General features: G+C 35.7%; 1 protein-coding gene and 1 non-coding gene across 3 annotated transcripts; one reads left to right on the top strand and one right to left on the bottom strand.

Annotated features, from left to right (window-relative positions):
* Positions 1-86,411: 86,411 nt before the first annotated feature.
* On the bottom strand, positions 86,412-138,957 carry EMC2 (ER membrane protein complex subunit 2). 2 transcript variants are annotated; one of them, XM_030863097.2, is made up of 12 exons: positions 138,833-138,957; positions 128,530-128,643; positions 127,952-128,016; positions 125,587-125,672; positions 118,377-118,434; positions 108,631-108,716; positions 108,421-108,480; positions 102,914-102,995; positions 101,987-102,097; positions 99,427-99,531; positions 90,108-90,195; positions 86,412-86,583 (listed from the first exon to the last, which is right to left on the bottom strand). In XM_030863097.2, the coding sequence occupies exons 1-11, from the start codon at positions 138,870-138,872 to the stop codon at positions 90,109-90,111; spliced, it is 894 nt and encodes a 297-aa protein (XP_030718957.1). In that variant the 5' UTR covers positions 138,873-138,957; the 3' UTR covers positions 86,412-86,583; position 90,108. The 2 variants fall into 2 exon arrangements, with proteins under 2 accessions (XP_030718957.1, XP_030718958.1); XM_030863098.2 differs by lacking the exon at positions 99,427-99,531.
* TRNAR-UCU (transfer RNA arginine (anticodon UCU)) lies at positions 93,831-93,903 on the top strand. The gene has a single exon. It is a non-coding gene; the product is annotated as a tRNA-Arg (tRNA).
* Positions 138,958-144,179: the final 5,222 nt, after the last annotated feature.

Here is a 144,179-nt window from a genome sequence, read left to right as displayed (position 1 = left end):
TGTTGTTGTTCTTTTTTTTTTTTCTTTAATGTGAAAGGTGGTTGGGAGGGAAGGATATTAAGTAAACATTGGTAACACTGGGAAAAATCCACTGAATTAAGGGAAAAAGTATCAAAGTTAATTAGCAAACCTCTGGCCTAAGGAACCCAGAAGAGGGCAGAAATGGCCCAGACCTGGAGGCTATGTGGCCACTCACAGGCGAGTATTTGCCACTTTGCTGCATTCCCTAGACTGTCACCTGAAGGAGGCCCTGCGAGGAATGAGGGAGAAAGTCAGATAAGACCTGGTGAAAGAGAAGGCGTGTTCCCAGCTATGAGGACAAAATGACAGTCCCAGACAAGAGAGAGGAGGAGGTGGCTTCAGTGAGAAATTCTCAGAATGCCTTCCACAAGGGAGATTGAAAGTGAACCCAAAATGTCCCATAATACCAGTAGTCCTTTATGAACCTGAGAGCAAAATGACCTCAGGTTGGGTTTCTCCTGCTTACATGCAAGCATTAATGAGTCATGCAAAGTTTCAACCTTTAGTATCACTGGTTCCCCAGAAAATTGTTAATCTGAAGAAGTTAAATTCCTGGGGATCCCTTGAACAGTTCATAAAGAATGAATTGCTGGCTCTGGATCCAACCAGTATAAGTAAGACGTCCCAGAATCTGATCATCTGTTTGAATTTTGGCAAAAGCATTTCCCACATTTGATGATTTTCTTAGTTACTCTCCATCAAGTTACCCATACTAAAAGTGGCTGTGTTTCATCTATGTGGTAATTACTCACAATACAAAATGGTGATAAAGACATGGCAATAATTTGAACATTTGCCCTAACTTTTTCTATAATTGATTCACATTAAATTTTCTGTTTTTGTTTTATATAGGAATAAAAGGTCTGAAGATAGGCCAAAGATGACAAGAAGTAACTTGTATATGGTTTGTGATCTACCTAAATATATTTACAAATATAAAATTATACACTATATAAGATATTTATATACTTATAAATATAAAATATAAAAGTATAAGTAAAATGTGTTATGATCCAATGCACTGATTTTCTGTCTTTTAAAAATTTATTCCTGTGGACCCCAGTCACTGGTGTGAATATAGGAACCCATACAAGTTTTTCCTCTTAAATATTGTGGATGAAGTTTTTAAAGTCTCCGGCATTTCTTATTTTTACTCTCATTAAATTATCTGACAGGGGCTTCCCTGGTGGCACAGTGGTTGAGAGTTCGCCTGCCGATGCAGGGGACATGGGTTTGTGCCCCGGTCCGGGAAAATCCCACATGCCGTGGAGTGGCTGGGCCCGTGAGCCATGGCTGCTGAGCCTGCGTGTCCGGAGCCTGTGCTCCGCAACGGGAGAGGCCACAACAGTGAGAGGCCCGCGTAACGCAAAAAAAAAAAAAAAAAAATTATCTGACATATTTATTTGACTTTTAAAATTATAGACAAGTATCTGTATTTATCTAACTATTAAGAAAACAAATGCTTAACATTAAGTTTCCTAAACTACAAGTAAATAAAGACACTGGTGCCCATAAATAAAGAGATAAAAGAAATTTTGGCAAAAATCTCAAAAGAACATATGTTTTGGTCTTTTAAACTAGCCCTTAATTATTTTAAAAAATAATTCATTTTTACAAAAGACAGAGAAAATACAATTTCATGTTTGGGCAGAAAAAATCATAATAAACCTGGGACATTTTTTTACCAAAATACAAGATGCATTCAAAGATACCTGATAGTAATATACAAAATGATTAAAAAGTTCAACCTGCAGAGAAGACCACAAGTGAACAAGTAGTGACAACTTGAATATAAAAAAAAGATTACACATCACTATAACTAGATCATTTATTCATTCATGGATTCATTCATTCAACAAATGTTGAGTATATACTGTGTCCCAGGCACTGCTTTATGCTGAAGATAAAACATAAATAAAACAGATGAAAATTTGTGGTGGGTGAAGCTTACTTTTTTTTTAAATTTATTTAATTTATTTTATCTTTGGCTGTGTTGGGTCTTCATTGCTGCATGCGGGCTTATTCTAGTTGCTGTGAGCAGGGGCTACTCCTCCTTGTGAAGCTTATTTCTAGTCATAAGAGACAGAAAATAAATACATAAACACATGAATAGATAATAAATCATGTTCTGACATGAAGAGCACAGGACAAAAAAACGAATGACAGTGAGGGATCCTATTTTATATTGAACTGTCAGGGAGGGCTTCTCTGAAGAGGTGGCACTGTAGTCACTCAAAGGGTAAAGGATTGCACCATAAATATCTGGAAGGAGCTTGACCCATGCAGAGGAGCCTGAAAGGTAAATCTCCAAGGTGGGAGGATGTTGGACAAGTTGGAAGAACATAGCTACTGTGGCTGCAGAAGAGAGGGAGGGAGAGATATGAAATGAACTCAGAGAGGTAGAGAGGGTCAGGACATGTGATGCCTGATAGGCCAAGGAAGGGATTTTGGAATTTCCTCTGAAAGGGTTAGAGGGTTTAACCGAAGGACTGACAAGTTCTGGCTCATGTTTTAGAAGGATCACTCTAGCTGCTGTGTTGACAGCAGCAGGGAAACCAGTCACGAGACTATCAGTACAGTTTAAGGCTAAGGTGGAAGTGGTAAAACTGGTAAGGAGTGACTGGATTTAGGATATATTTTGCAAGTAGAGTTGACATAATTTGCTGAAAAATTGCTATAAGAAATGACTTCATTAGATGTTCATGTGGTAAAATATATATAACTATATATAGTTCTTTAGGTTGAATCATTGAATCATTTCAAATTACCATCTTTATATATCAAAAAGAGGTCAAGTTTCAGAAATTTTATATGGTTCAACCAAAAAAATATATTCAGGAGTAATTACCATACAGCTGCTATTTAAAATGATAGGACTTAATGACATTGTATAGGAAGTAGAGAAAATAGAGAATAATTACAAGAACTGAGCTCCGGGATACTACAACATTTATAAGTCAGGAAGATGAGGAGGAAGCAACAAATGAATGAGTATCTAAGAATGTAGGAGGAAAATAGGAAGAAAATTATCTCTTGGAAATCAATTGAAGACAGCATTCCAAGAAGGAGGGGTTGTTCAACTTTGTCAAATTCTTTAGGTAGGTTAAGTGACATGAAGACTCAGAAATGACAACACAAGTGAAACCAGTTATGTCTACAAAAGGCTATTTACCAATATTGTTGTAATATATTTCAAATTGAATGACAAGGAAAGAACTAAATGTCAAAATTTGAGACAAAGGTTAAACTGCACTTAGAAGAATATTTAGAGCTTTCAGTAAATCTATTTAAAATATGAAAGATATAAAAAAAACTGAAGTAATCATCCCACCATAAATTAGAAAGACGGCAACATAATAAACCAGAGGGAAATGAAGGAGAAAAACAAGGATAAGGCCAGAAATTAATTACATATAGCTTATTTATAATAAAGATGGTTAATAAAGCCGAAAAACAACTCCTTGAATAGATTAATAAAACAGAAAAGTCCCTGGAAATACTGCTTTTAAAAATGTAAAAAAAGATAGCCTCATTCGCCAAGGGCAGACAGCAGAAACAAGAAGAACTACAATCCTGCAGCCTGCAGAAAGAAAACCACATTCACAGATAGACAGACAAAATGAAAAGGCAGAGGGCTATGAACCAGATGAAGGAACAAGATAAAACCCTAGAAAAACAATTAAATGAGGTGGAGATAGGCAGCCTTCCAGAAAAAGAATTCAGAATAATGATAGTGAAGATAATCCAGGACCTCAGAAAAAGAATGGAGACAAAGATGGAGGAGATGCAAGAAATATTTAACAAACACCTAGAAGAATTAAAGAACAAACACCTAGAAGACTTAAAGAACAAACAGAACAATATGACCCAGGAATCCCACTACTGGGCATATACCCTGAGAAAACCATAATTCAAAAAGAGTCATGTACCAAAATGTTCATTGCAGCTCTATTTACAATAGCCCAGAGATGGAAACAACCTAAGTGCCCATCATCGGATGAATGGATAAATAAGATGTAGCACATATATACAATGGAATATTACTCAGCCATAAAAAGAAACGAAATTGAGCTATTTGTAATGAGGTGGATAGACCTAGAGTCTGTCATACAGCATGAAGTAAGTCAGAAAGAGAAAGACAAATACTGTATGCTAACACATATATATGGAATTTAAGAAAGAAAAAATGTCATGAAGAACCTAGGGGTAAGACAGGAATAAAGACACAGACCTACTGGAGAACGGACTTGAGGATATGGGGAGGGGGAAGGGTGAGCTGTGATAAAGCGAGAGAGAGGCACGGACATATATATACTACCAAACGTAAGGTAGATAGCTAGTGGGAAGCAGCCGCATAGCACAGGGAGATCAGCTCCATGCTTTGTGACCGCCTGGAGGGGTTGGATAGGGAGGGTGGGAGGGAGGGAGACGCAAGAGGGAAGAGATATGGGAACATATGTATATGTATAGCTGATTTACTTCGTTATAAAGCAGAAACTAACACACCATTGTAAAGCAATTATACTGCAATAAAGATGTTAAAAAAAAAAAGAACAAACAGAGATGAACCATACAATAACTAAAATGAAAAATGTACCAGAAGGAATCAATAGCAGAGTATCTGACGCAGAAGAACAGATAAGTGACCAGGAAGACAGAATGGTAGAATTCACTGCCACAGAACAGAATAAAGAGAAAACAATGAAAAGAAATGAAGAAAGCCTAAGGCACTTCTGGGACAACATTAAATACACGAACATTCTCATTATAGAGGTCCCAGAAGGAGAAGAGAGAGAAAGGACCCGAGAAAATATTTGAAGTGATTATAGTCGAAAAATTCCCTAACATGGGAAAGGAAATAGCCAACCAAGAGGCAGGATAAACCCGAGGAGAAACACGCCGAGACACATAGTAATCAAATTGACAAAAATCAAAGACAAAGAAAAATTATTAAAAGCAACAAGGAGGGCTTCCTTGGTGGCGCAGTGGTTGAGAGTCCGCCTGCTGATGCAGGGGACACGGGTTCGTGCGCCAGTCCAGGAAGATCCCACATGCCGCGGAGCGGCTGGGCCCGTGAGCCATGGCCGCTGAGCCTGCGCGTCCGGAGGCTGTGCTCCGCAACAGGAGAGGCCACACAACAGTGAGAGGCCCGTGTACCACACACACACAAAAAAAAGCAACAAGGGAAAAACAAATAACATACAGGGTAACTCCAATAAGGTTGACGGCTGATTTCTCAGCAGAAACTCTACAAGCCAGAAGGGAGTGGCAAGATATATTTAAAGTGATGAAAGGGAAGAACCTACAATCAAGATTACTCTACCTGCAAGGATGTCATTCAGATTCAACGGAGAAATCAAACGCTTTAGAGATAAGCAAAAGCTAAGAGAATTCAGCACCACCAAACCAGCTCTAAAACAAATGCTAAAGGAACTTCTCTAAGCAGGAAATACAGGAGAAGAAAGGGACCTACACAAACAAACCTAAAACAATTAAGAAAATGGTCATAGGAACATATATATCGATAATTACCTTAAATGTGAATGGATTAAATGCTCCAACCAAAAGACACAGGCTTGCTGAATGGATACAAAAACAAGACCCATATATATGCTGTCCACAAGAAACTCACTTCAGACCTAGGGACACATACACACTGAAAGTGAGGGGTTGGAAAAGCATATTCCATGCAAATGGAAATCAAATGAGCTGGAATAGCAATACTCATATCAGATAAAATCGACTTTAAAATAAAGACTATTATAAGAGACAAGGAAGGTCACTACATAATGATTAAGGGATCAACCCAAGAGGAAGATATAACAATTATAAATATATATGCACCCAACATAGGAGCACCTCAATACATAAGGCAAATTCTAACAGCTATAAAAGACGAAATCAACAGTAACACAATAATTGTGGGGGACTTTAAAACCTCACTTACCCCAATGGACAGATCATCCGGACAGAAAATTAATAAGGAAACACAAGCTTTAAATGACACAATAGACCAGATAGATTTAATTGATATTTATAGGACATTCCATCCAAAAACAGCAGATTACACATTCTTCTCAAGTGCACATGGAACATTCTCCAGCATAGATTACACCTTGGGTCATAAATCAAGCCTCGGTAAATTTAAGAAAATTGAAATCATTCTGAGCATCTTTTCTGACCACATGCTATGAGATTAGAAATAAATTACCGGGGAAAAAACGTAAAACACACAGACATATGGAGGCTAAACAATACGTTACTAGATAACCAAGAGATCACTGAAGAAATCAAAGAGGAAATCAAAAAATACCTAGAGACAAATGACATTGAAACACAACGATCCAAAACCTATGGGACACAGCAAAAGTAGTTCTAAGATGGAAGTTTATAGCAATACAATCCTACCTCAAGAAACAAGAAAAATCTCAAATAAACAATCTAACCTTACACCTAAAGGAACTAGAGAATGAAGAACTAACAAAACCCAAAGTTAGCAGAAGGAAAGAAATCATAAAGATCAGAGTAGAAATAAATGAAATAGAAACAAAGAAAACAATAGCAAAGATCAATAAAACTAAATGCTCGTGCTTTGAGAAGATAAACAAACTTGATAAACCTTTAGTCAGACGCATCAAGAAAAAGAGGGAGAGGACTCAAATCAATAAAATTAGAAATGAAAAAGAAGTTACAATGGACACTACAGAAATACAAAGCATCATAAGAGACTACTACAAGCAACTCTATGCCAATAAAATGGACAATTTGGAGGAAATGGACAAATTCTTAGAAAAGTATAACCTTCCAAGACTGAACCAGGAAGACATAGAAAATATGAACAGACCAATCGCAAGTAATGAAATTGAAACTGTGATTAAAAATTTCCAACAAACTAAAGTCTAGGACCAGATGGCTTCACAGTTGAATTCTATCAAACATTCAGAGAAGAGCTAACATGCATCCTTCTCAAACTCTTCCAAAAAATTTCACAGGAAAGAACACTCCCAAACTCATTCTACAAAGCCACCATCACCCTGATAGCAAAACCAGACGAGATACTACAGAAAAAGAAAATTACAGACCAATATCACTGATGAATATAGATGCAAAAGTCCTCAACAAAATACTAGCAAACAGAATCCAACAACCCATTAAAAGCATCATACACCATGATCAAGTAGGATTTATCTCAAGGATGCAAGGATTCTTCAATATATGCAAATCAATCGATGTGATACACTATATAAACAAACTGAAGAATAAAAACTATATGATGATCTCAGTAGATGCAGAAAATGCTTTTGACAAAATTCAACACCCAATTATGATAAAAATTTTCCAGAAAGTGGGCATAGAGGGAACCTGCCTCAACATAATAAAGGCCATATACAACAAACCCACAGCAAACATCATTCTCACTGGTGAAAAACTGAAAGCATTTCTTCTAAGATCAGGAACAAGACAAGGATGTCCACTCTCGCCACTATTATTCAACATAGTGTGGAAGTCCTAGCCACGGCAATCAGAGAAGAAAAAGAAATAAAAGGAATACAAATTGGAAAAGAAGAAGTAAAACTGTCACTGTTTGCAGATACATGATACTATACATAGATAACTGTAAAGATGCCACCAGAAAACCTCTTGAGCTAATCAATGAATTTGTAAAGTTGCAGGATACAAAATTAATGCACAGAAATCTCTTGTATTCCTATACACTAACAAAAAAGATCAGAAAGAGAAATTAAGGAAACAATCCCATTCACCATTGCAACAAAAAGAATAGAATATTTAGGAATAAATGTACCTAAGGAGACAAAAGACCTGTATGCAGAAAACTATAAGACACTGATGAAAGAAATCAAAGATGACACAAACAGATGGAGAGACATACCATGTTCTTGGATTGGAAGAATCAATATTGTGAAAATGACTATACTACCCAGAACAATCTACAGATTCAATGCAATCCCTATCAAACTACCAATGGCATTTTTTACAGAACTAGAACAAAGAATCTAAAAATTTGTATGGAGACACAAAAGACCCCGAATAGCCAAAGCCATCTTGAGAAAATAAAAAGGAGCTGGAGGCATCAGATTCCCTGACTTCAGACTGTACTACAAAGCTATGGTAATCAAGACAATATGGTACTGGCACAAAAGCAGAAATATAGGTCAGTGGAACAGGAGAGAAAGCCCAGAGATAAACCCACACACCTATGGTCAAATAATCTATCACAAAGGAGGCAAGGATATACAATAGAGAAAAGAAGTCCCTTCAATAAGTGGTGCTGGGACAACTGGACAGCTACATGTAAAAGAATGAAATTAGAACACTCCCAACACCATACACAAAAATATGCTCAAAATGGATTAAAGACCTAAATGTAAGACCTGACACTATAAAATTCTTACAGGAAAACATAGGAAGAACACTCTTTGACATAAATCACAGCAAGATCTTTTTTGATCCACCTCCTAGAGTAATGGAAATAAAAACAAAAATAAACAAATGGGACCTAATTAAACTTAAAAACTTTTGCAGAGCACAGGAAACTATAAACAACACAAAAAGACAACACTCAGAATGGGATAAAATATTTGCCAATGAATCAATGGACAAAGGATTAATCTCCAAAATATGTAAACAGCTCATGCAGCTCAATATTAAAAAAACAAACAACCCAATCCAAAAATGGGCAGAAGATCTAAATAGACATTTCTCCAAAGAAGACATACCAATTGCCAACAAACAGATGAAAGGATGCTCAACATCACTAATCATTAGAGAAATGCAAATCAAAACTACAATGAGGTAGCACTTTACACCACTTAGAATGGGTATCATCAGAAAATCTACAGACATCAAATGCTGGAGAGGGTGTGGAGAAAAGGGAACCCTCTTGCACTGTTGGTGGAAATGTAAATTGATACAGCCACTATGGAGAATAGCATGGAGGTTCCTAAAAAAACTGAAAATAGAATTACCATATGACCCAGTAATCCCACTACTGGGCATATACCCTGAGAAAACCATAATTCAAAAAGACATATGCACCCCAATGTTTACTGCAGCACTATTTACAATAGCCAGGTCATGGAAGCAACCTAAATGCCCATCGACAGATGAATGGATAAAGAAGATGTGGTACATATATACAATGGAATATTACTCAACCATAAAAAGGAACGAAATTGGGTCATTTGTAGAGGCGTGGATGGACCTAGAGATTGTCATACAAAGTGAAGTAAGTCAGAAAGAGAGAAACAAATATCGTATTAACACACATATGTGGAATCTAGGAAAATGGTACAGATGAACCACTTTGCAGGGCAGAAATTGAGACACAGATGTAGAGAACAAATGTATGGACAGCAAGGGGGGAAAGCAGGGGTGGTGGTGGTGGTGGTGGTGGTGGGATGAACTGGGAGATTGGGATTGACATATATACAGTAATATGTATAAAATAGATAACTAATAAGCACCTGCTGTATAAAAGTAAATAAATAAAAATAAAATTCAAAATAATCCCCCCCCAAAAAAACTAGTAATAAGCTATAGATGTAACAGAGACTTTTTAAATAATAGACTATTAACAACTATATGCCAAGACATTTGAAAACCTAGCTTAAATGGATACATTTCTGGAAAAATGTAAGATTCCAAGATAAACCCAAGAAGAAATATAATACTTGAACAGATGAATCACCATTGAAGACTGGATATCAGAATCAAGAACACCACCCTCCAAAAATGACCAAACTTTGGTCCTACATGGTTTTTGCAGTTGAGTGCTACCAAGCATTCAAGAACAGATCATCCCTTTCTCATACAAGTTGTTTCAGAAAAACAGAAGAAAGGAGAAAGCTGCCCAATTCATTTTATGAATCTAATGTAACCTTGAGTTTAAAAATGGATGAACAGGGAATTCCCTGGCAGTCCAGTGGTTAGGACTCCACACTTTCACTGCCAAGGGGTCTGGGTTTGATCCCTTGCTGGGGAACTAAAACCCCACAAGCTGTGTTAAAAAAAACACAAAAAAACAAAGATGAACAAAGCATGGAAAAACAGAGACAACAAAAACAAAATGATATTGTTTTCATACCCATGAGAGTAATTGATGGGGGCATCCACCTCTCCCATAGATTTTGGATCTGACCTCTAAGATCAGTTTCAAGTTATGTGACATTACACTCCCAGTGGTTGTGCAAGAGAAGACAGGAATAGAAAAGTACTGAAAGAAATAATGGCTGAAAACTTTTCAAGTTTAGCAGAAGACAAAAACTGACAGATTCAAGAGGCTACGTGAACACCAAACAAAGAAATCCACACCAAGATTCATCATAGTCAAACTATGAAAGTGAAACTTAAAAGCAGAGAGAGGGAGAGAGGAATAATGAATAGGGAAAAAATTCAAATAGCAGACTTCTCATCAGAAAATATGGAGGCCAGAGGAAGTGGAACAATATTTTTCAAGTGCTGAAAGAACTGTCAATCCAGAATCCTACACCCAGTGAAAATATCTTTCAGGAATGAAGGGAAATCAGACATTCTCAGATGAAAGAAATCTAAGACAATTGGTTACTGGAAGGCTTACCCTAAAAGAATAGCTAAAAATAGTACTCTAAACAGAAAGAAAAAGGGTTTGTTTTTTTTTAGTCAAGAAGGAAGAAAGAATATGGTAAGCAAAAATATGGGTAAATACAATAGGTCTTCCTTCTCCTCTTGAGTTTTCTGAATTGTCTTTGAGAGTTGAAGCAAAAATAACACTGTCTGACGTAGTTCTAAATGTATGTAGAGGAAACATTTAAGATAATGGAGGAGAGTAAAGGGACACAAAGGGAAGGAACGTTTTTATACTTCATTCTCACAGGTCAAACGATGACATCAGTAGACTGTTAAGTTAGGTAAATGTAATACCTACAAACCCACTAAGAAATGTTATACAAAGACATATTCAAAAACACAAGAGATGCATCAAATGGAATCCTAAAAAACACTCAATCCTCAAGTACCCACAGAAGGTAGGAAAAGAGAAACACAGAGATAAAAACAGAGACAACAAAAACAAAATGATATTGTTTTCATACCCATGAGAGTAATTGATGGTGGCATCCACCTCTCCCATAGATTTTGGATCTGACCTCTAAGATCAGTTTCAAGTTATGTGACATTACACTCCCAGTGGTTGTGCACTATAACATCAGACTGCTACATAAAGGCAGGGATTTGGGCCAGCTTCTGGGCATTAAACACAACTCACTAAGGCCAGCTTCGTTCATCCTGGACTCCCTCCTGCACATTTAGCACGGGAAGACGAAACTGCGCTGAACCAAGGTTCCTCTGCCCTCAAACAATTCATTATCCCTTGGACACATCCTGGAAGGTACTTTGTCCTGGATTTATTTCACAGTCTGGGGAGGGTCTGAAAAGTATCTCTTTTTCTCAAACTGTATAGCCGTGACGGAATAGACATACACTGATTACAGATAAGATACTAAGTCCATGCTGTGAAATACCTACAATAATAAGAAATCAGATCAACCATGTAGGAAAACCCAGAGTTTTAAGTATGGTGTTTCTAGAATCCGAATTCTCAAAATGGTTCAATATTTTCATTAAAAAAAATTAAATAAAAATGCTTTTAGAATTTTGATACTGCAAAATTGATCTTGTTGACAGAAAACATGAGTGAAATAACCCCTAGTGACATTCGTGCTGTTCCCTAGGATTTGCAGTGATGACAGGCACAAATGCTTGGTTTTGTTGAGGAAGTTGGTAGATGGGATTTGGCAGGTTTACAGAGCACTTAACTATATAGATAATAGCCCAGGGCCCCTCTAAATTATAAAAACATGTTCAGAATCATAATCTCAGTTTGGGTGGTCTAGTAAGATTATCACATCATTATTTCTTAAGATCCCTTAAAACTAGTGGCTACTTACTCCCTTGGTCACCTATGATTTTGAGTATCTTGATAACTGGTTATTTATATCACTTATAGGTTATTAACATCACTATGATGGAACTTGAATTCTGTTCTTCAAAGATGTCATACTGACTTTAAGCAGATATTTGCAATGTCAGACTGAAATTCACATACTTTGCCTCTACAGTCCAAAGATATTGACAGGAGATTTGAAGTTAGGTTAAGAACACTTTAAACTGACTTTTTATAATCAGGCACACCAATTGTAAAATTTGATCCCAATTTTTTAAAATCTAAAGTTTTCTGTTTTTTTCTACAGTCCTATTGAAACTAATTACAACTAAGCAGTATGGAAATATTAAAAATAAAAACATGAGGTGAGTGGAGCTTGGGAACAGACATTTCCTTCCATCTAGTTGAGTTCCCAGACTCTTAATTCTCAGTATGATTTTTCAGGTAGGACATAGAGGTCAGAAGCTAGACCTAAGATCTCAAAATGGGCTGTGATGCAGGACTAAATATTTCTAGTGTTTTACAGAAAGAAAACTTTTAAAAAATGAAAGAACCCTGTTTCCCAAATGGCAAGTCAAAAATATTTGGGTTTCTTCTAAGGAATTTTAGGTGTTTCCATGCCCTACTTTTACTCCCTCTTCTTTGCCTCCCTTTTCTTTCACTTTTATCTAGGAAGGGGGTGGCAGAAGTGTTAATTCTTTGGTAGACTGAGGAGAGTAGAATTCATGGACATGCATACGCCCACATAACCAACATATACAGATCCAGAGCTCCCACCCCTTGCATACCTGCTTTGTCTACTTATTTCCTTCTCTCCCTACTCCTCCAATACCATCCAAGGAAAAAGTGATGTGACTGGATTGTTGAGAAAAGCATTCATTATGGAAGAAATGTTCCACTCCTCACGGCTACTGGTCATGACAGAGAAGACATAATCTGTTAGGACATAATCTGCATGACTTCACATTGTCCAGGACAGAATGGCATGGATAACAGCTGTTTGTTACAGATGAAGACAAGGCTCCCAGGATTTGAGGGATAACAGATACTAGAGAGGATACAATGTTTTAATATAACTGTGGTAGTTTATCCTCTTAGACTCCCATAAATTTTTGTGAGAGATGCAAGGAAAGATTGAATTTCCTGTCTATACTCTGTTTATTGAAACTCCAACCTTGCCCTTGGGGTGGAGGGAAAGGTTATATATAAGATACTGAGTGAAAGCCAATGGAGGTAACTGTGAAAGAGATGAGGAAATGCCAAAGCTTCAGAGAGTTTTGTTATGTCAGAGAGACATTTAAAATATATAATTTAATATAATGTAAACAAAATTAAACTTTTTAGATGTTTTTATTCACTGAAACTTTATCCATCTCTATGCTGGAATCTTGAATCCTCATGAGTACCTAGTTTATTCCAATTGATTGAGAGCTAGAGAAGAATTTATGGATTTCTAGGTACTTTTCTTATTCTTAGACTCTGTGTCATTAGAGAGTACCTTATTGCTTCTTTCCAGAATTCATATTCAGGAAGCAATCTGACATTTAGCTAATATGCCTCAAGAGTTTCCATGGAGGTATGGCTCAATACTCTGTGTCAAAATTCCCTTTTTCAGCACTCTTTCTCATCTGCTTCCAATAGTATACGGTGTTTTCAGATGGCAAGCTCTACTCTGATGTGGCATCAGGCAGTCCATCACTTCTTTCTTTACATTCTTCCTGTAATGTAATAGTTAACAATTCTTGGTAAAGCAAATTTGTTTCTCCTATCAGGTACTGAATACAGGAAATGGGAAAACTCAAATTAAAAATGAACATCCTGAATCAGTAAGAGAGTTCAAGAAATTTAGTTTTAGATTCATATTAGGAAGAGAGTCAGCACCCACCTGATACCAGTGACTAGAAATATTAGATTGTACTATAGGTTTCTTTAAAAAAAAAAAAGGAAACAATTCATCCAGAGGTTATTTTTTAATGTATGGTTTAAAGTAAGAACTTAATTTTATTTTTCTGCTTCAGAGTCAATGTAGCTGAGACAGCTGTGTAGTATAGTGGCTAAGATCATAGACACTGAATCCAAACTGCCTGGGTTGGAATCTCTGTTTGGGAATTGTCAATTTATCTAATCTCTCTGTGCTTGTGCCTCAATTTTCTTATCTGTAAAGCAAAACTATTGCCTACTTCATATGGTTATGAGATTGAGTGTGTATGCCAACATTTGAAGCAGGGCTGGAACATAGTATGTGTCTAATAAATATTGATTGTTGTTGTTCTTATTATTATATGTCAATGTTACTTTTTAAATAATCCATTATTTCATAATTGATTTAAGTAGCTAATCTATCCTTATCAGTTTCCCTGTGTACATAGGAATGGTTTTGGAATCTCTATTCTATTATAACAGTTTATTTGTCTGTTCCTGGGCCAGTGCTAGAGTAATTTAATTATTACATATTTGTAATAAACCTTTATAACTTATGGGTAAGTCTCTCATCTTCGCTTTACTTTTCCAAAAACATAATGCTGAATGAAAAGAGTAACAATGTATCAAATAAGACCATTTCTGTAAATTAAAAGCACATACGTAATACTTAATATTGCCTATGGACACATATTTGCAAATATATATATATGATGGCTTGGAAGGACTCACATTAAATACATTAAGAATAGGGACTTCCCTGATGGTCCAGTGGTTAAGACTCTATGCTCCCAATGCAGGGGGACTGGGTTTGATCCCTTGTCAAGGAACTAGATACCTCATGCGGCAACTAAGAGCCCACATGCCACAACTAAAGATCCCGCATGTCACAACTAAAGATGCTGCACGTGGCAATGAAGATCCCATGTACTGCAACTAAGACCTGGCACAGCCAAATAAATAAATAAAATAAAATATATATTTTTCTAAAATAAATTTTAAAATACATAAGAATCGGTGTCTACAGGAGGGAAAATGGATTTGGAAATGGGCAATACAGCGAATAATAAAATTAGATGAAGAAATTAAATATAAAAGGGAAGTTGAGCATGGATCAATGATGACACTTGACTATATACTGAGAATCATGACAAAACAATTCTATGAATGTAAGATCAAAAAACTTGAAAGGGAACAAGCGAGAAAGGAAGGAAAGAATAAGTGAAAAAAGAAATGAATAGCTATATTGAAGGCTCTGAATAATGCCAAGAAGCCAAAAAAAAAAAGAAAGAAAGAAAGAAAAGAAAACATGAGCTTCAGCTCTCAACCAGAGAGTGGGTTCTGTTAAGTAAACTTAAAGGATCTAATAGAACTGTCCACAGAAGATCTAAAGAACTGTTGGAAACTTAGGCACATACATCTCCTACCCCCTACTATAGCTAGCTTGCCAACTCTGAAAATATGGAGGTCTTCTGCCTAAGGAAACCTTTTGAGACTCTTTCAACTGTTTTTTTTAATGGATAAATAATACATGTAGTACTGTACTTCAGACAATGATTCAAGTTTGCTGAATCACAGTGATTTTCTAATTTCAGTCATCAGTAGCATTGTTTAGTGGAATATGCACTAATGTGACTGATGTTTTCCCAGGAGGATGTTGTCCAACCCTATGGAAGCTCCCCTGAATCCTTCCTACTCTTGAAAAGAAAATCTGGTTGACTAAATTATCTTATTTCCCTACAGTCAGCTTTAGGCTCATAACAGGAAAAATATTTATGCAACTGTGGTTAAGCTTTTGGAAAACACACATATGTGCAGAGAAAAAAAAAAAGGGCTGGGTGAAAGTACCCTTGGCTAGAGGGATAGGAAGAAGTTATGCTGGCTTTGTTAGGAGTCATGAAGAGACAAAATGCAGAGACTGGTAATGGCTTAATTTGATGCAGTCCTGAGAAATTAAAAGTTTTCAAGCCAGTAAGAGTGGCAGTCTCCCAAATGAGGAGCATTCATGTGATCTTGTTTGGCCTTTGTGAGACCTACAATGATTATCTCTAAATGAGCAAGACTGAATAAAAGCCACAAAATGTTCTTGCCTGTCCTGACCCATGTCATGTCCATACAGTAGGAACTCACAAGGATGAAGAACCTGTATCGTCTCTTTTGATACGACACAATGCATAGTAAACCTTTCATTCACCAACATTTACTTCAAGGTCCAGTTCCAAAGCCAGGGCCTTGACTTATAGACTCTGTATCCTCCTCCCCTTCACTCCGCATGCACACAAACACTCAAATGGAAAAAATTAAGGTTATATGAGGCAGTGTGTGCCCTAGATCTCAAGTGTCAGGTGTCCTATGGTTTTTAAAGAACTGATAAGGACTGGGAAAGAAAGGACCTAAAATTTTTTGAGAGAGCCTCTCAACTTTGCCATTTCCCAAGCTCCACATTATCTCAGTGGATCCTTACAACCACAACAACTCTGTATACTATGTGTCATCATTATCACCCCATCGTAGCATATGAGGAACCAAAGCTCAGAGAGGAAATGCTCACAATCAGAAAGCAAGTAGCCAGGCCCAGCACTTCAACCCTCTTTCTGGTTTCACATGCTGTGCTATTTCTGCTGTAAAATGCAAAAAAAGTTTCAATGGAGCAGCAGACACAAAAGTAAAATCCCTTCTCCAGAAGAAGTAAATTGAAATTATAGATTGCAAGTTAACAATCTCTGGCTATTCCTTTTTTGATGGGTCACCAAATGACACAAGTGTTCCTTGGGCAGTAGTGATCCTGAATTGGTATTTTGTTCACCAATAAAATGAGAAGTTTTTGCCTAAAACTTTGTTTAAAGTTTTTCTAGATCTAACCCAATTTGTTGTGTTTCCTTCCCAAAGGACACCCTCTTTCCCATTCTCAATTAAGACTCATGCATTGTGGCTGCTGAATAATGGCCTTTACAGGGTGGCTTATTAAACAACAGACTTTGCCTTGTTTCAGGACCAAATAAAACAGCTGTCCACTGCCTTTATTCCCCAGGAAATCTTCCCCAAATTGCCTGGTTTAATTTAATTCATAGTTTCTGAAATGTCTCCAACTATTGATTCTTTGGGGGTAATCAGACTCTTCTTAAAATGCCAACATTCTAGAAGTAATAAGAAGTTATCAATTATTCATACTTAAATGTGAATTAGTTCAGCCAGCAGGCTGTTCTCTTAAAATTCACTTGAAATTTCTCTGAGAGGAAAGTAGGGGAGGCATGACTGGAGGGGAAGAGATACTATTTGGGAATAGTAGAAGGCAGAAATCATCATAACTAGGGTTTTAAGTATCTGGAGAGCAATAAGAGGTATTACCCCTCTAGAACTATAGTGGAAAGTATGCCAGTAGGTAGCAAAATAGAATGATAAACAGGTAGATGAAGAGATGAAAAAGACAGAGGGTAGTTTTTGCCTCCATGCCAACTCTGCCTATTGAAGTGAACAACCCAGATCTTGAGATTTTCCATGAAGGCCATGAAATCCATTCCCTACTTCTCAGGAGCTACTCCTTTGCAGAGGCACAGACTACAAACCAGGACACCATTCCTAGCCTGTTCCTGTCCAGCTGACCAGGGAGGGAATCTTCTGTACTCAAGTTGCAAAGTAATTGTTCCAAAGGACTGTGGCTCCTATTCTTCCTATCTAATGATAAAACAAAAGACACTGGAATCAAACTGCAGCACATCTGAAATTGGTTAATGTAGGAATGAATTATTGATGACTAGACGTTCACCTTTATAGCTCCATATCTCTAGTTTGAGTGGAGAGGTTTCTGCTTTGTGTCTTACAGGAAGCTTATTATGGGAGGGGATGTTTTCCATGATTGTGGATTTAGGGTTGAGCTTTTATCACTGTTAATTGCAATAGAGAGAAGAGGAGGGGAGGGGAGGGGAAGGGAGATCAAAATGTTTTTGATATGTCCTCACACAATATTTCTGTTCTGATAAATGAAAATGGGAAAAAGAGGTGAGTGTTCCCCCACCCTATTGAAGTCTTTGCAAATCCTTTCAGAGTCTTAGCAAGTGGGTAACAGCTTAATTCTTTCCTTTTACCCTCCCTTTGGTTACCAAGAATAACAGGCAATGGAAACGTATTAGAGTGTTTGTGGAAACACTGTGCAGGGTGTGTTCATTAGCATTCTCCTATAAGCTTCTAATAAATGTGTGTGGTTACAGAGAGATGATATAATCAGTTTGTGGGGAGTGCTGCTCTGAATGCATCACAGCTGGATCACGCCCAGCAGTGCGTTATGCTACCTCTAAGAAGTATGAGACTCCAAATAGCCTGAGGATTATTAACGATAGTGAGTTTGTTGGCACAAAGGAAAAATGCAGAATTTTGTCTCAGAATAAGATGGTTTTTTGTAATGCTCATTCCCTAGACAGAGATCAAACAAGTGCCTTGAACATAGATGATACTGGTAAAAATTATACTCTACAGGGTCTTATCAGAATTAAATAAATGAGATCATTTTAGAGGGGTAGGAAGTATAGTTGCAATTTTGGGGAAGAAAATCCTACAAAATTCAGACCTTGACTCTTGTCACAGCAAACCCAGCTATAATTTTTCTTTCATATTCAAAGCAGGCTGAACAGTCTGCCTCTTACTTGCATAGACCAAACAACAGTGGGGATCTTTAGAGAAGATAAGGTCCAAAACAGCTGTTCACATGTATGTGACAGGAGTTTTGGAAATATTCCTATGCCAGGTCCTCTTTAGAATCCAACGCTTCATGGGTTTGTGGAAATGTAAAAGCTTTGTCATTGGTCCTACTTTGCTTTCTTCTTCTGCCTACTTTTTCAGTCATCTACACAGGGCAGTGTTTGTTTGCAGGATCTGGAAATGAGAGAACTAGTAGGGAGCAGATAGTCTGTGGGATGGGTGACAGGAACAACCCATGGGATGATATCCAAACAGAATCTTCCAGCCTTTGCTTCCTTCAATGATCCATTTGTGTAGGGGCATTATAGTTTGTGCAGGGCCAAACCCTTAGGAGGGACTCTTCCAGGAAATCTGGGTTTCACGCATAAGAATAAAACCTCAGGACACTCTATCTTCATTGCTAAAGATCTCCTTTTGGGTAAATTTTTCTTTTTTCACCAGCGTGGTCTTCTTGGCCTCATTCATGCCTGTTTCTTATCCCATCTTGAGGAAGCAGTTCTCGTCATCCAATTATTACATTCACTGAATTGTAGATTGTTATGAGATGAAAACTCTTCCAACTTGTACTGAGTTCCAATGAGTTAAACAATAGTTTGTGATTCTTACAAGAGAATACAGAAGAAGGAGGCAGATAATTAAGTAATTATGGAAACAGAGCCCAGAGAACCTCTCAAGGTCCTCCAACTGACACTGAATATCTTTTTAGTAAACACAAACTAAGCCCTCTATGTTTCAGAGTTAATGAAGTAAAGTAGCATTTTTGCTACTCACTCCAAGATGAAAATAATACCATACTAACAGCTGAAGATACACAAACCCCAGATTTCAAATACCAGCTCTGAGTCACAAAAATAATTAACAACTAAGAAAGCATCTGAAGAATCATAGGTTTCACATATTTCAATCACCCAAATATAATGAATAAACAAATAAATACTGAGATCCTATAACATATTCAGCACTGTGGGGACAGGGGAAAGAGAATTAGTTAATACTATGTATGCCTTTGGAGTGACAAGAACTTCTATGAAACCACTACAAAGGATACCTCCAACACTTTGTGTAGAAGAGGTCATGGATACTCTAAAGAAAATAATCAACACTGTGGCAAAATTTTCAAGAAAGGAGACAGGAACTTAGCTGAACCTTGAAGAATAGACAGAAGAAGCGTCTTTTGTTTTTGATGAGAGGAAAAAAGGCAAGTTCAGGCAAAACCAAATTGAATTCAATTATTCAGGAAGTATGCATTGAGCACATTATTACCAAGAATTGTGGAAGTCTAAAACATCAACCTATCTTTCCTTTGTCCTAGGGGTTTGTCAGAAGAAGCCAATGCTCAATCCTTTCTTTTCTTTTTTTTTTTAATAGCTATGCTTGTTGCTTATCTATTTTTTTAATTAATTTATTTATTTATTTTTGGCTGTGTTGGGTCTTCGCTGCTGCATGTGGGCTTTCTCTAGTTGTGGCGAGTGGGGGCTACTCTTTGTAGCGGTGTGCAGGCTTCTTCTCATTGCGATGGCTTCTCTTGCTGCGGAGCATGGGCTCTAGGCATGTGGGCTTCAGTAGTTGTGGCACATGGGCTCAGTAGTTGTGGTTCGTGGGCTCTAGAGTGCAGGCTCAGTAGCTGTGGTGCACAGGCTTAGTTGCTCCACGGCATGTGAGATCTTCCCAGAGCATGGCTCAAACCTGTGTCTCCTGCATTGGCAGGCAGATTCTTAACCACGGCACCACCAGGGAAATCCCTCAATCCTTTCTTGATGACTTTCACACTTAAACATGGAACTCTTGCTTAAACTTCTCCTTCTGCCCCACTACCTTGGTGTACATAACAAAAATATAGCTGAAATGCTGATTGCCAGATTCAACAACACAAATAGAAGTCAATTCAAAAGATTCAAACTAAATTCAAAGATATTTTTATTTTAAGTCTTCCATCTGAAGGTATAATAGTCTCAGTGAAGTGAGATAAATATTCTGATTCTGGAGTAGGCAGTTAAATGGACTGGTACTAAATTTTCTATATGAATCTTTATTAAAGGGACAAAGGGTCAACATAATTCAGTGTTTTCAACCTGAGTTAAGAAACCAGAGAGTCCATGGTCATATTTCCCAGTTTCTGTAAATGTATGAATAGAAATTAATTTTATAAATATAATTTAAATAACTTTTAAAATTATAGTAAAAATCCATTTATTATACACCAGGTTATGAAACATGAAAGACCAGCAATCCCAAACTTGCTGGACTAAATTGTATATTGAAGAATTCTTTCATAGGACATTTTTCATGGAAAGAGCTTTCACTGAGTTACTTGTTCTATAGAATTGCAATGTCATTGTAATAGCTAACATTTATGGAGCGTTTACTAAATACTTATGCTAATATTATGCTAAGCATTTTATATGAGATGCAAATCATTTTAATGTTCACATCAACCCTATGAAATAGACACTATTAATCCCATTTTGTGATGGGATAAACGAAGCTTAGGAAATAGCAAACAATGGGCCTAAAGTCACAAACTAGAAAACAGTGAAGCCAGGATTGGCCCCTAGAGAGTCTGACAGCAGAGCCCAAACTCTTGGTAGGTATCACAATACTGCCCCTAAAGATAACTCTATGGCAAAATTTAGCAAATTTGGCACAAACTAAATAACTATCATAAGTTATTACAGTCAGTGGCAATAGAACAATGTCTCCCACCAGCCCCCACCACACCAACTATGTATCTGTAACTAGATCGGCTACAAGTAGTTTTGTTATTTTTCACATAACAAATTACTTTTTCATCCTCAGAGATGTTCAGAGCACTTTGCCTCTCACATACACTGCTTATCATGCACACTGATTATGAAGAAAGTAGAGGAATTAAGATGCACCTTGCTTATAATTCTCCATTTTTTACCTAAACGTTATTAATTTTCATGTTATTTATGATCAAGTCATTTTTTTCCCACACTGCTGAAAAGATGAGCCATTTTGCGTGTGTACCAAACTTCAAGTTCCCCAATAAGGAAAATTCTTGATATAATAGCAAGGTGGAAGTTATATTTTAAAAGATAAAATAACAGAACGCTGTGTCAATAGCTTCTAGGTTGCCTAGACTAATAAAAATGCCTTGATTTTAGTCCAGCCAGGATGTATCACTGGCAGCTTCAGAATTCGTTTAACTTTTTCCTCAGAAGCTTTGACCTATCTTATCATCTTCCAAAATCTACTGTCTGGAGAGTCAAGAATGCATACTGCATCTCATATCCCTTACACCTCAAGTTTACCTCCTCTGTTTAGATGATGTGATATTCTGCCAAAATTGTAAGACTTGCTAAATGCATTTGGCAGCCCAGGTTCAAGTAGCTAATTTTCTCTAAGAGGTTTTTTTGTTTTTTCTTACATCAGACATCAGTAGGACATCATTGCATAAATATAAACTGTTAAAGAGAGTTTTCAGATTTCAATGACATCATTTTTATGCACCACTTGGAAGGTTTTGTTTATTTTTGAAAATCATTTTATTTTTAGTCTGATAACCAGTCACATGGTTTTAAGTTTCCAGTTCAGAGTAAAAAATTGGACAATATTTATTAAACATTTCACTCTTATAAAATTAGATGTTTAAAGGATTTATATGTCCTTGAATAGGATTCCTTTGTATCCTTACCTTGGAAAGGTGGTAAGAGTATAGCTGAAAGTCCTGGCTTTCATTTATTTTGAGTTCCACAGACCTCCCAGGAACATCAAAATGTAATTTTTGAATTATTAACCTACTATGGGCAGAAATGTGGTTTTGAATAGACATAAGCCTATAAAAGGGAAGCCATTACAGAACTTGCAATTTATAACCTCAAAAGACCTAAGAGAACTCAAAGATACATGAATCTACCTTTTTTTCAGGGATGGTGGTATAGGTTCAACTTCAACATTAGACCAGCATGGCAGAGCCAGTACCTATTAGATGCACTATTCATTTCTTTCTTGTATTCTTCTCTTTGTACTTCCTGTTGTCTTACCCTCATCTTATAGTTAATTTCAGATTTCTTATCCTACAAGGCATTCCCCTAGTACATGGTACTTACCTAAGACTATTGTACCCACAATTTGCTTCCTATGCTTTGTACCAGATAGAGTACAGGCTGTGATTCAAATGAGAAAAGTGTAAGGTTTTAGCAAAATGACTTCTTTAAAATTCATTCATTTAAAAAAAAACATAAAAGTTTGTCATGCTAGAGGGAAAATGTATTTTAGAGTTAAGAAGTAAGGAAAGTCAGACTTGGAGAGGGTGGGACAAAACCCCAATGCTCTTTTCTCTATAGCTCCTATAACCAGTGGGCCCCAGATGCAAGTACAGTCAATGGGAAGTGAGCAAGGCAGCAAAGCAAGTTAAATAAAGTCCCAGATTTCTAGCCAGAAAATCAACAATGGGAACATCAGGAAACTGGAAAATTCTGAGGACAGGAAGGAGCTTGGGAAAGTAACACCATAAAATTTTTTTTTAATACCTGAGCTCACACCCTAAGTTGCACGTGAATGGATCATATCTTAAACAGCATAACAAAGACTGTGGGAACTTAACTGAGAGACAAGTCTCAGACTGGACACTGAATGGTGTGTACATGGGACATATATGAGTAATATGGCAAAGACTTTGAAAATGGAACTGACATTGAAACCACAACCCACAGAAGACTGGACAGAACTTGTGACATACACTAATTGGGTCAGTTCCCTGCTAACACAAAAATATCGACACTCTCCATAGGATTTAAATAAGACAAAGAGTCTCATAACATTCAAAATATCCAGGACAAAATCTAAAATTATTCGGCATATAAAGAACTAGTAAAATCTCAACTTGCATGGAAAAAGACAAGCAATAGGCATGAACACTGAAATGACACAGATATTGGAATTATGTGGCAAGGACTTTGTATCAGCTATTATTAAAATGCTCCAACAAGAAAGGGAGGATATGCTAGAAATGAAGGGATTTAAAATAAAGAAAAGATATTCAAAATCTCAGCAAAAAAAAGAAGGTATAAAGAAGAGCTAAATGGAAATTTTAAAACTGCAAAAACCAATAACCAAAATTAAAAACTTACCGTGAAGGCTCAATAGCAGATTAGAGATGACAAAGAAAACACTAAGTGTACTTGAAGATAGATCCATTGATATTTTCCTAACTCAAAAGCAAGTTGGGGAAAAAAAAGTAACAAAGCCTCAAGGATTTATGGTAATGTATCAAAAGATCTAACATTTTTGTCAATTGGAGTCCCAGAAGAAGAGAAAGCCCAGTTACTCAAAAAGCTTTGAAGATGTAATGGCTGAAAACTTCCAAAATATGGTAAAAAATATATACCTACAGATTCAAGTAGCCCAGTGTACCCCAAACAGGAGAAACTCAAAGAAATCCATGCTTAGAAACATCATAATTAAACTGCTGAAAATTAAGACAAAGAAATTTTTTGAAAGTAACCAGAGTAAATAACAAATTATTTATAGGAAAACAACAATTCAAATTCATCAGAAAACCTGTAAGCCAGAAGCAAATTGAACATTTTTAAAGAGCTGAAAGAAAAAAATTGTCAATCCAGCACACTGCACACAGTGAAAATACCCTTCAGGAATAAAAAAGTGAAATAAATACTTTCTTAGAAGAAGGGAGACTAAGAGAATACATAATCAGGAGATATGCTCTGAAATAATAAGATAAGGAATTTTTTCACAGAAGGAAAATGATAGCAGAAGGAAATGCAGAACATCAAGAATATAGGAAGAACAATAGAAATGGTAAATATCTGTGCAAATATAATATTCTTCTCTGTAAATATGTTGCCCTTTCCTTTAAATTACTGTTTTAGGCAGCATTCCAACAACTCCAAATGTGATCCCTTCTCCCTGATATTCACAGCCTTGTGGAATTCCCTCCCCTTGAGTGTGAGCTAGACTTAGTAACTTGATTCTAAGAAACAGAATACAGCAAAGTGATGAAATGCCATTTCCATGATTAGATTATCAAAGAGTATGACCCTCCCCCCACCTTTTTTCATTCAGCTGTACTATTCTGCATTCCCATCAACGATGTATGAGAGTTCTACTTTCTCCACATCCTTGTCAGCACTTGAAATTGCCAGAATTTAAAATTTTAGTCATTCTAATACTAATATGTAACTAATTTTGGTTTTAAAACCAAGATACAAAATGGTATGGCTAGAAGGTGATTTTCCAGTGTCTCTTAAAGTTAAATACAATTTATAATATGGCCCAGTAATGCTACTCCTGGCTAACTACGTTAGGGAAAGGAAATTTATGTTCACACAAAAACCTGTACACAAACGTTTATAGCAGCATTAGTCATAATTGCCAACAATTATAATCAATTGTTGTCATTGAACAGGTAAATGGATAAGCATATTGTGGTATATTTATATAATGGAATATTACTCAGAAATAAAAGGCATGAATTATTGACATATGGAACAACTTGGATGAATTTCAAAGGCACTATTCTCAGGTAAAATACAGCAGCCTCAAAAAGTTACACACTCCATTTATACAGCAGCCTCAAAAAAATAAAACTATAGGGACAGAGAACAGATCAGTAGTTTCCAGGGGCTAGGCAGGAAAAGTGTGCAAGTAGCAAGGAGGAGATTCTTGAAGTGATGAAATGGTTCTGCATCCTGACAGCAGTGGTAGTTACTGAATCTACACACGTGTTAAAATTCATATAACTGCATAGCAAAAGAAAGTCAATATTACTATATGTTAATTTAAAAAATAATTTTTTAATTTAAAAAAATGTATAGTCCTTGTCTCAAAATGCTTATAAGCATACCTATCAATAATTACTTTGAATATCAATAGACTAAATGCTCCAATCAAAAAATATACAGTGGCTGATCGGATTAAAAAAACAAGAACCTGCAGTATGCTGCTTACAAGAGACTCACTTCAGGGTAAAAGACACATACAGACTAAAAGTGAGGGGATGGAAAATATATATTTCATACAAATGGAAATGACAAGAAAGCAGGGGTAGAAATACTGATACCAGAAAAAAACAGACTTTAAAACAAAGGCCATAAAGAAAGACAAAGAAGGGCATTATATTATAAATTTCGGATCAATACAAGAAAAGGATATTATACTCATTAACATATACACACCAATACAGGAGCACCTAAATATATAAATACTAATAGACATAAAGGGAGAAACTGACAATCATACAACAGTAGCAGACTTTAACAGCCCACTGACATCAATTGACAGATCTTCCAGATAGAAAATCAATAAGGCAAGAGAGGTTCTAAATGACACAATAGACTAGTTGCACTTAATTGATATCTACAGGACAGTACATCCAAAGAAAGCAGAATACACATTGTTTTCAACTGTACATAGAACGTTCTCTAGGACAGACCACCAACTAGGTCACAAAATAAGCCTCAACAAATGTAAGAGCCTAGAAATTCTATTAAGCATCTTTTCTGACGACAATGTTATGAAACTAGAAATCAACTACAGAAAGAAAATCAGGAAAAGAAGGAAAACGTGGAGAATGACCAACATGCTACTAAAAAACCAATGGGTCAATGATGAAATCAAAGAAGAAATCAGAAAATACCTCAATACAAACAGAAATGAAAACACAACTTTACAAAATCTATGAGATGCAGCAAAAACAGTTCTAAGAGGGAAGTTCATAGCCATATAGGCCTTCCTCAAGAAACAAGAAAGATCTCAAATAAATAACTTAACCTACCACCTAAAAGAATTAGAAAAAGAAGAACAAGCAAAGTGCAAAGTCAGGAGAAGGAAGGAAATAATAGAGATTAGAGAGGAAATAAATAAAAGAGATTAAAAAATAGAAAAAAATTAATAAATCAAAAAGCTGGTTTTCTGAAAAGATAAACAAAATTGACAAACCTCTAGCCAGACTCACCAAGAAGAAAAGAGAGAGGACTCAAACAAAATAAGAAAAGAAAGAGGAGAAATAACAACCAATACCACAGAAATACAAAAAAAATCATAAAAGAATACTATGAACAGTTATATGTGAACAAATTGGACAACCTTGAAGAAATGGACAAATTTCTAGAAACATACAGCCTGACAAGACTGAGGTAAAAAGAAACAGACAATTTGAACAGACTGATCACTAGACATGAAATAGAATTTTCAATTAAAAAAAAAATAACCAAAAAAACTCCCTACAAACAAAAGTCCAGGACTGGATGGCTTCTCTGTGGAATTCTACCAAACATATAAAGAATTTATACCTATCTTTCACAAATTATTCCAAAAACCTGAGGATAAGGGAACACTCCCAAATTCATTCTAGGAGGCCACCATTACTCTAATACCAAACCTGACAAAGATACTACAAAACAAGAAAATTACAGGCCAATATATTTGATGAATATAGATCCAATAATCCCCAACAAAATGTTAGCAAACTGAATCCAACAATACATAAAAAAGATCATACACCATGATCAGATTGGATTCATTCCAGGGTTGCAAAGATGGTTCAACATACACAAACCAATCAATGTGACACACCACATTAACAAAAGGAAAGATAAAAACCACATGATCATCTCAATAGACACAGAAAAGCATTTGACAATATTCAACATCCATTCATAATAAAAACGCTTATCAGGGCTTCCCTGGTGGCACAGTGGTTGAGAGTCCACCTGCTGATGCAGGGGACGCGGGTTCGTGCCCCGGTCCGGGAAGATCCCACATGCCGTGGAGCAGCTGGGCCCATGAGCCATGGCCGCTGAGCCTGTGAGTCCGGAGCCTGTGCTCCGCAACGGGAGAGGCCACAACAGTGAGAGGCCCGCGTACCGCAAAAAAACAAAACGCTTATCAAAGTGGGTATAGAGGGAACACATCTCCACATAATAAAGTCCATTTACAATAAACCCACCTTCAACATAATACTCAACAGTGAAAAGCTGAAAGCCTTGCCACTAAATTCAGGAACAAGACAAGGATGCCTACTCTCACTGCTTTTACTTAACATAGTATTGAAAGTCCCAGCCCCAGCAATCAGATAAGAAAAAAAAAAAAAATATATTCACATCAGAAGGGAACAGGTAAAACTTACTATTTTTTTTCACATCTTTATTGGAGTATAATTGCTTTACAATGGTGTGTTAGTTTCTGCTGTACAACAAAGTGAATTGGCTATATGTATACATATATCCCCATATCCCCTCCCTGTAAAACTCACTATTTTTAGATGACTTAATACTTTGTATAGAGAACTCTAACGTCTCCACACAAAACTATTAGAACTGATCAATGATTTCAGCAAGGTAGCAGGATACAAGATTAATATACAGAAGTCTGCTATATCTCTACACACTAATAGTGAAATATCAGAAAGAGAAAGTAAATCTCTTTTAAATCTCCATTTAAAATCGCATCAAAAAGAATAAAATACCTAGGAATAAACTTAACCAAGGAGGTAAAATACCTATACTATGAAAATTATAAAACATGGATGAAGGAAACTGAAGATTACACAAAGAAGTGGACAGATATCCCATGGTCTTGGATTGGAAGAATTAATATTGTTAAAATGGCCATACTACTCAAAGCAATCTTCAGATGTAATGCAACTATCAAAATACCCATGACATTTTTCACAGAACTAGAACAAATAATCCTAAAATGTACATGGAACCACAAATGACCCAGAATTGCCACGGCAATTCTGAGAAAAAAAGAACAAAGTTGGAGGTAAAACCCTTTCAAACTTCAGACTATACTACAAATCTACAGTAATCAAAACAGCATGGTATTGGTACAAAAATAGACACATAGATCAATGGAACAAAGCCAGAAACAAATCTATACACCTATGGTCAATTAATCTATGACAAAGGAGGTAAGAATATACAATGGAGAAAAGACAGTCTCTTCAACAAGTGGTGTTGGGAAAGGTGGACAGATACATACAAAACAATGACATCAGACCATTCCTTCACACCACATACAAAAAATAACTCAAAATACTTTAAAGACCTAAATGTAAGACTTGACACCATAAAACTCCTAGAAGAGAACATAAGTGAAACATCCTTTGACATAAATCATAGCAATATATTTAGATCAGTCTTCCAAGGCAAAAGAAATAAAAGCAATAATAAACAAACGGGGCCTATTCAAACTTAAAACCTTCTGCACAGCAAAGGAAACCAGCAACAAAATGAAAAGACAACCTACAGAAAGGGAGAAAATATTTGCAAACAATGTGAAAAAAAGGGGCTAATATTCAAAATATATAAATAGCTCACACAACTCACTATCAAAAAGACAAACAACTCAATCAAAACATGGGCAGAAGACCTAAATAGACATTTCTCCAAAGAGGACATACAGACGGCTAACAGGCACATGAGAAGATGCTCAACATTGCTAATTATTAGAGAAATGTAAATCAAAACTACAATGAGGTATCACCTCAAACCAGTCAAAATGGCTATCACCAAAACGTCTACAAATAATAAATGCTGAAGAGGACGTGGAAAAAGGGAACCTTCCTATACTGTTGGTGGGAATGTAAATTGGTGCAGCCACTGTGGAAAAGAGTATGGACGTTCCTCAGAAAACTAAAACTAGAACTACCATATGATCCAGCAATCCCACTCCTGGGTATCTACTTGGAAAAAACAAAAACTCTAATTTGAAAAGATATATGCACCCTAATGTTCATAGCAGCACCATTTACAATAGCCAAGACATGGAAGCAACCCAAGTGCCCATCAAGAGATGATTGGCTTAAGAACATGTGAGATAGAGAGATATATATACATATAATGAAATATTGTCATTTGTAGCAACATGGATGGACCTAGATAGTATAATGCTTAGTGAAATAAGTCAGACAAAGACAAATACCACATAATATCACTTACATGAAGAATCTAAAAAATAATACAAACGAATCTATATACAAAATAGAAACAGACTCACAGATACAGAAAACAAATTTGGGTTACCAAGGGTAAAGGGAAGGAGGGAGGGATAAATTAGAAATATGGAGTTAACAGATATAAGCTACTATACATAAAATAGGCAAGCAACAAGGATTTACTGTAGAGTACAGGGAATTATATCCAATATCTTTTAACAACCTATAATGGAATATAATCTGCAAAAAAATTGAATTACTATGCTCTATACCTGAAACTAATACAATAGTATAAATCAACTATACTTCAATAAAAAAATAAAATACTTAAGAAAAAAACCAAGCACTTATAGGCAGATAGATTTTGAAGAGTACCCTAAACACCGATAGAATGCTTTCTACCAAGTTGGTGCTGAAAAACTAATCAAGTGGAATTACACATGCCTTTAACTTAAAATCATTTACTCCTACTTTGATATGACAGAGAAGTTTTATGCTGTCAGGGATCTTCCTCCCCTTAACTTCACTTCCTCTACATTCTTAAAACTAGACATTGGTCTCTACTGCCCCCAAAGAAAAGTGAAATCTCATCAGAAATACAAAGAGAAACAAAATAATATTGACTTGGGAACATCAAGAACTCAAGCTCATCAATGAGGATATTTCTGGGATAATTTAGCTTAACTGGATTTCTGCTTTACCCAACTAGAGTACCCACCCCCATCATAGCTACACTCCTGCCCCTTCCCTATCCGTCCCCAAATAAGAAGATTCCTCTGTATTGGCCTGGAATAGTCTCTATGTTCCACATTCCAGCTCCCCATCTCTAGGTGGAAGAATTAGACTACCTCTAACATACTTATGAAGATTTCCCTTTGGCTTTAATTTGATTCTCTTTCTTTTCTTTTATCTTCTTTTGTTTTTTTTTTTTCTTTTTGGTTGGGGTATAAGAAAAAAATTACCATAAAAATGGCAACATTTTGCTTTTCTTAAATAGGCAGAAAAAAGAAAAGAGAAAGCCTAACTGATTTTCACAGCTTCTAAAAACCTAACCAAACTCAGGCTTTATTTTTCCTCTATACTATACCAATTTCACACCTCAGTTCACTCTTCAACCTCTGCAATTCGGTTCCTAAAAGAGATCTTAAGGTCACTAATTCATTCCATGTTACAAAATCTATGAATATGTTTCAGTCCTCATCTATGATCATATGTGTTAGTCTCTCCTTTTGAAATCCTTTCTTACAACAGTCACTTCTGTTTTACTCTTTGAGCTCTGGTCATTCCTGTATATCCTTTTGCAGGCTCATCTTCATCCACCCACCCAACAGATGGGGGACTTCCAAAAGCCTGGGTAGTAGACAACTTTTCAGTCTCACCCTCTGTGTTTTTCTGAGAAAAATCACATCCGCTGCTTTAATCATCATATATACTATGATCATCCCCTCCCCCATATTTATATCTCTCATCCAGGACTATTCTCTGAGATTTATTTCTTTATTTTCAACTTCTTATCCTACATTTCCATTTGGAAGTCTCAAACTCAGCATATTCAAGTCCAGCATATACAAAAAGCAAGGTTTTGATCTTTCCCCTAAAATACGATTCTACTTCTGTTTCCCTATTTTAGTGACCCTTACAGAACTAAGAGCTCTACTTGAACCTTTCTCACTTAACCACTCACATCCAGTCCATCACAAAGTCCCATTGATTTAAATTCTAACTCAAAGCCATTGACTATTCACCCTCTAGATTATTACTAATCTACTGTAAGAATCACCATCTTTCACCTGGATTACTGCAGTAGCCTCCTAACTGATCTCCCTACATTCATCTAGCTTTTCTCTAACCTGTTCTCCATACTGCAGCCAGTGTGATATTTTCAAAATGCAAATGTAGTTATTTCCCACCTACCATTCCCAACCACCCTCATAGCATCTGAGTCCAAGATTGTCAATAGACACAAACTAATCCAGGCAAGTGTGAATGCATGTATGTGTAGGTGGAAATAAAAAAGAAAGATCTACAGAAGCAAGTCTGAGAATATGTCTGATTGTGTATGCCTAATTATGTTTCAAAGCCTCCCCCAAAATTTCTAGGCTTGTCCACCATTTGAATTCATGTATGCCTTTTCACAGGAAATGTCAAGTTTTCTGTATGGTAAAAATTTTCATCACTTTCCATTTTTATTTTTCTCTCTTCATGGCACACAGAAGTCATATAACATGGCTGAATTTCAGGAGCTTTGCTTTTTTGAGAGGCAGCATGGTGAAGCAGTAAGAGCTTGGATTAGAAAGTCGAACAGATGTGGATTTAAATCACAGCTCTGCAACTTATTATAATTTGAGCTTAGTTCCTTATTTATTTTTATTTTTTAGTTCCTTATTTTGAAATGAGAATCTCTCATAGGTTTTTTTGTTGTTGTTGTTTTCTGGGGGTGGGTAAGAATTTGATGAGTTCATCTATGCAAATATTCTAACATATTATCTGACGTGCAATAGGTGGCCAGTGAATGTTTGTTCCTTCCTACCAGGATGGGTGGTGCCAAAATATTCTCATTCAAAGAAAATCCCCAGATCATTTGCAAATTTCTCCACAGCCTAAGTTTGCTTCAGAGACACTTGGAAGTGAGTGTTGAGTTGAAATTTTATTTTTGTTGATTCATTTTAGCTAACATATTAAGCATTACCTACATGCTAAGCTTCATGCTATGCAATTTACATTCATTATTTAATATCCACAAATTCTCTGTGATGTATCATACTATCCAACTTTATGGCTAAAAAGTGCCAGAGCTCAAATTTGAACTCAGGTCAACTGACTCCAGAGCTTCTGATTTTATCTATAGGATTCTGACATCTCTCACAGAGAGAACAAATCCAGAAAACTCAGAGGAGAAATAATGCCTTTATCTAAGTTTCAGCAAGGACCTATAGAACCCTTCATTTTGCTAAAATCCAGAGCCAGAAACTCAAACATATGAACTTCTTTACATGAAGCAATTTTACTTCATTACATTACATGGCAATTCTAAGATTACAGACCTAAAATGTACTTAATCTTTCCATGCTCGATATTACACAAATAATCTTTCTGGAGTTATCACATTTAATACCTCTTTCTGGCTGTATTAAATATAGATACCTTAAAGGATTATTCATGCAGCATTAAAGATAGGAATTTGGCAAGGAGAGAGAATTTTAACTGTGATCTTTATAGAATCAAGAATAGATTAGGAGCCTGATTTTGACAGCACTGTGTATGAAAGAATGTAAGCCTCTATCTTTAAAAAAACTGGTATGTTTTCAAACAAACTTTCTCTGAAAGGAAAGTTCAAACCCTAGAAAGTATTCCAAATATACAGGGCTGTGCACCCAAAATAGTTATGCAACATGATATGTAATAAGTTCATATATAAGGAAATATTTTTTCCCCAAGGCTGACTAAGGGTTGAAATCTATCCCATAAGGGAGTTCTATGGCAGTACCCAAAGAAAAACACATGTCTGTCCGATAGTCCACAAAGAAATCCATAGGAAAATATGAGAGATGTGTCTGGAATATTAGTTCACAAATCTGACTGCATTCGTAGTATTTGTGGAAGTTTGGATTCAAAAACCAACGTGAAAACCACAGAGTACCTATAGCTAATAGAGTCATTGCTTTACTTTGTTGGTTCCTGCTAACCCTGAACTGCTGTTCTGTAAAATCTAATAAATATGACGGAATCTACTAATGTTTTGTGTAAGTATATACTACATAGAGGAATCTAAGGGCAAAGACTTTGCTGGCTGACAAGTCTCAGCTTGCCTTTGTCCATGTCATTTTATCATTTGAAATAGTGAAGATGTACTAAGGTGTACTTAACAATCTTGTACAATGCTCTGAGTATATGATAGAGTTGCAATGGTATATTAATCAACTGAACAATATCTCTAAGAGCACTAATGATTTTTGTTTTGTTTACTCATTTCGCTGTCTCTTAGGAGTCACAAAGGGACTTTTTTTTAACATCTTTATTGGAGTATAATTGATTTAAAAGGTGTGTTAGTTTCTGCTGTATCACAAAGTGAATTAGCTATACATATACATATGTCTCCATATCTCCTCCCTCTTTCTTCTCCCTCCCACACTCCCTACTCCAACCCTCTAGGTCGTCACAAAGCACAGAGCTGATCTCCCTGTGCTATGTGGTGGCTTCCCACTAGCTATCTATTTTACATTTGGTAGTGTATATATGTCCATGCCACTCTCTCACTTCGTCCCAGCTTACCATTCCCCCTCCCATTTCCTCAAGCCCATTCTCTACGTCTGCTTCTTTACTCCTGTCCTGCTCCTAGATTCTTCAGAACCATTTTGTTGTTGTTGTTTTTTAGATTCCTTATATATGTGTTAGCATACGGTATTTGTTTATCTCTTTTTGACTTACTTCACTCTATGAAAGTCTCTAGGTCCATCCACCTCACTAAAAGTAACTCAATTTCGTTTCTTTTTATGGCTGAGTAATATTCCATTGTATATATGTGCCACAACTTCTTTATCCATTCATCTGTCAATGGACATTTAGTTGCTTCCATGTCCTGGCTATGTAAATAGTGCTGCAATGAACGTTGTGGTACATGACTCTTTTTGAATTATGATTTTCTCAGGGTATATGCCCAGTAGTGGGATTGCTGGGTCATATGGTAGTTCGGTATTTAGTTTTTTAAGGAAACTCCATACTGTTCTCCATAGTGGCTGTATCAATTTACATTCCCACCAACAGTGCAAGAGGGGTCCCTTTTTTCCACATCCTCTTCAGCATTTATTGTTTGTAGATTTTTTGATGATGGCCATTCTGACCGGTGTGAGGGGATACCTCATTGTAGTTTTGATCTGCATTTCTCTAATAATTAGTGATGGTGAGCATCCTTTCATGTGTTTGTTCGCAATCTGTATATATTCTTCGGAGAAATTTCTATTTAGGTCTTCTGCCATTTTTGGATTGAGTTGTTTGTTGTTCTGATATCGAGCTGCATGAACTGCTTGTATATTCTGGAGATTAATCCTTTGTCAGGTACTTCATTTGCAAATATTTTTTCCCATTCTGAGGGTTGTCTTTTCATCTTGTTTATGATTTCCTTTTCTGTGCAAAAGCTTTGAAGTTTCATTAGGTTCCATTTATTTATTTCTGTTTTTATATCCATTTCTCTAGGAGGTGGGCCAAAAAGGATCTTGCTGTGATTTATGTCATAGAGTGTTCTGCCTACATTTTCCTCTAAGTTTTATATTGTCTGACCTTACATTTATGTCTTTAATCCATTTTGAGCTTATTTTTGTGTAGGGAGTTAGGGAGTGTTCTAATTTCATTCTTTTACATGTAGCTGTCCAGTTTTGCCAGCAGCACTTACTGAAGTGGATATCTTTTCTCCATTGTATACTCTTGCCTCCTTTATCAAAGATAAGGTGACCATATGTGCATAGGTTTATCTCTGGGCTTGCTATCCTGTTCCATTGATCTATATTCTGTTTTTGTGCCAGTACCATACTGTCTTGATTACTGTAACTTTGTAGTATAGTCTGAAGTCAGGGAGCCTGGTTCCTCCAACTCTGTTTTTCTTTCTTAAGATTGCTTTGCTATTCAGAGTCTTTTGTTTTTCCATACAAATTGTAAAATTTTTTGTTCTGCTTCTGTGGAAAATGTCATTGGTAGTTCGATAGGGATTGCATTGAATCTGTAGATTGCTTTCAGTAGTACAGTCATTTTCACAATGTTGATTATTCCAATCCATGAATATGTTATATCTCTCCATCTGTTTGTATCTTCTTTGATTTCTTTCATCAGTGTCTTATAGTTTTCTGCATACAGGGGTATTTTGCCTCCTTAGGTAGGTTTATACCTAGGTTATTTTATTCTTTTTGTTGAAATGGTATATGGGAGTGTTTCCTTTATTTCCCTTTCAGATTTTTATTCATTAATGTATAGGAATGCAAGAGATTTCTGTGCATTAATTTTGTATCCTCCTACTTTACCAAATTCATTTATTAGCTCTAGTAGTTTTCTGGTGGCATCTTTAGGATTTTCTATATATAATAACAAGTCATCTGCAAACAGTGACAGTTTTACATCTTTTCCAATTTGGATTCCTTTTATTTCTATTTCTTCTCTGACTGCTGTGGCTAAAACTTCCAAAACTATGTTGAATAATAGTGGTGAGAGTGGGCAACCTTATCTTACTGGAAATGGTTTCAGTTTTTCACCACTGAGGACGATGCTGGCCTTGGGTTTGTCATATATGGCCTTTATTATATTGAGGTAAGTTCCCTTTATGCCTACTTTCTGGAGGGTGTTTATCATAAATGCGTGTTGAATTTTGTCAAAAGCTTTCTCTGCATCTATTGAGATGATCATATGTTTTTTCTCCTTCAATTTGTTAATATGGTTTATCACATTGATTGATTTGCATATATTGAAGAATCCTTGCATTCCTGGGATGAATCCCACTTGATCACGGTGTATGATCCTTGTAATGAGCTGTTGGATTTTGTTTGCTAGTATTTTTTTGAGGATATTTGCATCTATGTTCATCAGTGATACTGGCCTGTAGTTTTCTTTTTTTGTGACATCTTTTTCTGCTTTTGGTATCGGGGTGATGGTGGTCTCGTTCAGGAGAGTTCTTCCCTCTGCTATATTTTGGAAGAGTTTGAGAAGGATAGGTGTTAGCTCTTCTCTAAATGTTTGACAGAATTCGACTGTGAAGCCATCTGGCCCTGGGCTTTTGATTGTTGGAAGATTTTTCATCACAGCTTCAATTTCAGTGCTTGAGATTCGTCTGTTCATATTTTCTATTTCTTCCTGGTTCATTCTTGGAAGGTTGTACTTTTCTAAGAATTTGTCCATTTCTTTCAGGTTGTCCGTTTTATTGGCATATAGCTGCTTGTAGTACTCTCTCATGATCCTTTGAATTTCTGCAGTGTCAGTTGTTACATCTTTTTCTTTTCTAATTCTGTTGAGTTGAGTCTTCTCGCATTTTTTCCTGATGATTCTGGCTAATGGTTTATCAATATTGTTTATCTTCTCAAAGAACGAGCTTTTAGTTTTATTGATCTTTGCTATTCTTTCCTTCATTTCTTTTTCATTTACTTCTGAACTGATCTTTATGATATCTTTCCTTCTGCTAACTTTGGGGTCTTTTTGTTGTTCTTTCTCTAATTGCTTTAGGTGTAAGGTTAGGATGTTTATTTGAGATGTTTCTTGTTTCTTGAGGTAGGATTGTATTGCTATAAACTTTCCTTTTAGAACTGCTTTTGTGGCACCCCATAGGTTTTGGGTCATCATGTTTTCATTGTCATTTGTTTCTAGGTATTTTTTGATTTCCTCTTTGATTTCTTCAGTGATCTCTTGGTTATTTAGTAGTGTATTGTTTAGCTTCCATGTGTTTGTATTTTTTACAGACTTTTTCCTGTAATTGATACCTAGTCTCACAGCGTTATGGTCAGAAAAGATACTTGATATGATTTCAATTTTCTTAAATTTACCAAGGCTTGATTTGTGACCCAAGATATGATCTATCCTGGAGAATGTTCCATGAACACTTGAAAAGAAAGTGTATTCTGTTGTTTTTGCATGGAATGTCCTATAAATATCAATTAAGTCCATCTTGTTAAAGTATCATTAAAAACTTGTGTTTCCTTACTTATTTTCATTTTGGATGATCTGTCCATTGGTGAAAGTGGGGTGTTAAGGTTCCCCACTCTTATTGTGTTACTGTCAATTTCCCCTTTTATGGCTATTAGCATTTGCCTTATGTATTGAGGTGCTCCTATGTTGGGTGCATAAATATTTACAATTGTTAAATCTTCTTCTTGGATTGATCCCTTGATCATTATATAGTGTCATTCTTTGTCTCCTTTAATAGTCTTTATTTTAAAGTCTATTTTGTCTGACATGAGAATTGCTCCTTCACCTTTCTTTTGATTTCCATTTGCATGGAATATCTTTTTCCATCCCCTCACTTTCAGTCTGTATGTGTCCCTAGGTCTGAAATGGGTCTCTTGTAGACAGCATATATAGGGGTCTTGTTTTTGTATCCATTCAGCCAGTCTATGTCTTTTGGTTGGATCATTTAATTCATTTACATTTAAGGTAATTACCAATATGTATGTTCCTATTACCATTTTCTTAATTGTTTTGGGTTTGTTTCTGTAGGTCTTTTCCTTGTCTTGTGTTTCCTGCCTAGAGAAGTTCCTTTTGTTGTAAAGCTGGTTTAGTAGTGCTGAATTCTCTTAGCTTTTCCTTGTCTGTAAAGGTTTTAATTTCTCCATCAAATCTGAATGAGATCCTTTCTGGGTAATCTTGGTTGTAGGTTTTTCCCTTTCATCACTTTAAATATGTACTGCCACACCCTTCTGGCTTGCCGAGTTTTTGCTGAGAAATCAGCTGTTAACCTTATAGGGATTCCCTTGTATGTTATTTGTTGCTTTTCCCTTGCTGCTTTTAATATTTTTTCTTTGTATTTAATTTTTGATAGTTTGATTAGTATGTGTCTAGGCATGTTTCTCCTTGGATTTATATTGTATGGGACTCTCTGCACTTCCTGAAGTTGATTGACTACTTCCTTTCCCATATTAGGGAAGTTCAACTGTAATCTATTCAAATATTTTCTCAGTCCCTTTCTTTTTCTCTTCTTCTTCTGAGACCCCTATATTTCAAATGTTGGTGCATTAAATGTTGTCCCAGAGGTGTCTAAGACTGTCCTCAATTCTTTTCATTCTTCTTTCTTTATTCTGCTCTGTGGTAGTTATTTCCCCTATTTTATCTTCCAGGTCACTTATCCGTTCTTCTGCCTCAGTTATTCTGCTACTGACTCCTTCTAGAGAATTTTAAATTTCATTTACTGTTCATTATTGTTTGTGTGTGCTTTAGTTCTTCTAGATCCTTGTTAAACGTTTCTTGTATTTTCTCCATTCTATTCCCAAGATTCTGGAGCATCTTTACTATCATTATTGTGAATGATACTTTAAATCATTACTGTGAATTTCTTTTCAGGTAGACTGCTTATTTCCTCTTCATTTGTTTGGTCTGGTGGGTTTTTACCTTGCTCTTTTATCTACTGCATATTTCTCTGTCTTCTCTTTTTGCTTAACTTACTGCACTTGGGGTCTCCTTTTTGCAGGCTGCAGGTTCATAGTTCCCATTGTTTTTGGTGTCTGCCCCCAGTGACTAAGTTTGGTTTAGTGGGTTGTGTAGGCTTCTTGGTGGAGGGGACTGGTGCCTGTGTTCTGGTGGATGAGGCTCTATCTTGTCTTTCTGGTGTGCAGGACCGTGTCTGGTGGTGTGTTTTGGGGTGTCTGTCAAGTTATTATGATTTTAGGCAGCCTCTCTGCTAATGGGTGTGGTTGTGTTCCTGTCTTGCTAGTTGTTTGGTATGGGGTGTCCAGCACTGTAGCTTGCTCGTCATTGAGTGGAGCTGGGTCTTAGTGTTGAGATGGAGATTTCTGTGAGAGCTTTCACTGTTTGACATTATGTGGGGCTGGGAGGTCTCTGGTGGACCAATGTTGTGAACTCAGCTCTTGTACCTAACAGGCTCAGGCCTGACACCCAGCTGGAGTACCAAGACACTGTCAGCCACATGGCTCAGAAGAAAAGGGAGGGGAAAAAAGAAAGAAAGAAAATTAAATTACAATAAAGTTATTAAAATAAAATTTAAAATTATTAAAAAATAAAAAAAAGAAAGAGAGAAACCAAAGCAATAAACAAATCCACCAATGATAACATGCATTAAAACCTATACTAAAAACAAACAAACAAAAGACAGACAGAACCCTAGGATAGATGGCTAAAGCAAAGCTCTACAGACAAAAATCACACAAAGAAGTGTACACATACACACAAAAAGAGAAAAAGGAAAAAATATATATACATATTTAAAAAAAAAGAAAGAGAGCAACCAAATCAATGACAAGAAGCTCTAAATTCTAAACTAAGATAAACATAAAACCAGAAACAAATTAGATACAGAAAGCAAACCCCAAGTCTACAGTTTCTCCCAAAGTCCACTGCCTCAATTTTGGGATGATCTGTTTTCTCTTCAGGTATTCCAGAGATGCAGGGTACATCAAGTTGATTGTGGAGATTTAATCTGCTGCTCCTGAGGCTGCTGGGAGAAATTTCCCTTTCTCTTCTTTGTTCGCACAGCTCCTGGGGTTCAGCTTTGGATTTGGCCCCGCCTCTGCATGTAGGTCACCTGAGGACATCTGTTCCACACCCATACAGGATGGGGTTAAAGTAGCAGCTGATTAGGGGGCTCTGTCTCACTCACGCCGTGGGGAAGGAGCCTGCAGCAGGCGGAGGCTGGTGTGACATTGTAACAGCCTGAGGCATGCCGTGTGTTCTCCCAGGGATGCTGTCCTTGGATCATGGGGCCCTGGCAGTGGCAGGCTGCACAGGCTCCCTGGAGGGGAGGTGTGGATAGTGACCTGTGCTTGCACACAGGTTTCTTGGTGGCCGCAGCAGCAGCCTTAGCGTTTCATGCCTGTCTCTGGTGTCCGCGCTGATAGCCACGGCTTGACCCATCTCTGGAGCTTGTTTAGGCGATGCTCTGAATCCCCTCTCCTCATGCACCCCGAAACAATGGTCTCTTGCCTCTTAGGCAGGTCCAACCTTTTTCCCGGACTCCCTCCAGGCTAGCTGTGGTGCGCTAGCCCACTTCAGGCTGCGTTCACACAGCCAACCCCAGTCCTCTCCCTGGGATCTGAATTCCAAAGCCCGAGCCTCAGCTCCCAGCCCCACCCCACCCCAGTGGTTGAGCAGACAAGCCTCTCAGGCTGGTGAGTGCTGGTCGGAACAGATCGTCTGTGCAGGAATCTCTCCGCTTTGCCCTCTGCACCCCTGCTGCTGCACTCTCCTCCGTGGCTCTGAAGCTTCCCCCCTGTGCACCCCCTGTCTCCACCAGTGAAGGGGCTTCCGAGTGTGTGGAAACTTTTCCTCCTTCACAGCTCCCTCCCAGAGGTGCAGATCCCATCCCTATTCTTTTGTCACTGTTTTTCTTTTTTCTTTTGCCCTACCCAGGTACATGGGGAGTTTCTTGTCTTTTGGGAAGTGTGAGGTCTTCTGCCAGCATTCAGTAGGTGTTCTGTAGGAGTTGTTCCACATGTAGATGTATTTTTGAGGTATTTTGGGGGAGGAAGGTGATCTCCACGTCTTACTCCTCTGCCATCTTGAAGGTCCTCCCCATTAATGATGTTTTTAAGAGGGCAGTGTTTAGCTAATAAATGTCTCTGTTTCTCTTTTTTATACTTTCAAAGGATTGACTAACTTTCATCTTCAGAACAACTTGTAGCCAAAGTATCAACAAATCCATTTAAAAAAAACAATTAAGAGCATAGAAAATATTGAGTGGTAGACTTTAAAGAGCCATCATTAAAAAAATATTAGGCACAATGAATCTTTTTATTAAAATATCTTTTCAGATAATTTTAAAATAATTAGAAATGGTAAAGAAAGTTAGATAGGGCTGCTTAATTCAACTCCTACATAATAGAAGGGTCCATTCTCACAAAATAAGATAAACTTGCATTGATGTGGCAGGTACATCCTAAGGTGATCCCAGTGAGTTACCTTGTATAATCCTTTCCCCTTCAGTGTAGGAGGAATTTGTGACTCGCTTCCAACCAACAGAAACAGCAAAGATGATAGAATGTCAGTCACTTCCTTGATTTGGTTATGTTATATAGAAATGGTAATGTGATATTGTTATTCTTGTGATTATATAATGTTATTGTATTAGTTTTCTAGGGCTGCCATAATAAAGTCCCACAAATTTGGTGGCTCAGCAAATAGCAGAAATGTATTTTCTCACAGTTTTGGAGGCTAAAAGTCTGCAATCAAGGTGTCTGTAGGCTGAAGGCTCTAGGGGAGGACTCTTTTCTTGCCTCTTCTAGCTTCAGTGGTTACCAGAAATCCTTAGGGTTCCTTGGCTTATAGCAGCCAAACCCCAATCTTTGGCTCTGCTGCCATATGACTGTCTTCCCTCTGTTTGTCTGTATGCCTCTATTTTCTTGCAAGGACAAGTTATTAGCTTAGGACCTACTCTACTCCAGTATGACCTCATGTTAACTTGACTAATTATATCTGCAAAGACCCATTTCTAAATATGGTCACTTTGTAAGGTTTCAGGTAGACATGAATTTGAGGGGACACTATTCAACATAGTATGGTTATATAAGACTTAGTCTTAGCAGACAGGAGGGACAAACTCCTTCCCATTGGCTTGAAGAAGTAAGCTTCCATGTTTTGAAAGGGCTTATGAGGGAGCCACAGAGCAAGAAACTGCCAGCAACCTCTAGAAGCTGAGAGCTGCCCCTGGCTGACAGCCAAAAAGAAAATGGGGACCTCCATTCTACAACCATAAGAAAAGGAATTCTGCCAACAACCAGAGCTTAGAAAAAGACCAAGCCCCAGAAATGAATTAGCCTTGACTGCAGCCTTGTGAGACCCTGAGCAGAAGACCCAGCTAAACCATGCTGAGACTCCTAACCCATGGAAACTGTGAGATAACAAATACGTATTATTCTAAGCCACAAAATCTGTTGTACTTCATTATACAGCAATAGAAAACTAATACAATTGGCATAGTGCTTTAAAGGTTTCATTCACTGTACCTCACTTATACTTCCCAAAGACAAATCCAAAGGCATTTCTTTCAGACATCACATGGATCATTGTGAATGACCTACAATACTTGAGGATGTTTAGAATATCAGTACTCAGAAGAACCTCAGAGATCAGATATTTCATTCCTCTCATTATGCAAATGAAAAAAACAGAGCCAGGACATAGAAATTGACTCTTGACCACCAGAGTACCAAGTACAAAAACAAACACGAATTCACAGTTCTCTTGGGATCAAGTCCAACATTTTTTCACCAACTCACTGGGATCCCTTGAGATCCCTAATGTCAAACAACAGAAGAGTTAAAAATAAATCAGACTTTTAGAAGATGCAAATAAGTTATACAACTTAATAAATGTCAATATTCACAATTAGCACAATTAACTCCTAGAAAAGTGCCAGTCATATTACAGCACTCAATAAATATTTGATAAATTAAAAAATTAATATATGTTTTTATATTCTGAATCATAAAAGACACAAGCCCATCCCACATATCTTGATCTAGAGGCAGAACACCTTTGTGGGCAAAAGTCATGTTGCAATGTTGATGTCAGACCCACCTGAGTTTGAATGTGAGCTCTAAGTAATATTCATTTGTAAACTTAGGAGATTTCCTCAAAGTCTCAGCTTCCAGTTTCCTCATCTGCAAAATGAAGGTAATAACAATGACCTCCCACTGTTGTGCTCAGGTTCAAACAAAATAATAAATGAGAATGCTTGGCATTTACAGAGTACTCAATAAACGTCACTCTCTTTCCATGCACTGACGAATTTTGTTTTAAATGAAGAACAATTTTTCCACTTACCTTCAGATAATTCTCTGAACCATAATCTGTGTCAGAGGCATTTAATACAAATGTACTTTTAATTCTATATTAGGAGACATTTGCTTTGAAAACAATTTTCTGTTGTATGGATTTATTACTCTTTTTGGTTCTAACCACCTATCTTTTGTCTCCTCAACAAACTCAGTAGAAAATAAAGGTCTAAAAGTCTAGGGAAGAAAAAAATTTTATTTGACTAGGCCTGAATTTATTGACACTTAGGAACCACATAAAAAAAGAAAAAAGGCAGCAGCCTGAAGATTCTTAAATTAATCATTGATTAGTAGTTTACATAACTTAGAGGTAGTAATCCAAAACCTGTTTCAAATTAGATGACAGCAAAAAAGTGATGTGGAAGTAGTTACTGTTAAACTGGAATTCTTCTGATTGCACTATTTATCAGGTAGTATTTCAGATAATTAAATAGAACTATGAGTAACATGAAAGATTATAGTTATGGTTCATTTTTGCACAGGTCTGTTGAGACTTAGAAATTATGTGCAGGCAGAGTTGGAAAAATTCCAAAATGGACCATATTAAATTAGGCAACAGCTGGTGAAGAAGGTTTAGTTTAGGGACTGTCCTGACAGCTGGAAAAAAAGTGATATGTGGTCCATACTGAATGTCATATTAAAAATTAGCAGTAAATAATTACAAGTTAACTAGAAATGTACTGTCTTGATTTCAAAGCTTAAACAATCTTCCTTGGGCTATATTAAGACCATTTTAAAGTTCTTTAATCTCTGCTCAAGAGAATTTATTTTCTAGCAGGTGTGCCTTAAAACTAAAAATGTAGACATGACTTAAAATCATTTCCATGAGCTTCAAGCACTTCCACATGTTTAAAAAAATAGTCATTTCAATGTTGCTTGAAACTCAGGGAAGGTCATGGGGAGAGGAAGCTGTGAAAACCTTAATCCTGCAAATCCCATGACACACGGCATGATGCAATGGGGTATGGAGCCAGAAGGGTTGGGTTCAAGCCTCTGCTCTGCTAATTACTAAGTAGGAGGTTTGGGGTAAATTCATGCCCTTTTCAGATCTTAGTTTTCTCGTTCAACTTGGCAATAATAACATCTACCTTCCAAACTATTGTGAGGAGTAAGTGATCTATATATAGTACCTAGGACAATAGGCCCATGGTTCCCAAACTGTGCACTGAGGTACCCCTGGGGACTGCAGCACATTTATAGAGGCAGTATGGGATATTTTAAATTTTCAAGGAAATTACAGCAATATTTGAAATCTGTCAGCCACTGTGTGAACTACTAGCTCCAGGTAGTTCACAGTTTCAATATTAGATCATACTACATTCCTTTCAGTGACATCATATCTTTGTGAAGCTGAGTTTTGTTGGTTGCTGGACAAAAAGTAAATAAGCATGAAAATCAATGTAGAACAGGAAATGAAGGTAGTGGTATCTAATCTGATTTCAATGTCTGAGAGGTACGCAGTGCCCAAGAGGCCCACACATGTTGCTGGTAAGTGACTTGGTTAAAACTAAAAATTTTTTTCCTTCAACTATGTGTATTATTTTTTTCTCAAAAAACTACTAAGTTGTTAGTATATAAATACATTTTAAGTTGTTTGGACCTAACCACTCAAATCGACAGTACAGTTATTTACTTTGGTCTAGGAATTCTGAGGATGTCATAAATCAAAAAAATTGGGAGACTTCTGCAGTAGGTACCTAGTTAATATTCATTTCCTCTCAAACTTGATGTACTTTCACATGATTGAACCCTTTCTCTCAAAATTTAGATAAATTTACTTCTGTTCTCATTAGTAATGATTACCAGTATTCTCTGCCTTTGTAGTTTGATGGGGCCCTGTGATTACCTCTGGCCAGTGGGATTTGAAGAAGTTATGAACTCTCCATTCACTCGTCCCCTGTTGATACATTCTACTAAGATGAGGAGAAAAGAGAGCCTCAAGATCTAAGTAGGTTCAAATGTCAAGTTACTGTATGGAAGATAAGTTTTCCTGGAGAGTCACCTGGACCCACTGAGTCAAGCCAGTGATATTTGGTGGTTTGTGTGCTATGAAGCATAGGCTTGTACTATCATGACTAATACTCAAACTTGTTTCTTTCTATTGCCCTGTCCACCATTCTCCTACATATGGTTTTCTGACTCTTTTTATGGCAAATTCTAAAAGATAATTAGGTAAAAACCGGTACTGTAGAAAATGTTGCCTGAATAATAGAAGACTAGATGGGGGAAAACTCAGAGAATAGTTACTAACAGTTTCAACTAAACAGCCTGATGACAATGTGATGCCCCAGATCACGAATAAGAGTCAAGAAGACATTCAGTTAATGTCAAGCTGTGGTTTATAACATCTTAAGGGTTAAAAAGAAAAATGCAAACATTTTAACAAAAGAGTACCAATTAGGTACAAGGAAATATACAGTAAGATAAAGCCACTTTTATATAAAGTATTGGAACCAAGGATGTTCAATAAGAAGTTATTTTCTCTCTTCTTGGGAAATTGGCCTTATATCACAACTGGAGAAGCAATTCAAACAAGCACACATTTCTAGAGTGGGGAAATTTCTAATTGGGCTAGAGGGTATAGAAGTCATCTTTTCCAGTGGTTACATAATGCAAGTAGGAGGATGCTGCTTTGAAAGGAAAATTTAAATAAGTTCCCCAATACCTCAGATATTAGAAAGAAGATGAGAATGGCTAGGATGAAATCAGGAAAAGAAAGAAAATTATATCCATTGATTCATCAGTATTTACTGAATATATTAATATGCATTCCATAGATGCAGGTAACTGGGACTTAGTACCTGATTCTAAAGGGCTATTAATCTAGCAAGGAGACAGACTTGGAAAGCATAGTCACAACATGGTGTGTCAATTACTCTAAAGGGCAATGCTCTGGAAAATCACAGATCTGCAAAAATGTTTTCCTGGAAGAATCAGCACAGTTTTCATCAAAGAGGAAATATTTAAGCTGGATCTTGAAAGACAAATAGTGTCAAGAACTGTGAAGTGTTGAGATTTTATCCTATTAGCAAACTAACAAATTATCCTGCAACAGTTTCATAGAAGCTGGCAAAAAACATGAAATTCCTTAATCAAACAGAAAGATCTTTACTACTCACAGCTATCATAGCCAGACTATTAGCACTTTCTTATACCAATGCCTGGGTCCCAGTTCCCACGAGTGACCCAACAAGGGCCAGGTAACACTTGCACATACAGTGGGCTGCATTACAGGGGAGAAATCCCAAGCTTATGGAGCCCAACTTTTTTTTACAACGGGCAATAAACATGCCGGCCCTTTGCTCCAGAGGAAGACACTATCCAGTCTTCCAAGACTGCTTGCCATACAAACATCCTGGAAAAGATAATCCAGAACAAAGGCAGTGAGTGCCTCTGCTCAGAAGAAATGCAAAAATGTAAGTGATCCATGGAGAATTGTCCCTCAACAAGCAGAAGTCATCAGGATAATATAGCATGATATCTTAGCAGGATGTATAATATATCTGAATAGCTGGAGTACAGAATACCTTTTAAAGAATGAACCAGTGGGAGATATAGACATGGGGGGAGGGTGTGTTGGGAAGAAAAAAGTTAATCCATAGAATTACATTAGAATTAGATTATTAAGTAGAGGAAAAACATAGAGAATATTATACTTCATTAACCAATATTTATTCAGTGTCAGCCTCATGGTAGGTATTCACTATATTAATTGAATGAATGAATGAAAAACCTGCTTTGCCTCATAAGCATAGGAAGCCATCATAACTTTAAATGAAGAAGCAAATGATCACATCTGGCAGCACTGTGACAAAAGCATCATTGTTGAAAGAGAACAACTGAGGCACTTTGCCTATATTTAGTAGGTTTTTGCAATAAGATGGATTAGGGGAGGTGAAGGTTTAAACTAAAAGATAACGTGTGGAAACAGTGGGGAAATGGGAAGGTGGGATGAATTGGGAGATTAGGTTTGACAAAAGTACACTACCATGTGTAAAAGAGATAGCTAGTAGGAACCTGCTGTATAGCACACGGAGCTCAGTGCAGTGCTCTGTGTTGGCCTAGTTGGGTGGGATGGGGGGGAGGTCCAAGAGGGAGGGGATGTGTGTATGCATATGGCTGATTCACTTTGCTGTGTGGCAGAAATTAACACAACATTGTAAAGCAATTATACTCCAATAATAAATAAATAAATAAATAAATAAATGTGGCCCTTGGGCGGGGGGGGGGGGGAAGAAATGAGGATTGAGAGAAGTTGTTGAATTAATTTTAGGAGAACCAGCAACATCCAGTCAACTGGATGTGGAAGTGAGAGTTCAAGGATAAATGAGTTATCAGGCAGGTTTAGGAGTGGAAGGTTGTTGAATAAATGGTGATGTCACTAACTGAGATAGAAAATGCAAGAGAAGATTCAAGTAGGAGATAATGAGGGAGTGGTAGGCATTGAGATAATAGCTAAAGACAAAAGAGTGGAGGAAATAAAAAGGAGAAACTCCATAACTAATACAAAAGAGGCTTGCTTATATATGAGAAGTATCAACATTACTGTGTGAGAAGAAGAGAAAAAGCTCGAAAAAATGGAAAAAAAAAAGTATTGGGAGATGGGGAAAGGGAATCAAGAGAAGAACACGTTGAAACCAAGAAAAGGCAGTTTCATAAGGGAAAGATTAGCAAGGAGGTGTCAAATTGGATGGGTGCTAACAAGTACCCATTGGATTCAGCTTTTGGATCATCACAGATTTTAAGAAAATAATAGGCAGAGGCAGATTATACGAAGAAGCCTTAATTCAGAAAGGGGAGAGATCGGTTCAATTAAGTTGGCATCAACTTATCTGCTGTGATAAGCTGTGAAAAGAAAGTATTTTTCCAAATATACACCTTAAAAAGAACTTTCCAAATAGCACTTATAGGTCATCACCTAAAATCCCCTCCATTATACATTGCTACTTTGAGTTATAAAGATTTATTCCTTTTCAAACATCCCCCTAATAAAATGCAATTACTCCTGAAAATATTAATGCCTTAAACTCTTGCTTTGAAGTGTTAGTTGACAAGGCTTTAACAGAGAAAATGTTCTTCACTAATGACACATCAGAGTGGTCTTAGTATTCTAGAAGCAGAATGACAGAGGAAAGGGCCTATTAAAAGGGGAACTGTGAGATTGGTTAAAGATGGTGGAGAAGAAGGACATGCTCTCACTCGCTCCTGTGAGAACACAGGAATCACAGCTACCTGCTGAACAATCATCAACAGGAAGACACTGGAACTCACCAAGAAAGATACCACACATCCAAAGACAAACAAGAAGGCACAATTACATGGTAGGAGGGGCGCAGTCACAATAAAATCAATACCGATAACTGCTGGGTGGGTGACTCACAAACTGGAGAACACTTATAGCACAGAAGTCCACCCACTGGAGTGAAGGTTCTGAGCCCCATGTCAGGCTTCCCAACCTGGGGGGCCGGCAACAGGAGGAAGAATTCCAAGAGAATAAGACTTTGAAGGCTAGTGGGATTAGATTGCAGGACTTCGACAGGATTAGGGGAAACAGAATCTCCACACTTGGAGGGCACACACAAAGTAGTGTGTGCATCGGGACCTAGAGGAAGGAGCAGTGACCCCATAGGAGACTGAATCAGACCTACTTGCTAGTGTTGGAGGGTCTCCTGCAGAGGCGGGGGGTGGCTCTGTCTCACTGTGAGGACAAGGACACTGGCAGCAGAAGTTCTGGGAAGTACTCCTTGGCGTGAGCCCTCCCAGAGTCAGCCATTAGCCCCACCGAAGAGCCTAGGTAGGCTCCAGTGTTGGGTCGCCTCAGGCCAAACAACCAACAGGGAGGGTACCCAGACCCAACCATCACCAGTCACGTGGATTAAAGTTTTACTGAGCTCTGCCCACCAGAGCAACAGCCAGCTCTACCCACCACCAGTCCCTCCTATCATGAAATCTGCACAAGCCTCATAGATAGCCTCATCCACCAGATGGCAGACAGCAGAAGCAAGAAGAACTACAATCCTGCAGCCTGTGGAACAAAAACCATATTCACAGAAAGATAGACAAGATGAAAAGGCAGAGGGCTATGTACTACATGAAGGAACAAGATGAAACCCCAGAAAAACAACTAAATGAAGTGGAGATAGGCAATCTTCCAGAAAAAGAATTCAGAATAATGATAGTGAAGATGATCCAGGACCTCAGAAAAAGAATGGAGGCAAAGATCGAGACGATGCAAGAAATGTTTAACAAACACCTAGAAGAATTAAAGAACAAACAAAAAGAGATAACAATACAATAACTGAAATGAAAAATACACTAGAAGGAATCAATAGCAGAATAACTGAGGCAGAAGACCAGATAAGTGACCTGGAAGACAGAATGGTGGAATTCACTGCTGTGGAACAGAACAAAGAAAAAAGAATGAAAAGAAATGAAGATAGCCTAAGGGACCTCTGGGACAACATTAAATTCAACAACATTCGCATTATAGGGGTCCCACAAGGAGAAGAGAGAGAGAAAGGACCTGAGAAAATATTTGAAAAGATTGTAGTCGAAAACTTCCCTAACATGGGAAAGGAAATAGCCACTCAAGTCCAGGAAGCACAGAGAGTCCTTTACAGGATAAACCCAAGGAGAAATACGCCGAGACACATAGTAATCAAATTGGCAAAAATTAAAGACAAAGAAAAATTATTGAAAGCAGCAAGGGAAAAACGACAAATAACATACAAGGGAACTCCCATGAGGTTAACAGCTGATTTCTCAGCAGAAACTCCACAAGCCAGAAGGGAGTGGCATGATATACTTAAAGTGATGAAAGGGAAGAAACTACAACCAAGATTACTCTACCCTGCAAGGATCTCATTCAGATCTGATAGAGAAATCAAAAACTTTACAGACAAGCAAAATCTAAGAGAATTCAGCACCACCAAACCAGCTCTACAACAAATGCTAAAGGAACTTCTCTAAGTGGGAAACACAAGAGAAGAAAAGGACCTACAAAAACAAGCCCAAAACAGTTAAGAAAATAGTAATAGGAACATACATATCAATAATTACCTTAAATGTGAATGGGTTAAATGCTCCAACCAAAAGACACAGGCTTGCTGAATGGATACAAAAACAAGACCCATCTATATGCTGTCTACAAGAGACCCACTTCAGACCTAGGGACACATACAGACTGAAAGTGAAGGAATGGAAAAAGATATTCCATGCAAATGGAAATCAAAAGAAAGCTAGAGTAGCAATATTCATTTCAGATAAAATAGACTTTAAAATAAAGAAGGTTACAAGAGACAAGGAAGGACACTACATAATGATCAAGGGACCAATCCAAGAAGAAGATGCACCCAACATAGGAGCACTTCAATACATAAGGCAACTGCTAACAGCTATAAAAGAGGAAATTGATAGTAACACAGTAATAGTGGGGGACTTTAACACCTCATGCACACCAACTGACAGATGATCCAAACAGAAAATTAACATGGAAACACAAGTTTTAAATGACAATATAGACCAGATAGATTTAATTGATATTTATAAGACATTCCATCCTAAAACAGCAGATTACACTTTCTTCTCAAGTGCACACGGAATGTTCTCCAGGATAGATCACGTCTTGGGTCACAAATCAAGCCTCAGTAAATTTAAGAAAACTGAAGTCATATCAAGCATCTTTTTTGACAAGAACGCTATGAGATTAGAAATGAATTACAGGGAAAATAACGTAAAAAACACAAACACATGGAGGCTAAACAATACGTTACTAAATAACCAAGAGATCACTGAAGAAATCAAACAGGGAATCAAAAAATACATAGAGACAAATGACAATGCAAACATGATGAACCAAAACCTATGGGATGCAGTAAAAGCAGTTCTAAGAGGGAAGTTTACAGCTATACAAGCCTACCTCAAGAAACAAGAAAAATCTCAAATAAACAATCTAATCTTACACCTAAAGGAACTAGAGAAAGAAGAACAAACAAAACCCAAAGTTAGCAGAAGGAAAGAAATCATAAATATCAGAGTAGAAATAAATAAAATAGAAACAGAGAAAATGAAAGCAAAGATCAATAAAACTAAAAGCTGGTTCTTTGAGAAGATAAACAAAATTGATAAACCATTAGCCAGACTCATCAACAAAAAGAGAGAGAGGACTCAAATCAATAAAATTAGAAATGAAAAAGGAGAAATTACAACAGACACTGCAGAAATACAAAGGATCCTAAGAGACTACTATAAGCAACTCTATGCCAATAAAATGGACAACCTGGAAGAAATGGACAAATTCTTAGAAAGGTGAACCAGGAAGACACAGAAAATATGAACAGACCAATCACAAGTAATGAAATTGAAACCGTGATTAAAAATCTTCCCACGAACAAAAGACCAGGACCAGATGGCTTCACAGTTGAATTCTATCTAACATTTAGAGAAGAGCTAACACCCATCCTTCTCAAAACTCTTCCAAAAATTTGCAGAGGAAGAAACATTCCCAATCTCATTCTATGAGCCCACTATCACCCTGATAGCAAAACCAGACAAAGATACTACAAAAAAGGAAACTTACAGACCAATATAACTGATGAATATAGATGCAAAATTCCTCAACAAAATACTAGCAAACAGAATCCAACAACATATTAAAAGGATCATACACCATGTTCAAGTGGGATTTACCCCAGGGATGCAAGGATTCTTCAATATACGCAAATCAATGTGATATACCATATTAACAAACTGAAGAAGAAAAACCATATGATCATCTCAGTAGATGCAAAAAAGCTTTTGACAAAATTCAACACCCATTTATGATAAAAACTTTCCAGAGTGTGGGCATAGAGGGAACCTACCTCAACATAATAAAGGCCATATATGACAAACCCACAGCAAACATCATTCTCAATGGTGAAAAACTGAAAGCATTTCCTCTAAGATCAGGAACAAGACAAGGATGTCCACTCTCACCACTACTATTCAACATAGTTTTAGAAGTCCTAGCCACAGCAATCAGAGAAGGAAAAGAAATAAAAGGAATACAAATTGGAAAAGTAGAAGTAAAATTTTCAGTCTCTGCAGAGGACATGATAATATACATAGAAAATCCTTAAGTGCCACCAGAAAACTACTAGAGCTAATCAATGAATTTGGTAAAGTTGCAGGATACAAAATTAACGCACAGAAATCTTTGCATTCCTCCATACTAATGATGAAAAATCTGAAAGAGAGATTAAGGAAACAATCCCATTTACTATTGCAAGAAAAAGAAAAAAATGCCTAGGAATAAACCTACCTAGGGACACAAAAGACCTGTATGCAGAAAATTAAAAGACACTGATGAAAGAAATTAAAGATGATACCAACAGATGGAGAGATATACCATGCTCTTGGATTGGAGGAATCAATATTGTGAAAATGACTAACCTACCCAAAGCAATCTACAGATTCAACGCAGTCCCTATCAAATTACGAAAGGCACTTTTAACAGAACTAGAACAAAAAATCTTAAAATTTGTATGGAGACACAAAAGACCCCAAATAGCCAAAGCAGTCTTGAGGGAAAAAAGCAGATCTGGAGGAATCAGACTCCCTGACTTCAGACTATACTACAAAGCTACAATCAACAAGACAATATGGTACCGGCACAAAAAGAAAAATATAGATCAATGGAAGAAGATAGAAAGCCCAGAGATAAATCCACACAACTATGGTCAACCAGTCTATGACAAAGGAGGCAAGGATATACAATGGAGAAAAGACAGTCTCTTCAATAAGTGGTGCTGGGAAAACTGGACAGCTGCATGTAAAAGAATGAAATTAGAACACTCCCTAACACCATACACAAAAATAAACTCAAAATGGATTAGAGACCTAAATGTAAGACCAGACACTATAAAACTCTTAGAGGAAAACATAGAAAGAACACTCTTTGACATAAATCATAGCAAGATCTTTTTTGATCCACCTCCTAGAGTAATGGAAATAAAAACAAAAGTAAACAAGTGGGACCTAATGAAACTTCAAAGCTTTTGCACAGCAAAGGAAACCATAAACAACACGAAAAGACAACCCTCAGAACGGGAGAAAATATTTGCCAATGACTCAACGGACAAAGGATTACTCTCCAAAATATATAAACAGCACATGCAGCTCAATATTAAAGAAACAAACAACCCAATCCAAAAATGGGCAGAAGACCTAAATAGACGTTTCTCCAAAGAAGACATACAGATGGCCAAGAAGCTCATGAAAAGCTGCTCAGCATCACTGATTATTAGAGAAATGCAAATCAAAACTACAATGAGGTATCACCTCACACCAGTTAGAATGGGCATCATCAGAAAATCTACAAACAACAAATGTTGGAGAGGGTGTGGAGAAAAGGGAACCCTCTTGCACTGTTGGTGGGAATGTAAATTGATACAGCCACTATGGAGAACAGTATGGAGGTTCCTTAAAAAACTAAAAATAGAATTACCATATGACCGAGCAACCCCACTACTGGATGCGCATATACTCAGAGAAAACCCTAATCCAAAAAGACACATGCACCCCAATGTTCATTGCCGCACTATTTACAACAGCCAGGTCATGGAAGCAACCTAAATGCCCATCGACAGTCGAATGGATAGAGAAGATGTGGTATATATATACAATGGAATACTACTCAGCCATAAAAAGGAACGAAATTTGGACATTTTTAGAGACCTGGATGGATCTAGAGACTGTCATACAGAGTGAAGTTAGTCAGAAAGTGAAAAACAAATATCGTATATTAATGAATATATGTGGAACCCAGAAAAATGGTACAGATGACTGGTTTCCAGTGCAGAAGTTGAGACACAGATGTAGAGAACAAATGTATGGACACCAAGGGGGGAAAGTGGCAGGGAGTGGGGGTGGTGGTGTGATGAATTGGGTGATTGGGATTGACATGTATACACTGATGTGTATAAAGTGGATGACTAATAAGAACCTGCTGCATAAAAATTAAATTAAATTTTAAAATTTAAAAAATAAAGGGCGGGGGGGACCTTTGAGGTCCTAAACAAACACAGCTTCTATTTGATGATTTGGTTAGAATCTGGCTAGGCTATTCTTTTTGCTGGCATGCTCTGCCAAACATTTTTTTTTCTTTTTTTTTAAACTATTTGAGAACACAGAGCAGTTGAGAAAATGTAAGTACAAGTAGATTTCTGAAAGCACATAGTCAACTGGTGAAAAGTTACTGAGGTGTTAACAGTTGCTGTTGGGACCCAGAATATCAGTTAAGATTTTAAGCTATTGCACTCCCTTTGATTACATTAAATATGCTTTTCTGGTACCAACAAAGAGTATTTTGCTACTAATCTTCACAGCAAGTAAGATTCCATAATAAGAATCTTCAACTTATTAACAGCTACTTTCCAGATTAATGAATTAATCAAGCATTTACTAAGCATCTACTATGTACCTAGCATTTATCAAGATAGTGTTTGAAGTAAGTAAAAAAAGAAGTGGAGTTGGGAATTATTTTAATTGAAAGGTAAGTTTGTGGCATGTAAACCTGTAACAATGAATTGTATTAAAGAAAAATGAGAGTTCCAAGTTGGCCATAATGCTCATCTTATTAGAAATGTAAATGCCACTGTGGGAATAAGAATTCTCTGGTAGCCAGTATGTTCAAGATCTCTTCCACTAAGCAAATTCTCATGAATATTTAATTCTCATGAAAGAAGAGACGGGGAGAAGAGAATAGAGGAGAGGGGAGGGAAGGGGAGGAAAGCACGAAATAATAGAATAAATACATCACCTTTTCTACTTTGTCCGTCTAGTTTCGTTTAGCTTCACCATGATTTAAGTTTCAAAAGCTAATGAGAATATGCTTATGTTTTAGGCTACTATGAAATGATAGATCCTTGATGTAAGCAGTCCCAAATGTTAACCAATTATAATATTACCTTCTAATAGATTAAAAGGAAAAAAAATAATCATTCTCTTTCACTTCAAAAATATACATCTATTTATGTCCCGATTTTCCTTTTTCTTTTCTTGTTTCCTTTTTGTTGTAATTATAAAATGCTTAAAGTTTTCTGTAAACCTAAAACTACCCAAAAAATTGAAGTCTATTAAAATTTTTTTAAATGCTTGAGGGCCAGGTATTATGCTTTTCATGTCTAATATGGATAAAATTTTGTCTGTTCTTTCACTTTATGAATTGAAAAATCGATACATTTGGATCTACCAGTGATTTTAAAAATGGATTCTTAACACAAATTTCACAAGACCTTTCCAATTCCAAATTTTAACTCTAGTGTCTAGAATAAGAGAGGTAACTGGTACATTGATTATTTACAAGGTACTTTTACACCATAAGGAAGAATCACAACTAACAAATTTGGGAAGAGGAGCACACCCAGTGTGGAGATCTTGCATACAACTCACATGCAGCTTCCTGAGTATCACCTGTATTGCAAAAGGAACTTGAATTGTGGCCATGTACAATTTAGCAACACTCTACAAAATTTAAGGCTTTTGAATACTCTATGTACCAAAGAGTTTCTAGGAAGTTATCCAAATGAAATAGTCATGGATGTGAGCAAAGATGTATTTACAAAGATAGTCATAACAGTCATGGCTATTGAAAAACTGAAAACTCAAATATCCATCAATAGGGGATGATTCAATAAACTACTATATTATTCCCCCATGAAGGAATATTATGTGGCCATTAAAATTTAAATGAATGGTAAAAAATGTTCACAATAGATTGTGAAGTTAAAAAATCAGAGTTTAAACAGTATATATGGTATAATCAATTTTATAAATATACGTATTTACATACAGCTATAGTTATAGGTAGATACAGATATAAATAGAACAAAGACCTGAAGAACCATGCTAGTCAAAGTTATCATTCACCTGGTCTACTACAATAACCTCCTAACTGTTTTTCATCTACTCCTGTCTTCTAATAATCCTACTTCTTCTTCTAGACTGCAGCCATATTGTTTCAAAATGCAAATACTATCATATCATTCCCAGTTAGAAATACTTAAAAGTGTTCCTTCTACTTTTAGGATAAAGAACAATCTCCTTCTTGCAATTTGCAATGATTGTTCCCTGCCTGGTTCTCTGTCTCTGTCTCTGTCTCTCTCTTTCACCTCTTGCCACTCTCCTCCAGGTCCCTCTTAACTACACTGTCTACATGGACAACTGTACCCCAAAATTCAGTTCAAGCAGACACATGTGAGGTATTCTTATCCTCCTGGAACTAAGCATTGTTTTCATCCTCCCTAATTTGTACAGTACAAGAAACTTCAAATACCCATTCCTAAAGAGGAATTCATATTTCCTATCATACCGAAAAATAGGCAGAAGGGTTTTCAATCAGCCCTGAAGCAAGGTCTTGGCTAGAGAATAAACAAAAATGCACAAAGGCTGTTGGCCTCTCTCTGAAGGGTTTCTCTGGCAAGCCATTCAGTTTACCAGAACAAGAGCAGGGCTGCCATCATTTGGGTATAGAAAGTGGAGGATCTACCTTTTTGTCTTTGTCTCTGAATCATGGTCACAGAAGAATATTGATACATTAGCGACACACACATCCTTCCTCATCACATCTACCTCTCACACCAGCTGTGTGTCTTTAGGAAAATCCTTTAACTTCTCAGCACCTCAGTTTCCTACACCACAAAATGGGAGCTGAACTCAGTCATAAGTCTATTGCTACAATTTTGTCCTGATAGCTGTAACTGTAAGATTTGCTGGCTTTGGTGTTCACCTGTACACAAAATTAGACATGAAGAACATATATAGCTTTTCCTGGCCCTATAAAGCCCTGGGAATCGATTTGGCCAATAGATGCCACAAAGAAAAGATTGCTGGAGATAGCACGTGGCATTGGAAGACAAGCCAAAGCTTTTAGCCACCTACATTCAAATCCATAGATCAAACCTGGGCAGCCCAAATGCTTCATGAATTTCAGCAGCTGGATGAACCTCTGAACTTGTACTGTGTGTGTGTGTGTGTGTGTGTGTGTGAGAGAGAGAGAGAGAGAGAGAGAGAGAGAGAGACTTTCTTGCAAAGGAAACCCCCCAAAACTGCAAACAATCCTCCTTGTGTGCCTGAGGTCTAGATTGTTCATGGCTACACTGAGATAAATTCAACAACAGGTTGTGTAGTGGGGCACCTCAGGAGGCTGATAGGCTTATAGACCCTAATCGTCACAGTACTCCACATTAAAATTCCTTTGAAAACGGCATTCATGAAAGGGAAATAGCACGTCCTGCAAGAAGAAACCAAGGTAGACAGTGAACTCTTTCCCTCATAATTTTTCTTACTAGTCTTTCTGATTTTACAGCATGATATGTTCTGAACCTTTTAGTAAAATGGAGGTTTCTCATTTCAGCCTAACTGCTGTTAATCTGTTCCAAATGTTAAAGTTGCAAGTAAGGTCTGGTAACCATCGCTGCATTGAATTGATAATAGGAATAGAGCTGATCACCATCTGGTTTGGTTCAGAGTACAACTTGCTGCCTAATATTGCAGAATTTGAGCTGGAAGTCCCTTGTATTTCATGAATGCCACAAAAAAAGAATTTAAACAAATAGCACTCCCCAATAGTCATATGTCCTTATTTATTGCTCTATAGGTTTGCTAAATATGGAATATCACATTACTAATTTTGGCAAATTCCAGGGTACATAAACAGGCCAAAACCTCTTAACATAAATTATGCCAGAGCTGCCTAATGATAATTTGAAAAATTCATGGTGTTGGTTTTCCAGAGTTATGACAGAAAACAATTTCAGAAATAGGAAACAAAATTTGAAATTGGTTTCTTATTGCATGCCTCCCTTACCAATCCTGCTGTTGCAGATCTATGAAAATATACTTGATTCTACCACTTTATGAATAAATTGGAAAATCTGATTTATATAGAACTACCAGTGATTTCTAAAATGGATTGTTGACTCAAAAGGAAACATTTTACAAGTCCTTTCCAATTTTAAAATTCTCTGTTGTAAATATTGCAATAATTCTGGCAAAAATCTGGCTTTATAAAAAGGAAACTTTCTTCTAATTACATAAAGTTATTACTGGGTATGATATTCTCTGAAGAATTTGAGTGTCCAGACAATGAATATTTAATGACAAGGACTACATCAAGCTACTCCCATTGTATTCCCAATGTTTTGAATTACACCTGGCACAAAGGAGTCTACTTAATGAATGGAGCCCAAGAGACCAATATGGGAGGGAACAAGTCTTTGAATAACAACTTCCTATTCGCTTCAAATTTCTACACTTTAATGAGGAGATTTTGCAAAATATAATCAGAATGTAACGTCTCCATTGCGTGCAATAGCACGCAATGTCCCTTTCAGGTATAACATCTATACTGGCAGGAGACCCCGATTTCCTAAAGGCTCATTGCTCATTTATTTAGGAATGCATGCCCCAAAATACAAAAGCAAGGCAGAGACACAGGAAGGGACATAGCCCTCCTTGACAGACTTTTTTCTTTATATGGTTGTTATAAATACAGAATATCTCAAGGCACTCCCTCTACTGCAAGGAAACAAGATTTATTTAGACATGACTTTCTCAATTAACAAAGGCTTTAGGAATTCCTTCTGAAACTTCTGCCCAATTTTTAAACTGTATTAATAATTGTGTCATTTCATTTTGATAAGATAGACCTTCTAATATGTCCCAGTTAAATACTTACAAGTATCTAATGGCCAATGGTTAAATGACTTGAATGTAATCAAAGATTTGCAAGGCAGGAGTAGAGGTCATCTAGTCCAGCTGTGTACATCCATTTGTAGGCAGAATCATATGAAAAAGTATCAAAGAAGATATGAATGTGCCACTCCTGTTTTTAGAGACCTTCCAAGTAGATTTTAACATCCATTGAATGACCTTCCAAGAATCCTCCTAGAATCAGGCAGTTCTTTAAACTTCACTTTCCTTCGACACCTTCTGTCTTACCTGTGTGCTAAAAGAATAGCTCTCATCTACTTCCCAAAAGCTAATGTCTATGAACTATGGACTGTTTTGTTTTTTTAACAGTATGATTTCCATAATAAGAGCAAGGTTGAGGTAAAAGAGCAAATTTATCTTCCTGTTCTTTTTCTCCTTCCTTTCCAATCTCGAAACTCCTTTCTTTTCAGGTTCTGCACATCATACCTCTGAAGCCTACTGTGTATTTGCTTTGTCACCCATCAGACATAACTCTACAGAGAGAAAAAGTGCCTCTGTGGCACATTATAACTTGTGCCAATAAATCCCCACAATATCAAGAAAATTCCTTTGTACCGTGATAAAGATGTCTTCTAACAGCCAAGAAAGGAAACACCAGTCCACATGTGCACCTTAAAAGAAACTTCATGTACTTTGTTTATCCTGTCCATCTGACAGCCCTGCAATCTGGGAAGCTAAGCAGAATTGGGTCTGCTTAGTACTTGGAAAGGAGACAGTTTGAGAATACCCAGTACTAGAGGCTTTCTCTCTTCCCACCCCCATTACCCATACCCTATCTGCCCAGAGCAGTGTGGTGGTGCAGAAAGCAAACTGAATCCCAGATAAGCAATAAAGTGATTCAATAACTTTCTATGAATTACAAATCTTCACTGTGCCCAAATTCTCAGGACAAGTTTTTAAAATTTCTTTCAGCTCTAAAAGTCTAAAACCAATTTTCCTAGTAAAAGTCTATTTAGTTAGGAATGGGGTATGCTGATGGGGTACTAAACTTGAAGAAGAAATATAAAGTTAAATGTGTGCAACACTGAAAATATTCTGAACTTACACTCTGCTTTTCCCCCTGCATTAGTTTGCTCTGACTTTTCCTCCATGACTGAATTGCATTTTCCCTCCACTCTGCCTATGCAAGTTCCATTTCATCCTCAAGACCTAGTTCAAGTCTAACATTCTGCTTGAAGCCTAATTGCTAAAATCCTCGTTAAACTCTATCCTCTGAATATTATACCCACAGTCTTGACCATATGGTTCTGGGTTTAATTATTCTCTATTTTTAAAAATATTTCTATTTTTTCTTATCTGCCCATCCAGATTGCCAACTCCTTGAGGAAAGTTAAACTACTGTGAGCTTTGGTACTACTTCTCCTTTCAACACTTTCTAAGCAAAACCTCGAGCAGGATCTTGAAACTGTGCCTGAGTTTCCTCATCTCTAAGACAGAGCTAGCCATACTAAGCATACTTGGTTGTTGAGACATAGTAATAAATAAATACTTGCTGATAATCAATAAATACTTCATCATTAAGGAAATCAATGTTTCCTTAATGATTTGGAAAATTTTTTTTAATGTATTTCAGGATCATCATTATAAAAATCAGTTTTCATTGGACAGCATTTTAGACCTCATGATAGGATGGTCAGGTGACTCAGTACTGACATTGCTTTAGATGTTGATGTTTGAAAAAACATCCCTCTTAATAGTTATACTTGCTTTGTCTCTTCCTCTATCAAAAAATAAAAATAGTGGGCCAAAGAGAAATCTGAGCTTTGGTGAATGTTTCTATTCAAAATAAAGATCCTCTGCTTATTCACTGGATATGTCTGCTGAAACTCCATAAGAGGCAAGAAAAGCATGTTGAGAAAATCTGTTATAGGCAAGGGTTTAGATACCCCAAGCTTTTGATACACCACTCAAAGGAGAGGTGAGTGTAAACATCGCCAAATGAACATGATTAGGCCAGGCCAAAAAAATCACTCATCTCAGCTGTCCTTTCCCCTGGTATAGTACAGAATAGCCTCTTGGGGATAACGGATTTAGCTCACTAGAAAATATATTATATTATATATATAAGAAGGAAGTTGGGCTTCCCTGGTGGCGCAGTGGTTATTATATATATGAGAAGGAAGTTGGGCTTCCCTGGTGGCGCAGTGGTTGAACCGCAAAAAAATAATTAATTAATTAAAAAATAAATCATTTTGAAATAATGAAAATTCACTGTTAACGTTCTTTTCTTTTCTTTTCTTTTTGCGGTACGTGGGCCTTTCACTGTTGTGGCCTCTCCCGTTGCGGAGCTCAGGCTCCGGACGCGCAGGCCCAGCGGCCATGGCTCACGTGCCCAGCCGCTCCGCGGCACGTGGGATTTTCCCGGACCGGGGCACGAACCCGTGTCTCCTGCATCGGGAGGCGGACCCTCAACCACTGCGCCACCAGGGAAGCCCAATGTTATTTTCTTAATAAGCAAAACTAAAAAAATTTCCACGTTTAAAGAAATTATTTCAAATTTTAAAATACGCCCAATGTTTGATAACTTAAAAATAATCTCATATTTTCCCAGCTATACCTGAAGTTTAAACAAGCAAACAAAATAGCTCAACTAGCAAAGGGAGAGATTTAGTTTAGTTCTTTGTGCAATGATGGTCATTTTTTTACTTGAGATTTCCAAAAAGTCTAATGTAATAGAGACATCTTTAATTGGACTTCAAATGCCTTCTGTGTATGTCAAGGAAATGAAAATGCCAAATGATCCATCAGAAATCCCTATATGTCAGGCACAATTAGGAATAAGAATAGCCTTATTAGGAATAAGAACAGCCTTGTTAGGAATTGTTGACTGTGGACCCCTCTACTATTGAAGATTTTTCTTTGCTGACTGAAGGGCTCTTTTGTGGCAGCCCTGAGTCAACCTGCTTTAATACATTATTTCAAAAGCCAACATAAAGCAGAATTTCTAAAAAGTCTTCTTGGAGAAAAATCTTGAGGAGGAATGAAGGAATAATTGAAAAATAGTACAATCAGCTATGGAGCATTTAAGAATCAAGTCTATATGCTCCCAGAAATTTTGCACACCACTGGGAGACTTTCTTCCTTCTCTTTCTTACTTGCCTGAAACTTAGACCAATTAATATAATATCATTTAAGCATCTATAATTCATGAAGCCAAATATAAAAAATGCAGAGAAAAAGTACAAAATACAGAAAGCAGTTATTTCACATGGCATTTTAAAAGTCTATGAAATAAAGAGATGAGGATAATAAATATGAAATAGTTAAATAAAGCTAAGTATGTAATAAATTATTAAGTCTGGTAGTTATATGCTTTGATACAGAGTTTTACCAAAACTGAGACAGGACTTAAGCTGTCCCTGAGGCAAAGTATTTAGAGAATAGGAAAGGCATCCCAAACCCCTAAAATAGTAGGCCAAGAAAAACAGTCAAAGGAATTCTCATGAAAGATTTTGAAATAGTGAAAACTTTTCTCCAACTCTTTCTTTTGATGAGAAATCACTTGAAATCCCTAAGGAAATTTATAATAAGGACCCATGTTTCATCATTAGTAGTAGAATAGTAGTAGTAGTATAAAACCATTATTTTAACTCAGTACCTGCCACCCATTCTGTGCTTCATAAGTGCCAATTACTGTTTATAATTATTATATGATTAATCCTGACAACAACCTTAGAAGTAGAAATTCTTATTCCCACTTTGTAGATTAGGAAATTGAAGCTTCTCCAAATCATGCAAAATCTGAAATGACCCACATTTTAGTTCTTCTCAGAAGAAATAAACTAGAAATATATTTATGTTGCTCAGTTTGTAACACTTCAGTTAATTCACCAATAAATGTTTATTGATAACCTAACATATGAAAGTACAATGCTAGGAATTTACATTCTATGAAAGACTTCTTCAGGATGATGGAACTGATCGAATGCATGATGTATCGAAATGTCTTGAGATAAGAACTGGGCAACTGGGAAGAGTTTGGATTTGAATTAATAATAATGGCAAGAAAATAAAAGAGCAAGATAGAGAACACAAAATTTTTCCAGGAAAGTAAAATTAATTTAATTTAATATTTGGACCAGCTGTAACAGTATTTTCATAGTCAAAATTATGTAAAATACTAAATGTTAATATGATCAAAATTACAATGTTAACTGTAGTAGGAAGAGAGGGATGTGGGAAGGGTGTTCATATGTGGTAGGGATGGAGAAAGAGAGCTAAATCCTCATCTTCCATAAAGGAAAATCAATGATTAAAATGGAAAAATCAAGAAGAAACAACACAAACCTGTTAAGTAAAGACATCAATATACTGACAAAAGTTAAATGGACGTAAGTTAAAAGGATGAAGAAGTGACCTTATAGAACTACTTGACTCCTTAAGCTATGTGTATGTATAATTTGATAAAAATGAACATCCATGATTTATAGAGCATGGTGAATTTTTGAGTGGAAGAATAACAAAACTTGCTCTAAATGTATTAAGCAATACAATGTATTAAGAGAGAGAGGGAAATCAGTTGGAAATCTATTCCCCTAGGTTAAAGGGAATGTAATAAAGACTTGAACCAAGTTATTGTCAGTGAAGCCAGAAGGAAAGGGGACTATTTAGAAGACAGTTCAGACAGAATCACAAGGACTTGGGAGATATTGGATATAGATACACAGGGGGGATGTTTAGGATAATTCAGAGGCATGTTTAAGATAATTTGGAAGTTTATAACCTGAATTACTAGATGGAGCTGCTCTCTGTGTAGTTTTCTGATTAATTCACAATAACATGTATTATTCTCTACTATATAAACATATTATAATTTTTATTTTTATTATACATACTAGTATATACAATACATGTTATATATGTATTCTGGAGAGATACTAATCCCTTGTTGGTTATATGGATTGCAAGTATTGACTCCCAGTAACTTACCTTTCGATTTCTTTATGGTGATTTTTGATGAAGAGAAATTCTTAATTTAATCTTGGTATTTATTTGGTTTTCTTGATTTGAGTGAGGATTACTGTCTTTCAATAATTCTGAGGAATTCTTTTTGAATACTCTTTCCCATTGACTCTATAATCTCCTTCTAGAACTCTGATAAAAAGTATATTCTTCCTTAATTCTCCACAGCTATTAACTTCTCTATCATGTTTTTCACTTCTCTCTGGACTGTAGTTTAGATAAGTTCTTCAGAAATTACTTCACCAATTCTCTTTTCTGCTGCGTCTAATCTGATGGTTAATCTTTTCACTGTTTTTAATTATTATGTTAATAATTTCTAGAATTTCTATTTAGTTATTTTTCAAATCTACTTGTTACCTATTTATGTTTTCAAGCTTCTATCTCTTTAATCATATTAACCATGATTGTACATTCTGTCTCATAATTCCAGTGTTTATAGTTTTGGGAGGTCTATTGTTTTGATTGTTTTGGTAGATTCTCATTTATGATGTCTTGTCTCCTTGGGTGCTTTATGATTTTTTTACCATGAAAGTTCATTTTCCTTGGTGGTTGAGGCCTAAACTGAAGTTGGAATTCCTCCAAATAATTTTCATTTGTTTCCTGCAGTCATCTGGGGGCATTACCAGCTGGAAACATTCTAAGCTAAGCTCTCCACTAAACTCCTTGAGGCTTTTCAGACCCATTGAGGGGCCAGTTTGTACTTATATATTCTCAAGGAAATGTTTACTTATACTTCACTTACCTAGCATTACTGGAGAATTTCCTTGGTGTTTCCATCTTTATTTCACTCCTACACATCTCAGCTTTGTGTAGGGGTATCCTATTAGGTAGGTTTCCTTCCATAGGTGGATCTTCAGTTTTAACTAGTAACCCCCATGGCCCAAGAAGCTGTCAAATGGAAACCCAGTATTTCAGGATTCAGCAGAAATCCTCAGAACAAAACTAGGTTTGGCACTTATCTTTTATGGTTCCTGGTTTACTCTGTTTTTGGATTTGGCTGCTTTGCCAGGTCATCAATGCAAAAAAAAAGTATATACATAATACATGTAATATATATAAAAAATATACATAAGATTTTATTTTATCCAACTTTTAAAAATCTGTTCAAAGGGTGGTTTAGAGTAACTAATCTCCAGAAATATACATCCAGGTCTCCATCTTCCTTTAATGGTAAACTCAACTTTCTTGCTTTCCACGTTGTAGAATACATCCTGTTTTAACCCTGTTCCACTGCTTATAGATCTGTGATGTTGAGTCTGCAGTTCTATACTGTGTATGACTATGCTCCTTTGCTACAGTGAAAGGCTAAACTGATTTAGTCAGTACATGTTGCTAAACCAGGCCTACACTGCTTATCTGGCAGTACATTGGTACAGGTACACTGTCTCAAGCTTCTGAAAACCAACAAACGAACAAACAAAACCAGTAAATGGCCTCTAATAAACCAAGGGTTGCTATATCTAGCGTAGAACAAAAGGACTGTCAGGGAATCACTGAAGTATACAATGCTTTTATTTATCTCCTCTGTCAGTGTTTTTTTAGATGTTGTTAGAAGGCTGATTTTTTGAGAGGTAAAGCTGTATTGTACATAAGAAGCAATTTCAATAACTAGGGTTCTGCTTAGTTATCGTAACAAGTCTCATCTATTTGAAATCAAATGTATTGATTTAATAATAACTGATTTTATAAGTAAACACACATGTGAATGTCCAAAGGTGACTGTTTCTGATGACTGTTATTTCACTAAAGGAACAAAGTTCTGACAAAAAGCACATTGCTGATTCCTATAATTAAGGAAAGGTTAACAATTAGAAGAGATAAGCAGCTGGGAGAGAATTAAAATCAGAAAAAGGAAAAGTGAGGAGAGACCTGCCACTTGAGAGGAAAAATAGATTGTGGTTTTTCGTGCTACCAAAAGCAACAGTAATTCATCATGAGTGTGATAATAGATCTAGCATCATGGGCATGGAGAAGCTTTATTTTTTGTGCAGAGTAAAGCTGGATGATTTTCCCAGCTATAGGGTATTACAGTAAAGAATTACTTTAAACGTCACTAGGTAGAGGCCCCATATTGAAATAGAATCATTGGCAAATTGAGAAAATCAAAATCAAATCAATAATTTGCATGCCTAACGTAAAATTTTATGTCACAAAAATGTGCCACTGAGGTCTATCCTTAGCACAGACTTTGGGTTGAGCCATAGCTTTTTTTCCCCTGAATCAATCTTTCTCCCTTAATCATAAGAAAAAAAGAAACTATAAGAGCTAGCCAGATGCTTCAATCCTGAAGGAAATTGTTTTAGTGTAATCCAAAAAGAGGAAAAAAAGCCAGGAAATTTGGAAAGCTCAGGCCATTTTATACCACACCCAGTCTGTTGCACGTAGGCTGTGTGACTTGTTTGGCAACTTCCAAAACAGCTATATGTACCATAAAGGTTCAGTATTTAAGTCTTAAATACAGTATGTGTGGCCTGATTGGCTTCCACCAGCTGACTATCTTATTTCATGCAATACAAATCAACCACAATGCTAAATATCCTTTTAACTAAATCATACTGTGCATAAAACTGTCAGGCAAGCAAATGACAGGAGAACAGAACTCTTGATTTGAAGATGCAAGAACCAGTTACTGACTCATCAAAGAAGAAGCTGTATTTGTAGTTAAGTCCTCAACTGATTAAAGTGAAACTAAATAATCCTAAAAATTCAGCTAACACCATAGCAAATCAGAGATGTGTTTAGAGATTTAGCAAGAGAAAAATAATCAGTGACACTTAAAACACCTGATAAGCTAAGGAGGCCATCTTCACCATAGGTACAATCAGATTCTACCTCTTACCTCAGGTTCAAAGGATTTTAGTACTGTTGAGTTCCTTTCCTACTAATATCTTTGTTCATTGGGAATTTAAACTATTAAAAAGATAGAGCTTTGTGGTGCAGAATGTTTTCTATAAGCAATACAATTTGTTACAAAACAAAATTTTATTTTTACCATATTGGGAAGTAAGGTTGTCCCTGAATGAGTTTTTTACTTTGTTCACTTTGTAGCCTTAACCTACAAAACTTTCTGCTCTGCTATTTCGAAACAATAATATGCAGTTTTTGGTGTATGTGAAAGTGGAAGATTACTACATTTGAAATATAATATGATAACGTAGGTCCTAAATGACATTAGTCTGTTCCAGATTTACCTTTGATGTAATTTGTTAGTTTAGGCTGGCCTACCCGAACTTTAAACGCAAAATGAAACAATCCTAGATTATTGAGAGACTTTCCAAACTTAAAATGGAAAGGGAGCAGTAGCTCCTATTCCCACTCTATAAAAATCCAGATCCTATTTTTGTCATTTGTTCTTTAGAAATGAAGGTCTAATAAGTATAACACTTAAATGGCAATATATTTACTTCTTTTATTCATTTTCAAAACCAAGACTCTGATGGAACATTTGTGTTTCTAATTTTTTTCCCTCCCTGGCATATCGCCAGCTTGCTATTTTCCAAATGACATTTTGTTTCAGGGCTTTGTTACAATGCTAATAATTTTCTTTATTTCCTTGCTATCCAGATTCAATAACTTACTTTGAGCCATAGCAATGTTTTAAGTGTTGTACCAAAATCTAAAATTAAATGAAGCTGTTTGTTAATCTTGTAATATAATGTCATCATTTATATTTGTGCCACAAATTGGTGTTCTTTTTCTTCTTTTATTCAGTCTCCTCTATTTTATAATATTCTAAATCAAGTCAAATTTGAATGTGCACAAATAGAATTTCTATGAATTACCTTTCTATCAGATCTGGGTAAGTGGCAATGCCTAAGCAGAAGACACTGATCATAATTCAGTATATATTTTCATGTTTAATGAATTTTTCAAAATGTTTTACAGACTGAAAGCATTTCCATGTATCATAAAAACTGAATTTTAAAATTTTTTACATAGAAAATTCTATATTAATCTGCAATGAGCTTCTTTATCTTCTATGGTTAACATGAACTTCTACACAGAGGAAAGATACTATGTTACAATAAAGAACCTCTAACTCAAAAATTGCATTACCTGATACAAAAGGGAAATATTAAATGACACCTGACCCCTTCTAACCTTTTTATGTGAAATTAATAAAAGTATTTTTTTATTTTAAACATCAACCAGAACTAAATCTAATGGCCAGAATCTTAACAACTGTATTTTCAATCACACTTCAGGGAAATATCTTTCCATATCTATTTCTGATATGACTATAGTATTAATAAACATGCAGTCTTACAAGCAATTTTAAAATTTTTATCCAAGTTTTATCTTATTTGTGATTCTAGTTTGGAGAATGGATGGCATTACACATACAACTAATTGACTAACATAAAAATTCATAACTCCATATACCTCCAAATTAAAAAAATAAAACATTCTGGAAAAGGAAAAACAATGGAGACAAAAAATCAGTGGTTGCCAGGGGTCAGAGGAAGGGGGTGATAAATAGGCAGAGCACAGAGGATTTTCAGGGCAGAGAAAATATTCTATATGATATTACAATGATGGATATATGTCATAATATTTTTGTCTAAACCCATAGAATCTACAACACCAAGACTGAACCCTAAGGTAAACTATGGACTTTGGGTGATTATGATGTCAATGTAGGTTCATTCTTGGTAATGAGTGTACCATTCTGGTGAGAGATGAGGGATGGCTATGCATATGTAGGGGCAACGGGCATATGGGAAGTCTCTATACCTTCCTCTCAATTTTGTTGTAAACCTAAAAGTGCTCTAAAAAACTTTTTTAAAGTCCTTAATAAAAAATATTTAAAAGAAGCTTTTCAATTTCAAAAATTTATAATAAACACGTTATACCCTGTTTACTTCCTATCAAGCATTTTATCATCAAGCTAGTCACACAAGTTATTGAGAAAAATAGAATTTTTCCTAGACTCCCTGTTATCCCTTACCTTCTACCATATTCATTTCATCAGGTCTTACTATGTTTAAAACAAACAAACAAACTCAGAAAAAAGAGATCAAATTTGTGGTTACCAGAAGCGGTAGGAAGGGGGAATTGGATGAAGGTGGTCAAAAGGTACAAACGTCTAGTGGTAAGATAAATAAGTACTAGGGATATAATTTGCAACATGATAAATGTAATGAACACAGCTGTATCTTATATATGAAAGTTGCTAAGAGAGTAAATCCTAAGAGCTCTCATCACAAGGAAAAAACATTTTTTCTATTTCTTTAATTTTGTATCTATATAAGATGATGGATATTCACTAAACTTATTGTGGTAACCATTTCATGATGCTTGTTAAAGTCAAATCATTATGCAGTACACTTTAAACTTACACAGTGCTATATGTCAATTATAGCTCAATAAAACTGGAAGAAAAAAGTTTATTTAGAAAACAAGTTTTAATATTTCATAAATCTGTCCATTTTCTCTCATTCCTTTTATCCTTACCATAGTTTCATTTTTTTTCTCACTTGAGCTACTCTGCCTACCTCCTTTCTCCACTAGCTCAAGTCTGTTTCGAGTACATTAACTACAGTGCTAATAAAATAGTTACTTCAATGTGGACACACTTTAGTAGACTCAAACCATCTACAGGATAAATTCCATGCTCCAAAGTATGACATACAAAGCTCTTGGTAATCAAGCTACTTGTTTTTTCTCCTTCTTATGGTATAAATCTAATTCTACCATAGCCTACTTTTTATTCAATAAATATTTATTGAACTGTATTTTGCTAAGTACCTCCTTCTTTAAATGACGAGTTCATGTACTTTGCCCAATTTTCATTGATTTTTTAAATTCATAAATGTGTATGTTATTATACTAAATGTTTTTTCTTCACCTATTGTAAAAACGTTTATCATCGTTAGTACATTTTTATATAACAAGTTCTTTAAAATTTTAAGTTGTCATCAATTTAAAATAGACCAAAAATAAAAAAATAAAAAAAATAAAATAGACCAAAATTTCTGTGACACGCCCCCCCCAACTTCATCCAAACTTGTGGGTTTTGGTGGTATTACTGATTCACAGTGGCTAGGAAGAGACAGAGTAAGGGAGAGGCACAACCTTCTTGGTCCCCAGAAGCAGGTCCCAATGATTTGTATACCACCCATCTTTGTTTTTCACCATTTAACATCATATTATGTTCATTTACCACCATCTTCAAATCATCAGTCCTTCTGTGGATCGCCCTTCAGAGTGCCATCACCCTTTGGATCTTCAACATCCACCAGACTGTTTCAAGACCTTTTAGACCTATAACCTACATCAGTCATACATTTGCAAGATCTTAGCCTGGTGCCTACTGTAGGCAAAATGCTATGCTAAGCCTTAGGGATACCAGGAAAAATGAGCAAGATACCACACTAGTAGCATAAAGCACAAGTCTTGTGTTAACAGAGAAAGTCCCCTTAACTCCATAGAATATGGCTTTGCCTTTTCTGGATGTTAGACCTGGCCCTTCAAGGCCTCTGCCAGTTCCAGTGATCTTTTCTGAGATCTCTTTTTGCCTGACACCCCTGCCACATCTAATGCAGAATACTTTCTTGTTAAAATTCTTCCTTTAATTTTTATTGTATCATCCTTCTTCTGATTCTCTTCTGACATATCTGAATGAGAGAGATGGAATGCTGAGGAGGATAAAGCATGAACTTTATTACAGATCTTGCTTTGAATCATCATTGCTCTACCATTTATTGGGTGACTGGGGGAAAATTATTCATCTTTCTTAGTTGTAACTTTCTCATTTAAACTGAGTATGAAATGAGATAAAGTATGTAATGTCATTCATTCAATGGTTATTCCTCTGTAATTGTATTTCCTTAGTTCTCTATCCTCTACTATTTTTTCTTCTTCCACTCCCCAAATTTTAGTAAGCCTTAAACTTTAATACCTAACTTTCTACTCTCCTTTCTAAATTCTCTCTTTTCCTTAAGAATTACATGGAAGCCTATGCCTATATCAGTTTCTGTATGGCCATTTCCCAAATAGTAATCATCATGGGTTCACAAAGGTCTTATAAGGAATCATGATGTTAAATTAACAATGTTATCTGTTTCAGTATCTACTTAATACGTTAATAATTTTTTAAAAATATCCATCTAAAATGAAATCTGGAAAGCCTAGGAGTGCAAGTGCTGTAAGAATGTACAGTGATTATTGGAAATCAGAGGAAGGGCCTCCATACATAGACACTGTCAGTTTATAACTCAGCAAAGCATTACCAGTCATCACGAAGGTATTAATCATTGCTTAGTTTTAAATCATCTGTTTTTGGTCCCTTATTACCTAGTTTATACCCATAATCAGTCATTGGTTGAAGAAAGATAACACAAGAAAATAAAATACACATTAATGAGTAAAAACATGATAAATGTGCAAATTTGCCTCAAAATGATCTTCAGACCCATTAGTTCAATCTGTCTGATCAAAATTCTTTAAAAGTGCACCAGTATTTCTTGTACCTCAAAAAGCACTGCTAATAAAATAAATGACTGTGATGATTATATCCAATCTGGCCTTATTTTAACTGGTAATGAAAACCACTATCATCATGACTTCCCTGGTGGCGCAGTGGTTGAGAGTCCGCCTGCCGATGCAGGGGTCACAGGTTCGTGCCCCGGTCTGGGAAGATCCCACATGCCGTGGAGCGGCTGGGCCCGTGGGCCATGGCCGCTGGGACCGCGCGTCCGGAGCCTGTGCTCCACAGCGGGAGAGGCCACAACAGTGAGAGACCCACATACCGCAAAAAAAAAAAAAACCACTATCATCAATGCTATATTTGTGAAGACATACTAATAGGTAGCAACATTTTCTCTTATGTCATCATGAGAATAAAATAAAATAATTATGAAAACTTTTTGCTAAATTACTTTGTTACATGCCATAGGAAAATCAGAAAATAATTTTTTAAATTCCTGAGTTGGCAAAATCATATATTATTGTGAAAGAGATCATTCATCCAAAAAGGTTAGGAAATAATTATCTACATCAGTGATTCTCAAAGTATATTCCTCAGAACAGCACTTGTATGGAATTTTTAAATTTTAAGAATAAAGCCTTTAATGTTTTAGAAAAAAAAAATGATGCATATTTGGTTCAGAAAGTACACTGAAAAGTGCCAGGAAGAAACTAAAAAATCTACTACTATTCCATCATCCCAAAATAATCATTGCCAACTTTTATTGAACATTCTTACGCACATGTACAGCTTGCAAAGGAGTCCTTCAGAAGGGCAAATATAAATAACTTCAGGAAAAAATGGTGGAATCACGATTATTTTTAAATTTAAATTTTTTTAAATAAATAGAAGGCAATACTGAAATTCATAAAAATTTAATCTTCACAGAAGATATGGTTACTAAGTAAAAGATCTCTCTAAAGGTAAGAAAAAAAACTATAAAAATCTTTGATGTCACTTTTGAAACTATATGTTTTACCTTTAAACCATCTCCTTACAATGAAAGATTAAACAGATTAACAATTTTTTCCACTCTAACCTAATTTTTGTTATATTTTCTCTTTAGACTATCAAAGCTTACATTTATATTTTGTTCATTTTTATTTTGTAACAATAATTCCCAGTTGCCTTAGTTCTAGATTTATTTTAAAAATATAAGTAATAAAGATACTACATCACAGGTATTTAAGATTAAATGAGAATTACATAGAAATCCCTTATAAATTGTAAAGTGCTAGAGAAATATTTGTTCTAATAATTAATACTTCCCCCCATTCTTTCTCTATACTTACTTCTCTAAACTCTCATCCTAGCAAAAAAGGCCTAGCCACTGTGCCTCTAGAAGGTGGTTTTCTCCTCTCTAATACTGATGCATAAATTGTTACCCCAACCTAGAATGCCAACACTTGATCTAAAACTACCCATCTTTCAGTATCAAGGCCAAGTCTCTCCCCTTCCCTCAAGTTTTTACAGAACCTTCTGAACTGCAGTGACATCTTCATCTGAAGCTGTACGGCACTAACATATTAAGTCACTAGGCAATAAGAATTACTCACATATTATTCTACTGGACAGTTATTTCCTGTGTACACTAATAGAATTTTCATTCTTATTCACTGTCTTTCAAACTAAACTGTAAGCGTCTTGAGGGCAAGATCTAAATATTATATTTTTGTCGCCATATTCACTTCTGTTTTATGCATAATGGTACCACCAGTGTATCCATTTCATAAGCTTCCAGAGAACAGGGAATATAATTGTGCAACACAGTTGGGGTAAACACAAAGTTAAAAGTTAACTTAGTAGATATTTAACTAAACTATGACTCAGAGACTGCCAGTGTTTAAAAAATAAAATGAATTACATAAATTAAAATGAACACAATTCACAAACCTAGAAATTATAACGAATATAATTTCATATGTCAACATTAAGGAGTTAATTCTCGGTTGTGTATATTAAGAATCAATGCTAAGAAGATGTTTCTAGGTTCTTAATATTAAAAAGGTAGTTCTTGGGATATCTGAAGATAACCTTTACGAACATCAAATATTACAGGTTAATGTGGTAGATGTATATGGGTTTGGGATATTGGCTTGAGATAAATGTACACTAACTCTAAAATATACTAGTTGTTTTTAAAAAGAAATTCTACATATTAATAAGTTCACTTTTATTTTCTGTTCTGTTTCTCTCATAAAAGTTGAGGAAAATCTTTTTTAATTAGTTCATTTAGATTTTCACTTAGTTTAAGTAAATGAAAGCTTACAAAATGATATTGATGATAATGACAATTTTTCTTTGACCAGGAAAAAATAAGCATCATTCTAATAGCTAATTTCCCATATTAAAATTCTGCTTGAAAAGTGCATGTCAACTGACAAGACATAATATTTTAGTTTTTAACTTTTTGGTTTTAATATTATTATACAAGTTTATTACAATGCAAATATAGTCAATTATAGGTAGAGTAACTATGGCACACAACTGCAGTTACATTTGGTGTTCTTGGAATATATGGGTCCAAGTAATAAGAAGCTACTACTTCATTGCCAAGAAGTCAGGTTTAATTTACTTTCTTTTTCCTTCCCTCTTCAACTGGCTGAAATACAAGTTCCACTGCAAATGCAACAACCAGCAAACACAGATGCCATCATAAATACATAATGCTGCCAAGTAGGAAACCCTACATTGACGAATAACAGAACTCCCTATAGCAACTGGAAGATATTCTGGGCAGCATATTTAAAGTCTTGAAGCTATATTATAAATAAAATGCATGTGTCCCTTGTAACTAAAAAATAAGTTAGTTTTTTTTTTAAACACTGACATTTACTATTACTCAATGGGTAATTTTTCTGTCTGGTTTATATTTTTAGTGGGTTGAGAAATTTTATAAACCTTTCATTCTGAACTTCTGTAATACATAACTGCTATCAGGGAGGCTTTGCTATGCCTTAAATAAAATTTGCCATACTAAATTTAAAAAAAAAAAACCATGGAGAGTTTTCAAACTTTGCTAATTAAATTCATAGTCTGATAACCTAATTTGACTGTTAAAGTTTAGCAATTGAATGACTCTCCTCACTGACTTCAGTTAGCTTGGAGATAAAATATGATATCAACAAATATTTATAAGCATTCCCTGTGGCAAAAGTATGTGTTAGATAATGTAAGGAAATGAAACTGAAGACAAGACCTCTACTCTGCAGGAATTTTTCCTCTGGATAAGTGTAGAAATCACCGATACAAGGACACGAAATAAATCAAAGCGATATTTCATTAGAAAATCTGATCCCTTGTGAGATGTTACAAGAAGCATCGTTTGCCCACAACTGTTTCAAATTTTGAACTCCCAAAGCAAAAATTCCAAGCATTACCTATCAACAGACACAAAAACTAGAAGAGAAAATGATCTTTTAAAGCAGAGATAAGATAGAGTCTCAGAGATAAGATAGAACTCTCCAAATAGCCTTGGTTTCAAATCTAAAATATTTTGTACTCAATTTCATGATATCTTCCCCCATCACATTCACTATGAAATGTCAATTCTGAGGAGTGACATCACCACGATGGCAAAGTAGGAGACCTCAGACTCCATCTCCCCACAAGGATCAACAGTTAGACCGCTATCCATGAACAAAGCCAGCTCTGGGAGAACTCAGGAGTCCACTTAAGAAACTTTAGCAACACAGTAGAACAAAAACCCTGAGAATAAACACACAAAAAGGATAGGAAGAACAGCTTCATTTTGCCTCCCTCATCTCCCTAGGCCAGGAAGGAACTCCCCAGCTAGAAAGAGTTCCCCTCACTGGGAAAGAGAGAGCAGGGTGAGTCATCAGCTTCCCCAGCCTTTCAGTTCACTATAAGAAGAATCCACTTCAGTTTCAGCCCACCAAGAGACTGGCGAAGCTGAGACATAGATACAGCTAGGAATAAGGAAGAAGGGCAAGGGCTACCAGTATCAGCCACACAGTGGAAGTGACCATGATCCCCAGCAAACTCCTCTACAGAAGACCCGAGCAGATTTTGCTACTGAAGAAACCAGCACAACCACAACAGAACCCCTACAGATTTATCTGGCTTGTGCCCCACAGGTTTTCATGTTTACAGATGCCAAATGCCTGAGTATCTCTCCTCACTCCCCACTTCCCTCCCTATCAGAACCTGGGATCTGCACTGGCATCCCGGCTCTGTGGCTGCATGAGTGCAAAACACAGCCTTAGACCCCCATGGCTGACCCCAATGCCATGTGCATGCTTGGGGCTAGCTCCTCCAGCTGTGCACTTGTACACCTCCAGTTTGATTCCTGTCACCAACCTTTGCTGCATTGAATGCACCCATGGCAAGACCTTGCAGTCACAGGAGTGTATGCTGACAGCCAGGGCCCCCCAACTGCCAGTATGCCCAGTTGACCTTGGCATGCGCTGCTTGCCCTGGCCGCTATCACTATGTGTGTACCTGCAACCAGCCCCTATCGTTACACAGGAACCTGCAGCTGGCCCCCAGATCCACATACCCCTGACTCCAGCCACCACCACTGGCTTGGTCCCTAGCCACTGGACCTGGAAGCACAGCTGAAGAACCAATAACCCTCGCAGCCACTGAAGATCCCCCACAGTGCTCACCAAGGACCACATAATTTCTGATATTATGTACTCCAGTTGGCCAAGCAATTGAGATGGTACACCCCTCCACAGGACCCAGAGCCACCACATGCACGCACACTTGGTGCCCTGAACCACTAGACCCAGGGTCACATCATGTTCCAGCAGGCCCCACACAGGTGAAGGTCTTTTCTTACTGAAGTCAGTCCATAAAGTCTGGCAGAGGTGACTGCTTCTTCAAAAGTGCAGACACCTATGCAAGACTACTGGCATCATAAAGAATCAGGTAAATATGATACCACCACAGGAACACAGTAAATTTTCAGTAAATGATGCCAAAGAAATGGAGATCCAGGAATTGCCCAATAAAGAATTCAAAATAATTGTTATAAAGATTCTCAGAGAGTTGTAAGAGAACACAAATAATTATTGAAGTCAGGAAAATAATATAAGAAAAAAATAAGAAGTTCAACAAACAGAAAACATGAAAAAGAGCCAAAGAAAAATTTTGGAACTGGAGAACACAATGACTGCACTGAAAAAGTCAATAAGAACTTTAAGAGCAGATGGCACAAACAAAGCAGAAGAAAGAAATAGTGAGTCCAAACACAGATCATTTGAAATTATCCAGTGAGAAGCAAAAAAAAAAAAAAAAGAGAATGAAAAGGCATGAAGAAAACCTACAGGACTAATGGTAAAAGATTAAGAGAAACAACCTAGGCATAATTGAAGTCCCAGAGGGAGAAAGGGGTAGAAAGCTTATTTAAAGAAATAATGTCTGAGAATTTCTTAAACCTGGGGACAGATTTGGACATCCAAATTCATTAAGTTAACAGGTCACCCCAAAATTTCAATCCAAAACAATCTTCTCCAAGACACACTATAATAAAACTGTCTAAAATCAAAGAGGGAATTGTAAAAGCAGCCAGAAGGAAAAAATATTTTTCTCTCATAAAAGGGGACCCCCATAAGGTTATCAGTGGACTTCTCAAACCTTGCAGGGTGGGAGAGAGTGAGATGATACATTCAAAGTGCTGAAAGAAAAAAACTGCCAACCACAAATACTTTACCTGGCAAAGTTGTCCATCAGAAATGAAGGTGAGATAAACACTTTCCTAACAAACAACAGCTGAGGGAGTTAATCACCGCTAGACGTGCCTTATAAGAAATGCTGAAAGGAGTTCTTCAACCTGAAATGAAAGGATGCTAATTAGTAACATGAAAACATATTAAAATATACAACATACTGGTAACGTTTAGTATATAGTCAGATTCAAAGTACTCTAATACTATGGTATGGTTGTGTGCTAACCACTTAACTCTACGATAAAGGTTAAAGGAAAAAGTAGTAAATATAGTTATAGTTACTATAATTTGTTAATAGATACACAATATAAAGATATAAATTGTGACATCAAAAACATAAAATGTGGGGAGAGGAGTAAAAGGGTAGAGTTTTGTATACAATCAAAGTTAAGTTGTTATCAGCTTAAAACAGACTGCTATATCCATTAAGATGCTCTATGTAAGCCTCAGGATAAATGCAAAACAAAAAACTATACTAGATACACACAACATAAAAAGAAAGGAATCAAAGTATACTGCTATGGAAAATAATCAACTTACAAAGGAAGACAGAAAGGAAGAAATGAACAAAAAAACTACAAAAGAGCCAGAAAACAATTAAAAAGATGACAGTAGTAAGTCCCTACTATCAATAATTTCTTTAAATGTAAATGGATTAAATCTCCAATCAAAAGGTATAGAGTGACTAAATGAATTTTTAAAAACCCAGACCCAACTATATGATACCTAAATGAGACACATTTCAACTTCAAGGACACACATAGTCTCAAAGAGAAGGAATGAAAAAATATATATCATGTAAATGAAACCCAAGCGAGAGCAGGGTAGCTATATTTATATCAGACAAAATAGACTTTAAGTCAAAAACTGTAACAGGAAACTAAGGTTATTATATAATGATAAAGGGGTCAATTCATCAAGAGGCTATAACAATTATAAATATATATGAACCCAACACAGAGTACCTAAATATATTAAGCAGATGCTAACATATGTGAAAGAAATAATAGCCAGCAATACAATAATAGGAGGAGACTTCAATACCTCACTTTCAACAATGGATATATCATGGAGACAGAATATCTATAAGGAAATGTGGAACTTAAACTGTACTCTAAACCAAAAGGACCTAAAAACATATATGGAACATTCCATTCAACAGCAGCAAAATATACATTCTCAAGTGCATGTGGAACATTTTCCAGAATAGATCATATGTTAGGTCACAAAAGTTTCAGCAAATTTAAAACAATGAAACCACACTCAGTATCTTTTTTGGTCACAATGATACGAAACTAGAAATCAATAACATGAGGAAAGCTGGAAATTTTACAAACACGTGGAAATTAAACAATACACTCCTGAAAAACTAATGAGTCAAAGATGAAATCAAAGATAAGTTAGAAAATGTATCAAAACATATGATATTGGAAACACCACATTCCAAAATGTATGTGATGCAGTAAATGCTATGCAAAAGAAAAGTTCATAACAATAAATGCTTACATTACAAAAAGAAAGATTTTAAATAAATATCCTAACTTTACACCTCAAGGAACTAGAAAAAGAAAAATAATTAAGCCCAAAGTTAGCAGAAGTAAGCAGATAATAAAGATCTGTGCAGAAAACAATGAAATAGAGAATAAGGAAACAATAGAAAAATAAATCAGTGAAACTAAGAGTTGGCTTTGTAAAAAGATAAAATTCAGAAACTTTTAGCTAGGTTTTCCAAGAAAAAAGAAGAGTGGACTTAAATAAATAAAATTATAAATGAAAGAGGAGACATTACTACTGATACCAAAGAAATACAAAGGGTCCTAAGAAACTACTATGAACAATCATACACCAACAATTGGACAACCTAAAAGAAATGGACAAATTCCTAGAAACACACAACCTACCAAAATTAAATTGGGAAGAAACAGAAAATCTGAACAGACCAAATACTAGTCAGGAGATTAAATCAGTAATCAAAAATCTCCTAATGAAGAAAAGCTCAGGAACTAATGACTTTACTGGTGAATTCTACCAAACATTTAAAGAATAATTAATGCCAACTTTTCTCAAACTCTTCCCAAAAACGGAAGAGGAGAAAACACTCCCAAACTTATTTTAGAAGGCCAGCATTATCCTGATACCAAGTCAGATGAGAACAAATAAATTCAGTAAAATCTGCATATAAAAATCAGTTGTTTCTATACACTATCAATGAACTATCTTAATAAGAAATAAAGATAACAATCCCATTTACAATGGCATCAAAAATAATAAAATACTTAGGAATAAATTTAACCAAGAAAGTGAAAGATTTGTACACTGAAAATTATAAGACATTGATGAAAAAAATTAAAGATACAAATAAATGGGAGATATTCCATGTTTATGGATCAGAAGACTTAATATTGTTAAAATGTCTATACTACCCAAAGCCATCTATAGATTCAGTGTAATCCCTATGAAAATTCCAATGAAAACTTTTACAGAAACAAAAAACAATCCTAAAATTCCTATCGAACCACAAAAGACCCTGATTAATCAAATCAATCTTGAGAAAGAACAAAGTTGGAAGCATAACACGTCCTGATTCCAAACTATATCACAAAGCTGTAGTAATGAAAACAGTATGGCACTGGCATAAAAACAGACACATAGACCAATAAATCAGAATAGAGAGCTCTCAGAAATAAATCCACGCACAAAAGCTCAACAAATATTTAACAAGGAACCAAGAATACTCAATGGGGAAAGAATAGTTTCTTCAATAAATGATGCTGGGGAAACTGGATATCCACATGCAAAGAATGAAACTGGATGCCTATCTTACACTTCTCACAAAAATTACCTTGAAATGGACTAAGGCCTTAAACACAGAAAATACCTAGAAGAAAACACTGAGAAAGCTCCTTGGCATCAGTCTTGGCAATAATTTTTTGGATATGACACCAAAAACACAAGCAACTAAAGCAAAAATCAACAAGTAAGACTATATCAAACTAAAAAACTTCTGCACAGCAAAAGAAACAATCAACAAAATGAAAAGGCAACCTAAGAAATATAAGGAACTCACACACCTCAATAGCAAAAAAAGAAAGAAAACCCAATTTAAAAATGGGCAAAAACTCTTTTTCCAAAGAAGACATACATACAGTGGCCACCAAGTTTAAGAGTGCTCAATATCAATAGTCAACAGGGAAATGCAAATCAGAACCACAATAAGATACCACCTCACACCTGTTAGAATGTCTATCATTAGAAAGACCAGAGATAACACATGCTGGAGAGGATGTGGAGAAATAGGAATCCTGGTACACTGTTGGTAGGAAATGTAAATTGAAACAGTCAATGGAAAACAGTGTGGAGATTCCTTTAAAAAATTAAAAACAGAACTACCATATGACCCAGCAATCCCACTTCTGAATATATATCTAGAGGAAATGAAATTACTACCTTGAAAAGATATCTGCACTCCCATGTTCAGTGCAGCATTATTCATAATAGCCAGGACATGGAAACAATCCAAGTGTCCATCAATGGATGAATAAAGAAAATGTATATATATATATATGCAATGGAATATATATATATATATGTAATGGAATATAATTCAGCCATAAAAAAGAAGGAAATCCTGCCATTTGTGACAAGATGGATGGCTTTTGAGGGCATTAAGCTAAGTGAAATAAGTCAGAGAAAGACAAATACCATATGATCTCACTATATGTGGAATCTAAAAACGTCAAACTCATAGAAACAGAGAATAGATTGATGGCTACCAGAGGCTGGAGATCAGAAGAAACGGTGAGATGCTGGACAAAGGGCACAAACTTTTAATTCTAAAATGAATAATTTCTGGGGATCTAATGTATAGTGTGAATTATAGTTAACAATACCGTGTTGCATACTTGAAGGTTGTTGTGAGAGTAAACCTTAAGTGTTCTCACTGTAACAACAACAAAATAGTAATTATATGAGGTTAAGGATGTGTTACTTAACCTTATTGTGGTAAATAATTTGCAATACATATGTGTATCTGATCATTACTTTGTACATCTTAAACTTACACAATGTTATATGTCATTTATATTTCAGTAAAGTTGGGGGAAAAAAGAAAATAAAGTCAATGATTTTTAACATTGCCTAGTGTACTGTGTGTGTACTTATGTATATATCCAAAACTCATTATTTATATTCTCTCTCAAATATTTCCATAGTTATTTTAGTTGGTAATAGCATGTTAAGATTACCTAATGTCACTGAATCAGGTTTCAAAAATGATAACTCCTGAACTTGATTTGTTAACCATCTCGAGAGGGCACATTGTGTAAATTGCTTAGTCTGGAACTACTGAAAAACAGTCTATTTTATATACAGTAATATTAAGAAAGTCACATCAAAACAGAAAATATATGAAAAATTCCACATTATAATATTTAGCTTGATTTTGATTAAAATGTGCCTACTTTTTGTAGTTTAGAATAAAACCAGCCCAGCAGTTTTTATACTTTAAAAATTACAAAATTTACTCTAGGTGGCGTACTTCTATAAGATTGTAGAAGGAAAAGAATACAATTGAAAATCATTTTTTGTTACTTCTAATCAATGACTGTTAATTCAAAAACTAGTCTAATGATATTTGAGATTTGTTAATAGAAAATTAAGTTTAAAGCTGCTAAGCTAAATTGGGATATAATTAACAGAAAATACTGTATTATGATTCTCTTTAGACTAGTAAATAGTGTCTTGTGGGAAAAACTTTAGAGAAATCACATGCAGAAAAATGAAATATTTAGCAGCAACTCCCACCCCATGGAAAAAAAATATTGTATTTAACTATTTTTACATCTTTAAAACTTGTTTTTTAGAACTCCCTCTCATTCTAATATTAAGATTGCATTTGTGCAAACATCAGAGTTCTGACTCTTGGGTGCCATTTGTGATGCAACAATTTGTGATGCAAACTTTTGCACCATGTCTATTTCCCAAAAGTCATTAGTTTTTTTAAAATCAGCATATATATCATGTTACTTGAAGCTCTTTTTAGCAAGACAGTTTTCTTCAATTGTTTTTATCTGGAACCACACAACTTTGATTCCCCTCACAAGAACTGTAGTCATATTTATTCCCGTATTTTTTAAAGTCAGACTAGGGGGGACATTGGGGAATTATCAACCAGTGGAGCTGTGTTGTGTCCAGTTCTCTCTGTCATACCGAGTATGACACGTAGACCAGTATAGTGAAACTGGATCCAAAATCAGCTGTCATTTGAGGCCAAGTCTTGAAACCACTCTACAGTTACCACTCTGGAGAGCTTCAAATTGATTTTAAATTGATGTGATATTTTGGTACACATTGTTACCTAGAGTTTTTAAAGAACATGCTTTTTGATAAACTTCAACTTTTTGGGTCATTCATCTGATACAATCACATTTTCACATAATTCGTATCCATGTTTTCATGTAATATTTAAGTTGCCTAAAAAGGAACTGAATTTGCAATTAGGGATTCTTTAGTAGTGTATCTCTCAAGTTTGTTAGGCATAAACTCAGGTTTCCTCGAAGTTACTGTCCATTCACTGTTTGGAGATGTTCATGATTACTTGGACATCTGCAAGTACATATTTCCTTATTAGTGACTTATTTGTCAAATTAATGTCTCTAAGTTTGTTTTGCTGGCAGCAGTTTGTTGAGATAGAGGAATTTTTCCAGGACTTAGACTTGAAAATTAGCTGTGCATTCTTATAATGTTTGTGTTTTTATGTTAAATAGTAGAGATGCAATTGACCTTATTGGAATTCGGTCATTTGTGGATTAAATGGTCTGTTGCAATGTTTCTAATTTAACTTTAGGCATCAAGATCTTTCTAATTATTAATTATATTTTTATGCTAAGAAACAATAAGTATAGAAGACTTGATTTATTCTTGCTTTCTACTATGTCTACTGTAATGCAACGTTCATACCTTCTACACCTCATTATGATTATTACAATTGGGTGCAAAAATAAATACAAATATATAAATGGAGAGAGATGAGTATATGAACGTGTGTGTGTGTGTGTGTGTGTGTGTGTGTGTAGCTTCCATGCTAAAAACTGGAATAACAATAGTGGGCAAAAACAGATATGGTCTCTGACCTCACGTAATTAAAGAATCTACAGCAGGGGGGTGGGGTGGGGGTGGGGTGGGAATCACCTGAAAATGATTAAAATGATAAGTGCTTCAAATGAAAGGTATGTGATAATATAAAAGTATATGAAAAACCAGAGAAGCTAAACATTTGACATTTCCAAATTGTTTTGCATAATCATCAGCACAGAGTTGTTTTATTTTAGCCATTCTAATAGGTTTTCAGTGGTATCTCATTATAGCTGCAACTTGCACTTCCCTAATAATAGCTAATTATGTTGAACATCTTTTCATGTGCCACCACTACAGCCTCTTTGTTGAAATGTCTGTTCAAGTCTTCTGCCTATTTTCTAATTGGATTGTCTTCTATTAAATCTTAAAAGTTCTTTATATATTCTGGACACAAGTCCTTTATTGAATATGTTTGCAAGTATTTTCTGTCCATGGCTTGTCTTTCCACTTCTTTAACAGGGTCTTTCTCAGAACAAAAAATTTTTTTTACAGAGTTCAATTTATTCATATTTTTAAATAAAGATTACACCTTGTTACCTGAAGAATTTTGGTCTAACCCTAGGTCAAAGGGGCTTCTTCATGTTTTTTTCCTAAAAATTTTAGTTTTACACAATGCATTAAGATCCATGACCCATTCTGAATATTTTTTTAAGGTGTGAGGTCTAGGTTTAGGGGTTTTTTTGCTATAGATTCCCAACTGTTCCAACACCATTTGTTGAATATTGAATCGTCCCAGCACAATTCCTCCACTGAATAAATTAGTTTGCCAAACTGGTGTGAGTCTATTCTGGACTCTATATTCTGTTCCATGTTCTATGTGTCTATCACTCTGGCAAAACCACACAATCAGTAACAATACCATACTTTCCTGACTGCTGTAGTAGCTACATAGTAAGTCTTGGTATCTTGCAGTCTAATTCCTTCAACTTTATCTTCATTCTCAAAATTGTGTACGCTATTCTTGTTCCTCTACCTTTTCATATAAATTTTAGAAAGTCTATCTGCAAAGAATCCTTCAGGATAGAAATTGTATTAAACCCACAGATCATTTGGAGTACAATTGGTGTCTTTACTATGTTGCCTCCCAATCCATGAATATGGTATGTCTCTCCATGTATTGAGCTCTTCTTTCATTAGCATTTGTAGTTTTCAGCAAACATATCCCACAGATTTTCTTAAATTTATACTTAATACTGTATTTTTTAGCAACTTGTAAGTGAAAATGTCTTCATTGCTAGCATAAAAATTTTTGTTGACCTTGTATTATTCTGTGATCTTGCTAAACTCACTTATTAGTTCCAAGATGTTCTTGGAGACTTCCTGGGATTTTACATGTTGACCATCAGGTTATCTGTAAACAGAGAGTTTTACTTCTTCCTTTCCAATCTGTATGCTTTTTATTCCTTTATCTTACTGCACCAGCGAAGTCATCAAGTACTATAACGAACAGATGTGGTAAGTGCATATCCTTGTCTTCTTCCCATCTTAATGTATTTAGTCTTTCATTGAGTAGCATGCTAGGTGTAAGTTTTGTAGATGCTTTTTATCAAATTGAGGTAGTTTCCTTCTATTGCTGAGTTGTTTTTTTCATCATAAATGGGTATTGAATTTTTTCAAATGCTTTTTTCAGATCAGTTGACATGATCATGTACTTTTTCTTATTTTCTTCTTAATATGATAAATTACATTGACCAATTTTCAAATATTAAAGCAAGAGTCTTGCATATCTGGAATAAAGCCCACTTCATTGTGTAAACAACTCAAATGTCTTTCCATGGTGAATGCATTACCAGACTGTGATAACTCTATACAATGGAATATTATTTAGCAATACAAAGGAACAAATTATTGACACATACAACAACACTCATAGAGCTAAAGGGCAACATGTTGAGTTAAAGAAGTCAGTCTCAAAAGGTTACAAATTGTATGACTCCACTGATATAACATTTTTACAGTGAGAAAATTATAGCAACAGAGAAACAAATCAGTGGACAGCAGGCATTAGAGTTAGATGAGGATGTAACATGTAACCTAATAAGGAGCAGCAAGAAGAAGTTCCTTTGTGATATACATTCTATATCCTGATTGTGGTGATGGTAAAATGAATCTACATATGTAACACTTCATAAACAGAAAAGAAAAAAAAGGGCATGTAAAAATTGTGAAATCTGAATACAGTCTGTACCTGAGTTAATAATACTGCTGCAATGTCAATTTCCTGGTTTAACAATGTACTAAGGTTACATAAGATAATAGGGAGAAGTTTACCAGTACATGGGAATTCTCTGTATTGCTTTTGCAACTTCTTGTGAGTCTTAAAGTATTTTAAAATAAGACATTGTCTTTAAAATACAGTAGGAAAAAAAAAAGAGGGGTGTGACCTCTGAAAGATGAGTTAAGGAAGGCTTTGTTTTATAGAGAGGGAACAACAAGTACCAAGTTTGTAGAAGGAAGCATAACAAGGCCATTGAATTTAAGCGTAGCTAAATTCAGAAACAAAGGGGAAGAGTAGAGGACGACAGTTTACAGTTAAGAAAATCTGAATCTTCCTTCCTGGTTCTGACAGCATATAGAACCTCAAAGGTCATATTTAAGGCAACAAATGGGAAACAACTGAAGAGTTTTAAAGAGGGGGAGGGTAAAAAGGCATTATTAGTGATGTTTTGTCACATTCTAATTGTAGTGAAGAATGGAGCAGGGGAAGTGAAGATGCTCTCTAGCCACTGTTGTAGTCTAGGAGTCGGTAATGGTAGCTTGGTGTAGGGTAGTGGTGGCAATAGAAATGGAGAAGCGTGGATAGATTTGAGGTATGGAACATGGCATGACTTAAAAGACTGAACATGTCCATTAGATTGGTGACATGGAACTAAACTATTTCAAAGGAACAATGCAGGGGGTGAAGGGAATGCCAGACTGGAGCAATTTAAAGAATGGGAAAACAGACATGAGTTTAGACAAGTGAGGAAATTTGGCTGTAAAAAGAGAAAAATGGGTAGTGGCTGGAGTGGGACTGTGGAAATGAAGGAAGATGTTTTAAAAAGTGGTAGCAAACTGAGCATATTTTAGTGTTAACAGGAAGAATCTAGTTGAAATAAAAAAGACAAGAGGTAATGAAGAAAAAAATAGTTTAAGGACAAATGTGAAGAAAAGACAAAGTTTTGGGAAGTCAGGAAGGGAGTGTGGCAAATTCATGAAGCTAAAGTATGGCTAAAGCATAAAAAATGAGGAAGACAGTGGTGGGAAATAGCTCAGAAAAGGGTAGGGCCAATTTCTTTTACTCTAAGAGGAAATGAGGTGAATTTGGGCACAAGAATGTCATACTGGGTATGTTTTTATCTCATAACTTCTCTTTTTCTCTGTGAAACAGTAAGAGAGCCTTGTTAGTTAACTAGGGCTGCCTTAATAAAGTACACAGAGGACTGGGTGTCTTAAAACAACAGAAATTTATTTCATCACAGTTCTAAAGGCCAGAAGTCCAAGATCAAGGTGTCAGCAGGGTTGGTTTCTTCTGAGGAAACTCTCCTTATCTTGTAGATGGACATCTTCTCTTCGTCTTCTCATGGTCCTTCCGCTGTATGTCTGTGTCCTAATCTCTCCTTATAAAGATATCAATCATATTGAATTAGGGCTCACCAATATGACCTAATTTTACTTAATGACCACTTTAAAGACTCAATCTCCAAATAAAGTCACATTCAGAGGCACCAGGGCTTAGAACTTCAAATATGAAATTTTGGGGAAGACACAATTCAGCCTATAAAAGAGGTTACTTGCCAAGAATGAGAAGAGAGATAGGATAAATTACAGGTTCAAAGTGAAAGAGGTTTGAAATAGTTCTAAATAGTTTGAAATACTTCTATTAACTATAAATGAAGTAACATCTTTAATGGGTAATTTTGTTTAAATTCAATTTAATTAAAACTGAAATTCTGACTTCATTATTCCATTAAAAAATTCTTTTACAAGCCAGAAAATCTGAATTCTAGTCCTTGCTCTGCTAACAAGCAATGTCCCTTAGATATATCTGGTTCTCATTTTTGTCAAGGAACAACCTATCAGAGACTAGACATATGCCTTAGAATATGCTAGAAGGAGCACTGACTTGGGAATGCCTGACATCCTGGTCCAATTACCTGCTCTGTCACAGAAGAGCTTAATCTCTCAGAACCTCACTTCCTCATCCTAAAATGCAGAACAACTAAATCTCTCTAAAGTCCCTCCTACACTCCTACTATAGTTCTTTGAATTTAAATGTTACTTTGAGAATAAAGGGATTATAGAATTAAAGAAAAAAAATTCTTCTAAATATTTGATAATAAAAATTGTATGCTTCCAACATACTGAAACATTGATTTTCCATTTCAACTTTTTCTACGTCCTCCTCTGTTCCCAAGTCAATATTATCCTCATGATTAAAGACACTCTAAATATGCTTTTTTCTCACCTCTGTTGGCTTAAATACTAGGTGCTGAGTTGGAACAAGATACTACTTCTTTTGTTACATGTAATTATCTACTTAATTTTAAATCATTAAATTCTAAAATAGCATCCCTAGCGTGTCTAAGATAAGAGTTTTGCATCTTAAAAAAAAAAAGCTGAATGATGGATATATTAGTCAGAAACATATATGGCTAAAGTAACAAAAAATAAAAACAATGGCTTAACAATCAAGAGTTTATTTTTCTCATTTAGTTAGTGCAGAAGCTAGCAATTGCTCTTGTTGGTTCAAGTGTTCAGCCAATCAGGGACCCAGGCTCTCAGTAATCTTTCTACGGAACCATCTCTGAAATACAGCTTTAATTCTCATATTTGCTATTTCATGCTTGTAAGATGGCTATTACACCTCCAGGCTTGTTGTTGGCATTCATGGCCAGAAGAAGCAAAAAGCCTCAGCTCACAAAACTTTGACTTTTTAATTTGAAAGAAAGGTCCTTCCCCACAGCTTCTGTTCATTTCATTAGCCCTAATTAGGCCACATGCCCAGATTTTGGATATCTGCACTTTCAAATATGGTGGCCATGAGTCACATGCAGCTATTAAAATTAAAATTAAATAAAAAATTCCATTTCTCGGTTGTCCTGGCTACATTTCAAGTCCTTAATAGCCACATACAGCTAGTGGCTACCACATTAGGTAGCACAAATATGGAATATTTCCTTCAATGCAAAAAGTTCTGCCTTGGCATATCACGGACCATATGGAATGAAACCACTTCTCTTTCAGATCAATCATGATACTTCCCTTGGGGCTGAGGGTAAGGTCCAAACCTCGTGGAATAACAGGGATCTGTGCTCCTATCTGAACAATATAGGATACAGTTAACAAGGAAGAAGGTAAAAGCAGTTGGTGGGCAATTGTCTGCCACAATGAGATTATCATTATATATAACTGAATTTTATAAATTATTACACATTAACAATGTACTTAATAAATAAAAGATTCCTGGCAAGGAGGTATTAAAATTAGAAAAAATAAAGTGAAACTAAAGGCTGACAGTTATAAGGGACACTAAATTACTTATTACAAAAATACTGCTAAAGTAAACACTACGCTAGTGACTCATGGGAGGAGATTAAAGGGAAGAAAGGTAGTGGAATAATATGTGGGCACTATTTTCTTTATAGCAAACAAATCTGAAATGTCTGATTGTGTTGAAAATGGTCACTAAATTCATGGGCAAAAACAGTGTATCTTGTGATAACAATTATTAATTTATAAGAATTATCTTCATATGGGAAGAGTTATTTCACATCTGCCCATTACTCAGGGCAAAATAAAATGAAAAAAACTGCAAAATGAAAGAATTAGACTAGATGTGGAGAATAATTTACTAACAGAATAACTCAAAAGGTTAAAAAGCTGATACTGACAATAGTTTTCTTCCTTAAGACTTCCAGGTTGTCAATTCTTCCATGATCTCCAATTTGTGCAAATAAAGCAATAACAAGCATGCTGGAGTCTCTGTATTATGTTGGCAATTAATTAATTAAAATTTATATATGTAGTTCTATATGTAATATATAAGTTATGTATATAAATTACAAACTAATATTAACAATATTTGCTCTGAATGAACAACTGCCTATTTTAAAAACTGATTTGTGTCTGAATAAAGTGGTTAACTCTCAAAGTTCTTTCTATTCTATTGCGAAACATGCAAAATACTGCTAAAGGTAGTGTAATGGTTGTTCACTATGAAAAGAGAAGAAAAGGAAAAAGAAATTCTAATTATTATTACTGAGGAGTAATGAGATATGAGAATTGTAAAAAATTTGCTTCTAAAGATAGTTTAGATATTCTTATTTTTCCCTAAAGTAAAAATAACTAAGCCACTGAAACCCCTTCATTCCTATTATCTATGCTCTCTAAAAATTATGCCTTTTACATAGAGTTGAAAGTTGGATAAATATTACTTTCATAAGGGTTAAATTTGAATATCATAACATACAGGAACCTTAAACCATTTTACAGGTAAAAAAAAAATCTCAGTTATGTCCCATAGCAAAACAAAATTTTATAAAAAGATAGTGCTGAACTTTGGAGAATGATATATATTTTAATCAAGATTATCAGAATAACATTACAGCATATAAAATAATAGCCCACTGGAATACAGAGCGAAACCCAACCTGACGCTATAAAAAGAATGAAAATAATTTGCCAGCATGTTGCTTCTGTCACCTATATATGCTATGTATTTCCTATCACAAATAAAAAGGAGTTAACTAGAAATCGAGTTCTAAAACAATATAGTCACTCACTATTTGACTATAACAAAAAGAATCCAGAATTTTCATATGCAAGTTTAATAAATCATCAGTTTATTTAACAAGGTTATTTCTATATCAGATTGTGGTTTAAAAGCAGTTATATATGTATGATATGGAAAGAATGATGTACAATCAGTAAGAATCTTGTCAAATCTCTCTTCCATCGGCTTTCCCCATCTTCCTGCTTAGCAGTAAATGGCATTTTTAGGTTTATATAAACACATTCTTTACAACTGCCTTCTTAGCAGAAAATCAGTATATAAATAGCACTGGGCATCTAGTAAATAGGTCACAAACCAGTGAGCTCAATTTTACAGTTGTGAAATGTAATGTGAAAGAGTTTTTGAAACCTTAAGACTGGGTGATCTGCAGTGTTTCCAGCATGTCTTCAACTGCCTTGAGAGAGTATTTGGTTTCCTTCTTACTTCGACCTGCAAACTAATTTTTAGAAAATGCAATTAGGCTCAATTTCAGTGGCAGGTTCAAAATCACAGTCTTACTTTCAAATTGTTAGAGAGTTAACATTATCTATTTTATCACTAGCATGAAATCTGATATGTTCTTTTTCTTCAATAAAAAACAAAATTTGGGTTTTAAGGACATTTTCATTAAGGTTTCATCTTCAACTGACGTATATAAAAATTTCCGTGTGAAATTGGCCAGTTTAAATGTTTAAGTAGTATGATAACCTATAAAAACATTAACATGATTTTTAAACTGTACTCCCTCTTCAGACCAGAAAAGCTTTATGAAATTAAAAGCATAATTTAGAAATGAAATTTAGCTTATATTTATGTAGGAATGTGGACTACTTGTGTGGCCTCTAATCAACTTTTTACAATTTCAAACAAAGGTAAAATACAAATGTAAAGAAGTGTTATCAAACGTTTTAGAGTTGCAAGAATTCTCCAAAACTACTTAGAGTGGGCTGCAATTTTTAAAAATTTCCCAGATTTATTAGTTGACTAGATAATATCATGTTTCTGCAGCAAAAACCTATCAAATAAAACTCTATGCTACATATTAAATGTTTTAAAATATGCATTTTTAGTTTATTAAGTCATAATTTATTTTATAATACCAAATTGGGATTGGATTTTACAATAAAAACAAAATATAGTACATTAAATACTATCTTTGTACATTTAAAAGCAAATTCATGTGTATTAAATTCAATATAGTGCATGATAAGTGGGGAAAACACTGTTGAATACCCCATGCTGATTTCAAAATGAGTTTTCTAACTAGACTGCCAATTCCCATCATTTATCAGTTTGACTTAACACTACAGATTTACTAGATAACCATATATTCCTTGTTAAGGAAGGGGAAGGTTTATTATAACTATATTACCTGTTTTTCCCCTGGTTAAAGTATTAACATTTTCTATTAGCAACATACAGTATTTTCAAGTTAACATCTAAGCACTCAGTATACTTTCAAGTGACTGATCTTTCCTTCAAATATCAATGCTGTCTTAGGTACTTAGTACTTGATTTATGATGTGTTCCTTCTCTTTTGTAATTAACTTAATTTGGCAAACTTCTTGTGACCTGTTGAGAAAGATTAAGTGATCAAGCACAGGTAACATCGTAGAAGCAATAGGCTTCAGGAATTGGTAACCTGCCTCTGACCTCTCTGGCTACAGCTTAACATTATGATTCTCCTATTTCCTAAACCATTAGCTTCTGTGGTTGAATCTTGATTTGATAGAGTAACTAAACGGGATTTCTAGAGGAAATGCCAGGGAAAGAGAAAAAGCTTCTTGTAAGAATCAAGATCACTTTGCCTTTCATAAGACATTATTAACTTAAGGAATTCAAATGCTGAATATACAGGCCATAATTTAAAAATATGGCAATAGCAACACCACATTTAAAACTCTGCCCTTTCATAATTTCCCTTGGTGAGTAAAGGATGTGGAGTGTGCTTATTACTCCTATTACCCAGTTGATAGAGTCACTTTCACAAGGACTTACCAAGAACAGAAAGCCTTTTCTTTTACTACTGCCTACCCAAAGTAAACAGGAATTGTCCTAATCAGATATTTAAAGGTCTAATTCTAAGAAAAAGCTTTTGATGGGTTGGGGGAAGGGGTACAAAATAGGACACCTAATTTTTTAAATGGAAAATAAAAATGAAAAATTTGTGTAGCGCTGAAATCATAGTATTTTAAAATATAGCATTTTTCTTGATTTGTATTTAAATGTAATAAAATAATAAATACAAATTTGTGATTTTTAAAATTAGCTAATTTTAGAAAACCACCTAAGATTGTATATCAACACTACTGACAACCAGTGCAATTTAGAATAAACCAAACGAACTTGTGTCAGAACAAATAAAAAGAAAGTTGGAAATATAAATCTATCACTTCAAATTTTACCTGACATGCAATTATTTTGTCTATTCTAGAATTATATGGCAATTTAACTGATTAAGCCGGAATCCTATTTTTCCCTCAAATCATGATTTAATTTTCTATTTCCCAAAAGGATAGTAACAGAATCACCTCTGCAATCACAAATAACATATGGATCACTAGCACAGACGAATTTAACAGAGTACCAAAGAAGCATTTATCTGGAAAATTACTGTGAGTAGGTTCACATTAAAGTTTTTCATGAGCATTAATCAAACTTGCCTGCCTCTACTGAACATGCTAAACCAATTACCTAACTGAAAAGCAAGTAATAGCCATATTTTGTTTCATTAAGTAGAAACAAAGACAGAAAGCAGTTCTTAAAATCTCATTTTCTCTAATTTTTAAATGCCTAGAAAACATTACAATAAGGAATACTTACTATACACTTTATACTTGTTTATATGCCTAGATATATAAAGTTCTCAATTAGATCCCAGAGATTTATTACTAAAATGTCAGTCTCTGAAAATTATACTTTTCCACATTAATCACAAATTCTGCATTTTTATTTTTCACACAGATTTTGCTTAAGTAAACTTTTTTCATAATTTCCTGATGGATCTTAAAGAAAACTAACCAGAAAACCACTCAAATAATAAAAAATTGCTTATCAAATTCAAAGGTCAATGATTTACCCATTGTGATAACTGGAGTAAGTTGGGTTAAAATTCACAAATTTACAGTTTGTGGAAAATAATATGGGTGGACAAAGTAATAAGATAAATAAAATGGAGAAGTGGATTGATGAATCTCAGAAACATGCTGAGTGAAAGAAGCAATGCACAAAAGGGTACATAATCTATGATCTCATTTATATATAAAGTTCTAGTACAGGCAAAACTAATTTATAGTGATGAAAATCAAATCAGTGCTAGTCTGCAGTGTGGAATGGGGCTGACTACAAAGTGGCAGAGGGGACCTTTCTGGGCTGATGGAAACTGTATGTCTTGAATGGGATAGTGGTGAGAGAGGAGTATACATTTGTCAAAACTCAACTATACACTTAAAATGTGTGCATGTTATTGTATGTAAACTATACCTCAATAAAGTGGATAAAAAGAAAAATAAACAGAAACAGAAGGATGGAACTATGGAGTTATACAAAAGTGTAATAAACTGCCAAATGACCACATATTTCTCTTCCGATTGAGAGGTGAAATATTATATCCCCTGTATCTGGGTTCACCATGTGACTTGTTTTGCTCAATGGAATATTAGCCATATGTGACACAACCAGAGGCTCTGGAGTTTGCCTGTTTGCTGCTCCTGGAACCCTGAAACCATCATGTGAATAAGTCCAAATTAGCTTGCCAAATGGGAAATACAAGGCCCAGCACCCCCAGCTGACAGAGAGCCAACCATCAGACATTTAAGCGAGGCCATCAACCACTAGCATAGAGGAGAAAAGAAAAGAAGTCCACTATAGACCTGTAGAATTACTCAACTGAGCACAAGCCTACATGATACCTACAGATTCATAAGCAAATAAGTCGTTATTTTAAACCACTATGTTAGCAAAAGGCAATAGATACAAATATTTATGAAATCTGATTCACATGAAGAAAATCACCAACTTCTGTAGAAAAAGAATAGAGATGAAAATTTCAAAAGCAACAAAAGATTTTATTTAAAACCCGTTACGGGGACTTCCCTGGTGGTCCAGTGGTTAAGACTCTGCGCTTCTACTGCAGGCGGCACAGGTTCGATCCCTGGTTAGGGAACTAAGATCCTGCATGCCACGCAGCGCAGCCAAACAAAAACAAAAATAAACAAAAAAAATGTTACTAGTGTCTAGAAGCAAAAATAAATTTTGCATGATGGGTGATTCCTAATTGAGAGGTATTTTAGGCTGCTATACAGAAACCTGACATTATCAACTGAGAGATGTTATCTTTTTGGAGTGGTATCCAAGATGACAGAAACTTACAAAAATTCCTTATACTATCCTTTCCCTTAGAGTCAAGAAAAGGCAAATCATACCTTCAGGAAAGATGTGTAAAACATCACTGGGTACTATGGAGTTTATGGTGCCAAAGTCAAAGACTGAAGAGCACAGATGATATTCTCAGAGCTCTTTCCAAAAACACTGAGACTTTACAAAATAAGTCTATGAAAAGAGAATGGATCTAATAAGACAATTTAAAAAAATTTGTTTAAAGAGAATGGCAGGGAGGGAAAATATTACTAACGAATAGGGTTTGGATATATGAGCAATGACTTAAAATATCGAAATGATGGATTCATGTCTAATGGTAAAGTGCATCTCATATGGCAGGGAAGGGCATGCTTGCCTGGTCTTGCATTACTGAAGAGACAGTGAAAACGAGGAAAAACAAACAAACAAACAAAATGAAACTCTAAATTTAGTTACTACGGAGAGCTTTGGGTCTGAAATGAAAAAGGAAACAAGTGAGGGTAGGATATCACTTGTTCACATGAGAAAATAACTAAGAAGGGAGTTGGAAACTATAATTACAGTTTTAGAAACATTTATACCTGACATCTCTTTATAAAGGCAGTATATTGTGGCCATTAAGAGCATCAAACTTGGAGTCAGGCTGCCTAGGTTTGAAAATCGCTCCTGTTCATATCCAGTTATATCACCTTGGAGAAAGTGATTTAATCTTTCATGCCTTAATTTCCTCATTTGTAAAACAAGAAAAGTACCTATCTTATAATAAATTTTGTTTGCTATTATAACTGTTATTGTTGTTACTGCTATTGTAATTGCAATAAAAATAGCAGACATAATAAAGTGAACTTACAGCATGCAATTAGTAAACACAATATAAGGTGTATTACTGTGATATGGTAAAAAGTATGTATCAACTCCTTTAATACTCAGAAAACTTTTATTATGTCCATCTTGCAAATGAAAAGCCAGGCCCAGAGATGGTATGTAATTTGTCCATGGCCACATGTCAGAGCCAAACTTGGAAGCCAGACGATACAGGCTCGCGCATCTGTGTTCTCTCTCAACTATTATAAGGTAGCAGCTTTCATAGAATGGGACTCATGACAGAATACAGAGATAGAAACACTGGAAAGCTATGCAGGGGGGAACAGACCTCTATTTTCACATAATACATAAAAATCAGTTCCAAATGGATTGTGGATCTAAATGTGAAAAGTAGAAGAAAAAAAACTCCAAAGACACACAAGATTATCTTTATGACCATCAGTAGCAAATGATTTCTTAAGCAGAACATAAAAAACAAACCATAAAGGAAATGAACGATTAGGGTGAAGATAATCTTCAAAACTTTCTTCATCAAAATCATTTGAGAGTGATTGCAACTAAGGAGTTAAAAAGATCTGCTACACATATAATGAACAAAGGGCCCATAATCAAAAAACTAAAAAACAAAATAAAAAGTCATAAACCAATGAAAAACATAGACTTCATGAAAGAAGATATCCAAACAGCCAATAAACATATGAAAAAGTGTTCAACCTCACTGGTCATCAGGGAGATACAAAACAAAACCATGAAGACACCACTACACATACACCAGAATGACTATAATTACAAAAACTGACAGAAGGATGTGTTGGTGAAAATGTGGAACTATGAGAACGCTCAAACACTGCTGGTGGGACTATAAACAAGTAATCTGGAAAACCAGCTTTATCTACTTCAGTTAGATATATATAAATCCTATGACACAGTATTTCCACTCAAAGGTATACACCCCTAAGAAGTACATGTACATATACACCAAGAGACTTGTACAGCAATATCAGTGTAGTATTATTCATAATAGCCCCAAACAGGAAATAATCCAAACGCCTATCAACAACTGAATAAAGGGGCTTCCCTGGTGGCACAGTGGCTGAGAATCCGCCTGCCAATGCAGGGGACACAGGTTCGAGCCCCAGTCCAGGAAGATCCCACATGCTGTGGAGCAACTAAGCCCATGCGCCACAACTACTGAGCCTGTGCTCTAAAGCCCGCGAGCCACAACTACTGAGCCTGCGTGCTGCAACTACTGAAGCCCGTGTGCCTGGAGCCTGTGCTCCGCAACAAGAAAAGCCACCACAATGAGAAGCCCGCACACTGCAAAGAAGAGTAGCCCCCGCTTGCCACAATTAGAGAAAGCCCGTGAGCAGCGACGAAGATGCAACACAGCCAAATATAAATAAGTAAATAAAATAAATTTTAAAAAACTGAATAAATAAATTATAGTATGTTCATATAATAGACTACAGTACAATGAAAATGAATGAACTACAAACTTAAAGATAAAACTCATAAATCATGCAATAGGCCAGACAAAAATAAATACATACTGTATGATTCTATAAATTTCAAAAAAAAAGCCAAAACTATGGGATTATAAATTTGTACTTTTGAGGAGAATACAAGGAGTAGAATTTGAAAGAAGGTACCAGGAAGGTTTTGGGGTGCTGTAATGTTTCTATTTATTGACCTGGATACATTTACTTGTATAATTCATTGGAATGTATCTTTGTGACTTGGGTTCATTTTTCCATGTATGTTATAATTTAATAAAAATTGATTTTAGAAATATAGTCATGCCAGGTCAAAAAAAGCACTCTCTGAGCAGCTAGTTGTTTCTCAAAAATATCTTAAAAACAATGATGTAGTTTGCACACTACTATTTTCATATTATCCAAGTCTTATTTATTTATTTATTTATTTTGCGGTACGTGGGCTTCTCACTGTTGTGGCCTCTCCCGTTGCGGAGCACAGGCTCCGGACGCGCAGGCTCAGCGGCCATGGCTCACGGGCCCAGCTGCTCCGCAGCATGTGGGATCTTCCCGGACCGGGGCACGAACCCATGTCCCCTGCATCGGCAGGCGGACTCTCAACCACTGCGTAACCAGGGAAGCCCCCAAGTCTTATTTTTAAATCACAAACTATCCCTCCCTCCCTCGCAACCCCCAACCCCCAAGCCTACTCTGTGAGGAACCCCTCGAGCCATCTCAAACTCCATTTGAAGAAGCATAGCTTAGCTAATATTTATAGATATTCTGACTTGCAATATGCCAACAGAACCAACATTCTCTATTATATATAATAAAACTACACAAAAGTGACTAAATGGTGTGATCACAGGGCACTGAATTGTTTTAATCTCCCCAACCAGGAGTACAAAAACAAAGAAATAAACAGCACCAAAACCAAGACCAAAATAAGAGGAAACAAACCCAACAAAGACATCTTTCAAAAAAAACTATATTGCAGGCAATCCTTCAAAACCCTAGAAGGTTGTTATACCACCAACAGTAGCAGGACCTACAAAAGCTCAACAGCTATGTGGTAGGCACTACAGGATGGAAAAGAGGACAACCTACTACTCTATAAGCCACCGAAGTAAAAAAAAAGTATGAACTGATGCAATGGCTTGCAAAACTAGGACAGTCTCATAGGCTCCAAATCAAAGTATAAGAAACTGCATGCAGGGCTTCCCTGGTGGCGCAGTGGTTGAGAATCTGCCTGCTAATGCAGGGGACACGGGTTCGAGCCCTGGTCTGGGAGGATCCCACATGCCGCGGAGCAACTAAGCCCGTGAGCCACAACTACTGAGCCGGCGCATCTGGAGCCTGTGCTCCGCACCAGGAGAGGCTGCGATAGTGAGAGGCCCCGTGCACCGCAATGAAGAGTGACCCTCGCTTGCCACAACTAGAGAAAGCCCACGCACAGAAACAAAGACACAACACAGCAAAAATAAATAAATAAAATAAATTAATAAACTCCTACCCCCAACATCTTCAAAAAAAAAAAAAAACACTGCATGCAAACGTGACCTTAAACAAATCTAATAGTCTAAAACCTCAAAATCTCTGAATTATCCAACAAATACCCTCTTCCAAAAGGAAAAAAACCTCAAACTGAAAGAAAACTACAGAAACTGAAACCAAATTTCACAGGGCAGAAACACTGGGGTTAAGAGGGAGAGATGGTTCAGATAAGGGGAGAAGGGGAGGGTGGGAGGTAGTGATGCCCAGAGGCAGAAAATCCCAGAAGAAAAAACAACAACAACAAAATGTAACATTTAAAACTGAGAACACCACCTCAAAATTCAAGATCTGTAGACCGGTAGGGGTAGAACACAGGGAGGCCTGCAGCCAGAAAAATCATTCTGAACCTGACCTAGTTCTAAGAAAGACTAGATATATAGAGAGGTCATATTTGAGTTCTCTGTAACAAAGAAGAGGAAACATATAAATTACCAGAAAAAAAAGAAGAGAATAAAATACAGAAAATGACAGACAGATTTGAAAAAAAAATGAATGATAAAAGGAAGTGTGAAAGGAGATCCAATAAACTTATAGTTAGAGACCTGAAAAAGAAAACTTAAGGAATCAAGCAAAAAAAATTCAAAATCATAATTCTAAAAGCAACTTTCCTCAAATTAAAAGAGGACTGAATCCAAATATTAAAAAGGTCTATAGTGTATTTGGGAAGACCGACCCAAGAATATCAACAAAACATTATCATAGTGAAACTACTGGATTTTAAAGATAAAGAAAAAAATTCCTTTGGGCAACCTGACAAAAAGTGCAAGTCACTTATTAGAGAAAGAAAATCAGGATGGCATGAAACTTGTTGACAGCAATATTTTATCCTAAAAAAAAAGGAACAATATGCTTAATACTTAGGTAAATGTATTTAATAGCAAAGGATGTATAAAAAGTCAAATTGTCCTTCAGATATAAAGACTATAGACGGATAAGTTACAAACATGAAAGATGTAAGAAGATGAGTTTTTCCATGAGTCTTTCCTGAAGAATCTCCTTAGGGATGAGCTTCAGTAAACTAAAATATGAGGGGAGATGTTTCAGATAAGATCTGACTGTAAACAGAGTACATAAACTTTGTTATATAGTCTTGTTAGTTTACGTTTAGGATTTTCTTCCTCTTTTTTTATTACTTGAGATATCTCTGATTAATAATACACTCACAGACCCAATCTGCCTGTGAAATACATCATGAAATTTATCCTTTCTGGATTTTTACAATTACTTTTTTTTATTTGCCAAATGTAGAACTACTGAGATGATAATGCTCATTATGGGATCATAATAGTAACAGACTCCTGTTACTATTTTACTAAAGTAAAACTACTATTTTACTAAAGTAAAAAACATTTGATAAAGACCCAAAAGCACAAAAGTTCAATGATAGACATCTAGCTTTGTAGTTTGTAGAAACATAAACAACAACTAAGAAATACATTAACTGATCTTTGTCATAATATAAAATTATCGATACTAACCTGATAAGCTCTGTTTATTTGACTAGCTGCCCAACTAGCATATTTCATGTTGTCCTTTTTTGTTTTTGCACTTGCTTTTGGATTAGAAGCAATATGACTTGCAGACTAAGAACAAAAAAGAAACATCAAAAACAATACTCCTTTGATGTAGCCAAGACAATCAAAAACATGTAAAGGTCATAATTGCAATGGGCTGATAATAAAGTTTTTCAAAACTGTATCAACACAATTTTTAAAATAAAATAGAGCTGAATGAAATTAGTGAAATGAAATGAAAATATATTTTAAAATGGAGAATAATCCAAGATAGTAGGAAGAGAATGGATACCTTAAATAATATCTAAAATTATTTTATTACCTGTCTACCACAGCCCTTGAAGGTAAAATTCCATCATCACTTAAATACTGTAGGATATTACTGGTGCTATTTCTTATTACTGAATTACTTCAACTTTTCTATGTCAGAATTATAGAATTACTGAATATTAATATAAGGAACCTCAAAAATAATTTAGTCTAACTTCCTACATTAACAGGTGAAAAAAAAATTAAGTCCAATAGGAGTGAACTGACTTAACCAAAGTAAGTTAACGAAAGTCTTACAAGTAGAAAGAGATCATCACTTCCAACCTATTTCTCTTTTCACTACACTGAGAGTTTCCAAACTATGTTCCAAAGAACGAATTAGAGCCATCATCTCCTTTTTAAAGATGTATTTAAACAAGGGATTGTTAAACTGGGATCCATGCAAGAATCTGTAGACCCTCAAAATCATATTCTTATTTTTAATTGTATGTATTTCTGGGGAGAGAAAGATACAAATTTTATCTTATGCTTAAATATATCTTAAGAAGCTCTGTCCATGTGGTTTCTTTAATGCCTAGCCTGTGTTATATGCTTTTTCCTTCTGTCTCCTTCTCTGCCACTAAGGAATTTATATGCCAAAATCTGATTGCAGTAGTTAAGAGAATGATTCTGGAGTCAACTGCCTGAGCATCATTTAGCAGCTCTGTGTCCATCCTGGGGCAAATTAATCAGGACTCTCTGTGCCTTGGTTTCATTTTCTGTGAAATGGTAGTAGTAATAGTACCTTCTAAAATAGTTGATATAAAGATGTAATGATTTAAAATAAAAAAGAGAGCGCATAACAACACCTGACACATAAAGTGCTATGTATTTTTACTATTATTAATAATTTATTTATTTTAAAAAATAGTATTTATTTGGTAAAAGAGACACTGTTACCATACTGTACCTACAAGCTGTTACAACTGGCACTAGTAGAATCCAGAAAAAATTTTTTGAAATCCCTTTAATCTGTTTTCTAATTATATTTTGCCATTTCTTTGCTAAAAATTATTTCATTTACGTTTCTTCCTGCCTCCATTTCTGCAATCAATCCTTTTCACTGAGCTCCAACAAAATATTCATCCGAAAGTCCATGAAAAGACTAGGATAAATTAAAATTTCAAAGGACTGGCCTATTAAAGAAGTTTATTTTTCTAGTCATTCTGACTGTAGAAAGGAGCTCATTTTATATAAATTTGAAGTTCATTAAATTCTTCCTCTATTTCCCATAGCTCTTGTTAACTGACTTTTTCTAAGCTCATCATTTAGCATACATAAACAAAAGAAATATTTAATTACATGCGTACCACACTGTTTTTCTATACCATAAAAAAAGTTTTAGTTTGGCATCAGAGATTTTATTTCTAATATGTCTTTTATAAACATAGTTTAAAAATATCTCATACAATTATAATTTAAGGTAAGAAATAAAATGTTGGGCATGAACCCAAGAATAACAAAACAATCAAGAAATACAACGGGCTTCCCTGGTGGCGCAGTGGTTGAATGTCCGCCTGCCGATGCAGGGGACACCAGTTCATGTCCCGGTCCAGGAAGATCCCACGTGCAGCGGAGCGGCTGGGCCCGTGAGCCATGGCCACTAAGCCTGCGCGTCCGGAGCCTGTGCTCCGCAACGGGAGAGGCCACAACAGTGAGAGGCCCGCGTACCGCAAAAAAAAAAAAAAGAAGGAAATCACTTTGGGCTTCCCTGGTGGCGCAGTGGTTGAGAGTCCGCCTGCCGATGCAGGGGACACGGATTCGTGCCCCGGTCCAGGAAGATCCCACATGCCGCGGAGAGGCTGGGCCCGTGAGCCATAGCCACTGAGCCTGAGCATCCGGAGCCTGTGCTTCGCAACGGGAGAGGCCACAACAGTGAGAGGCCCACGTACCGCAAAAAAAAAAAAAAAAAAAAAAAAGAAATACATAATATAGCTTTGTATCTGTTACTATTTAATTTCATAAAGGCAGATTTAAATTCTGATATAGTAAAAGATAATTGACAATAAAATGTCAAATAGCTGGGATATATTAACATTTAAAAATATAACTGCCTTACAACCTATTGCTCATAATTAACTAGAGGATAGAGGAAAAAAATCATATGCTTATCAATGAAATACAAAAAAGAAAAGAGGGAAGTGATTAACTGGGACGGTTAACGGACTTTAAATGACATTTCATAAAATAACATTAAACATGCACCTCAACTCACCATGTAAAGTCCAAACAAAGCTCTCATATTTCTGTTGTTCAGTTTCAATGCCTGTGCAAAATACTTTCTTGAAAGTTCAAGATTTTCAAGTCCACCTTGGGTATATTTAACCTGTTAAAAATTACGGAGTGCTGAAACCTGTTTATTTTACTACTTTGAAATATAGCATGTTTCATCATACCATAGGCATTAGTAATTGAAACAGATATTCTGTAAACAAATGCAAGATGTTAAAAGAATTCATCTTAAAGTTGTTAAAGCTAATCTAAACTTTAAAGCATAACCTACCCTCCAGAATCATTATATTCTATGAACATTAAGATCACTGAGCTTTTAAAATAAAAAAATGCTGCCAATATAAAAAAGGCAGTATAATTTCTATTTCAACTGCCTTCGAAATGCTTCACAACTTTATTTTCTATTACTAGTATTATAAAACTAGACTTCATAGTGAATTGTCCTTTCCTAGTTGCACTGACATTCCTTAATGATGAAGTCCTTTTAACCTTATAGAATTCAATTGTATTGCTATTCTTAACAGTTAATCAAATAAGATAAATACTTCCTACTTTCCAAAATACTGACCTTAATATGAATTTCCTAGAATATGGATGTAAAAACTGTAATCACTGTAAAATGCCTTAAAGTCCATTAAATGGCGGTAACTGTGATATAATTCATAATTAAGAAAGAATACAGTATGCAATTAGAAAAATACAAAGAATTTCACTATTTTAAATAAGTGCATTTAACTGAAAAGTCAGTATTTCCATTATAGTATTAAAAATTTTACTCCCATAAATCAATTTTCATCACATCTTACATATTTATATACTTGCCTAACGTTAACGACATATTCTTAGTTCCATAATAATACCCATACCAACAAAAATAAAATCACATACAATTGTTTTTGAAAATACTTACTTCAGCATACTGCTGACAGTATAAGTGGTTGTGTGGATTAGTCATCATAAGCTCCTCTAAACAAAACGCCGCTTTAGCATAGCTGAAAAACATCAAGGAGTTAATTTTAAAAGTCATAAATTTTATGTCAGTTACATCTTAAAATAATTTAAAAACAATTTTAGTGATATTACACATTTTATTCACAAAATACTTTAAATACCTTTATTAATAAAGTACCTATCTTGAATTCATAAATATGAATATCATATTTTTTAATGAAATGAATACACAGAAGCTTAAATCCTAAAGCAGCCTGTGAACTATCAAGAGATATTACATTTTTCTTTTTTTCTTATTTTTTTATGTATGTATGTATGTATGTATGGCTGCGTTGGGTCTTCATTGCAGTGCGCGGGGCTTTCTCTATTTGCACCAAGCAAGGGTTACACAGTGCGCGGGCTTCTCATTGCCGTGGCTTCTCTTGTTGCGGAGCATGGGCTCTAGGCGCGCAGCCTTCAGCAGCTGTGCCACATGGCCTCAGTAGTTGTGGCTTGCGGGCTCTAGAGCACACAGGCTCAATAGTTGTGGCGCACAGGCTTAGTTGCTCCACGGCATGTGGGATCTTCCCGGTCCAGGGCTCGAACCTGTGTCCCCTGCATTGGCAGGCAGATTCTTAACCACTGTGCCACCAGGGAAGTCCCGAGATATTAAATTTTTAAAACTGGGTCACTAGGATGACATCCAAACATAATTAACAACACAGGCTTCAAGATCTTGGATCAGGTTACATATAAAATAGGTTCTACAAGTCCACTGATCATTTAATAAAATATTCAAATAGTTAAAGTGTAATGAGGAAATAAACACTAAATATTCTCTATTCACTAAAAATCCTTTACAGACATATCCCACATATTCTATTACAAAGACTTTTCATTCTTTAAGGTTACTGTCAAATACAAAGTTATTAAGTTATGAATTTCTAAACCCATGAAAAACAGATCAAGTTAGTGGTTTTGATATGCACTCTACTACTATTTAATCATGTGGTAGAGAAACAAAATCTTTACTGAAAACCTAAGGAGAAAACTGCTGCAAAGGGTTCTGGAAAAATAGTTTTATACCACATGACTATAATTCTCCTTAATGTATTTTATATGTTTAAGCCCTGTGAATATCCTTCCTATTTACAGGAAATCCTAAAGAACACAGGTCTTGTAAGATTCAGTCCCAGTGAGGAGGTTATGACATCACAACAGAAAAAGGCTACCTACAGTTATTTTTGACATCTGTCACCAATATACAAAGGTATCTATTTTACACTAATGTCTGATATACTTAGTTTTCTAAATATATACGTTGCAGTTTCAAACATGTGAAATATTGACTAATAATAGCTAACTTTTATTAGGTACTCATTATGTATCATGCACTTCTCTAGGTGTGTTACAAATATTAATTCATTTAATCCCACCAAAACCCTAGGAAGTAGGCAGACAGCCTACACTCTTAACCACAATGCATACTACCTATATACACTACACATCAGGATGAAAAATTGAGGTGGTGATGGTAGTGATGAATATGTCAACGGTAACATAAGAACAGGTACAGCAATCAAACCCAAAGGGCCAAAGGAACCAAAAACACCCTGCAGATTAGCCCCAAATCACAGCATTTTAAACTTATGAAGGACCTTATATATAATTCTCATCAAAGATCATGCTGCTATTTAGCCCTTTTCATATTTATGCCCAAAACCTAGTATTGGTTCTTGACATATGATAGCTATATAATGAATGACTGAACAAATGACAGTAAATGTGTAGAACAAAAGTATTGTGACTACCTATCTGATATTTATTCATCATTGTGTAGAAGGGGAAGTCGTCTCTACCTTAAACACCAGCTTCATCAGAAAGATAGTTCCCTTCTAAATGTGTTCCTTTACGGTAACGCCAAAAATTCATATTAATGCTAAGAATAAATGTTCTTAGAGATTTAAATGGGTTGAGCAGAACAGTGACTCTGATTCTTATATAACATAATGTAAGATAAAATGGGCAGAGAGGAGTTTCTAATGAAAAATGAATGCCAAGATACTTTTCTCAAAAATTATTTAGTATCACATACGAGGGGATACCTTCCCCCAATTTTACAAAATATAAAATCAAATTAATTTTGTGGATAAAGTATAGAATCAAATAAACTTAGAGCTGGAAGGAGTGAGAAATGGTCTAATCCAGTTTTTCTCAGCCAGGGGTACACAAGAGTATTAAGCCATACAAAAGTGATTTGACTGATGACTATTTTCTCAGTTCTCCCAAGATGGTACATAGCCAATACCAATGCAGATATATAAAGAAATTAATTCATTACATACAACTCATGAGACTAAGATTTAGAGAGTCAAAATAATTGGAATCCATTTAAAATAGAATAACCACTATTATTACTACATTAGAGTCAGTAACTAAAGCTTTTGAAGTTCTTCTGTTCCTCACAAAAGCATATGTATAGGTTATAATATTTGTTCCTTGACTGCTTTATCAACATTGTGATTTTTCCTTACAGGATTCTGATAATTCCCTTTGTTATAGAATTTTATAGTAAGGCTGTACCTACAATAATCACAATCATAATCAATCTTTACTAAACTGCTCCCTGCTGATATAACATCTATTTTTAACTACAAATCAAGTACAAAAAAATTCAGTAACTTTGTTTAAAATACATATTTTTGTTTATAATATGTACTGTGGGTTAAGGCATAAATCATGACAAATTTTTTATACTTAGAGCAAGTGTCTCAATGTGATCAACTGGTGTGACATATACCACTAGAATAACTGTATCTAGAATTTATAAATCAGAAGCAAATTTAAATAAAAATAACTTAAAGACATAAAAAAAAGTATGTGGCAGAATTCTATATCCCCTTTTCTCTCTATAAAATCACTGAATAGACTTATATGAACAGTCTACTGTGGAAATTTATTTGGAGTAAAAAAGTCTACATCTAGATTCGCAATGCTGCCTGTGACTTACTATAACTATTAATATGAAGAAAAGAATGTCAAAATATTAAATATATCAAGCAATTCCTAAATTGGTTCATTTTTGCCACCAGGTCCACAAAACTGTGGTAAACTGACATTACACAGTAACTTACTACTTGTACCAACAATACCCTACCGAAGACAATGACTTGCTCAAACAAGTTAAATGAATTAAGTGAACATTCTAATTTTCATACAGTTTCAAAAAATCTGAAGACATTTATTTCCACTCACTGTAAATCTGAATATCCCTTCTAAGTGTTCAATTAGAAAAAATAAACAGACATTGTGTAAGTAACTAGCTTCAAGACCAAAAAGAGTTTTGTAATACAAGATAAAAGGGTAGGCAGAATGTAAGTATCATTTCCCATGAAAAGAAACTATTTTTCAGGTGCTTTTCTGTCTTTGTATCTCTTGATTTCTTGTGATTCTTCAGTTCATTTCTCTTAAATGTACATCCAACTCTATCTCAATAAACTCTTTAGAGATGCAAAACAAAGCAAAACTGAATGTGGCTATTACAAGGTGAGGCAAATAATAAATTTAATGATAGGTTAAAATTAAAGTATAACCTATTTGAGAACTAAATACAGAAATATTACAAATACATGTAAAAAGGTAAAATTGATAAAGAAGTAGAAGAAAAAAACAGATATATATTTATATAGTTCTTAGAGGACAGAAAACCTGAAAGCAATATAAATTGATATATCTGACCATCTAAAAATATAAAGTTTCTATAAGTTAAAAAAATCAATATTAAAAAGACATAATAAACAAGGATATATTCTTGACAGGACAAAGGCTCATATCATTTACATAAAGAGCTCTTAAAAAACGTGTAACCAATTTTCACTTATCAAAATTTGCAAAGATTAGAAAGAATAGTAGCACCTGGTGTTGTTAAGTGGACATTCTAATAATTGCTAATGTGAGAGTAAACTGACACTACCTTTCTAGTGCACATCTAGGAATGATTTATCAAAACCACTGAAAATGTGCATATCATTTAATCAAGTAATTCTACTTCTAAGAATTTAGCCCAAGGAAAAATTTAAATAAAGATAATCATTATATGTATGTGTAACTGAATCACTTTGCTGTATACCTGAAACTAACACAACATTGTAAATCAACTATACTTCAATAAAAACAAAAACAAAAACAAAACCCTAAAAAACAAACAAAACAATACTGAGCCTCCAATCTATGAATTTGGTATTATTTAGGTGTTCTTTAATTTCATTAATTAATATTTTATAGTTTCCAGCATACAAATAATTTACATTTTAATAAAATACTTTATAAATGTTGACTTTAAAACAATGAAAAATAGAAACATTACCACTTAACCAAATACACTACCACTCTTACATACGTAAGAGAAAGCTAAGTATATTTACAAATATGATCATACAAGCATCCAAACATGGTTCAGGAAATAACTTCCAAACAAAAAACAAAGAGAATCTGATAGCCAGCATATATAATAGAGAAATGAAAAATGGTTCCCAGAATACAGTACACATTCATTAAGTGACATTTTATTTTCGCCGCCACTTTTATTAGAATTACACAGATAATACATTAACTCTATTTCACATACATATATACCCCTGAGAAAAGGCAAGAGACAAGTATCTTCATTCGATATTATTTCCTATGTCAGCTATTTGTACTATGAGGATGAGGTTAAGTATTCTAAGTATTCGTGCACAGTAAGAATATGTGCATGAGAATCTGATTCTGTTCTCTGAAAAGGAAGGAAAGAAACAATGTGATATACTTCAGACTCCTCACTAAGAAAAAAGGGGAAAAAAAGCCTGCCTCTAGATAGAGGTTAGCGTTAATGCTGTGATATTAGAAAACTTGCGCTAAGACTGGGCTAATCCTCTCACACTGGGATTTCCTCCTGTCACTGCAATAAAAAAAAGCTAACAAAAACATTAAATATCCAATAAGCAAGTTCCTACAGCATTCAACATTCTTGATTATTCTTGGTTTTTTACCCAGGCAACAGAATGCTTCTACTTTGGAAGAGTTGATTCTCTTAGCACTAAGGCTAATAAATGCATACAATTGACAGAATTTTTAAACAGCAGGGAGTATAATACTCTTTGTATGTAAGAACAATTTAAATTCTAAAAATTCACAATTTTGATTCACTAAAAATAACCTTAGCTCAGCACATACATGCCTTTCTAACTCCAAAGAATGCCATCTGTATTTGAAAGAAAACTCATTTCCCAAACAAAAATAATTTAGCAAAACACAAATGACCTACTTAAAGCAATTCACATATTATAACTAACAAACTGTCGATTTGTTTTTCTTCATTTATTTTGCTAATTTAAAATGACGTGATTCATACCTCTCACCAATCCTTTAGAAACTACTATGCCTTCTGAACTTATATAGTGATGAAAATTGCACTCCTTAACGAAATTTTATGTGTTAACGACTTACTCATGTTCATTGATATAAAGTTCTGCAAGTTCATGCCAGGCTTCTTGGTCTCCAACAAATCTGGTGAGAGGAAAGGGAAAAAAAGTAAGTGTGTAGATATTCTATAAATGAACAGCATGGAGGCAAAAAGGAAAATCAAATGCAAATTCCATTTTAATTAAAAAAGATTTATCAGAATAACAAAACACAATCCTCTTGTAAGACACTCACTGTTCCAGATACTCATTCAGTTCCCGAATGGCCTCCACATTTTTCCCCTGGGCTTTTCGAATGGCAATCTTACGCTTTCTTGCAGCCTGTGGGTTGACATTAATAAAGGATTAGACCCTCATGATTCCCTGGGTTTTTGTAAAGAGGTAATTTGACTGTGCAAATTATTATCTCAATGCCAGTGAAATTCCATTGTAAAACTACTGCTTAGTGGGAGTTTATAAACATACCCCATGACATCCCACTGGGGAGTTCAAACATTCCTCTAACAATCACATGTGCTTTACTTTTGATGTACACAATGTATGCATCATTTCATTCAAATAAATAACCATCCAGATTCTGATAATTACAAGCCAGCAGGGAATCCTAATCTTTATCCAGCCTAAAGTCCTTTACTCTGTCTCATTCATAAGATCTGTATCTTAAGAGATAGAGGGATAGTGGAGATTAGAAAATAATCTTACTGTGGCCACTTGAATGTCATTATACAAATATGGCTTCAAATAACTTTTTTCACAATTTCAAGAGAAAAATCTACCTAAGAGTCTTTCAAAACAATAATATAGGTGCTGAAAGAAATATTTTATAATAGACAAAACATTTAAAACCTGCAACTTAAAGCTTTTTAAATATATAAAAATCAATGCCATTTATTTATACATTCATCAAATATGTAACAAACATCTGTTGTTTGCCAGGTACTGTGCTGGACAATGAAAATATAAGGATAAAAAAAAGGAAAAGATAATTCCTTGCAGGAGCTCAGTCTGATAAGAGAAAGAGACATCAAATAAAAAGACAATAATAGAGATATCTAAGATGTTGTGGCAACACAGAGGTGATCCTAACAAGGCTGTGGCAGATGGGAGGAAGTGGAAGCACAGGAAGCAAAGAGCGTCCCAGATGTGATACCTGGGCTGAAAGAGAAAGTGCAAGTAGACATTAAGAAAGCAGAAAAGAAAGTTGTGTGGAGGGACGATACTGCACAGTAGGAGAACACAGGAGCAAAGGCATAGGAGACAGCAGCATTGTGTATAATCAAGACTGTATGTTTGGGGCTTAAGTGACTGGAGGGCTCTGTGTGAATTATTAAATTTATATCCCCTCCATCTCTGTTTAATTCAATGCAGAAGACTAAACAATAAAACACTATAATTAGGGCTAGGTTAGGCTTATTAATTATGAACATGATTGTCATTGTTTTATGTAAAACACACTCCACAAGATACAGACAAGGGAAGTACTGTAAAATGAATGGGGCCTCTTTAGACCAAAGGAGCTATCTGTCCTGGGGTGGAAAAGGTGGGTTTTTGCTCTGAAAAACTGAAAGTCAAAATATCAGAGTGAATCAAGAGACTCCCAATAAATATGACCAAAAGCAATATTTATAATAATAGTGATAACAATATTTCAGTAATGAAAGAATGACACATTTGTTAAAAATGTATACCCCTGATTATATGGTTCATGCTGAATGCCTACCAGAACACCTGCCACACAGCAGGAACTCAAATATTTTTGGAATAATTTCACTATGCACAACAATGAAAGTGCCATAATAAATGTAAAGTTTAAGTCTCAAGAATTCAGAAGGAAAGGAAAAGTAAAGCTCTAAAAGTAACTCAATCCTAAAGCCTTTAGGAAGAATATTAGACTTCAAATGTACGCCTTATTCCAAAGTCCTTCTGAAAATAGGTGAGGATTAAATTAACACAATTAAGAAACTAATTTCTTTGGGGCATATATTATCTAATTTCACCAGTTCAACAGAATTTGAAACATTTTTGTTTATTCATTTCATTTTTGATGACACTACTTCTTCCACAGGCAATATGTTAGAGCGGAGAGTCTAGGTTTTGAAATAAAAAAAAAAACAAGGAACTGAATCCCAACTCTTGTCACTTACGAGCTTTCTAACCAAGACCAAAACATCCGACCTGCCCAAACTTCAATAATACCACCAATCTCCAAGTATCAAAGTGAAGTATCTAACACAGTACACAGCATATAACAGTACTGAATAAATGTTATCTTCCTTCTTTTTTACCTTTGGTCTATGCTTAATATATATGTGTTAAACCTTGCCAAAAGCTCTGCCTATGAGATCTTTAAAGAACTGGCACAGGCTTGCTTAGTTTAATATTGATATATTGCCCCAATCCTTACAGGATTTGTATTAGCTGAAATGAGATATTGTATAGATGCAATGAAACTTGTTGAAAATACTGCATTCAAATGCCACAAATAAGAGACAAAAAGTCAAAGTATAAACATGAATAGCAACTAATACCTCTACAGTAAGAGATGTGGTATGAACACTGTAATGGACACCATTATTCACAAAATGAGTTTCGTTTTTTTAAGAACACCTGTCTAATATTAACTCATTTTCTCATTGATTTGACAAGAGAATCATGTCTCTACTGTTGAACAAACACCAAAATTTTTAGGTCAGCAGCATTTTGCAGAATACAGTTTATAAAGCACTGCTAGTGTTTCAAAGATAATTAATCTTTAAAAATGCCTTTTTAAAACACAATCCTTTTGTAAATAATGAAAAACAGAGGTTTAAACAACCTAAATGCATCAAAAGAGGTAGGATGAGAAGTAGGATCTCAAATTTCTGATTCCCATTCTAGATTTATTGATAAGAGTTCCTGAAACTGAAATATTACAGATTAATTTGTTACTATTATTTTGAATTATGTATATTTATAGTAGGTGGAATGCCATAATTTTATAACGTAAAACAGAAATTCAGTATTAACTTTGTAATAGCCTATTTTAAAAACTAAGAGTTTTCCACCTAACAAACACTTCAGTGAAGTATAAGCAAAGATTTTAAACATAAGGTTTTACTGATCAATTTGTGAAACATGCCCCAAAATCTCTACTATAATAAGCAATACACTGCTTAACCATGTAAGGCCTAAGATAATAGTAACTTATCTCCTAATATTATAAGGTTTAAAACACACTTTTAAGAGGTAACTATTCAACTATACAAAGCCAGTCTTCCTAATGAAACTATACATGACAGCTTAAAGAAAAACCTATATGGCAATCACTATCATACAGGCAACAATGGATCATTAAGTCACATACAACAGCCCTCTACAGAAAAATACTACCACATTCTGGCACAAAAACCATGATCATTTAAAATAAGCATTAAGCAGGGATTTCATTTCTGGCCAAGATGGAGTAACAGGGAGCGGTTGTACCCTCTTGCCTGAGACCATGAAAGAACTGTACTATATATAAAAACAACCACTTTTAAGGCACAGGACGACAGGCAAAAAAGGAGAGTTGATCCCTGACAGGCAGAAACAACTGAGGTGGGCCCTGACTGACTGCTTTGAGAGAGTTTCAAGGGTGCTGGGCAAGAAAAGAAAATCAGGTTGAGCTGTGAGTTCATAAGGAGCTCAGAGTCCAAGAAGATCAAAGAGGCTACAGTTCACGGGACAGAGTACAGGAGAAGAGAGAAAAATACAGAATGGAGACTCTAAAGAGATTCGCCTTGAATCTCAAGGGTTTCCCTCGAGTACTCAGGTTCGCACTGATCAGTGCATGTGTATGTGGAAACCACTACAGCCAAGGAAAGATCTACCAGAAAAGTTTAGGAGAAAATGTGCCCAGAGCTCACACAGGGCTGGGAATAGTGCCCCTTCCTACCAGCCAGACTGGAAAATGCCATGATTCCTGGGGCAGTGAACAGACTACCCAGAAGAACATAATGGGGAATTAATTAGTCCCAGTATAAACACTGTTCTGGTCCTGTCTAACAAAGACCCAAAAGGATGAAATTGTTTGCAAGTAACTTAATGATATCTCACAAGAAAGCTCAAACAATATATATAAGAATACAAAAATCAAAAGGAGCAAAGAGAACTTTAGAGCATGATGGTTTTGTTCATTATGATTGTGGTGATGGTTTCACAAGTGTATACAAATGTCCAAACTTATCAAATTATACACCTTAAATATGTGCAGTCTACTCTACATCAATTATATGCCAAAACAGTTTTTAAAATAGCACTAATTAGACATTAAGTAGAGTCTTGACTATCAATTTCCATTTATATTTCTTTCTTATACTTTTTATCTTATAAAATATGCCAATATTCTGAATTTTTCTATATTTCTTGTTTAGATCAACCTTTGTAAAAGTCAGTTTAAGTCAAAAATGAAAACTGTTCCACATTTTACAAGCGATTTTAATAATGGAGTCAGAATTTCTATTATAAACTATGCAACTTCAAAACATTCTTATGACCATAAATTTCTTACATACCTCTGTATATGTACAAGGAGCTAGCTAGCAATTTTTCCTGAAAGACATATCACATCTTAAAAAAAAATGAGGCCACGTAGGGAGAGAACCTAGAAAATGATTAAAGGGTTAAGGTCTACCAGCAAAATACAACCTAGAAAGCCCCCTACCCCAGATGTTGGGACACAGAAACAGACCACGCCAACAAAGGGAAAGCAGAGTTCCAAGTTCTTCTGCCTCCGAGGCTTATGCCGTGACCCTGGGAAATATGGCATTCTAAAAGCATTTTCAGGGCCTTCCCTGGTGGTGCAGTGGTTGGGAATCTGCCTGCCAATGTGGGGGACACGGGTTCGAGCATGGGAAGATCCCACGTGCCGCAGAGCAACTGGGCCCACGTATCACAGCTACTGAGCCTGTGCTCTGGAGCCCGCGGGTCACAACTACTGAGCCCACGTGCCACGGCTGCTGAAGCCTGCGCACCTAGAGCCTGTGCTCTGCACACAACAAAAGAAGCCACTGCAATGAGAGGTCCACGCACCTCAACGAAGAGTGGCCCTCGCTTGCCGCAACCGGAGAAAGCCCGCGCACAGCAACGAAGACCCAACACAGCCAAAAATAAATAAATAAAATTTATTAAAAAAAAAATAAACCATCTTCACTCTTGGCACAGAGGCAATTACATCTAATTCCAAAATAAGACTTCAAATATTTGATATATCATAACAGGCAGTTCACAATTGGAGGCAAAATCTGATCTTTCTGAAATATGAAATATAACTAAAAAGATAAGAATTATTGTACTTTCTTTCTGAAAGGCATTCATTCATTCAACAAGTATTTACTGAAGGCATATATGCTAGGCATTGTTGCATGCAATGGACATAATTTTTCCCTCAAAGAGCTTTCAAAGGATGAAAAGCCTACTTTTACTTTAAAAGCAGGCAAACAAAAAACTGACCGGTGTTGGGGTAATCTAAAGGATAAAAAGCTCACAGTGAGCCTAATTCAATACTTGATTTTGATGAGCTGGTGACGAAAATTTTCATACTTCAGAGTTATCCTTCTAAAATAACATTCATATCTAAGTTTGCATCATTTGTATATTTTTATTGCAAAATATACTTTCATCCAACCCCCATCCTCTTCAATTCTACTTATCCTAGGTTTAGATCCCCATAATCTCTAGCCTAAGACAGAACAGCCTCCAAATTACTATTTCATCTCTTTTCACCTCTTTCAAACCAACTCCCGTATTACTGACAAAGTTATCTCTAAAAAAAAATCTGGTGGAATTTCACTAATCAAAATTTGACTTCATTCTCCATTTTCTAAGAATAAAAATTAAAATTCTGGGGCTTCCCTGGTGGCGCAGTGGTTGAGGGTCCGCCTGGAGATGCAGGGGACGCGGGTTCGTGCCCCGGTCTGGGAAGATCCCACGTGCCGCGGAGTGGCTGGGCCCGTGAGCCATGGCCGCTGAGCCTGCGCGTCCGGAGCCTGTGCTCCGCAGCGGGAGAGGCCACGGCAGTGAGAGGCCCGCGTACCGCAAAAAAAAAAAAAAAAAATTAAAATTCTGTTACACCCAGTATCTTGTAATAACTTATAATGGAATCTAATCTGCAAAAAGGCCCAAATCACTATGCTGTATACCTGAAACTAACAGAATATTGTAAATCAACTATACTTCAATTAAAAACAAAAAAAAATGTATTGATAATGCAGAAAAAAATTAAAATTCTAAAGTGTAACATACCAGGAGGTTCACAAATGTAGACTTTCTTGTATCGCTAGTCACTCTGAACAATGAACCAACTAAAAGGTATAAAATATTGTTCCTTAGAGCCCTAGTTTTCCTCAGCAGTAAATCAGTCAGGAAGAAGGGGGAGGTTAAAACTTACAAAGAGCACCAGAACCATGCCCTCTCTTCAACAAGAATAGAAATGAAATTTCATGCGAAAATCGTGTTAAAGGAGGCAGTTCAAAAAGAGAAATACACCTGGCCCTTTAAGCCCTTTAGAAGGTATTAAACATCACTCATAATGCAAATTAAAACAAAGTAACATTTTTAACTAATTAGACTGGCAAAGGTTAAACACAAAAAAAGCTGATAATATACCACCTGGGAGGATACAGGGCAAGAAGCACTCTCATATACCAAATAAATGAGTATAGACAGCTAAAAAGCTGCTGTGGAGGGAAATCTGGTAACAACTATCAAATTTTAAAATACATGGACCTCCAGACTAGGAGACTTCACTTCTAGGAATCTATCCTACAAATGACATGTACTGCAACACTGCTTCTGGGAAGAATGTATCAGATACCAAGGGGACTTAATTAAAAGAAAGTTTTCCATCAAGACAGGGATTATATATCCATGCATTACAATGCTATGCAAGTACCTAAAGGATGAGGTAAAGGATGTGCTGACAGCACACGAACTTTAAAAGATATTGCTAGGTAGAGTATGCTACCATTTGCATTTCCAACCACTCTCCCTGTCAAAAGTGACACACATGCACACACACCTATTTGTGTGTGCATGAGAAAAAATTTCTGGAAGAGTTCTTAAGGAATTGTTAACAACGTTTGCCTAAGTGAAGGAGGACTTGAGATCAGGGGTGGGAGGACTTATTTTTCACCATATACTCTGTACTGTTTGTAATTTTTTAACATGGGTACATGTTACTTTTTTCAAAAGAATATTTTACAGCTTTTTAAAAATAGATGAGATGTCCCATTTAAGCAATCTCCCAAAATCTGAAAACTTCCATTTTAATCACTTTATTCTTTTTTCCCTAGGTAGGCCATGTACTTTAATAATGCTAAGGCTTACTCATGTCATTCATGGGATACAATGTCTTTCCCCAGCCTACCACCTTTGTCTTATTTAAGCCATACTCATCCTTCAAGGCCTACAAGGCTCAAAAGTAATGCAGCAAATCACCAGAGTCAGGATTCAATAAGTCTATTTCAAAGTCCATAATGTGTTCATTATATCATGCTATCTCTCTAAAAACAAAGTCAAGGATGGTGTCTAATTCATCCTGATAGTCTCCACAACAAGCATGTTGCAAGCACTCAACAAACATTTTTTGAAAAAATAATGAATGAATGAGAGGGAAAGAGAGCTCCTTAAAGCTTTAATGAACAGCCTCATTTCTATACTGGATATATAGGAACACAGAAGCAGATGAAAGAGTCACATGATCAGCTTTAGACTATGCAAAGCTCTACAGTATAAAAGCTTGAATTATAACTATCGTGTCTTCTACATAGTAACTTTACTGTTTAATATAAGTAAAGTCTTCCCCTACTAGACTTTATTAGTTCTAGGTCTTATATGCCTTTGTTTTTCTCCCTTAATGTCTAACACAGTGCTTTCTATGGATACAGTAACAGAAATAGTGTCTTTATTCTTAGTAACACCAACATTTTCGTGGCTCTTCACAGGTACTCAATAAACATTTACAGAAGGACAGAAGGGACTGAGGGGAGACTAGATAAAAATAATATTTGACGAAAGAATAGTACATCTAGCAAAGCTGAATTTAGTTACCTTGTTCTAAAATGTTTACCTAACAACTAAATAATTTAGTTATTACCCCCTCATACATAGTCTATGAGGGGAGCCAAACCATAAAACATGGAAAGTACTACAAAGATAGAATAATATTTAGTTACATATTATCTGAGAATCTGAAGTAGTGAAATACTTTATTTAAAATATGCCCAACTTAAACTGAGAGAAGTAAAATATGACTCCTAATTCAAAAAAATAAATTACAAACTATTAATCTTTTAAACTAGTATGAGAAAACTACATGAAACAACTTTTCAGAAATCTGATGTCATATTTCATATTACACAGAAATATCGCTGTGTAAAAAATGAATACCTTTGAAACTGTGGTAAAGTCTTAGAGCTGAAATAAGTACATGAGAAAATCTCTAGGAAAAGAAAAATGGGGCTTTTTATAAGGGACTGTTTTATTAAGACAGATGGTAAGCTATTAGGATAAATAAGATTTAAGGATTATTCAGAACTTCTCAATTTTAACTCTCTTTTTATTTGGGATATCTAAATTAACTGGGTTTTTTTAATAACAGGTAGGCTTGCAACTCTGTCAAAATTTTCCCTGAACTTTCTATATTTTGAGAATCCTCACAAAATGATGAATCCTTACCACTCAAATATCTACAAAACACAACACCTAGAAAGTTTCCAGAGAAAATATCCCTGGGGTGAGACTGTATTAAAAGCAATAATCTAAACCATTCCACAATATATATATACACATATCAAATCACCAAGTTGTGTAACTTACACAATGTTAATTATATCTCAATAAAGCTGGGAAAAAATATTATTCAAGCAAAAAAAAATACATATTCCTACAGGTAACAAAAGGGGCAAGGAGAGATCAGGGATTTATGACCAATAAATGCCTGGTATAAATGCTATCTAAAAATTGCATACTTCAATATTAACTTCCAAACTTAGCATAAATAATTTAAAATGAATCAAGTTACCAATGTTCAATCAGTATTTCTGCATCTTTTAATCCACAATCATACATTATATGACTTTTTAAAATGTATATTTTTAATAAACTACTTGGCAAATAAGAGAAAACCTTCACGTAGTTGTATTATGTGTTAACATAACAATCTGTCTCTATAAAGGGAAAAAACAAACTCAAACTGATTATTATTTAAAAACTCTAAAAATATTTACTTTACTTTAGCAGGCATATGTGTGTATGGATAGAATAATATGAAACACTGAAACGCCTGATACGTTATCTAGCATCTCTGACTTTTCATTTAGTAAAAGGTAAGTCTGAGGGAAGCCATTATGCCAATATAGTAAACTAAAATGTTCTCAATATTAAAAAAAAAATTTTCACCAGGGTGTTTTTAAAACAGATAAACTACATAAGTATATTTGAAACAAATCTTCTGCCCAATAAACTGAGATAAATATTTGTTCAAAATCAGAATTAAAGATGTTATATTAAGGAAAACATATACATATATATATCCCTACTCAGGTATAAGGAAGAAAGCAAAACTGAAAAAAAAAAGCCTTCATTAATCAATTCCATATACTAATTACTGAGGTGACGTCTTTCATTTTTGATGAAGACAACTAAAATATAACTACCCAAACCAGAGAAGGTAGTATTCCATAAACTTCAAAGTATTACAAAAACAATAAGCTCTGCTGTTTTTTTTTGCAAGCACATAAAATTCATTCTTTCTAAATTTCAACTAGCTTCTTTCTAATAAGAGATATTGTAAATCAAATTTTACTGAAGAATTTTAAACCTATTTTTTTTAAATGGCCCATCATGAAATATTTAAAATAACAAAATAGAACATGGTTCCATGTGTTTTTTTCCATTATTTCCAAAATAAATTAATTTCACTTCTTAAAACGAATTGATCTTCAGCACAACCAGCTAACTTACAGTGTTAGTTGGATCTTCTTGTAAAATTCGATCATATAGCTGTATAGCATCATCATATCTATTTAAAAAGAAAAACAAATATCAAGAATCATTACCTTAAAATTTAGTGACAAATAGTAAATACAGAAAATGATTAAACTGGCAGGACTTTATATGCATTTACAATTGCTACTAAGCCTCTTCTGATCTTCACATGACAGCAAGTTTGCTACAATGTCATTTTCTAAGCAAAAAAAAAAAAAAAAATGTATAAAGTATTTATAGAAAAACTTACTTCAAAAACATACTGATTCAATTTGGCCTAAATACAAAGGTAAAAACTAGCAGCTCAAAGAGACACCTTTGTGGTCCTAGTTATACATAGAATTACAGCTAATAAACCATGAAAAAAAGTTTAATTTTAACAAATATATTCACAAGGAAATGATCTAAGTATTAGTTCTCCTTTAATAAATATTTATGACAGCTTTTCTTAGTTGAGCTGGTGAAGTTCAATTCATTAAGTACCTATTAAGTATGCACACATAATACACTTTGCTGGGTTAGTCTCATATGGGAAATAGTTAACAAGTTTATCAAATGAAAAAATAATCAAATATGGCAGGATATAACTAAGAAGCCAAAATTAACATTATATGATACTCAATCAAAGGGAGGAATACATCAGAAATCACATAAAGAACTTTACCTAACAATATACTCCTATACACCGTGATCTTATTTGGAATACAAGGACATAGTCGAGTGATTCTGAAATTCCCTCCTAACCATATCCACAACCCCCAACTCCCTTCCAATCAATTTCTCCACTTCCGGATATAGATCTTTAGAGAAAGCAAAAAACGATGTTTAAACACTTTTACAGCAGTATTTATAAAACTAGGGACGGCAGATATACTCTTGTGATCTATTCTTAAGTTCCCTATGATAATTTTTTTATTTTTCTCTTAATGTTATTCAACACATGAATATTCTATACCATCATGGTGACACATCTTTTAATCAAACACCAGCCCACAATTTTAGTGACCAAGCCTGTATCTGTGGTTGTGGTCATGCCAGTACCTAAGAATATTTGACTACTGTAGCAGACTACTGAGAAAAATAAAATCAGACTTAATTTGTAAATATGTCCATACCATGCAAAAGTCCAAATAACATCACTGTACACTAAATTAATCAGACTTAGCAATAGCTCAAAAAAAGAAAATTAGTTTGGACACCAAACACATGATTATATAGTAGGTATGCTAGCCTCATAAGAACCTGCAACTATATGGAGAAAGAGAAAATAGTATCATTAAACAAGTATAAAATAAAGTATATAAACAGTATATAAACAAGGGCAAAATTAATGCCATAGAGCACGGGTTCTCACAAGACACAGTACATGAGAATCACTTGGGGATCTTTTCCCAACTATATAACTTCTAGGAAATATATTGGAAATGACAGAGGAAACTATTCATTCACTTCATTAATAGAATGATAATTTGAATTTTAGTACTTTCTAGTTTTTTTGGTATTTTATTAGAAACCATACATTGTTTTCACAGTTATATGAAAATATACATGTAAGGCACTAATACTGGTTTTATATTTGAACATATTTAAGTTATATTATAATAAAAAAAGTAATTTATGTAAAAACTGGGTGTGATGATTAGTTTTATGTGTCAACCACAGGGTGCCGAGATCAAATATTATTTCCGGGTATGTCTCAGGGTGTTTCAGATGAGATTAGCATTTGAATCCATGGACTCAGTAAAACAGATTACCTTCCCTAATATGGGTGGACACCATCCAATCCCTCAAGGGCCTGAATAGAACAAAGGCAGAAGGAAGAATTTACCTCTTTTTACTGCCTTACACTGTTGGAGCTGGGACATCTCATCTCACTTTCTCTTGCCTTCAGACCTGGTCTCAGACTGAATTACAGCACCAGCTTTCCTGGGTCTCCAGGTCACAGAGAGCAGATCCTGGGACTTCTTAGCCTCCATAACTGCCTCATAATAAATCTCCATTATATATATATGTATATGTATACACACACATATACACACATAAATATACATCCATCCCACTGGTTCTGTTTCTCTAGAGAGTCTTGCCTAATACACTGAAGGTCCATAAAAATTTACCTTTAGTCAGCAACGTTCTCAAATCTGCCTGTCTATTCTCCTGCATTACACCCCTAACAGACTGATTTCAGTAGTGAGGACTAGGCAACTACATATTTTTTAAATGCCACAGATAATTCTAATTCACACAATCATGTATGAGAATCAATGGTTAAAGGTCCTGTGTAACAAAAACATATAACAGCCACTCTTTCAGGAAAAAACAGTAAAACCTTACTAGGTAAAATGATGATATGAGTTTCAATTAAAGAATAAAAGCTTAAAGAAATTAAAGTTCACTAGGTTTCTTAGAAACCTGAGTTAATACTTAAAAATAAATTATTGTTACCATATCAATTTTTTGTATGGCTGGAAAGAGGGTAGAATGATAACTATTAAAATGTGTTAAAAAGATAATTTGAAAAATCATTCATCTTGGACTCTGGGATGTGCTTTGCTATTCACATATTTTAAGAACGGGCTAGGAACTCATACTACTTGAAGTAAAACAAAGTGGTATTAGAGTAGAATACTGATTCAGGAGCAATCCTTTGCAGATTTCTTCCATTCTGTCCTCTGATTCAAAACTATTTTCTGCTAACCTATAATAATACTATTTTATTTATTTTTATTTATCCATGCCCTTTGCTAACTGAGAAGATCCAAAGATATTAAAATATACATATACATAAACACATAAGCCAAAAGCCAAGAAATAAAAGGGTTAAGAAAAACTATATCTATAGATCCTATGTGAAAAAAGCTGCTACAATTGAGGTACAAGTTAACCCTGTCTCACCTAAAACACCAAGTTAAAAAGGTAAGAAACAACAAGCTGACTCTAAAATGAATATAAAAATTTAAGAGACTCAGACAAAATAATCTTGAAAAAGAAACCCACAAAGTTGAAGGACTCACACTTCCCAATTTTAGAACTTACTACAAAGCTACAATATCAATATTGGGATCGATACAGTGTGGTATATAATAAACATATACATCGATGGAACAGAATTGAAAGCCCAGAAATAAAACATTGCATTTACATTCAATTGATTTAATTGTCCAAGACAGTTAAATGGGGAAAGCAGTCTTTTCAACAAATGGTGCTGGAACAACGGGATATCCACAAAAGAAAGAATAAAGTTGGACACCTTCTTCATACTATATTAACTCAAAAGTGTCAACGACCTAAATGCAAAAACTGAAACTATAAAACTATTAGAAGAAAAGAGGTGTAATCTTTGTGACCTTGAATTAGGCAATGGTTTCTAGAAATAACACCACAATGACAAGCAACAAAAGAAAAAATGAACTGAACTTCATAAAAAAATCAAAATCCTTTGTAATCAAAGACACCATTAAGCAAGTGAAAGACAACTCACATAATGTAAGAAAATTTTTGCAAATCATATATATGATAAAAAACTTGTATCTAGACTATATATAAAGAACTCTTACAACTAAATAATAAAAAGATGTAAATAAATAAAGTAACCCAATTTAAAAACAGACAATGTGAACAAACATTTCTCCAAAGAACATACATAAATGGCCAATTATTGCATGAAAAGATACTCAAGATTTCTGGTTCCTGGTCTGGCACATAAAGACCTTGGAAGTCATCACTACCATCCTCGCAAGAAAAAAGCTGACCCAACAACTCTTCTTAGATCCATCAGACAATTAAAGTTACAGGGCAAACCACTGCATCCAAAATTGCGAGACAGGTGAATACAATCACAGCTTACTTGTGCAAAGGACTCCATCAAAAACTGTTACAACTAATAAATTCAATAAAGTTGCAGATATAAAATTAATATACAAAAATCTGTTGTGTTTCAATACACTAATAAGAATCTATCAGAAAGAGAAATTAAGAAAACAATCCCATTTATAACTGCATCAAGAAGAATAAAATACCTAGAAATAAATTTAATCGAAGAGCTGAAAGCCCTATATACTACAAACTGTAAGATACTAATGAAAGAAACTGAAGACACAAATAAATGAGATGATTATATCATGCTCAAGGACTGGAAAAATTAAGATTAGTCAAATGTCCATAGTACCCAAAGCAATCTACAGATTCAGTGCAATTCTTAAAATTCCAATGCCATTTCCCACAGAAATAGAATAATCTTAAAATCTGTATGGAATCACAGAAGATCTTGAGTAGCCAAAGCAATCTTGAGCAAGAAAAACAAAGCTGGAGGGATCAGGCTCCCTGATTTCAGACTATATTACAAATATACTATACTATACTATATATACTATATACTATATATACTATATATACTATATACTATATATACTATATTACTATATTATAGTAATCAAAACAGTAAGGTACTGGCATAAAAACAGACACATAGATCAATGGGACAGAACAGACAGCCCAGACATAAACCCACACATATATGGTCAATTAATTTATGACAAAGGAGCTAAGAATATATCATGGGGGAGAAACAGTCTCTTCAATAAACAGTGTTGGGAAAACTAGACAGCCTGAATGAAACTGGACCTCTATCTTTACACCATACAGAAAAACAACTCAAATGGATTAAAGACCTGAACATAAGACCTGAAACCATAAAACCCCTAGAAGAAAATGTAGGTGGTAAGCTCCTTGACATCAATCTTGGTGATGATTTTTTGGATTCAACACAAAAAGCAAAGTCAACCAAAGCAAAAATAAACAGGTGGGACTACATCAAACTAAAAAAGCTTCTGCACAGCAAAGAAAAACATCAACAGAATGAAAAGGCAACTTATGGAATTAGAGAAAATATTTGCAAGTCATACCTGATAAGGGGCTAATAACCAAAATATTATAAGAAATTATATAATTTAATAACAAAAAAACAAACAATCCAAGTAAAAGGGGTCAGAGCAACTGAATATACATTTTTCTAAAGAAGACACACAAATAGCCAACAAGTCCATGAAAAGGTGCTCAACATCACTAATCATCAGGGAAATGAAAATTAAAACCACAATGTGATATCACCTCATACTTATTAGAATGGCTATTATCAAAGAGACAAAACATACCAAGCGTTGGAAGGATGTGGAGAAAAGGGAACCCTTGTGCACTGTCGATGGGAATGTAAATTGGCACAGTCACTATGGAAAACAGTATAAAAGTTCCTCAAAAAATTAAACACAGAACTACCATTTGATCTAGTCAGTTCTACTTCTGGGTATTTATCCAAAGGAAATAAAATTACTAACTTGAAAAGATATTTGAACCCCCATGTTCATTGCAGCATTATTTATAACAGCCAAGACATGGAAACAACCTAAGTGTCCATCGACAGATAAATGGCTAAAACAGTTTGGTGTAAGTACAGCTGACCCTTGAACAACGTGTGGGTTAGGAGCACCAAACCTACGGCACAGTGGAAAATCCATACATAGGGGACTTCCCTAGTGGTCCAGTGGTTAAGAATCCGCCTTCCAATGCAGGGGATGAAGGTTCAATTCCTAGTTGGGGAACTAAGATCCCACATGCCACAGGGCAACCAAGCCCACGTGCCGCAACTACTGAGTCCACATGCTCTAGAGCCCGCATGGCACAACTAGAGAGCCCACACATCACAACTACTGAGCCCGTGCACCACAACTAGAGAAGCCCGCGTGCTGCAACGAGAAGCCCATGTGCCACAATGAAGAGCCTGCATGCCACGACAAACACCCAGCACAGCCAAAAGTAAAATTTAAATTAAAAAAAGGAAAATCCATATATAACTTAAAATCGGCCCTTCCATATCCAAGGTTCTACATCCACAGATTCAACCAACTACAGACTGTGTAGCACTGTAGTATTTACTATTGAAAAAAATCCACGTACTAAGTGGACCCACACAATTCAAACCCATGTTACTCAAGGGTCAACTGTATATACAATTGAATATTACTGAGCCATAAAAAAGGAAAGAAATTCTGCCATTTATGACAACCTGGATGGACCTTAAGGGCATTATGCTAAGTGTAATAAGTCAGACAGAGAAAGATAAATACTGTATGATCTCACTTACATGTGGAATCAAAGAGAACCTGAGCTCACAGATACATAGAACAGATTAGTGGTTGCCAGACAAGGGAATGGGGAGTGGAAGAAGTGGGTGAAGGTGGTCAAAAGGTACAAACATCCAGTTATAAGATAAATTAAGTCCTGGGGATATAAATACAGCATGGTTTACTATAGTTAACAATACTGTGTTGTACATTTTAAAGTTGCTAACAGAGTAAACCTTAAACATTCTTATCATAAGAAAAAAGAAATTTATAACTAGGATGATGGATGTTAACTAAACTTATTGCAGTAATCATTTCACAAAGTACACATTTAACAAATCATTATGTTATACACCTGAAACTAATACAATGTTATATATCAATTATATCTCAATTACAAAAATAATAATAGGGCTTCCCTGATGGCACAGTGGTTGACAGTCCACCTGCCAATGCAGGGGACACGGGTGCGTGCCCTGGTCTGGGAAGATCCCACATGCCGCAGAGCAGCTGGGCCCGTGAGCCATGGCCGCTGAGCCTGCACGTCCGGAGCCTGTGCTCCGTAACAGGAGAGGCCACAACAGTGAGAGGCCCGCGTACCGCAAAAAATAAATAAATAAATAAAATAATAATAATAATAGCTTCTGTACCTTGAGTGCCTGTGAGGGCACTACACATATATCATTATTAATTCCCAAAACAACCCTGTCAAGTTGGTAATATTCTTGTTTTACAGAGGAGTAAGGCTGAAAATCTTAAATAATTTGCCAGGTCAATAGCTAATAAATCCTTAGAAACAGGATAGGAAGCCTATTTTACTCCAAAGCATGATCCCAATTCCACTAGGCCAAAGATGGTAAATGGATTACACTCTGATGTCAAATTCTATTTAAGGAGAGTAACTTGGCAGGATTTAGGCTGAGAAGCACTCTGACACTATTCTGAAGCTCACTAGCAAAAGATCTTGCACAATTAACGATGTTGCCATGGGTATAGAAGGACCTAAATGTAAGAACCCATGTTTGCCATTTTAAAACAGGATCACACTATTTACAAGATTCAGTTACCTCTCCATGGCTTCAAATCTCATGCCAGTTAGTCGCTTGACTCTGTGACTGCCAGGGAACTGTCTTCTCAACTCCTGAAGACAAAACTAAAAAAAAATACTGGTAAAAAAGACTTGAAGAGTAGTAATTACACTACATATACTAAATGGGTTACAAGGAACGGCTTACATAGTCTTCAATGTTTTTCTTAAATAATTTCATTACTGAGATCTAATGACATAAGTGAAATTAATCAGTAATGAATAATGCGGTAAAAGAACTCTGAACTTACAGTGAGGACAACAATCAGTTCTCAGAAACTGATCAAGCTCTTAACTAAGAAAATGAGCAGATTATGAGGTCCACTAATAACTCTTCAAATACTACTACCATATCACTTAAAAACTGCTTCCATAATGTGTCAGGCACCACTTAAATAACTACAACTGCTTCCTGGCCTTTTCTTCCTAAGTATTGCACAAACATTCTCTTGATAAAAATTAAGTTTTTTGGTAGTAACCTCAAGTCCCTAGCAAATACTGTTAACACTTTGTTTAATTTTGCCCTGTTGAAGTCATATTCTAATCAATCACCTTGTCAGTACACATGTGATTTGGGGTCATAAAATACAGACACCATATCAATGGAGTACCAATCTCCTTTTGGCAGATATCCATAATTTACCCATCAACTCAACTATACAAATAATCAAATATTTATTGAGCACCTACTATGTTCTCAGCAACCTATAAGGGATTATAAGAGTCTTGGAAGTGCTAGAAATATTAAGCATGATAAAAATGGTCCACTCTAGTTCCCCCAACCATAACTGATTAAAAATGCCTTTAACTAATGAAGAAACTATTAACCAATAATAAAGTAAATTTTAATATGATCTGGAAATATAGCTTCAAAGTCTGTGGCTCTAAGTTCTATAATAAGAAAAATATTCAAGTTAGTCAAAACTGAAAATGATGGTCATTTATTTCTCTGACATCATGCAAAACTCATAGTACTTGTTCAATCAAGCTAGCTGTGCTGAACTTCTGAACCATTAAAAAGAAAAATACTGTGTTACGAAAGAAGTTATTACCTATTCACTTAATCTCCTACTTTACCAAATGGCATTTTGCTATACAAAAAAAAAACTTCAAAATTTCCCTCAAGATATAAGCTGCCACCTCTGTTGGTATTCAAAAGACTATGTCTCATAGGTTCTAAATGTAATACAACCGTTTCATGGAATATTTTTTATCACTGGTAGCTCCACTGGAGTTATGTGTATAGTCAACATGACATAATTACCTTGAAAAGGACAAAGCTAATTAGACATGCATATGTTCTTGGGTATATCTACTTTCTGTTTTTTTTGTATTTCTTTTGGGCTTAAATGAGGAAGCAGTGTGAAGGAGCACTTAAGAGCTCAGAAATACAGAACAAAAGAACAGAAACCACTGCTTCCTGATTTATATAATGAATATAGTGATAGTATCAACACAAATCAAATTAAGAAATAATTATAAAGATTAAACAAACCATGATGTAAAGCTTCTAGCATAGCACCTAGCACATGAGTGTTTAAAAATATAGCTATTTTAAAATTAAATTAAAATTAAAAATTACTTCCATAATGTGGAAGTAATTTTAAAATTAAATTAAAATTATTTTAAAATTAAATTAAAAATTACTTCCGTAATGTGTCAGGCCCCACTTAAATACCTAATATTAATATTTTAAGTCATGTTCTGTACATGTCAGGATTTTCTACTAATTTAACATATACATTTAAAACACTGTAAAACAGTACTTAACATTATATATTAAGTAAGTCATTTAACAACCCCCAAAATAAATGTTTTAAACTATATGCTTCTTATTTTTAACTCTATAATATGGCATAATTCACCTATTAAGTGGATAACCTTCACCAACTAATTTAACCTCTTCAGTGAAACTGGGATACTAAACATCTACTTCTCAGGATTGTTAAAAAGATATAAAAAAACATACTGTGTCCCAAAGTACCTAGCTAGTCCCAGCTACTCAAGAGTAGCACTGAGGGCTTCCCTGGTGGCGCAGTGGTTGAGAGTCTGCCTGCCGATGCAGGGGACACGGGTTCGTGCCACGGTCTGGGAGGATCCCACATGCCGCGGAGCGCCTGGGCCCATGAGTCATGGCCGCTGGGCCTGCGCGTCCGGAGCCTGTACTCCGCGATGGGAGAGGCCACGACAGTGAGAGGCCCGCGTACCGCAAAAAAAAAAAAAAAAAAAAAAGAGTAGCACTGAAAACCACCTACAGAAAGCATTCAATACAGCCATATACTAACTGCTTACACATAATTTATGAAGCAAATTAAATATAAAATAAAACAAGTTTAAATACCTACCAATGACAAGTCATCCCGACCATAGTCAAGGGCCGCAATCATCACCTGTTCATATATGATCCAAACTAGATACACAGAGGAAAAAACTGAATTTAATATAAAAATCTCAGAACAGAAATTAGATAATAAATTCTTCCTGTTTCTGATATTTTAAAGAACATTACTCATAACTGAAAATTGATTTATTGTATTACATCTGGAATTAAGGAAAGAAAGCAACCTTATGTTTTCAGCAATGCAAAATATTTTAATATAAGGTAAAAAAAAATCTCTAATTATTTAATACTTTTACTGTTTCAAAAGATCATTATAAAATACATTTTGACCTGACCAGGACTACAGCCTTGTGAGCTTTAAAACAAAAATGCCTATTTGATAGCTTCACTACTACCAACAACTATAAGTCCTTCTCAAAATAAAATTGTCATTAAGACTTCCTAAGAAGTTTTTTAAAAACTAACAGATCATAGAGAGATTAATATGAACAGCAGAAAAACATAATAATTTTTTTTTAAAAAAACTAAGAACTGTAAATGAAACATGTGCTGAGCATGAACACAATAAATTTAAAAACTTACTATCATCTCCAAGCTTAGAAGCATATTCATTAATTAATTCCTCTCCAACTTCCACAATTTGCTCACTGTTTCGTGAGTTTTCTTCTCTCCATTTTCTCATTTTATCTCGCATTTCTGAAAAAAAAATGCTTGCGATTACATATATATATACATTTGATTAATGTCAAACAGTTGACAAGATGAAATCAACTTTTTAAGAAAATACACTCACACTAATGTAAAAGTCTATGGTATCTCAAATTTCATAAAGCAGAAAATCATTTTAGCAAGAGCAACAGATCCTTTAGAACAGCGCTCCCCAACCTCTTTGGCATCAGGGAGTGGTTTCGTGGAAGACAACTTTTCCACAGACGGGGGAGGGGCATGTTTCAGGCAGTAGTGCGAGCAATGGTTCAGGTGGTAATATGAGTGATGGGGAGCAGCAGATGAAGCTTTGCTCACTCACCCACCGTTCACCTCCTGCTGTGTGGCCTGGTTCCTAACAGGCTGAGGACAGGGGATTGGGGACCCCTGCTTTAGAAGACTGAAAATGCATTACAACTGATATTACAACTATCTTTAAAAGTAGTGTACGGCATGGGTCTGCTACAAATATCCTCTATCCCTTTAAGCAACCATGGATCATAGCTTTTTTGGGTTACAATGTTCAGAATTTGATAAAAGCTAAGCATTATTTTCTCAGAAAAACAAATAAAATTATACATTGAAATCTCAAAAATTCAAGGTGCTCCTGAAGTTTACCCATTGACTCAAGAATATAAAATTTTCATAATCAGGGTATCATATTAGGCTATCAGCACTGAAGAAACATTCATCACAAAACTCTCTTAATAACAACATTACTACAACAGTCCATATAAAGATACACAATTACACAGGGAAATAAACAGAAGAAAAAATTAGGACAAAGGAAATTTTTTGATTATATATAAAGATAAAAATGAATAATGTAAAGTAAGGTCAAAGGCACTAGCAAACAACAAAAGTTGAGAGAACAACTTTGCATATTAATACAATAGGGAACTGGAGTTTCAAAGAACAGCATTTTGACAATAGCAGAAATAATAACTGGGGTGGGGGAGTACCTAACCCAGAAAAAAGATCCCTTTTTTATATGGCTAAGGTAGAATTAACTGTCCAGTTCACCAATTACATACATGCTTTCTTACTCTTACCTCTTGAAAATCTTACATATTTATCTGAAGTACTACCTTCTTCCTTCTATTGACATACATGTTGTACAGATTTAAATAGTTGAATTAAGTTGTTGTTGAACACATGAGTTAAATAAACAATATGCTATGCTTCTATAGAATATATCTAAGAGAAGCATATAGGATTTTCACTACCTTTATATGCATTACCTGAGTCCCTACAGTTCGAAGTCTACAAAAGAAAACAAAAATCATCATAAGATGAAAATGGACCCTAAGTGAATTTACAAAAACGGTCTTAGAAAATCATTACAAATTAACATAGTTAATTTCTTCTACTGAAACCTAGAAATCACCTTGACTCTCACTCTGCACAGGAAGTAACTTGAACTCAATCTTAAAGGTTGAAGAGGAATTGAGCAGGCAAACAAAAAAGTAGGTTACACATACCCCACAGGTTAAGGACTCAGTCTCACAAGACTGCCCCCACTTCAGAAACCAACACAAGTCAGGGATACCCATACTTCTGAGCAACTCGTTACAAAATCAGGGGTTCCTTTCTACAACTCCCTCATCCAGTTTGATACTTGCTAGAGTGGCTGAAAGAACTCAGGAAAGTGCTTCACTTACTATTACTGGTTTTTTATAAAGGATACAACTGAGGAAACAACCAAATGGAAGAGATACACAGAGCAAAGAGCTGGGGGTGGGAGGGGGTTTTCGGGGGCATAGGAGTACCTTCTCTGAGTGAGTCACCATCCCAGCACCTTGATGTATCCACCAACCTAGAAGTTCTACAAACCCTGAAGTTTAGGGGCTTTTATGAAGGTTTCAGTCTGTAGGCATGACTGATTAGATCCTTAGACACTGGTTATTAAGTCAATCTCCAGATCCTCTCCCCTCCCAGCAGGTTGAGGGGTAGGGTTGAAAGTTCCAACCCTTCACTCAAGTCTTGGTCTTACCAGTGACCAGCCCCCATCCCGAAGCTATCCAGCCACCAGTTATTCAATGGTATATAAAAAGACATGTATCACTATAAATCTTAGAAGATGTTGTATGTGGAACCCAGGACTAAGACCAAATATTATAACAGAAGATGTTCCTATCAACCCTACCACTAAGGAAATTACAAGCGTTTAGGAGCTCTGTGCCAGAAATTGGGGATGAAGACCAAATATACATTATACCTTATTACATCACAATATAACATATATCCACAAGATAACATGCATATAACATATATCCACAAGGTCCACGACCTGGGTTCTCAGAACTCATTCAAACCACATCCCCTACACCATAGTTATACTGTCTGAAGTTGACATTCTCTGTCAACCTGGCAGACTATTTTAAAATAGGAAGAGCCTCGGGAATATAAATCTATTTAGTGTTTTACAGATCTGTTCCACAAAACTGCACCCCTTGCCTGTACCCTGACACCCAAATTAAGAAATGCTAGCCCAGGTGAATTAATAAAATATGCAGTTTGAATTTAAGAAATATCTTTTAATCTATTAGATTATTTCTTAACTTGCTTTAGAATGCCCTTTAAGAAACTGTAGAATTCCTTCCCATAAACTAGAGACTAAAAGAGAAAAACTGGTCCCATCTCCTTTTTTGTCAAATTTCTCATTTACCAACAGTACTCAATTTTCCATCAGTCTCCTCCTACTTATTCATAATCAAAGTATATTACTGGAAAATCTCTGACTTTTAAAACATTCCCTTTCACGCACTGTCATGTCCCCCATGACTTCTAATTAGTCATTCAAAAATATATTAATACATACTTTTTATAACATGCTATAAACGTAATGATGAAAAAGAATCATCCAGTGTGCCTAAGAAATTGACAAGTTAACAGAAAAACTGTAAACAGCAGCAAAATAATGTGATAAAAGGTAAGATAGTGGTTATGTTCAGAGCACTAAGAAAGCAAGGTGAGGGAAAGATTAATTTCACCTGGCAGGGAGAAAGGGTTAAAGAAGATATCTGTGATATGTGAATTAAGCCCTAAGGATCAAAGGGAGTTTGTTAGATGAATTCTACAACAAAGAGCATAAACTATGGTAGAGGAATAAAAGTATCTCATTTGGTAAGGCAAGGGTCTCCAACCTCCAGGCCATGGACCAGTACCGGTCCGTGGCCTGTCAGGAACCAGGCCGCATAGCAGGAGCTGAGTGCAGCGGGCAAGTGAACAAACCTTCATCTTGTATTTACAGCCACTCCTCCTCATTCTCATTACTGCCTGAGCTCCACCTCCTGTCAGCATTATGGTGAGTTTTATAATTATTTCACTACATATTACAATGTAATAACAATAGAAATAAAGTGCACAACAAATGTAATGTGCTGGAATCATCCCAAAACCATCCACCCCACCCTGGTCTGTGGAAAAATTGTCTTCCGTGAAACCAGTCCCTGGTACCAAAAAGGTTGGGGACCAACCTTTTCCCAAGGACTGGGAAAGTGCCCAACCCACCTATTGGGGGAGAGAGAGAAGGCAGGCAAAGCAGTTCCTTCAGGCCATTGCAAAATGGAACTCAGGTTAATTCTTAGTTTATGTAACCCACAGCAGGGGTGGGGAACATGTTTCTCTGTCAAAGACTACTCCCAGAGACCCTTAAAAAAAAAAAACAACAAAAAAAGACCTGAAGGATCACTCACCAGAAGAAGGAAAATTAGGAGAGCAAAGTATAATAGGAAAGAACAAATCTGACTCCATTTTACTTTACTTTACTTTTACTTTAACCTTTGTATTCTATTGCTTTTGCTACAAGTTAAGAGTGTTGCCTAATGGCCTGAAATATACAGGCCAGCCCTTTCTCAAGACTCCAACCTTTAAAGGTATAACACTTTTCTACTTATACAGAGATAAGAAGTTGCAAACAGAGTATAAAGTTTGTCTTGTTGGAGGTTTTCAGGAACATCATGACCTGACCTACATGAACAGATGCAAGAACAAAGGATTTTGACACCAAGAAGTTTGCAGCAATCAATCACACCCCCTCCCCTCTTTTAGTTATAAAAGAGCCTGAATTCTAACTGGGGTAAGATGGTTCTTTGGGACACCAGTCCACCATCTTCTCAGCTGGCTGGCTTTCTGAATAAAGTCACTATTCCTTGTCCCAACAACTCACCTCTTGATTTATTAGCCTGTTGCTCGTTGAGCAGAATGATCTTGGACTTGGTAACAAAAGCACTTTTTCTAAAGATCAACTAGGAAAAACAATGAGCCCGTTCACACAAATATTTCCCTATTTACCCAAGTTCTAAATTTTAAAAGAAAACCAAATTGAGTATAACATGTACTTCAAGATATTTTTAAAGCAAGGTAAAAAGTATTATCTATGCACTGTTATGACTCCCTCAAAGATATATTTAAAGTGTTACATACACTTCAATTTTGCCTCACAATTCTTTTCACTATCCAAAGGTTTTTCCTGTGTTTCAAAACTCCCATAAGCTTTAAATTTTTATCTTCTTTCTTCAGATATCTCTTCTACTATCTAAAGGCACTAGTGTGTAGTGTGGTTAAAAGTGAAGATGCAAAATTCAAACTGCTGGAGTTCAAATGCCAGTTCTACCACTTTCTATCTGTGTGATATTGGATAGTTAACATTTTTCACTTTAATATTCTCATCTAAAAAGTGGAGATGAAAAATAATAATACCTGTATCATATAGTTGTTGTGGTAAGCACTGTGAGATAATTTATGTGTTTAGAACAGAGTATGGTACAACATGTGCTCAAAAAAATTTAAGCTATTAATGTTCTACCCTGTTTCCTTACGTGTTCTCATACCCACTTTTAATTCTCTTTTGTTTCTGAACCAAAAGGCTTTGAAACTTCTCTGCAAGCCAACAGTACATTCTCTAAAACCAAATGCTATTTATCTTTTCCTAATCCTTCCATCTTTGGCTTTGGTCTTCATATTTCATTTAAAGCAGGAGACTGAAAGCAGGGGTCAATAAAGTCCCAGGACCAAATTTGGCAGCCACTTGTTTTATGGATAAAGTTTTACCAGCACACAGGGACCCCTCACCCCCAAAAAAAAACCCAAAACAAAAAAACCCACAGGTACCCTTATTCATTTCGGTACTGTCTGACTGTTTCTGTGCTACAATGGTAGAGCTGAATAGTTGAGACAGACCATATGTCACACAAAGCTGAAAATATTTACTACCTGGCCCTTTACAGAAAATAATGCCAATTCCAGATTTAGAGCATGAAGTGGCATAAAGACATAGGAGCTACAGTCAGAGGACTTTGGTTTAAATCCCAATGCTGCTACTTAGCACAGTCATCTTGGACCTGTTATGTAACATTTCTAACCTCAGCTATAAAATACAGAAGATCACAAGCCTATCTGCAATGAACATTACATAAAGCAAAACCTAAACCCCTCAAATGTCTTAGCCAGTACAATGTTGGGGGTTGGGGTGGGGGGTAATCTGTTTTTAATCTGATTCTGATTACCTTTAGATAAGGCACGCACTCACCAGTTCTTCATAGGCACCACTATCATCTTTCACGTAATTTCACACATTATCCTCATCTTCTTGGCATCTGAGTTTAGAACTCCTAATATCAGATAATTTATGTAAAGCACTTCATAAAATATAAAGTGCTACAAAAATTTTAATTAGCATTTACTGAGAGCTATTTTTTGACTCTCACCACTATGCTGGTCATTGGAAGCACTGAGAAGATTTCTGTGTGTACAGAATGTAAACAAGTAATTAAAATATGAGGGGTGTTTGTAAATTAACTATACTTCAATGAAAAAAATATGATGGGTGACATTAATAAGGTTCATTAAAAACTCTAACTATCCTCCAGTTATAATCAAAGAATTTCTTCCTGCAAAAAATACTAATGATGCCCCTAGCATTTGAGAAGCTCTTAGCCAACAGGCTCTTGGTTGTTTCCATTATTTGTTACATTTTAAAAAGTCAGTTGCATGCAAACCAGTTCATGGCAGTTAAACTTAATGTAATTATATACTGTAATTAAATATTACAAAAGCTAAAAAAAACTTGAGTGCAAAAGATAGACTTTTTCTACAAAACAAAGCTGGATGCTTTAAAAAGACTCCACAAAGGTAAAGAGCTTTCAAAAACTGCTGTTATGTTAAGGTGACTCAATTAAAAATAAGAGGAAAATAATAAAAATCTACAGGACTTGTGCACTGAAGCTGCTATACAAGGGTCTTTATGTTCTTGTTCCATGTTACAGAAAGCAAAGTTGAAAATGGTTTATTAAAGATGACAAGGAATTTCAATCAGGAGATCCCTATCAAAGAAAAAGCCCTGCCCTATATCAAAAGTCCATTTAAAATTTTAAGTTTACCAAAAGGAGTCACTGATCTTTTTTTTTTTTTTTTAAATAGGAAAGTGGCTCCCAACTATCTACAAAATAAAGTCCAAACTCCTTAGGCTAGTATTCAAGGCACCAACCTACCTCTCCAGCTCTTACCTTGCAAAAATGACCTTCACTAAATATTTACATATCCATAAATATGAACTTTTAGTGCAGAAGTGAAATCTCAGGGTACGTGCCATGTGACCTGGGACCCTGCCTGTCTTTTTCAGCACTGTATCCTCAAGAACTGGAACAGCAGCTGGCACAAAGTACTCAAATATATGTTTAACTAACATGTCATTTAGCATATAGGCTAATAATTAAAGCTAGGTGTGGATGATTACCCACAGAAGACATTCAACCTTTTTAGAGCTCTTTGAAGCTGATGGGACCTTTGAACCAACTTTCCCCCAGAAATATGTACATGTTTAAAAACACACTCAATTTTGCATATAATTTCAGGAAAGTCACAGACCACATAACACCTATGTCTGCATCAGTTAGAAGTCTGTTGAACTCAGGATTAATCACCACCAATAACAGATTAAGAAGAGGGCTAAGGAAAGAACCACTGGGGACATCAAAAATTAAGGAGCAAATGGATGTAGAGAACACAGCAAAGTTCTGAAAAGTAAAAAGAGAGCCTTAATGCTATTAAGAAACCAACGAAAGAATTTTTCATAGAGGGAATGACCTGCAATGACAAATGTAGTATAGATGTACAAAACAGATACATTAGACCCAGCATTAGATCTCCCTAGAAATCTTACTGGACTAATGGAGCATGGAAACCAAATTGTGGTTGTTTAAAGGACTGAATAAAAAGAGAAGTAGAGACAGTGAGCATACACAACTAAAATCCCCTCAAACATTTTTAATAAATATTTTTTCAACAAATATTCATTTAATGCCTATTATAGGCCAGGCAGTGTGAGGCATCCTATCCATATTCTGCCCAAATACCCTATTCTCAACAAACTTGACTATACCCTCCTTCAACTCTTTCCCACCTCCAAATTCCTCTATATAATAAACATCAATAACCTTCAACTGGCTGATAAATAAACCATATACCTACTTTTTTATAGAGCCCAAGAGAAACTAAGAGAGCGTTAAACTTAGTATATACGTCTTTTATAAATATGTGATAAACTTTCCTATCACAAGAAATCACACTACTCTTTGAACTAACCATTTCCAGTACTTTAATTCATGATGCTATTCAATGGAATTCTTTTTTTTTTTTTTGGCAGTACGCAGGCCTCTCACTGCTGTGGCCTCTCCCGTTGCGGAGCACAGGCTCTGGACGCGCAGGCTCAGCGGCCACGGCCCACGGTCCCAGCCGCTCCGCGGCACATGGGATCCTCCCGGACCAGGGCACGAACCCGTGTCCCCTGCATCGGCAGGCGGACTCCCAACCACTGCGCCACCAGGGAAGCCCTATTCAATGGAATTCTTAAAGGACACAGGTCAACTGACACTCCCGCCCCCCCCAAATCTAAACAAAAAAACTACCCCGAGGGTCCTCCCATTACCCTCTTGTTACCAAAAGTCTCTGAAAGAAAAATCTACAATACTCTTTTCCTAAAAGTCTCCTAAAATAGAATTTTAATTCTACTTATTAATTACATTAATTAAAATGAGCAAACTATATTCTATTTGCTAAGTGAGTTGCCTAAGTCTAAGATACTAAAAAAATCACTCCAATACTAAGAAAATTACTTATAGTATTTTTTGTGATGATCTTTTAATCCTACTAACAATTCATTTAGTCAACAGATCACTAAGTTCCTCCAATATGTCATGCACTAGAACAAGATAGGCCTGGTCCCTCTTCATTCGAGGAGAGACATTTTTAAACTTAACACAACTGGGTAAGTACTTCAGTACTATGAGGACACACAGTTAAAGGACCAGGGGTAAGTTTTGTTGCTTGTTTTTGTTGTCTTTTCTCTTTTAAATTTTGGTGGCGGGATGGAGAATGGGCGGGGGTAGGGTGGTCAAGGAAGGCTCTCTGAGTATGTGACCTTTGAGGGGAATGCCGAGAAATGATAAAAGTATAGTCAGTAGAGCAGAGTATAAGAGTAGAACCAGGAGGGAAGAACACTCCTATCAGAAGGAATAGCTTGTATCCAGTCTTAAGACTAGAGGAGCATCGCACATTTAGGGAATTCAACAAAAGCCAGCGTGGCCAGCTCACAGAGCAAGGGTAAGAGTAGCTTAAGATAAAGCTGGAGACACAGACAGGAGCCAGATCATCTTTTTATATGTATTTAATAGTTTAAAAGCACTTTAACATATGTTTTCCCTTTTGTTCCTCAACAAACTTGTGAAGTAGTTATTATTGATTAATCTAAATCTAATTATGTCACTCATCTTTAGAATGTCCACAGGGTAAGGTCCAAGTTACTTAAATTACCTTGTCTGCTGGTAGTTAACACACCCACTCATTCCCTACCATTCTACACAACACTATCATCTAAGAAACTTATATTGAACATACCTTCAAAATAGCACCTTCAAAAAACCATGAAATATTTGAAAATTTCTTAAAAGCATTAAAAATAACAGCCACGTATCTACTGAAGGAATATACCCTGACACAAGCCTTTTAAAACCATGTTACAAGTCTGTCTTTCTCCTTTTGACTATGAACTCCCTGAAGGTAGGGACTGTGTCACTTAATTTGCTGTCTCCAAGTACTGAGAACTTAATATTTTTAATATAATGGATTCCCCAGTACACGTAGAAACACTGCGGTTCACAGTGTGCTAGAAGCCACAAAAGCAATAATAAATCACTGAATTCACTTCCAGTATAAAAGAATTTTACCTTTTCTCATTATTGTTTTCAACTTTGTAATACTGGAAAGATTTACTCACCACTGAACAATCAATATAGTTTTCAGTCCACGTGTTATCAGGCCATTATTTAAATATCCGAACAAATAAGCTACTGAAGTCTACTGTGAAATGTTGGGAATATAAATTTCGATTACACAAATTCCATGCCTTAGAGAAACTCAAGGCTCTTCTCTTAAGCATGCATGCCTCCCACGAAAGTTTTTAAGAAAGGAAAATCTCTTACAGAACTCGTCCAAAGTTTGGCTGCTTCCAAATTTAAACACAAACTCCACCTCAGATTAAACCAGAGGTACTTCCCCTTCAGAAAAGGAATTACTTACTGGTAGGGAATAATAAGGAAGTTGTGTGTGTAAATGTGTTTTGAGGGAAAATGGGACAGAATAATTAACAAGGGGAGAAATCAGAAACCCAGTTTTTAAGAGAGAATGAAATGTAAACTGGCATGTAAAAGAATCAGATATGTTCACGGGTTTTCCACACACCTTTACTACACAGAATTGTAACCCTTACAGAGCACTTCAAAGACCCGTACAGGCCGTGTATTTCTCGGCTGCAAAGACGCTTCTGCAGGCAACTATCCCGCCTCCTCCGCGCCGCCCAGCAGCCACAGGAAACGTATGACAACCCTAGCCCCAGGTCCCGGTCGCCTTTCAATGGAAGCTACCCTGGGCCGTTGGACTGGCGCGGAGGTAGGACGGTCGGTCAGCCTACTGGCGCAAGAGGTGGGAAACACCGCAGACTCCAGTCGGTGGCCGGGCCAAGGAAGGGGTCAGCCTCAACCTCCACCTCAGCCACCACCACAGCTCTGCCGGTCCAATGCCGAAGAGAGACCGGAAAATCCAGCTCTCCGAGGGCAGCAGGTACTCCCGAACGGCTTCCCACGGCTTCTGGTCTTTCCACGCCCGCCCCGGCAGCAGTTACCTTCCCAGGTGACATCGTAAAGCTCTGAGACCTTCGCCATCTTCTCAGAACCTGGAGGCAACCGGGCGAGAGGGCGGGGAGATGTGGTCACACGACCCGAGACTAGGCGGTGGCGAATTACGACACCATTTCTCATTGGCCAAGAGCGCGGAGGGGGCGGGATCCGCCTCACACGTGCACGCGGCTCTGCCGAGGGGCAGTCGGGAAAGGGGGCGGGACGAGCTGGGCGGTGCGCCGAGCGTTAAGGTCTGTGAGGGCGCGGGGGCGGAGCCGCTGGAGCTGGAGCCGCTGGAGCGGGAGCCGCCGAAGCCGGTTTGGGGTGAGATGTCTACTTTACCGTGGATTCTTAACAAATTCTGGATCTTTAATGTGTGTCACTCCCGGCTTTTCACTTTTTTCTGCATAGGTGTATTCATTGTCTTCCCACTTCCTAATCGGTACCTTGTTCTCTTCATGACCTGCTGCAATGCAAAGTTCTGCGCGAACCCGTTATCTGTTCCCAACTTTCCTCCTTCCATGATGGGATTCGCCTTCGATTTCCTTTTTAATGTTCGGCTGAACTGATACACTTCAAAAATTTCTGGTTAAATCTCTTTGAGGAACTAAGCAGAATTCTGCTTTGCAAGTTATGTTCCTGTGGCCGAGGACTTATGTTCACATGAATGGCTTCGTGCCAATCCAAACCCTTAGTTAACGCTCCCCGTGGATCACTGTCTGCTTGCCAGTCTATTTTTTAAACTCCATAAAGGCAGCCGATATGTAAATGATTATAAGTAGATGAATTAATCACAGCCCCTACACTTCGCTCCTCTTTATTCGCACGGGGGAGCCTCCAGGCTAATTGCTTTCAGAAACCTTTGGACCTGGTTGGGTAGAGCTAGGGAAAAAATGTCTGGAGTGGAAGCAAAAAATTTGAGGGTCATAAGGGTATATTTAGTATTTGAAGCAATGAGAACATAAAAATGTAAAGGGAGAATATGTAAAGTTAAGAAAGAAGGCTAAAAATTCCTGCATAACACGTATACTTAAGGGTCAGTGAAGAAAAGAAAATCAACATATGAGGAGAAAGGAAAACAGAGAGTCATATTCCACATGCCAAAGGAGTAGAGTTAAAAAGAAAAAAAAGGAACTATCAGTGGCACCTGCCCAAGGGAAGTTGCATAAGGATAAAAAAGACTACTGAATTTATAAACTTGGATTAGATTCTGAATGAAGTTCATTCTTTCTAGACTAGACAGACCTTTTTTAAAAAAAAAAAAAACCTTCATTCAAAAAAATTTAAAATCCTCCACTCAGAAATTCACATATTCTAATACTTCAGTAAAACAACCTGGTGTAATGGAAAGAACAAGAACTCTGTCAGACAAATCTGAATCCAGGCTCCACCATTTAGTAGCTGCTTGACAGTTAGCCTATGTATCTCTGAGCATAGGAGTCGATCAGATATAGAAAGAAGCTAATCATATCGATATAAAAAGAAAATATCTCCCTTGAATTGTTATCAAGACTAAAAGAGACACTGCATGACACTCTTATGGAAGTAGCAGTCCTGTGGCTATAAATACTGTTTATATGTTGATGATGCCCAAATGCATAAAATCCAGCAGTCCTTACTTCTCCCATGAAACCCAGTTCTACTTTCTTGACATGTTCATTTAGATGCCTAAAATGTATCTCAAAGTTAACATCTCCCAAACAGAAATCTGGATTCCTGCCACCATGCCCCCCAACTTGCTCTTCCCCATCACAACTAAAATTCTAGGAACTATCATTGATTCCCTTCTTTGCCAAGCCCCCTATATCCAGTCTATCAGCAAATTCTGTATTGTATGCTTCCAAAACTTTCCCCAAATCCATCTATTTTTTTTCATCTCCACTGCTACTACCTTAATAGAAGCCACACCATCTCTCACCTGAATGACTATCATAGTCTTTTAACCTTCTTAGTTTCATTCTTGCTGTGTAAAAATCTATTTTCTATACAGCGATCCTACTGGTCTTAAAAAGGCCACAGAAGTCCTCTGCTTACAGCTTTCAAATGGCTCCTCTGGCAGTAAAAATATACTGTAAACACTTTACCATGATTTACTTCATCTCCTACCATTGTCTCTTTTCACTAGATACCTACCATTCTCACCTATTTCTATTTCTCAAACATGGCAAACTCCTATGTGCCTTAGGTCTGGCATTTACCCAGAGTGTGTGAAAGCCCAAGAAGTTGTCTTTTAATGACTTACAGTGGCTATAACGAGTACAACTAATTGAGGGAGTAAATATTTTTCAGTCACTTTAACTAAATGCCCTTGTATTGGGTTGGCCAAAAGGTTCGTTCATTTTTTTCCATAAGATGGCTCTAGTAGCACTTAGTTGTCTTTAACTTCATTGAAAGAATTTTGTTAGATTGCACATGACAGCTGTCACATCAGCATGCATTTTAAAAAAGACATCAAAATAGGTGAATTTTTTGTAGCCATTTTAACATTGAAGATGGAAGGAAAAAAGCAACATTTTTGGCATATTATATCTAAAAGGTAAAAACGCAACTGAAATGCAAAAAAAGATTCGTGCATTGTACGGAGAAGGTACTGTGAGTGATTGAACATGTCAAAAGTGTTCGCGAAGTTTCATGCTGGAGATTTCTCACTGGATGATGTTCCACGGGCAGGTAGACCCGTTGTAGTTGATAGCGATCAAATTGAGACATTAATTGAGAACCATCAGTGTTACACCACGGCGGAGATAGCCAGCATACTCAAAATATCCAAATCAAGTGTTGAAAATCATTTGCACCTGCCTAGTTATGTTCATCGCTTTGATGGTTGGGTTCCACGTAAGTTAAGCGAAAAAAAGCTTCTTGACCATATTTCTGCATGTGATTCTCTACTTAAATGTAATGAAAATGTTCCGTTTTAAGACAAATTGTGACAGGCGATGAAAAGTGGATACTGTACAAGAGCGTGGAACAGAAGAGATTGTGAGGCAAGCGAAATGAACCACCACCAACCACACCAAAGGCCGGTCTTCATCCAATGAAGGTGATGTTGTGTATATAGTGGGATTGGAAGGGAGTCCTCCATTATGAGCTCCTTCCTGAAAACCAAATGATTAATTCCAAAAAGTACTGCTCTCAGTTAGACCAACTGAAATCAGCACTAGAAAAAAGCATTCGGAATTAGTCAACAGAAAACGCATAACCTTCCATCAGGATAACACAAGACTGCATGTTTTTTTGATCACCAGGCAAAAACTTAGCTTGGCTGGGAAGTTCTCATTCATCTGCCATATTCACCAGACATAGTACCTTCAGATTTCCATTTATTTTGGTCTTTACAAAATTCTCTTAAAGGAAAAAATTTCAATTCCCTGGAAGACTGTAAAAGGTACCTGGAACAGTTCTTTGCTCAAAAAGATAAAAAAGTATTGGGAAGATGAAATTATGAAGTTGCCTGAAAAATGGCAGAAGGTAGTGGAACAAAAGGGTGAATACTTTTTTCAATAAAAGTCTTGGTGAAAATGAAAAATGTGCTTTTTATTTTTACTTAAAAATCGAAGGCACTTTTTGGCCAACCCAATAGCTGGCTACTGTTGTCTGTCAGGCAATAAACCATATGACATAAGGTTAAAAGAGGTCAATATCAGAGTTTTTGAGCTGGAAACTAGAATAATTTCATTTTAGACTTAGAAGGAACTTATGATTCTTTAGAACAGTATTTGTCAAACTTTTTTGCCTACATCTTATATTAAGGAATACACTTTATATCACACTGTGCATACAGATATTTAAAACTAAAACAAAGTTTGCAAACAAGCCTTTTACTGTGTCTTGTTCTCTATATTTTCTATTCAAATTGAGTCAATTCCATTTTATTTTATAAAAATATTAGTTGTGACCCACAAATGGGGTAATGACCCATGTTTTGAAAAACACTAATGAACATTGTATGCATTTCCTAATGAGGCCCTGAAATGAAATTATTTGCTCAAGTTCTTACTACTAGTAGGTAAAAAAGATGGGAAATTCATAGGGTGGAGATGAGATGTTTAGTTCATAGGTGAAAGATGAAATATTTACAGGAAAAATGTTTTGTCACCAATAGTACTCTCTGAAGCGAGGACAGTGACTGTTCATATTTTATAACATTTCAGTTGTCCAGTAAAACTTGCTTTCCTCAGACACACTCAGGAAAAAACTGGCATGTCAGTGACAAAACTTCTGTATTCTTCTTTAACGTTTTATAATGTAATTATAAAGTAAATTTAAAAATACCTTCTATAGATAAAACCATAACCTTGGCAACATAAACATCAAGCATACTTTCTGTAAATCCACCTTTACAGATGTTCTCAAAGTTTTACCTCTCACCTTCTCATTCCTTTGAAAAAGAGAGTTTTCATTCGTACACATTAAAAATATTTAATCCACTTTATCTGATTGAACAACTGCCCAATATTGGTGACAAATATCAGGAAACTATCCCAGCAGCCAAATAGTAGATTATGCCATGTCCAACACCATGGGAATTACTATTTCATTAATGATCTCAACAGCAGAATGAAAAAGGCACATGAATGTGATCTATTATATGCTTTTTTTTAATGTGAAGCTATCTTATGATTTCCATTTTTTGTCCTACAAAATCATGTTTGAGAAGTTAGAATAATAATACATCAGAATGAATTATGGTCAAAAATGAATAACTTTGAATAATCCCACATTTTCTTTGAGATGGGATAAGCTTTGATTATTTATCAAGCCAGATTGGCCCACAAAGCGCTTTAGAATGCTTCTTTTTTATGCTCGTGGTTTACTTAATGTCTTCAGACATTATGAAAGACTAAAGCAACTTCTTAAATTTAATAAGCCTTATGGCTTTTATAAAATGGACATTATTTAACAGGACAAAGCATAATACCATGTTAATTGATTTTTGCAATATTCAACATAGTCATCAAATCATTTATTTAGAATCTACTGGCTGCTTTGTTCTGTCATAATCATAGTGAATTCAAATATCCTACATTATGTAGCACAGTTTAGAACCTCAATTTACTACTCTGACAATTATCCATCAAAATAAATTGGTCTACTACAACTCTCATATAAAATTCATCATAGCTTTTAAATCATGTTATTGTTTCTAATTAGTGAATCATAACTATAATCCCTTTGTGTTTAAGGGAAAATATTACTTATTTCATCTTCATTCCTTCCATGTCAATATATTTTTACTGTGACACGTTCACATTTGGAAGGAAGTTTTCCTTAGAGTTTTATTTACCAAAAGCCAGATTAATATAGAGTTGTTTTAGGAACCTTATGAACATTGTTTTTTATTACATTTTTAAA

This window comes from Globicephala melas, chromosome 17 (assembly GCF_963455315.2).
Source record: "Globicephala melas chromosome 17, mGloMel1.2, whole genome shotgun sequence".
Lineage (NCBI taxonomy): Eukaryota > Metazoa > Chordata > Mammalia > Artiodactyla > Delphinidae > Globicephala > Globicephala melas.
The sequence above is the reverse complement of the archived record's forward strand: the minus strand, read 5'-3'. Positions and strand labels throughout refer to the sequence as shown.

Coding starts and splice junctions, on each gene's coding strand:
- EMC2 (XM_030863097.2), bottom strand. CDS start 138,872: ATGGCGAAGGTCTCAGAGCTTTACGATGTCACCTGGGAAG. Junction 108,717..118,376: donor AAGAAGATCCAACTAACACT/GTAAGTTAGCTG, acceptor GTCAACCCACAG/GCTGCAAGAAAGCGTAAGAT. Junction 99,532..101,986: donor CTTTGTTTGGACTTTACATG/GTGAGTTGAGGT, acceptor TTTTGTTCTTAG/TCTGCAAGTCATATTGCTTC.